Source organism: Tinamus guttatus, unplaced genomic scaffold, assembly GCF_059628265.1.
Source record: "Tinamus guttatus ecotype Peru unplaced genomic scaffold, ASM5962826v1 Tinamus_guttatus_pri_ptg000227l, whole genome shotgun sequence".
Lineage (NCBI taxonomy): Eukaryota > Metazoa > Chordata > Aves > Tinamiformes > Tinamidae > Tinamus > Tinamus guttatus.
Window position 1 is genome coordinate 3,477,551 of NW_028288761.1, and position 120,784 is coordinate 3,598,334.

A 120,784-nucleotide genomic window follows, 5' to 3' on the forward strand; every position below is an offset into this window, starting at 1 on the left:
GTGATTTGCAGGGTGCTTCAGCAGAGAGAAGATCTCCTTTTCCTAGGACCTATGCGCCCAAGTTCCCTGAGCATCTACCTGCACCACCATGAGCACAGCCACTTCTGAGAGCCACCAAGCACAGACAGCCTTTCCTCTGTCCCTTCCCTCCCAGGGACACCAGGATTTGGTTTTGCCCAAAAGAGCAAATGTAGCTAGAGGGGCAGAAGCAAGAAGAAAAAAAAAAAAAAAAAAAGAGAGAAAGAGAAATAGAAGAGGAAGGGATGGAGGGAGGGAATTTGACCTGAAGTCCCAGGTCACACTCAGCATTTCACTAACTCAGTTCAACAGAAAACAGCTCTAGAGACTTTCAGCTTCCTTTTTCTTTTCTCTGCAGGCAGCAAAAGCATCACAAGAACACAGTAACTTCCCGTTAGGGACATGAAAATGTTTCTGTCTCTTTGTCTGGACTGTTATGACTCCAAAGTGACAAAGGGCTGGGACTCACAAGGGAGCATTTCCAGCTCCTTTCCAGCAATATAAACCCAAGCTACCGCACTCAGCAAGTGAAGCCCTTTCATGCCAATACAATGCAAGGGGCAGACCCCTTTCCCATAACTGCAACAAGAACAGAATCATGACAAAGAGTTCCTCTGAACAGTTTCTTTTCTTCTTGTCCTCAGCCTCTCTTAAAGCTTCTCTCGGGCACCCCAGGCATGTAGCACTGAGAGATTAAGTTCTGGGATCTGCTGGAGAGCTGGTCCCTGCCTCACTTCCAGCAGTCCAGCACAGAGCAAGCCAGCAGTTTTCCGTACCTGTTTCAAGTTTAAGACTTCCCAATATTTTTGCTGCAAAAGGTCTCAGGGAACAACCTGGACTAGAGCTGCCATGCTGAAGAGTAGGGAGACAGAGCACAGTGCTGCTCCTCACATGTGTGTGGGGAAGAAGGAACGTGCTAGGGCCAGCTGACACAAAGCACATGGAAACAGAAGAGAGCTGTAAGCAGAGAGAGAAAAAAAAATGCAATCTAGCACACAGAAAGAACAAGTCACAGACACAGAAACGGACACAGAAACATGCTCTGTTCTGCCATGGGGTTTCAGCACGATCAGGGAAGAGGCACTTAGATTTTGGAAGAAGTATACTGGACACCGCTCCTAACTTGGCCAGTGCAAGAGCTGCTTTGCCTTCCACAACTGTTTTCAACTGCCAGTGTGGGCTATTCCCCCCAAATTGTCTGAGAAAGTCTCTGAGAAACTGTCCAGAAACAACTAGCTCACATACTGCTCGCCACTGACACACGTATTGAAAGTGCCCAGACCTCTGCCAGGGGCTTTGCAGGGGGATCCCTAGCTTGAAAATGATGGAGGGCTCCTGCTCTGGGGACTGGTTGCTGCTCTGGCCAGAGTTATTCTTGGGCTTGGAAAGGCCGGCCCCTAACGGCAGAAAAGCAGGATTTCAGCCTCTTGCAGGGAAATAATTGAGTATTTTTGGAACAGGCCGTGACAATGACTATACAGTGATCTCAGCCTGATGCCAGCTCACACGTGTGGGAAGCCTCTGAATGGCATCCGCTGAGGAGAGCCTTTTCCAGCCAGCCAGATCCCTGTAGCTGTAAGCACCGAGAACTGCAGGAGCTGAGGATCTGCGTGCTGCTGATGCCTCCTTCCTCTCTATAAACCCATGGCTGCACGGCAGCAGGACTGCAAGCCAGCTGAGACCCCTTTGCTGCGGGAGGCCCAGCCCCAAATTTCTCATCTCATGGACCCTCATGTTGGAACGTTAGGGAAGAGATCACAGGCCCCAGTGCAACCCTGGGAGTTGGAGAGCAAGGCAAGGACCCCGCCAGGGCCACCAGGCAGCCTGGCTCTTGCCCACACTGTCACCGCGCTCTCCCTTGGCTGCCACCTCTCTCCTTGGTGGAACCAGAGCTTGGAGGGGAACACGGAAATGCTGCCTGGCACACAGCGAAAGTTCGCGTTGTCCGACTCTGACTTGGTACAACTTAGTACCAGGCAGCTCACACAGAGTCCTTGGGCTTCATCCTGGCAGGGCCTGGGTGGCAAGGCAGGATCAGCAAAGTGCCCTGAGGTTCTGCCATAGCAAGAGTGGGATAAGGGAGCTGGGACGCTTATTTCTGGGGCGACAGCAAAGCACCGGGCTGCGGCGCACGTGGCAAAACACAGCAAGGACAACAACCACGTCCACGTGCGGGCACAGCATCGTGCTTCAAGCAAAGAAACGTGGCTGGTTATCACCCATTCCTGCGCCATTCCTTACTTACACAAGTGCACCTAGCAACACACTGCAAGATGGCATTGGCATTGCACAGCCAGATGCCAGAATGCTCCTCCCCAGGGAGGACCGGGCCCATTTATCCCTTGGTTCTGCTTTTACAGGTCTGTCTGAGCCACCTCTGTGCCCAATCAGCTGCAAATAATAAAAAATTAAAAAAATGTAATCACAGCCTAAGAGAGAGAGTGGATTTAAATTCTGCTTTGAAGGAAGCCAGGTGCTATTGTGAAATCTCCTGCAGGAAGTAAAAATTTCAAACAATTTAGTTTTCTGCTGAAAACATATTGATGAAATTCCTAAATTTCCAAAACTGGCTCCCAACTCTGTCAGCAGTTATCAGTACAATGTGTGACTATGTTAGCCAGAAAAATAAACACCTGTCCTTAAAGCAAAGCCCCTAGAAGGGAGAGACAGACCCTTAGAGCGCAGGAAGTGCCGCACGCCCCAGGGAGCAGCCGGGAGCTGGGCACAGCCAGCGCATTCCTGGGCATGCGCCAGGCGCTCCCAAGCGAGCGGCACTCGGGAATCTCGACTCGTGCCGAGGCAGCCGGAGCAGCAGCAGAGGCTCGTGGGGCAGGTGGCTGCCCGGGCACAGCTCGGCCTTTGTGGGCAGCACTCACAATAGCGCAGTCTCTGCGTGGCCCTCGCTTGGCAGCTGCTCCTAGAAGCTGCACTGAGCAGCCACCGTGGCCAGCCCGGCATTCCCCAGCAAGGGCAGATGTGGTTCAGATGTGGACCAAAATCCCACAGGAAAGCATTAATTTAGCCATATCCTTACCTACCTCATACTTACCTAGTCTGCCTGCTGCTCAATAGCAGCATGAAATAGCAACAAGCCTTTGGCTCCAGAGCTCTTCTTCAGGGCCCTCCTTCATTGAGGGAAGCGACTTCTAGCACAGTAGTAATTCAAATGAAACGCAGCTGAGCAAACACCCTTTGCTCAGTGATATTTACACCATCCTCCATTCACACACACAAACACAAGTGGTTTGGCAGGTCTTGGAGCCAAAGGTTTCTAAGCAAGCAGCAGAATCATCCACAGCACCAGGTCCTGGTTATTTGTGGGACTTGAGAGGGAACCACACCAGGACACGGCCAGTCCATCAAGAAGCTCATGGAGATCTAACTCTATCCAGCTGGGATGAACAGGTTTGGAATGTCAAAGAAGAAAACTCAGGTATGTGCAACATGAATTAAGAAGTGAAAATGCTTTAAAAGGAGGGAAATATAAAAGAAGTATCAAAATAACTTGAGTAATAACTTCAGAGGAGGGATTCAAGGGGACAGCGGAGCCAAGGTGAGAGCTCTGCTGTCAGAGGACCCTTCACGTATGCAGTGCACTGAAACTGGTTGTACTGGCCAAGTAGACAAAGGGTCACAATCCAAAAACCAGCCTGTCCGCACGCCCCGAGTCTGCTGTGGCTCTGCTTAGTAGCTGCCTTGGTCTATCCATCCATGCTTAAGGCCTGGAAAATACAAAGTACAAATAAACAAAAGCAAACGCTGCTTTGTATCAGAGACGAGTGACAGCTCTGCAAGCTTTAGCAGCACTATCATGACTGCCTCTGCTGGGCTAGGGGTGAACAGCACTGACCAAGTACACAAACATTTCCTCAGCATGACAACCAAGGAATAAATCGAACTTACATCTCTGAAGATTGTGCATCTCTCAAATCAGTACAGTCTTTTTAGTCAAATAGTGATGCACATGTAAAAACGTGGCATTGTGACGCTTTTGCTACTGGATCACTGTATAACAGTTCAGAGAGGCACAAGTGCATACAGAAACTCAGATATGTTTTTAGGATAAATTAGCACCAGATTCTGCCAGTCACACACGGCTAGCGCTTTAAAACACCAACAAGAAGTCACACAGAAAAACAAGTGATACTAGCTCAACGTGAAGGACATAAAAGCAGCATTTTCCTTTGCACTGACATAATCACATCATAGTTCACAGTGCTCTGCTCTGGCTTTGGCTGACAGATCACACAGGGGTTGGTTTCAGTACAGGATTTCAAAGTAGGATTGGTAGAGCGGACAGGAAAGAGAGCAATAAAGATCCTTTTACTTATTTTTCAACATATTAAAGTGTTCTGTCAAACCAACAATTTCTTTTTTTAGAAAAGACTAGCAGTGATAGTGTCTCGAATTGTAACAAATATCATTTGTTTAGATTCAACTATTTAAACATTTTAATCAGTTTTACAGGGCTTTATTTGATCTCAGCAGCTATAAAACACATCCTTTATAGAAGAAAAACCATTCTGACATGGCACCTTTATCTTCTCCCATTGAAAGGGCTTTTCAGCAATAGCCAACTGCCTGGGCTGGCTGATCTCCAGAAGACCCAAACAGCCAGGTCTCTTTTCCTCTCAAGTATGATGAGCTCCAAGTATCAGAGCGGGTTCTCATCCCCTCCCTGGGGCAGTCCACAGCACAGAGTTCAGGTGAACTAGTGATACTCTCTTCTTCCTCCTCAACTCATGCATGCCAGACAGTGCAGTCCCTGACCTGGGAAGACCAGCAAACAGGACCACAGCTAGGCCTCCAGGTGCTTAGTGATCCTGCGAACCTTCTCTTTCTTGTTCCTGTTTCCATGTTTTTTCCAGGGTTTTCCTACAACATTCCCAGCATTGGGTGCAGTCACAGACACAAGGCCACTGCCAGGCCGGTATCCCATTGTAGCCCGTACACCTTTCATCAGAGCACGAACATTCTCCTGGAAGTAGAAACAGTCATTGGCAACTAGTGAAAAGACATTTAAACATAAGGAACTAATAAAATCAGACACAGGTAAGCTCAAACCCTACAAGGTCTGTCCAGATCCCAGCTCCAGAGGTGTAGGAAAGGTCATGCTGTGCACTGAAGTCAAAGTCTCCCCAGCCCTGCCTGCAGCCATGCTCCACTGCACCACATCCTCAGTGCCCACTGCTACTGCAAGCAGACACGGAAGGTTTACAAGACACTGACTTTCTGCAGACATTAGCTACAGCTCCACAACTGAGCCTCAGAGCCTCTGCTCTGCACACCACAAATTGTCTGTCACAAATCTGGTGTCTGTGAAAACCAGGGACTAAAATAACCTGCTCAAGTCTGGAGTGTGCGAGGCACTGAGGGGGCTCACAGCCAGCCATGCTGGTGTTCTGTGCACCCAGAGGAAGTCTAGCAATCCCCAAAATTCTTTTCAGGTCATAGTTTTTGGGAACAGCCCACTGCCCGGGCTCATGGACAACGAGACCAACCATTCCTTGTTGGTTGCTGTATCACACGCCCTGCTTTGCTTTTCTCCCTTCCCAGTCATGCTTCCGTTTTGTCCAAGGTCGATGTTAGGCTCATAATGACAAACGTCACCCTGCTGACCTTCTAAGGTCAACTCTATGCACCTCCTTAGCTAGTCTGTCAGTCGCCTAGGACTCCCCCAGTGATTTAGGAGATAACAAAAAAGAACAAAAAAACAGAGCTCTTAAATACTGTGGAATCTGCACATTTTTTACCTAACATTTTTACCTCAATATAGCATCCCTTCCCCAAAATTATTTTTCCCAGTGACAAGCCCATACTGCTGTAAAACCCCAAAAGAAATTCCTCCGTAATTTACCTGATGGAAAAAAGTTTTATCCACCACATTTTCAATCTGTTTCACTTTGGTATTCTTCTCAGGCTTCATCTTTATGCTGGCCTGCACATTTATGCTCTCTGGACATCTGTGTGGACATCTTTCATACTGGTGCTGAAAATCATTTGGATCAACACCAGGAGGTGGATGGCAATATAACAGCTTCCCCTATGAAAGCAATAGGATACAGTTATCATCAACATACACACACACACACACAAAAAAAAAAGGTCAGAGAAATACCCAGAGAGGAAAGATCAATTCCAAAGCTAAAAAAGGCCCCAAAGTCCAGAGGCTCACATCAGAACAACCGTCAGCACACCTGCGTTCTGTTCCCAACCAGGTCACCACTTCTAAATTAAAGCACTATTTTGCTCAAAAGTACTGTTTTGCAACTGGATAAAGTGTAACAAGTACACTACAAAACTCTCAGGAGTGCCAGAAAATAACAGAAAGTTGCTGGAAGGTGCTGCAGAAGAATGCAGGATTACAGCACTCAGGATAGAACTGCGGTCCTCAACCAAATACTGATCCAGCTAGTAAATATGGATTAACTTTGAGACATTTGCTGCCTTTTTTAGAGATAAAATAATTTATTTAGCTGGTACTTTTAGCACAATTCACGCGTTTTTTTAATTGGCATCAGACATCCCATTTGTTGTTTTAAACTTTAAAAATATAGTATTTTCCTCCTCCATGCACCAGAAAAACCTTTAATTTACCTCCTGTCAGGGAAAGGAAACCTCAAAGTAGAAAGAACTTACACTGACATAATCTTTTAATACATATCGAGCAGATCTTGGTTGGTCTGGCTGTCCATGAGCTGTCATAAAGCCTCTCATACCTGGAAGACAAATCCAGAAGTACATTCTGTGTCAGTACAGCAAAGGAGTGAACACATACTTCCTGACTACCTAAATACAGTATACAAATACTATATACAACTTATACATTTTCTCTACCATCTCACAAAACCTCCTTCAGAAAGAGGCTTGCAGCGGGTGGAAGCATGGAAGAAAATCAAACTCTGCTAACTCTGAGCAGACTGTAGAAGCGTCTTAGCCCATCTAATATCTCCCTACTCTTCAAAACCTGTTGGCTTTTATTAATCTTAGCTTTTAAGGCCAAAGAAGATTAAATGCATTACAGAATAAAATTTCAAAGTCGAAAGGGGCATGAGACAAAGATCGTAAACCTTCCCTGCATTCTTCCAAGTCTAATTCTAGGCATGGTTAACAGGAGGTATCGAGAAGGATGCAAGTGCCACAAAACCACTGGTAGCTTCGAGAATGCATCACACTACAGGCAGGCAGGCATTTTCACTAACTTCTGATCACAATCACATCTGTCAGATGAAACCAGAAAAGCACCACTACAACACACACCACGAACTCAGCTGTTAATACCCCTCCCTCGATAACTGGCCTTTAAGTCCTAACAGGGAAGTTCAATACACGACCAACTTGAGTCAGACTTAGCATAAAGAGAGTTCTGTGCTCAGAAGCAACCCATAGGAATAGGTTTTAAAGGGGTCAGCACTCACATCCATATGCTGTTAGCAGTTCTTCAGCGGTTGGCTTTCGATCTGGATCCTCATCTTCCCTGGGTCTTATGATATTTATTCCATAGGTTGCTTCCAAAATGTTTCGTGGGATATGCTGGCAAACGTAAGCTAGTGAAGGAAGCCAACCAAGATGATTTTGTGCTACACAAGAAATCTTCCCTTAGTAACTTGAAGAACATGTGTTAAGAGTAACTTTTGATTTTTTCACCAAACAGAAAAGATGCAAATCTAGCAATGGGATAAACTCAAAAGAGGAGGTGCAAGACCAACAGAGCAGGCCTGTTTTAACCAGTGTGCATCCCCACAGCCTTCAAGACATTAGCACACATGGCTCATCAGAACTGGAACATACACCATGCTATATTCCATACCCAACACCTTCAGACACCTTTAAAAATCCCATGCAAAGGATATTAGAGAAACGGGTGGGACATGGTCCCTCATCTGGTCTATAGGCAGAATTCCAGAACAAATCATCTCTGCCTTGGTAGAGATGAAGGAGGGCATCACCAAACCAGGGCAATCACAGAGGCACAGGCCAGGCTCCACATACAGGGTCTACACAGCAATAACCATTGAGGTCACCACAGCAAGTCAGCATCCATGCAGGGAAGAGGAACAAACAAATAAAATAAAATAAATTAGATGTGCAGATGAAACATAGCTGCAGATAAGAATAAGTAGAAACTTTACCAACAGACCTTGCCCAAGACAGCGAATTAAGGAAGTTTTATGTGAAAGACAGCAGAACTTCCGAGGTTCATGAATAAAGTGTCTGATGGGGCAGCAAGAGCTTCAGCTGTTTAGCCTGAGGGGCCACTACCTATCAGAAGAATCAACACTCCAGAAATCTTTAATTGCATTTGACCTTTTCAAAAGGGTGGGAGGCTACACAAGTGAAAATGCTGCTCATAACAGCGCTGGCCTCACCACCCCAAAATTAACAGTGTGATCAGCAGGACAACAGCAGCAACAATAACCCTGAACTTGTTCAGGCCACCAACTGTGCACAAGGAGCAGGACAGCTTGAAAGTTTGACTTTCAGCTATTCAGAGGAGCAGTTTTCAGAGGTTCTCTCCTCAAGAGTGGTGTTGAAAAGGAGGCCCAAATTACTTCACTAAAAACAAGACATGGAAAATATTTGCCATTGCAAAGCACCTCTCCTGAGTCATTTTCAAACTACAGCAACAGCTTGAAAGCAAGAATTCAAGTTTCAAATGATATACACCAAGTTCCCTCCTACTACTCAGCTCTGAATGCAGAGTTCAGGTTGGCAGAGTTCTCAGCAAGTCCACATGGTAGCAACTATCTCATGACTTCTCTGAGAAACAGAGGGGAAGAAGCTGGGAAATCAACCTTCTCTGTTAGCAATACCTGGAAGTGCTTTGTACGGCCTGGCGTAGCAGACACTGACACCTTCTTATTTCCAAGGATTGTGTTGATAGTTGAACTTTTCCCAACATTTGGGTAACCCACCTATATGACAAAGTAGAACAATACCAATATTAGACAAGGTTATGCCAGAAGACCTGTAGAGCTCTGACACCCAGGTATTTTATTAAAATACTAACAATTAAGTCAAGGAGTGCTGGAACATTGAGTTCCAACAACCTGTAAAATTAATTTATGCAAAAAATCCTCAGTGATTTCTACTTGTTAGTTTTATATCCTCAAAAAAAAGAAAAAAAAGGCACTATAGGGTGAATATTTCAAATGGAAGGCAAATGGAATGAAAACTCATATAAAGCAAGTCCCATTTCAAGTACAAGCTTCAACTCACCAGCCCAACATTTACTTCCCCCGTCTTCACCCTTGGTCCATTGTGCATAGTTTTGAATATCTCCAGCAGTTCATCTCTTTGTACTAGATGACTGAAGTTCCTGATATTCCTGTTCTGTTCCTGCACTACACACTGCACTGCAGCACCAGCTGTACTGTCTTCCATAGCTTTGGGGGCAGTAGTATTTACTTTGCCCCCACCTTCATCTTCAGAACAGGTTTGCCAGGCATCCTCTTCATCATCTTCACAGTCTTCATATTCATCACTACTGTCATCATCACTGACCAGCACTCCGTTATCAGCTTGGAAAGCACCATTTGTGCATGTGCTTTCTGCACCATCTTGTCTGTCGTCATCTTCTCCACTGGAGCTTTCATCCTCAGAATCACCTGTGTCCTCTGCTACATCTTCAGGGTCTAGTTCCTGTGTGAACAGTATTTCACAGGTGAAATTTAAACACAAGACTAGCTTCAATTATTAGCATTAGCTTCATGGTGAAAGTCTCTTTCTCCAGAAGCACAACTGTGAACACAGAACAACATTATAAATGGTGACAGCAGCAGAGGCTACAAAATACTTCTTTTCCTGAAAATTAACAAGTGTGCTCAGTAATAGGAATGGAAGAAAAACTTAAAAATATATATATTTTTTGTTTCAAGTCAAAATATGTCATTAGCATTTTTTCAAGCTGTCTCATTTTTCAGACCAACCCTTCACATTTTTTTTCGCTGCAAATAGTTTACGCTTAAAAAGACCTCTTCAAGACTTTTTTTTTGACTTTTCTTTTACCCCTAAAAAACAACAAATTCACCCCTTTCGGTCTTGCTTAAAAAAAAAAAAATCAATCTGTACAAGCATTTTATGTGAGAATTGTGAGCCAGCTGTACAGACCAGGTATGTCTGGAAAGTGATATGGGATATTCCATAACCAAAATAAACCAGTAAAACCTAAAGGTGGCATTTATTATTTACATGGAACTTGAAGCAGCAATAGCACAGTTTGTTCCACTAGGCAAAGACAGAACCTAAAGTAACTATGAAAAATTCTTAAGAAACATCCCCTCCACCCCAGGGATGTTCCCTAGAGCACGCCCCTTAGAAAGGATTCCAAATCATTAAACAAGATGCAGAATTTGCCAACAGATCTGAAAGGGCTGTTTGCGCAGCTATTCAGCATTAGCCCCAAGGTCACACTCTAGTTCAATGTAATTTATCATTTACTTAGTCTTGAAAACAAAATCACGAGCACTAGGAATAGTGACTGAAGGGCATAACCCTTTGTTTACCATTTTACCCTCCTAACTTTTGCCTTTGAATCTAACACAATGCTGTTTTACAGCTGCATAGGTCCCTAGAGTAATGCTTCTCTAAGAAAAGGGCTGTGACCTTCCTAGAAATGAACTCAGTCATACCATGAGCATAACTGCAAATCAAGTTACCAGAGGCTGTCAATCCATGTTCTCTAAGGTACCTTAGCTTCTCCTGCCAGCCGGCTGCACTCTGCCAAGGCTGACCAGAACACCACCTTAACACCTTCCTTCTCAAAGAAATGTGCCCAAGCAGCCCGCTGCTCTTCGCTCAGCAAATCTGCTTTGTTTATCAGGATCATGTTCTCCTTGTCGCTACTGACCTCCTTAACATAATTTTCCTGAAGAAAAAAGAAAAAAAAAGGATTAGTTAGTACTCCGACTTGGGCTCCCCCTCATAACATGGTATTAAAGCAGCAAGGCAAGTTACCCCATCCAGCTCCACAGGAACGCAGCTAAGCTCACTGCTTGTAGGGCTGCAAGGAGCAGGTGTTCAGCAGGGAGCTGCCGGCACAGGTTGGAGCATGCAGCTACCTAATACAGGTCACGGCTGGCATGTGCACAAACACCTAGTCTGCTTCCATCGTGTCGAGGTAGTAACCAGGACCTCACAGCACAAGGACCTCAGTTTAACTATTTAAGTAAACTTATATTCAGCAATGTGGTGTTTTATAGCCTAGGTCGCCATTTCAATAGCTCTTGATGTTTCTCCTTCAGACCAGTAACTGTTATCTATTTTTATTCAATTATGTTGTTAAACAGAACAGAACTTAATGTCTCTAAGTGTGGATGCTTCAAGCAGGTAATGAGGAGCAACATAAGATGAAATAAAAGATTGGTATCTGCTATAATTAAAGTTTCCTCAGTAATAGGAAAGAAGACAAAGTCAGCTTATCTGCAAAACTGCCTCAAAAACAATATATTTTGCATCAGTTATCAAAAAGCTTTAAAGAAAAATAATTTGATGATGCTGGAACACTTGTATAAATAAGGCATCCGGTTTGGCAAAACATCAGGAGAGCTTCAAAGTATTAGGTGGCTGTGTGTTTACAAAAACAATTAGGCATGAACTACCAGAAATAAAATGAAGGCAACATTGAAGAAGGTGGTTTGCTTACCAGATCTTGGCATCTAAACAGGAGAGGGTTTCTAGCATCTACTATCTGCACTACAATATCACTGGAAAAATAAAAGAAAGCCTCGTTAAGTACCCTTTCTTACATAGTCACAAAGACTGCAAAAAGGCATTGCATATTATTTGCTTTTAGGTTTGTCATAAATTTTAATTGTTTAACTGTTTTAACAGTTAACTGACAACTGCATTACCATGCTAAGTATCTTTATTGAATTAACAAAGCCTCTCAGTGCCCCAACAGAGCCACGCTTACCCCACAAGCCTGTATATCTGTAAAATATTTCAGCTCGTCTCACTTGGCTAATTCTCCTGTAAGGCAGGGAGAAGGAAAGCAAATGCACAAGTCTCACCAGTCAACGTACCATTAGAGATATCCTGCAGGTAGCAGAACCAGAGCACTTAGTGTGAAAGCTGTAATAGTGCAATTTCATCTCAATCCCTTTGCATACCCAACTGCAACTCAGTGGTTTGGGAAAGGAAGAGGAGAGGGTTTTTCTCCAAGGCATTCAGAACACCATTCTCCCCCTCACACAGAGGCAGACATAGAAAATTATCCCCTGCAAATGACCTATAGATACTAAGCTTTTCTTGACTGGAATCTTGAAAATTTTATTTGTGCTCCTCTTGTCATTAAAAATATCAAACAGCAAAAGAATAGTCTCATACTTCAATAGATCAATTGTTTCCCCATGCAAGCAAGTCCTTGCAAGAGTGCTTTAAGGAGCCATCTTTCCAAATCCGGGCACCAGTTTTATCAGCATATATACGAGCAAGACTCATCCCCTCCACAGGCAAAATAAATGCATCAGCTTCAAGCACCAGTGGCATCCACGGAGCCCTTTTCCTTTTCAGAAAGGGAGGATTAAAAAAAAATAGCATTCTTACATTAGAACCTCTCAAAGGAGATAACATATACTGGTTGTTACAAGCTGGTCTATTTGTTTGGCAGGGATTTCTGTTGACTCAGAACAGCTTCATAACAATATGGGTGGACTGTAAGAATTTTAAGCCTCAGTAGGCAGATAGCTGCACACAAATATCTATAAATCCCTCGAGGGAATCATTTAATAGGCCACAAGGGTTCAAAGAGGTGCTAAACGGCTACAGAAATTAGAAGATCAATATGAGAGAAGACTGACACCATGGTACTGGGAGACACAGTGTTGGGAACTAGCCTAGAGCAGACACAAGGAAAAGCTGATAATTGATCAAATCTATCTAGCAAGGTAAGAGACTGAATGACTTCCCATTCTGTTCTGAGATTGCACCCTCACCTTACCACAAATAAAGAGCTGCAATACAAGTAGTAATGCATTCCTAACATGTCCCAGTCGTATGATACCCTCCATATCATGACAGACAGTAGGGGATGCTCCTTACCCAGCTGTCACCCAGCCAAAACCCCAGTGAGACCATACAAAGACACATCTGTGAAAGGATCAGCTCATCATGACCTCACTGGTGAAGTATTTTTCAATTTTAAGAATATTAGAAGAGATGATCTCAAATTTAATTATTAGTGAAATGAAATGCCTCAGTCAAATTAAAGGAGCAGATAGCACTCCTATTGTACTGGAGCTCTGTGGAGCAAACAAGGCTATTTCTGTGCTGTGACAGGCTGTTGTCTTCTGTACACTGCTGCAATCTCTTTGCATGGCAAGCAGCCAACAACCAAGAGGCTCTTTCTTTCCAAACGTTACTCAGTTCTCCCTTGTCTCCTACCCCAAGACGTCATGGTAAAGCTGTGGGGCTGAGAGAGGGACAAGTACTAATATTGGCAAACGATATTTTCGAAGGCAGCTCCCACACGGAGGTGCTGGAAGAGGCCAGAGCTGCAGCTGCAGCAGAGTCGACAGAGATTCACACACACAGTGACCTACGAGCAGAGCTGCAAGGCTGAGAGCCTGAACTGCACTGCTACTTGCTGCTCTTTCCAACAACATATTTTGACCGTTTCAGAACAGAAACGCTTCAGAGCTGATAGTGAAACATTACTACTTGTGCTATTTTATTTTTCCTGTGCTTGGATGCTTAATGCTTGATTCCAAAGCTTTGCTTCAATTCAGGAAACAAATATTAAACAATACCTTTCAAAAACAAAGTGTGATATTTATTACCTTCTTTCAATGACTCTCCAAAGTTGACGCCAAAATTCTAAGTTTCGTTCAAATGGGGTTAGAATCAAATTTTTTTCTTCCTCCAGGCTATAGAAAAAAAGAGAAAAGATACCATATTGAGGCCACATCAGCAAGTGACAGCAACACTTTCTTAGATCCAGAAGACCTTCCAAGGAAGCTGTCAAAAAAATCAGACTCTACTGTTCTATTTCTGATGGTTTTATAAACAAACCACGTGTCTACGTAAAACGGTGCCGATGCTCCTGACCATACTAGTGGAGAAGTGACAAACGATGGAAAGGGGAAAGCTCTTCAACAGACAACTTCTGGTGTTTCAGGGACATGCTAGCGACCAGATCAGAGGAGATATCCCAAAGGCCAGCAGTTATTACTCAGTCAGGACAACTCGGTAGAAACAAACCATTTGGAAAACACTACTTGAAAGAGCTCTGAAAAAAGCTCGGACCCACTGTTACCAGAGCCAGCTTGGCAGACACAGCCTTGCACTGCAGGAACATGTACACACAGCAAAACAATGTGGCTGGGATGCCCAGATGTTCAAGCGAACTACAGGGAGCAGCTGACAAAATTATCCTTACAGGCCCAGAAAGGAAAAAAACGACTGCCTGCTCCTTTCATCTCCACATCCCACTGGCTTCTTAGCACAGGAACATGCAGGATACTCACTGGGCGAGCTGTCGCCTCCATTCCAGAAAGCTCTCCCTCTCGGCTTGCTTCAGGTCCTCCGCGCTGGTTGTCCTATCCCAGTACGGCCTGTAAGGATTGTGTTTTAGGGTAAGCAGGCAGAGGCTCTAGTGCAGTGATACCAGCAGTGTTGCTGCAGCGACTCGCAGGAAGGGCACGTGCAATGCACATTTCAGCTGCACGGAGACGGCTGCAGCTACACGCGCCCATTTGCAGCAGCTCCAAGTACCTCACTCTCTCTGAACTCCGCAATCTAAAGAGATGCGACACTACTCCATACACAACAGGGCTCACAAAGCCCTTTCCCATCCGGTGTCTACAGGATGTCCAAGACAGGGAATTCACCTCTCTGCGCACCAAGCACAGAGCTGCAGAAAGACCTGCCAGAGCAGGCGAGCCGGGGACAGAGAGCACCAGGCTGCGAGCAGGAATCCTGCGCTTCCAGGGCTGGCAGCACCCGTGGCTGCAACTTACACCAGGCCCACATAAACCCTTGACAAGCCCTGTTTGGGGGAGCGAGGGCTGCGCCCTGGCTTGCAGCTGGCCAAGGGCTGGGCTCAGCAGGGCTCAGCAGCTCCCGGCCCGTGTGGGGGCACAACTTACCTGCGAGGGATGCGCAGGAACTGCCGGTTCTCCGCGTGCAGCTGCCGGACGCGTTGGGCCTCCTGCGCCGTGAGGAGGCCCGTGCGGCTCTGCGCGGAGACAATCTGGATGTTCAGCCGCTCTGCAGGAAGGGCGAGAGAGAGCACGAGCCGTCACACACGGCGCCGCTGTCCCCGACACCAACCCCCGACCCCGACAGCAGCCATTGGCACCCGCTGCCGCCGCTCACCGGCCACGAAGCGCGTCCCCGCGAGCTCGGCCGTGGCCAGGAACTCCTCGAGCGGGCTCTGCTCGGCCGCCGACCGCCGCTCCGCGCCGCGCTCGCCGCCCAGCTCGCCGACGTGCAGCTGCGGGCAAAAGACCGTGCTAGGCCCGGGCCCCGCCGCCTGCGGCCGGGACCCCTCCGGGACTCCCCCAGCCCCCGGCGCGGCCGTACCCAGGAGTCGGCGCCGCCGCGGCTGGGGCCCCGCTGCCGCAGCAGGCAGCGGCCCAGCCCCGCGCCGCGCTTCTTGCCCATGACCGGGACCGGGAGCGGGACCGGGAGCGCCGCCCGAAACAGGCCTGGGCCTTCCCACGCCGCTTCCTGCGCACGGCGGCGCACTCCGCTAAAGTCTCCGCCGCCCCGCGCGGCCCGCGGAACAAGGTTCCGGGCAGCGCCGTTCCCCCGCCGCCGCCGCGCCCGGCCCCGCCCGCCGCGGGGGGGCGCGCGGCCTCCGCCTGCCCCGCAGCGCCGGCTCCGCGTGCCCGCGTGTCCGTGTGTCCCTGTGCCCACGTGCCCGCGTGCCCGCATGCCCGCGTGTCTGTGTCTCTCCCACATGGGTTGCCCTGTGCCTGTGTGTCCATCCCACAAGGGTTCCCTCTGTCCCCAGGCCAGCTCGATCCCCACGCACCTCCTGCCCCTACCCGGGATGAGATGGGAGAGAGGGGTAAATTAATAAACAACCCGGACTGCTCTTCTAAGGCGACCTGATTTATGCACCATTTCTCCTTTATGGGTGTTGGATTAAGGCCAGACATTTCTCACTGTAACTTTCTAATGTGCATCCGTTGTAATCGCAGAGATCTAGCTGACCCTCTGAACGCACAGGCACTGCCTGCGTTTGCACTAAGGCCTTATCTAAGCTGTGGTTGCTGTTCTCCAAAACCCAGTCCCCATAGAAAATCTGGTGGGTTCTGCGAAAATAAACAATCTTTTCTCGTGCTTCACACACCCAATGCCTCCCCATGATAAATATTTGTTATAATGAGGAAGCAATTCCTTTATTCTTGATGGTGTCGGCAACTGTACAGCATAATTTTCCCAGACTGTATCTGAATCTCTGCCATGCTCCTTCCAGCTCTCCCATCATACACAACCTGTCCCATTCTCTCCTCTTCTTCCAAAAGGTAAATGAGAAAGATGAAAGAGAAACCAGTGTTTGTGTTTTCATTTATGAGGAGCTTCAATAGAAGGACGATCGGCTGCAGACAGCACACAGAGACTTAATAGATTCATTTTTAATCAAGTCATAGCTTTAATAAAGCCATTTCAGGCCTTTATACAGGCACAGAGGCAACAATATAAGTGCTCATTATTGCATTTCTTTAATAATTCAGTTAAAAATTACCTTCCTTCTACACCGCATAATCACCAACCAGCACAGCCAGACAGCCCAGCCTTTCCCCACCGCCTGGGTCTGGCAGCACTTCTAACCCGACACCCCAGGCGCGCGTGATGCCGTTCCCAGGCTGGGCAGGGACGCGGGTAACCCTTTAATCCCTTCCGCGCAGCCCTGGCGCGGCGCCCGTGATGAGCAACCAGCGCCGAGCGGCCACCGCGGGCTGCGGGGCGGCCCTGCTCCGCACGGCCGGCAACATCAGCACGTGGGGCGCCCGTCGGGCTGTCTGCGGCCTCCAAGCGCTGCCAAGGGGCTGGTCCCCATGTGCAAACGCATGGCGAGCTCCAGCTTGAGACCCGTGAGCTGCCTGCGGAAGAGACACTGAGCTGGAGCCCTGGAAAAACGGATTGGTAGAGGCGGCTGCTCAGGAGTGGCTTGCAACCCTTTGTGTGCATCCCCATAGGCAGGGCGGTTTGGTAATAACGGGAAAAGTGAAGAGCTATGAATTTTGATTGATTTTTTTTTTCCCCATGTATTGTTAATTTGTGACAATTCCTTGTTTCCAATCCTAAGTGCTCCAAAGCTGGTCACTGACGATATTATTTGCTGTCTTAGGGGGAGTTGCTGAAGAAATGCTCATATTGCCTTCATTTTTGCAACAGATAAATTTCTGGAAGCTTTGTAAACGCTAAGGCATTATTTTTGTTTGCTGATGCCAGCAGCAAACAGTGCGTCAGCAAGGATTACTTTGGGCAGAACAATGCAGAAGCAGATATAGATTAGGTGATCTGAGTGATAGAGACATCTGAGTCTCAGTTAGATTCTTAATTGCCTATTCTTAATTGCAACATTCCTCATCCCACTCTTGTTATTCTGTTGTGCCTACCTAAGCAAGAAATATTTATTTTGCTTAAACTCAAACCCGACAATCTGCTTCCCCTAGAACATATTCATGTATGGATTTATCACACAGTGTGAAAATGGCCATTGAAGAAGAGATACTGTCTCAAGAGTTGCACAGAGGTGGCCAGGTACGTGTGTGCACAGGCCAAGAGCTCAGACGGCTGACGAGAACGCGGAGGAGAGAGGTATGTGGCCGATAAGCACATGAACTTTTTGAGTTGCAGGCAGCTCCCATATGAAGCAGCAGCTACTCTGTGGTCCCAAGCAAAGGCGGGTTTCACTGTGGGACTCGTTTTTAAGGCTGAGCTCTAGGAAAGCCCTCCGCAGCCTTCAGACCTGCGCTTGGGCTGGAGAGCAGCGCTGTCCTGGGAGAAAAAGCACCACCTGTGCAGCACTAGCCCTTCTCTCAGCTCCTTTAACTTCATTAATCGAGTGCCAAGTACTGCAGCTCTTTGGAAGGGGGCCGTAGCTTGTGGAATTTTTCTTGAAAACTCCATTGTATGGATGAAGTAAAAGTCCTTCTAGTGCGGTGAAATCATCTTCTTATGTCAAAAAGACTGGCTCTCTTCCCAACTTCTTTGCCTTGGAGCAAAACCACTACTCCAGTTTTTGATGCAAATCCTGAGAATTATTTAGTAGCAGCAGCTCGTTTTCAAAAGCCAATGACACCAGCATATTTTGCCTAAAGGAAACATTGTTCTTTCTGGACAACTTTTCCCCCATTTTCCTCTAAGGCAGCTCTGGGAAAGCTCAGGACTGTGTCTCTAAAATATTCATGTGATGGCTATTCATTATTCACGTAGTTTCACAAGGCTTGATGCTGTGGTATTACCAGCCTGATCCTGATGAACAGATATATTAAGAAACGCCCTAGAAGCGCCCCTGAAAGAACCCCCAAACAATCTAGCTCTGTGCAAAATTCCTCCTGTTTGAATCCCACCCTTTTTGGCTGTGGATGGAAGGGTGTAATGAGCACAGGAAGAGATGGGCTTGAAGACAGAGCGGCTTTGGGCTTTTCTGGGCAGGGGTTGGGGTGCTGGGGATGGGGAAGTCACTCCTGGGCCTCACAGAGATCCCCCCAGCTCTTTTGGGGAAGGGCTTTTGCCTGGGAGCAACCAACACCATGAGTGAGCCCCAAAACTGGGGTGCAGGCAGGAGGCTGAGTCCTGACCCTGCTGGGCCTCCAGGTGAGTGCTTTAGATTCTGCTTTTGTACCAAGGGTATGAAGATAAAATCTCCTTCCTGCCCGGCAGGGTGGAGGGGAAGGTTCATTAGGGAAGGCTGCATGTATCTTTGAAAGCACAAAGTGAAGCACCAGGCGCGAAGCCGTCAGGGTCTTTTCCAGCTCTCGCTGTCTGGCAGCTGGCATGGACGGGCATTGCGTCGGGACGTGGGACACAGGTCGGGGTGGCCAGAGATGCCACCTTGATGCCACCCGTGCATCCCGGCTGCTGAGGCATCCTGCGTGAGCCCAAGTGCCGCCGGCACAGCGGGACGAAGGGCGCCCACCGAGGGTGCCACAAGAGGCCCCAGGCAGGAAGGCTCCACACCCCCCACCCCACAGCCCTTCTAATTAGAGCTGCGGGCGCAGGAAGCGCCGCGGCCTCTGGCGCAGGAAGCGGCTGTGCCTGCCCTCGGAGGCTGCACAACAACCGGGGCACGGAGCGAGCACGGCCACCGCCCGGCCCCGGCCCCACGGCTGCCCCCACAGCACGGCCCAGGCGCCCATGCCGTGACTGCCATGCAGCTGCCGACAGCGTCTCTGCAGGCTGTCACCTCCCGCCGTCCATCACAAGCCCGTGCCACTGGCGGCACCCCACCTGCGGCGGGCCCTGCTGCTCAGTGGTGCCGTGAATTGAGTCAGCAAGACTGCACGAGCTTCCTGAAACAGGGGCTCAAGAGGCCGCTCGAGCTGCTCCATTGCTGAGCCGCGGGGCTCCTCGTAGCCCCAGCGCTGCCCCATCCTGCTATCCCACTTTCCTCCAGCCTCTCCCTGCAGGCAGGGCTGCTGGTCCCTCCCGATGCACCAGGGCAGAGCAGCAATCAGCGCTAGGTGCGCTCGCTCCTCACACAGGCCAAGGGCATCTCTCCAGGCTGGGCTCAGAAGCCCTTCAGCAGCAGTTCCTGTGTAGGACAGAAAATCCCCTCCACTCCAAGCAGTCAGGAGGGAGGGCTGGAGGGGACGGGGCCCCAGAGCCCCCCGCAGCCCACGAGGAGGCGAGTGAGGGACAACAGCGCCAGCAGCGCTCCCTACCCCAGCACCGTGTACAGCACAGCAGGGGCTCGGAGATGCTCAGCACACTTCACACCCCACGCTGCTGCCCACAGGGCACTCGGTCCCAGCCAGACCTTCCGTACTCTAGGAAATCCTGGCATTTCAATGGTGTCTTTGTCCGACTATGGAACAGAAAGGACACTTTATCGTTTATTACAGCACAGATGTTCAAAAAAAATTTGCTTTGGAAACACAGAAATAACTGCTCGAAATGTTTCACTTCGACAGTGCCACTTCAGCTGCTGCAGAAAGATTGGATTTATTGCCATCCAAAAAAAGAAAGGCTCAATGCTTTTGTTCACTGATGAAATCCATACATTCCCATTAATTCTTATGGTATTTCCATACAAGCACTTCTCAAGAGCATGCTGCTCAGGCAGAAAAAGTGCCTTTCCCTTCTACTCATTCCCATCCACAAAGGCTGGGATCAGCTCTGTTCCCAGTGGTGGGGGACAAAAGTACATGGTGGGCTAAGCGCCTGGCCATGACAGAGATTATATTTAGGGTTAGGAGACAGAAAAAGCCACAAGCCCCAAGTAGAGCAGCACTGCAAAGGGCATGCCAAAGGAGACGTGCTGCTCCAGCAATATCCCCCCCACAACAACGTTCTCTCTCTGTCACTAGTGCTCCTGGAACCTCGCATCAGGCCTGCTCTGCCAGGGTCCCTGCAGGCCCTCGCGGGGTGCTGCCCTGTGGGATGCAGCCCTGACCTCTGACATGGGACAGGGGACCAAGGAGAAGGAAGGTGGAAGGGAGCAGGAAGGGGCAGCTGCGCCAAGGCCAGGCCCGATGCGCGTTAGGCTGGGCCATTAGGCCGAGATTATATCGGAGAGACTTTCCCACGCCTTGCGGAGCAGGGAGGCTCGTGATGTTCAGCAGCTGCCAGTGCGTTACCTGCTTTGCTGCAGGGCCAGACAGCACGTGCTCCCTCAGAGGAGGCTCCCGGCCGCCTCGCCAGCGGCATCAGAGCCCTGTGCTCACAGAGGGGCTGGGCAGCCCCTGCCTTGCTGGGTCTCAGCTTCCCTGCCAGGCAGTGCAACACAGCACCGCTCGTCACGGAAATACCCCCACGACCAGGCCTCCTGGCTGCCAAGCTTCACAAAGACTCCCAGTGACATCAACCATGGAGCTAAAAGCACTACAGCAGCAACGTAGCTCTCCAGCCCAGCTCGGCATTATCAATGTTCAGCATTTTATTTGGGACCTCATTGTTACAGGCTACTACTTTGTGAAGTGCTCTTCTCCCACAGAAATGTTAGCAATCCCGCTGTGCTCAGAAATGCTGGGCTTCTCAAAGCAGAATTCCCGGATTCCTTCCAACCAGGGTGGCATAGCCACCTGTCCGGCTCCACTCAGCTCCACTCAGCAAATAGCTCCATTCTAGTAACTACTGGTGGCACCTGTGTGACAATACCAACCTCCCGGCCTGCTGCTGGGCTTCTCAAAGCAGAGCTGCGCGGAAGCGTGGTGGGTCAGGGCCGTGCAGGAGATGCCCCTCACTCCTGCTCATTTTCACCTTTCCGAATGAAGGTGCCTGCAGAGACGCCGAGCTGCAAGACACCAACCGGGCTGCTTCACCCACAGCTGGCAGGTCTTCAGCAAGGCAGGGCCCTCTCCCACGGAGCACACCACTGCGCCCACATGTCTCAGAGAAGCTGCTGGGATCACTCTCTGGGCTTGCAGATCACAGGCTTCTTTCAGGAAAATGTAGGCAGCCGAGCGAGAGGCCACAGGTGCCATATGGGAGCTGATCAGCTTCCAGCCCGGCTCATTCAGCAAAGTACCGCTTGGGGAGAAGTCAGCTCTCTGCTGGCCAGAGTATCACACTGTCTGTGAGGATGTCACACGTCACCCTAAGCCACTCGACTTCTGTGTGTGGAACTCCAGTTTTCAGCCTGAGGGCTTTAGATTGGAAAGGAAAAGCAGTTCTGGAGACAGAGTGAATTAGCAGCACAGAGCAATCTCTTTAACTCCCCACCATGCAGCAGGATTATCCTGCAGACTCGCAGGATAATCCTCCGGTTTGTCACACCTGGGGGCTGTGGACGGCAGCTTGGCACATCCTCTCTGTTGCCCCCTGCACCGACAGATCTTGGGGGTAAGGTCTGGAAGGGGATGAGACCTCTGGTGTCGCATGGCCCCGCTCGGCCAGGCGGACACACGGAGCGGCCCGCGGGCAGCCTGCTGCTGGGCATCGTGAGCAGGGGGAAGACCCACTCCGGCCCCGTTGCAACCTCGCAACAGCACACGGCACAGTTCAGCAAGGTGCTGAGCCCTCACGTCAGCCCCAAGGAGCACCGCAGTGTGCTGGGCTTTAAGCCAATGACTTGTCCTGCCAGTTTACCCAGGTTCATGCAAGTGCTCAAGTGCTCTCCAGGCAAGGGCTCTCAAAGCTCTTGTGCTTCACTTCTCCCACCTGGGGAATGCGGGGTTAATGCACTGCTGTGCAGGGAGTGCAGCAGCCTCTCTGCTGCTCGGAAAGTGCTTTGCTAGAACCACCAAAGGCAGGAAGCGCAAGGTGTTACAGACACACCCATCATCACCACTGAAAACGATACACACTATCATGTGCGTCCCGCCTAGAGCTGCTGGGAGCCCTGGTTCAGCCTGAGGGGACCACATTTTAAAACATACCCTCCAATAAGGAGCTTCTTTTCGAAATGTAAGCAAATAGTCCAATGCCTTAAATACTGATGTTGGCCGCTGTGGTTGCCTGCAGTTCCGAAGTAATCTGCTAGATGGCATGATGCAATAATAATAATATCAAAAATAATAACAACACACGGATTAGTTTTAATTGAGCTAGACTCTATAAACGATTCGTCCAATAGTTTGCACACGCGTGTGCGTATTCCAAATATCTAAACAACGCTGCTCTTCGGTATTTCGTGCATTTAAATAACGCCGAACCGCTGCTTGCTGCAGTCCGGGGATTTCTCTTCGCCCTGCCAGAGGCTGCGGTTACTGCCGGAGCCGCCGCCGCAGCTGCTGCACGGAGGCGCCGCCCGGGCCCGACACTGCGGCCGCGCTCGAGCCGGGAGCCGCCCGGCGCGCGGGGCCCGGCGGGGCGGGCCGGGGGCGGTGGCGAGGCCGGGGCCGCCCCCGTCCCGCCCTCCGGCGCGGGGCCGGGCCGGGCCGGGCCGGGACGCCGCGGCGGGCGGCGCAGAGCGGCGGGCGGCGAGCAGCGCGGCGGCGGCGGCGGCGGCTCCGCGGGCCGCGGGCACCGGGCGGCGGCGGCCGCTCCGCCCTCGGCACGCGCGCGCGCGCGGGGCCTCCCCTCTCCGCGCCCGCGGAGGGTCGGCGCCCGCCTATATCTACGGCCGGGGCGGCCCCGCCGCCCGCAAGGATGTGAGGCGGGCGGCCGCGCAGCCGCCGCTGCCGTGGCATGAGCCCCGCGGCCCGCAGCCGAGCCCGGCCCCGCGGCGCGTAGCCGCGGCCCCGCGGGGCGATGCTGCCCTGGAAGAGGAGCAAGTTCGAGCTCATCGAAGGCGAGGAGCGGCGGCAGAGCAAGCCCAAGGGCTACGCGCTGAGCGCGCACTACTCGGCGCTCACCTCGCTCGCCCGCGCCTGCCCCGAGAGCGCCCTGCACCGCGTGGGCAGCATGTTCCGCTCCAAGAGGAGGAAATTCCGCGTGACCAGCGAGGACCCCACGTACACTGTGCTCTACCTGGGCAACGCCACCACCATCCAGTCCAAGGGAGAGGGCTGCACGGACCTGGCTGTCTGCAAGATCTGGAGCAAGAGCGAGGCGGGCCGGCAGGGCACCAAGATGAAGCTGACCATCAGCGCGCAGGGCATCCGCATGGCCCACGCCGAGGACAAGGGGCTGCGCCGGCCTGGCCACCTCTACCTGCTGCACCGGGTCACCTACTGCGTGGCTGACCCGCGCCTGCCGCGCGTCTTCGCTTGGATCTACCGCCACGAGCTGAAGCACAAGGCGGTGATGCTGCGCTGCCATGCCGTGCTCGTCTCCAAGCCCGAGAAGGCGAAGGCCATGGCCCTGCTGCTCTACCAGACCTCGGCCACGGCGCTGGCTGAGTTCCGCCGGCTGAAGAAGCGGGACGACGCGCGGCACCAGCAGCAGCAGCTGGTGGGCGAGCAGAGCATCCCGCTGGTGCCGCTGCGCAAGCTGCTCAACGGGCAGTGCTGCTACAAACCGCCAGTGGAGCGGAGCCGCAGCGCGCCCAAACTGGGCTCCATCACCGAGGACCTGCTGGGCGAGGAGCAGGAGGAGCGGGCCATGCACTGCGACTGCGAGGACATCCTGGAGGCGCTGGGCGAGCCCGAGGGCGCCGGCCGCGGGGAGGGCCCCGAGCTGGGCCAGCTCCTCCGCGACCTGGGCGAGCTCAGCCTCGGCAACGACCTGCGCTCGCTGCGCGCCGACCTCCGCGTCCGGCGGCTGCTCTCCGGCGAGAGCACGGGCAGCGAGTCCTCCCTCGAGAGCAACGGGCAGGACGGCGCCGGCCCGCCCTGCAACGGCGCCGAGCAGCCGCCCCCCGGCGACCCCGAGAGCGGCTGAGCGCACGGCCCCGCCGCGGTCCCCTTGGGCCCCGCCGGAGGCTGGGCGGCCTCGCGGGAGCACCCCGGGTCCTTCCGGTCCCGCCGAGAGCGCGCGGTCCCCCCCGGTGCCGCTGAGGGTGCTCGGCCTCGCGGGAGCGTCCCGGGTCCCTCCGGCTTCGCCGAACCTGCGCGGTCCCCCCCGTTCCCGTCGGGAGTGCGCGATGCCGCCGGGAGCGTCCCGGGTTCCCGCCGGGAGCGCACGGTCCCCCACGGTGCTGCTGGAGGTACTCGGCCCCGAGGAGCGTCCCGGGTCCCTCTGGCCTCGCCGAGGCTGCGCGGTCCCCCCCGTTCCCGGCGGGAGTGCGCGATGCCGCCGGGAGCGCCCCGGCTCCCCCGGCCCGCCGGGCCTGCACGGCCGCCCCGGTGCCCGCCGGGGCTCTCGGTCCCCGCGCCGCTGGCGGCGGTGCCGCGCCGGGAGGCGGCTGCGGGCTGTTTACCTCCGGCACAGCCCTTGAAGATCTGCCAAATTCCTGGAATAGCTTTCCCGGGGAAAGGGGGTGGGGGGGAGGTGTTGCGCCTTGTTTACAGTTAGAAATTTCACATCCGAGGGGGGGAGCCTGGCCGTTTTCTACATTAAAGTCACTCCATCGTGCTGTCGTGTCCGAGAGGTTTGCACTGTTGTGATTTTTTTATTATTATTATTTTTAATTTAGACCCTTTTTGGGGCTCCATTCCTGTTCCCCGTCTCAATGCTCTAGATCTTTTGCTGTGCAAAAGAAGACTCTACCTGTGGCTGTTCACCTGTACATAGGGAAATGTATGCAAATACATTTTGTTTTTTTAAGAACACCACCATCGCGATCTCCTCTGTTTGCACATATGTGGAAAAAAATAAAGATGACAATAATTTAAAAGAACTGGGCTCGCTGTGGCCATTTGGCCTATTTTTGTGTGTGTTGCTGTAAAGAGAAGCAGGGTGAGCGATCCTGAGGTGTGCAGTAGCTGCAGGGAGCTGCAAGGCCCATGCAGGTGCCGAACGTGACGCTTGGGCTGGCTAAAAATCGTACACTGTGGAGAAATGTACCGGGCACTTAAGGTCTCTTATAACACACAGCTACGCGGTTGCCTTTCGGCCTCCCCTAATGACAGGAACGTGCCTGACGCCTCGTGTCCGCGTCGCAGGCTGGAGAAACACTGTGACTGCGCAGCCCTGCGGCTGCTTTCGGCCTCACCTGGAGCGTCCCCTGGGGCAGCGGGGCTGGCAGCACTCGCGAGCTGCAGGGGCTGCATCAGGCTCATGGGGTTGGCACATAGGGCACCACAGCAGCTGCCCAAGCCTGGGCACTGTGAGTGCCACAGCCCCTGCTCGGTGCGCGGCCCGCGCTGCAGCGAGCGGCTGCACATGGTCCCTCGCCACCTCTCCTGCCAGCCCGAGACAATTTCATAACCTAACCCCGGGTAGGCACTGAAGTTGATTAGCCACACGACGGCAGCGTTATTTTTAGCTCTAAATCTGTTTGTTAGTGGCAGGCTCCCAGGCGGCAGAGATGTTCCGGTTTCGTTCGTCCCCCGTGTGGAGGTATCAATTAGGAGATAATTAAGCTGGCATTTCTCATGTCTGAGTGTTTTCCACTGTGTGCTGCAATCAGGTGAGTCGCAGGAATGTCAATGAATGGGTCTGGCCACTCCTGTGTCCACAGCTGCTGGGGCCAGTCCATACTCCTTGTGCAAGGAGACAGCCTCTGCAGCTGTAAATACCTCATTAAAACATATTGCAAAATCTGTCACCGCACCAGCAAGAAGCTTTTAAAACTGCCTCAGTGTGAGTCAGCCTGCAGAGCAAGGCACAGGGGGGCTCTTGGCACAGGAAGGGCACAGTGGTGAAAGGGGGGTAGACCTGTTCAGGCAGGCACCTCTTTCACCTATGTGAGATGCAGCAGGTGAGGGCGGCTGCTGCTGGATTTAAACACCATCAGGCTGCCCGTTTACACTCCCCGACATGGTCTGTCCCCAAGAGCATGGCTGCTGGCAGCCACCAACACGGGCAATAGCTCCCTTTAATGGGTGCCCTCTGAAACTGAAGTGGGGAGACTCTGCTCTGCCCCCCCGTCCAAGGCAGGGGAGAGGGAGATGAGAAGGGCAGAATGAGATCCCCGTGAAAGTCACCCTGCGTCATTTCCCTAAGCAATGCAGCTTGGGGGACTGCAGCACCCAGCTTGGATGTGCTGGGAACCGTGGAATAGCCCAAATCCACCTGCCACAGCTCATTCCCTCAGGCACAGGGAGAAGACAGCTGTGATAAGACAGCCCTGAGAGCAGGACCCACAGCTCAAAACCTGGGAATTCGCAAATTGTTTTGACCTACCACCAGCTGCTGAATGACAGAATGGTGTTTGCTTTTTACCTCTCCTCTGTGTGTGCTTAAAGGCAGTTAATAGCATTAGCTCAATCAATGCCTTCCCCCTCTCCAGAAGAGCCTTCGCACCTGCAAAAGCAAGGAAACGGTTTTATCGCATGCTGGAGTTGAAAGGAGAGCAGCAACAGTTGCAGCCAGGGTCTACAGCGTTTCCCCTTCAAGTCCTGGGCACAGCCACAGTGTCCTTGCCTTAGGAGTGAGAAGCCTGAGGTGCAGACCATTAGCTGCCCAGATAGGGCCCCAAACCATTTGCATCCATGTTATTCTAGTACTGGAACTGTCCCTTGAAACTACTTTAGAAAAACAAAATTATGGAAGCCTCCCCAGAGCAACCATGGCAGACTATCCCTGTGCGATGAACTGCATCGCACCTCCTGCAGCAGCAGCCGGCAGAGCACAGCAGCAAATTAGAGCAAGTGCCTGCGAGGGGGAGAAGGTTGCTGTGTTTTCTGCACAGCAAGTTTGCAGGAGCAACTCCAGAGTGAGGAGAGGAGAGAGAAGCTCTCTCCCTAATAGACTCAGGTAGCTGCCCGTGACTTTTCTTTCCAGCAGGGAACTTCCTTCTGAGCTCAAACACCTGCTGGTGGGGGAGCAGCCCTGGGCAGGCCGGTGCGAGGCTCTGGGAAAGCCTCCATGGGACAGGCAGCCTCTGCTGCCTGCGGAGAAACCGTTCCTGCCTCTGGCAGTGCTTAGATCAGCAGCACCCGGGCTGAGCTGTGGTCTCTGCTCAGTGCCAGGGACCACCCTGGCCTGGCCTCTATCACAGCCAGTGCTGCTCCCAGCACACGAAGTATGGGCATCCTACAAAGCGCATTAGAGTCCCCTGTGCTCCCAGGAGGCAGGTTTCCCTGCCAATGAGGCTCCATGCATCGGTGCCGGCTCAGCATTGCCCTTGGAGTGGGGGTGAGTCAGCCCCTAATGCAGCTGAAGTGCTTGGGCTGTCAAAAAAAGCAAAGCAGCCTCTGCAAACTCACTCCCAAGCAGCCAGAAACCCCATCCCCAGCACTGGTTTCCCAGGACCTGGCCTGCAAAGGGAGAGCAAGGGCTAATTGTTCTGCTGGTATGTCTGGACTGTGTGCAGTGAAGGCAAAAGTGAGAACAGATGTTTGCAGAATTACAGGTCAATCAGTGCTATCTACCACTGACATAAATCACTGCCTGGTCCCCGAGGCAGCAGCCACAGGCTTGGCAAGCTCTGCTTTCTACCCTCCCTTCAGGCAGCTCTCAGGGGCTTCCAGCGCAGCAAAAAGTGCTGAGCTCACGCGAACTCCACACAGCTTCGACCTAGCACACAGCATGCAGTGAACTGGCCCCCAAATCACTGCTATCAAATGTTGCAGTACCAGCAAAGACAATGATCCTGCTGATGTTATGCTGCAGAAGTGGATGGTGCAGAGCCTCAGAATAGGGCACTAGGGGCTGGTACTTTGGCAAGTCAGCCTAGGAAGCACAGCAGATGCCCAACCAGAATGTATGCTGGTTATTCAGGGTGTGATATTATTCCATGCAAACCCAACAATTCCCAGAATGCAAAGAGATTAGGCAAAAAGAGTGCTCATCACTAGTGCTATTGGATGACTTTGTGTAGTTGCTGGTGAACTGCAGACTCGCTGCTTCCCCTCTGGACTTGCTTCTGCTTATCGCTAGTGAAGCTGGGGGAAGCCACTCAAAGGTGGAAGGTTTGCAGAACCTTACACGCAGCTTCTTGCTTCTCTCTGCCCTTGGCATGCCCCTCCCCTGTCCTTAGATCTTCCTCATCTACAACAGGAAAAGATGCCATTTACAACCAGAAAAAAATAGCCAGTGGTCAAATGGTGTGAGTTAGGTCTTGAAACAGCTTATAGCACTGACTGAGGCATGATTTAGGTTCAGAATTTCTTGCATTTCATTTTGGGCAGATCCTGCACAGAGCAGATGCCCCTTTGCTGCGCTAGAAGAGATGCTGCAAGAGCTGCTCACCGAGGGGTCCTTTCCAGCTGCCTGGTTCAAGGCCTGGTTGAACAGGACCGTATCGCATCACCAGGCCAAGGGCAAACAAACTAAACTACAACATGCATGCAGCACCACTCCAGCCCCTGGACCAGCTACAAGACACCTTGAACATGTACACACGCTACGACTCCCACCGTGGAGGTGGTGGGAGCCAGGGGTTCCTGCAGGGAGGAGTGCTGAGGCTCAGCCTGGAGCCTGTCCAAATGGCTGCTCCTCATCTCTCCCCTTGCCTTCCCATCTGGAGGCTTTGGGGCTGCAGGTGCCCTCAGCCTTGGCCCCACAGGCAAGACACAGTTTGGGAACAGGACCCTACTCAAGAGGGAGCAGGGTTTATCAAAACAGAGGTTGTCCCTTTACCTGCCTCTTCCTAATGAGGAGGCACAGCCAGAAACATGCAGAGAGAGAGGGAAGGAGCAAAGCTGGGGATGCATCCCAGGGGCTCCAATCCCTGCAGGAGCAGCTCCAATTTTCCCAGAGCTCAGCAGATCCTAGAGTCAGCCAAGCTGCTGGCTTTTAGAAATGTTTGTGTGCAAATCAGAGCAAAGCAACCCAAGACTTCTCTCTCCATACAGGCGCACCTCCATCGCTGTGGCAGTTCCTGCTGCAGCCAGGAGAGCAGAGAGGCTTTGGCCAGGAGCAGCCCAGCCTCCTTCCTCCCCAGGAGGCTGTTGTCGGAGTGTTTCCCCCTCCTGACCCTGGTGCCCTGCGGCGAGGGGATAGTGGCTCTGCTCGCGGCAGGTCGGGTGTTTTGCTGGCAGCAGGGCGGATGATGTGCGGGGATAGGAATGCGAGGAGGCCAGCAGGGACATGGAGCAGGCAGCCAGGGGCCCGGGCAAGGTCAGTTCATCGGCAGGACTGCACGACACTGCCCGGCCCTGCAAGGTGACACCTGGCCTGACACGGGCTGGCTCCCTGGGGGCATCGGGGGCTGCGAGGGGAGGATGGGAGCGCAGCGCCCTGTGTGGTGCTCAAGCTGCAAGGGCTGGACATCGCTGTGAGCCAGTATGAAATCAAAGCTCTTCACTCCAAAAACATGCCATTCCCCTTCGCCGGGGAGCTCTGCCCGGCAGGCAGGCTGAACGCTACAAAAACACTGGGAGTAACAGTTATATAATGAAGGACACAGGCCCCCTCCTGCCCGGCTCAGCGCCGCAGGCTGGAGCTGCCCAACACCCTCCAGGATCTGGCCTCAGCCACACACTGGACCTCTATGCTCTGTGCCAGCGAGGGCTGGAGGCAGGGAAAACGCGGCAAAACACTCTGGTCTGACCTGAAGGATGCTCCAAGAGGCAGCTCCTGCTTCTGACACTCAGTGTGCTGAAGTGCAGTGCCCAAATCCCATGCACCCCTTGTCCCACACTCATGGCACTGCTCCAGGGGCAGTTCCTTCAGGGTAAGCACCAGGTGCCTGCAGAGCCTCTTCACAGGAAGCAGGATCAGGCCATCAGGCTCCCAGCACAGCCTCCTCCTTTGGGGTATACTCCCACCAAGCTGTACAAGAAATAGGGGGGAGGGCCTACTAATTAAGCAGCTCATTCCCACCTCCACCCCCTCATTACTGCCTTGCAGGTTGCTGCAGGCTGGACAAGGCCCAGCTTGGGGGCAGAGCTGGGCAGGCCCTGGGCCAGGCACAGAGCTGAAAGTTGGAGAGCAAGATCAGCCCTCGCTGTAGACACGGAGCGTTCATGCTGCTGTGCTCCAGCTGCAGCCTGGGGCCAGTGGCAGCCCGCCACGCTGCACCCCTCTGTCCTCCCCATGCCTCTGTCACCTCTGCACAAGCGCCCTAGGAACAGGGGCAGCAGGGGCAGGGCCAGGGCGCTGCGGCTGAGCCGGCCCTGCCTCAGGGCTGGCCGTGCTGCCGGGCTGCAGCGCGTTGCAGACGGGGAGAGCAGAGCAGGTGCTGGGGAAGGGGAGCCACGTGCTCCCTGTGGCCACGTGGGCCCAGGCAGTGGCGTGATGCTGCACTCCGCGACGGCACTGCCTCCACAGCCCTGGGCCTCCGGAGCAAAGCTCCGCGCACCTGCCTGGTTTCCCTGGCCACGGTAACAGCTCATCCTCCAACCCTGGGACAACTTGGCTCCGAATCAGTCCCTTTCAGGCTCAGGCTGCAGGGGAGGGAGGCATCAGTGACCCAGGGGAGACCTGAGGCTCCTGTCCCCCTGGAGCAGCCCTCGGGATCAGTGTCCACATTGTTCCCACACAGCTCCTTTCCCATCCCATTTTCATGCCAAGTTAGTTCATGCCATCAAGCACCCGTGAGAGTTGCCAGCTCTGGCACAGGGTGCTGGGCAGCCCACAGCTGTGAGGGCTCCTGCTGCTGCAGGCAGGGAACAGTTAAGGGAATTAGGATGAAAAGTTGTTATAAATAATTTGGTCGCTCCTGCAGGAAGATTGTGATTTAGCTTAATTATCATAATTACATTTTCAATCTCTCTGCTAATAATTACAAAACAATAGAGCAGAATGTTAATGCTGCTGCCCGCTTTCACTACCAGCTCCTTCTCAATCTCCTGCTTGTGGGGATGGCAGGGCAGCCTGCAAGGATGCAGGATTGCTAGGGCAGGTAAAGATGTATTATTTCCCCAGTGCCTCATTCCAGGAGTTGAAAGGTCTCATTCTCTTCTGCCTGGTACAGTGATTTACAATGGAGCTCCAGGATCATTAGGGGATCCTCTGCAGACAGCCTGCTTATGTGCAAACACATCTTCCCTTCTCTTCTCTTGAAAGTAGAGAAAAATAGTTTGGAAACATTTGTTTCTGAGGGGCAGGTGTGCACTTGCTTTGGCTGCACGTATTCTGTTCCTTGCTTCCTCCTCTCCAGGTGACTGGAACTCTCCAGGTGAACTGGGAACAACTATGTGCATGGACGGGTGCAAGAGATCAGACTCCAGGCATTACTGGATAGAGATGCCACAGAACAGAAATGCTAAATTAAAGCTGAGCATTAGAGGTGATGAGTTTTGAATATGGACAGGAGCAGCTCAGGATCTGCTATGGAGAAAGCTCCAAGGGAAGCAACCAGCCCTAAGAAGAGGCAGTGGGAAGGCCCACGCTGAGGTGTGGGGGGGACACGTGTGTGCATGCCCCATGTCACTCCCGCATGCCGAGCACCTGCACACATCCATCCGAGACCTGCACACATCCAGCCCTGTCCCGCCTGGGGCTGGGACAGCTCCATGGGCTCAGGCTCCCCCAGGGCACTCTGCCATCTGCCACTGTCCCTGCACGTGACGCCATGTCCTGCCTTGCCTCCCGCTGTACACCTGCCCCTGCAATGTGTGGGATGGGAACTGAGCCACTTATCCTGAGTGATGGATGCTCCCATCTAATTTTATTTTCTTAAGCAATGGCCAGGCTTCACAGAGCATCTCTTCACATACAGCTTTGCGTAGCAAGGCAAAGTCCTAGCACCAAAACTATCCCACAAGTATGACTTTGCTGCAAAGGTCTCTGCTGCCGGGGCTCGGGACGTTACCTGTTCTCCATCACGCTGCAAGGCCATGCAGCAGCCACGGCCCATGTGCTGTGCCTGTGAGAGCAGCTCCGCGCACACTTACACCTACTGCTCCTTGGGGCACCTTTGCAAGTAATGCCACACGCAAAGCTATTTCAGGAGCCAGCATGACACTCTCTGATGTCAGGTCTAATTAGTTATATCCCCTAAGGCAAAAAAAAAAAAGTCCCCTAAAGCCAGCTCTGGTGGAACAATGACATTAAGACATCCCAGGTGCTCATGTGGGTTCCCTGAGCAAGCCCGCAGCTAAATATAGCCCTGGGAAACCATCAGGAGATGGTGGCTGCCATCCTCTGCAACCACCGGCTCCACCGCCGTCTGTCCCTGTGTGAGGGTTGCTTCTCCTTTGCAGCCTGCTCTTCCTTTGAACTGCCTCTAAGCATGCAACAGGCCACACTCCTCCACTGCAGCAGGGCTCGGTCTGGGTGCCGGGTTGTGCTGTTTCACACAGCAGCCCCACAGATCAGCACCATTATGGGCCGGGGGCCGAGAGCTGCCAGGCAGGCAGCTCTGGCACTGAGCTGTGCCGTGGGGTTACCCTTGCCAGGATCGCCATGATCTGGCAATGCGGATCCCTGGTACATCGAATTTCTGTACCACTGTGGTCTTCCAAGGAAATACCTGTATAAAAAAAAAAAAAAAAAAAAAAAAAAGAAAAGGAATGTTAGTCAAAATATTGAGACAGAGAATTCCAGATATTTCATATTTTTATTTTTATCCCCCGCAATGACATTATCATTCTTGAAATAGCCACAGAGCTGAAGCCATAACAACCCGTTGCTTCCCCCAAATAACTGAAGTGAAACAAACGGAGGAAGTTCAGAGGGGTCGGAGCAGAGCCCGCTGCTGGCAGGGGCCGCGGCAGGGCCCTCGGCAGCCCTGGAGCCTGGGGGCTGCGCGGGGGCTGCTCGTGCTTCCTCTGCGCCTGCAAGGTTTCAAGGAGCTGTAAGCGGAGCTGGGATTAACCGGGAGCCAGCACTCCTGATACTCCCAGAGCTTCTGCAAAAAGAATCAAAGACCCCTGGAAAGAGAAATGTACAGAACTGTTGCAGCATTCAGGAGCTGAATGCAGGATCTGCTCTGCGGAAGCCTTGACCCCGCAGCCCCGTCACTAGCTGGGGCTGCGGGGCTGTTGGCTGGGTAAAAGCAGATGGCCGTGGGTGGCCGAGAGCTGGAGCGCAGCCGGGCGGACGCTCCCCTCGCTCCGCACGCTCCGGCTGCCCGCGGCTGCTCGCCAGGCCGCCCCCAGCTGCATCTGCAGAGCTGCTCACTGCCGGGGCCACGAGGCACCAACCGGCCCCAAGCGCCGCTTCGTCTGCAGCAAAGGCTGGAGTCCCCAGGGCGCTGCGGGCACCAACCCCAGCAGGAGCCCTGTGGAAAGCAAGGACAGGGTTTGCGCCGCAGGGATGGAGTCCAGCGCCCCAGATCAGGCCCAGCCGGAAACCTGGAGACCTGGCTCCAGAGGCAAGGCCACGAGTGTCGTGCTGGCAACCTCCTGCCTCTAATTCCTGCAAGCCTCATCCGAGTTCAGCTCTAATGCAAGTCACAGGAAGCTCTTTCCAGCAGTCAGGCACTTAAGCAAGTTTTTACAATTGTCTGTAATACCACAAACAGCAGTAAGTCATTCGGAGGTGTAGTTATACTTTCCCTCACCAAGGAATGCTCTTAACTGAAACAAAGCAAAATGGCAGTGAAATTGCTTGCTGAAGAGGTTTGGTAATTGTTAAAAAGAAGAACTTGTTTTATTTGTCTTGCAACAGAAAATTGCATAACGTAACTTGCAGTCTCTTCTGTTCCGCATGTTTCCAAGTGAAGGCTTCGGAGCAATTTAAAATTCAGACTGAAATAAGAGGAGTAATTCTGCAGTTATAGGCCATATGCTGTCCATAAGAAACGCAAGCACGGGACGCTGAGATAGCTGTAATTGCCCTGGCTCTGCTATTACTACTTGGGCAGTTATTCTCAGTGCAGCAAAGACATAAAACAAGGAAGCTAAAGGATGGGGCCATGACAGAAAAGAGCAAAAAGCAGCTGGCATGTTGGTGCTCTACGTCGAGGCTTTCAAGATGCCTGGCTCCAGTGCGGCCTCGCAGCACTGCAGACATGCTCTGCTCCCAGGTGCGGACCAGGGGACCAGAAATCCACACTGGTGCCAGCTCCGATCCGTTCCTCACCAGGAGGGTCCCTGGGCAGTGCATCCCGCGCCCCTCACTTGTGGGGCTCCTGCAGTCCCTGCTCCTGCAAACGCTACTGGCAGTGCCTGTTCAAAGCAACACGAGGACAGGCGACCTTGTGAGAGAGGCTGGCAGGCCCTGCCTCGCAGCTATTGCTGAGCATCATAAAAGTGTTTTTCCAGGTGGATATTTCGAGGCTGTCACTGGTTCTCAGCCTGGAAGCACGACAGACTAATGCACAAAGCTGCGGCGCTGCCTGGAGCTCAAGCCCACAGAGCTGCACTGCTAAAAGCAGTTCACAAACTGCCCGTGAGGAATCAGACCCCACGGCACTGTCTGTGTTTAAAAATCATGGAGCTCAGGCCCTGCTTCCCCCATCTGTAGCGACAGCCAGCTAGGAAGGGTGTCTGTGAAAGCCTGCAGGATCTGAGCCCTTGATCTGATGCCACGATTCACTTGGTATGACCGAGGAGGTTGCTGATGATTTTCCAGGACCACATTTTTTCATCTGCATCAGTCAATGCAGAACGCACATGGATAACAGTGGTGCAGGGTCCTCACTCCCACTTTGGCATCTGTGTTGAACCATCTGTCTCCGAGCAGCATCTTGGCGTGTGAGAGCAGCAATGTGGCTAGGGCAGAGGGGCTGGCTCAGGCTGACAGGACGCAGGATGAGGCTGCCCAAGATGCAGCTCCAATGCATACACAGCCTCTGGTCAGATGATTTTGGGCATGGGACCCACCAGCTCTTCCCAGAGCATATCCAAGCAGCAGGCTGACCCATGCCCGGGCAGCTGGCCCTGCCTGTGCTCATGGTCTTGCTGGTGAATGCTCCCCTGCAAAACAGGACTCGCTCCAGCGTTGCCAGGAGCCTGGCAGCACGGGCACATGTGTGTGCCCTGCTCAGCATGGAGCACGAGCCTGTGCTGCCTTTGCTGCCCAACAGCACCGTGGGGACACTGGCTGTCGGTGATTTGCTCCTCTCGCTACGTAGCTCAGAGAAACTCAGGGACAGCTTGGAAAGCTGGGGCACAGAGCCAGCACCCTGTCCCAGGGCCTCTTTCCCCTGTGCCATGGCCACTATGGCTCCAGCACCGCCGGGGACACGCTGGAGGCTTCCCAGTGGGCACTGGAGGCTGCTGTCCCTCTCCTGGCTATCTCAGTTGGACACAAGTAGGCTTGAGGCAGCCATGAACACACTTTATACCTAATTCAGCTCAAGAAAGCTACTGGGTCATTGAAAAGAATAAAAGAAACACAAAAACCTCCCAGCCCTGTTTTGTCCCAGTTTTAAATGGTAAAATCCGTACTTTGTTCTCAGCCATTGTTGCAAAATTGAACCACTTTCAACCTCTTACCTTACTTAACCGCAGGCTACCTTCATGCAGAGCTGCTGAGTGCAGCGCCGAATCAAAGCTTTCGCTTGGCCTAGAAACCTGAGGTATGTGAGCACTGCTAAAACGCGCATAAGGAGACCTGTCTTTGAAGTGAAGTGAAATCGAAAACCAACAGGCCCCCAAAGAATTGCCGGGGTGCACTGCTCCCAAAGCCGAGAGGGTCGGTGCAGCCGAGGACGCGGTGCCCTTGCATCCACACAATGCTTCCCCGCAGCTGGAGAGCTGGAGCTGCACGAAGTTCTCAGCAGGCTCACGGCTCGTTTTGGCTCTCCACAGAGGCTGCCTCCGGGCACGTCGCCCCAGCGCTCCCGGCACCGGCTGCTTTTCCCAAACTCAGCCTCTGCCCCGCTGCTGCTGGGCTGGAGGAGCGAGCAGCGTGCCTGGGGATGGCGAGGAAACAGCCCTGATCCTGCAAACGCCCAGGGCGCGTTGGCCTCGCTCGGGGCTCGATCCCTGCTGATGGGCAGGAAGGGCTGGTGCCACGTCCAAGCCGCTGCCAGGGTCCCCAGCATGCAGAGGCCAGGCGGCTGCTGCAGAAGCCCTCACCCCCGTAAGGCACACGGTGCTGGCTCGGTCCTTGGACGGATGACAACTAGGCTAATTGCAGCCTGCCAACTGCGTCTCTCCTGCCCTTTCCACCAGATTCACACTCTCAGCTGCTGGGCAGCGTTGCTGTGCAAAGCTGAACAGCTGCTGTGGTTCATTTCCCAAGTGGCCACTATTTTTCAATGAACGGAGCGAGTCCTGGCCCGGGTGAGCACCATTCATAAGCTTTTTGGGGTGGAGCAAATTATCAAGCAAGCAAAGATGTTTGGACTCAAGAAAGCCACGCTCACCGCCGCCGTGTCTCCATGCAGAGAAGGTAGGCATGCTTCTGCTGTCAGCAGATAGTGCAAGGAGGATAATTCACTTATTGAGTCATTTAATGCAATTCTTAGTTATTAATATGTGTTTTCTATTTCTTTTACATCCTAAGTCATATACTCCCTGGCTCTGACTCATGCTGCCCCAGAGAATCAGGCTTGTGCATTATGCTACTGCTGCCTGGGACCTGTGAGCATCTCAGCTTCCAAACATTTGGAAGCCTCTCTCCTTGCTCCTTTGCCTGAACATATCAGCCCCCCAAACTGACAGCCCTGCCGCAGCAAGCAGGCAGCCCCAGGCTCAGTCAGGAACACCAATTTCTGTATAGCCCTGCTTTAGTGGAAGCAAAAAGCTCCCCAGCGTCAGTTTTATCCGAGTCTGTCTTATAACACTGGAGAAGCTTAAAATGGAAGTGTTATTTTAGGTCAGCAGAAGGTTATTTTTTTCCCCGATATTGGAAAAACAGTTATATTCACAAAGTTATAAACTGCTTCTGACATCTGTCTGGGCTTGTTGGTCCAAAGCATCCTTCAAGGACAGGGTCACCCAGGCCCCTTGCAAGGCGTTGCTTTGGATCAGTTCCAAGCCCCTTGTCCCACCTGCAAATCCCCAGAGGCCCCAGAACAGGTCTGCATCCAGAGCTGTCTCCTGCTCCCTGCTTCTCTGGCCTACCGTGTCCATCCAGGAGGTCTGGAAGAGCATGAGAGATGCTACGTTTCAGCACTCTATTCTTTGAGATAGGCTCCAGCCCCGCAGCGTGGCTCTGTAGCCTCTGCCTCTTGTTTGGAGAGTTAATTGAGTTGCCATTTATCTGATTTCTCTCTTCCCAGACAACATGTCTTGCTCGCTTACAGTTTTCATGGCTTCATTGCAAATGACGTATTGCATATCACGGGGGACATTATTTGCACAACAGTTCTGATAATCTGACATTTGCAGTTAGATTACAGCATTTCCGTGGAGACAGGCATAGTGTGGTTGGCTCACTGTTGGTGGTGCCTCAGTTTCCCTTCTGCTCCAAGTTTCAAGGGTCTGAGTGAGACACCTGCAGTCCTCAGTGCAGCCTCCCCAGCCTAGCAAAGCCCCTGCTACTCATGCTCTTGGGCCCTCCCAGTCCTCTCATCTGGCTCATTATCCCAACACCCTCATTCACAGCCAGATAGTTGCCACCTGCACCAGCTGCTCCCCTAGGAGCCAGCAAGACCTGCAAGGATTTGCTCCGAGGTGTCCCACAGCCAATGCCACTGTGTATTGCTGCCTTCTGCCCCCTGTCCCTGAGCAGGCGTCTGGAGGCAGAAGGGGCTTTCTGTGTGGACCTGGGCTCAGGACTATGTCTGGACCCAGTGTACACGGGCAGAGCGAGAGCTGCATTAGGTGGCCGGCCACGGTCTGCGCTGAGCAGCCGGGTTTCATGAGTTATTTATAAGCTATGGGAGGGAAATGGCAATAAATAATACATTGGCATTCTCACATTCTGTGTGTGTATGTCTATAGATAAATATTTCATGCTCCAGGAATATGCATAGATGCTTGTTGATAAATAAAAATTGGAAAATGTTCTATTGGCTGATTTTAGATGTGATTCTTAGCTTGCATCCCAAGAACAGCGTGTTCCCTGTGTACAGCACAAAGACACTAATTTCCCCCAGCAGAGGCTGTCTGAAATGTCTCATTGCAGTGTCCTGGGCACCATGCCGAGTGTAGCATGCACACCCCAGAAATGTACGGCCCCAGCTTTTCATTCTGCACCATTATTTTAACATCAATTTTGTAAAAGCCATATTCAGGCAGCTTCTCTAATTATACCTTGTACCTAGTGGGTTTGGGCACAGCTGTTAGATTTCCAAATATTAGCAGAGAGACCCAAAAAAGAGCACATTTCCTCTCTTAAGTGTCGTTGAGGCTTACAGTGTGCTCAGGCGTGCCTGGCAATTGAAAGCTGATTACTGCTTTAATAAACGGCTTTTTACTGTTTAATTAGGCAGGTGTTTTCTCCTGGTGGAAGAGCTCGAGGTACTGAGATGAACAGGGGCAGTGCCAGGGGCGCCCGGCGTGAAGGAGGAGCAGGGTCAGAGGTGGACGCGTCCTCTCCGTGCGCTGACCACCGAAGGACAACGGAGCTGCTGCCAGCGCTGAGCCAGGTCCTCCCTGTAGCCTCTGGGGGCTACCCGCAGGGCAGCAGGAGAAATCCCACAGTATTTTAGGGAGAAAAACAGTGCAAAGCCCCATCAGGGAGCAGTTGACATGGCAACACTGTGTTTGTGCCTCAGCTCCCAAGTGCACACCTAGTGATACGAGCAGCCTTGTACCAGGCCCAGCCCCTGTCGTGTCTTCAGCATCTGTTGGCCAAGCTTGTCCGAAGCCTTTCCTGTTGGGAAAGGGTCCGGCACAGGCAGCGAGGGCCAGCGCAGGAGCCCCCACAGGGGAAGCACTGGGTTTCTGGAGCGGGTTGCTCCATGCTGGCTCCATTCACAGTGCTGGAAGGGGATGGGGTAGTGGAGCCGTTACGTAGCTATCTCTCCATAAAGAAGGCTGTGAGCCACGTGCTGCGGATGCTGCTGCACTGCTTTCCTGGTAAACACCAACATAGCAGATTGACATATTTGGACCTTTTCCAATTGCTGGACTTCAGCTGCACTGGCTTGAGATTTTTATGAGTAACCCTTCTGATGTGCTGTGCCTGGTGCTCAGCACGGTGCTGCACCGGCCGTGGTGCCTGCAGTACACAGGGAGCTGCCCGCGGCCGCTCACCTCCCCAGCAGGGACCAGGGCTCTCACCGGCAGTCTCGAGGCATGCGTGGGGCTGGCAAGATGGTTCCCAGCACTGGCCCTGCCTTCAGAGGGGCCAGACTGCGGCAGTGATCGGCGGCAGACTTTGATGGCGAGCCAGGGATCATCTCCAGCAGCGATCCTGGGCTGGGAAGCTCTGCACATCAAAGGGCACCATGAAGCACTTTTGCTGAGCACAGCAAGCGAGAGGCCTCCGGGCAGGGCAAGGCGCAGGAGAGCTGTGCGCCCCGGGCATGGGAGGCTCTGAGCATCCCAGGGAGCTGCGGGTAGAGCCTGGCTTGAGGAGGGAGAGCAGGGAATGGGTTCAATGGGTCCAGGCCGCAGCAACAAGCCTTGCTGAAAGGTTGGAGCCATCGGTGTGACAAGGTGTGATGGGATCCCGCCCATAGCCCCATGCTGCTTCATGCTGGCGAAGAGCTACTCTAAGAGAGCTCATCCAACTGCAGAGCGCACCGTCCCCGAGCCTCTCAGCGTGCCTTGGAGAGCACCTCTTGTGCCCTGGAGCCGTGAGAGGCCAGAACAGGGTTCGGTTTTAGCAGACCTCTTCCTTCGAGGTGGCCACGGGGGCTCCGAGTGCTGGCGCTCTGCTCAGCAAAGGGTGTCCCCAGGGACGGTCTCTCCTGTCCCCTCCTCTGTGTGCAGCTCCGCACGGCTGCAGGGACCCTGCGCCTCGTCCCATTTGGGTACAGCGGCCAGAGATCATGCTATGCAAAACATGACTTAGCAGGCAGTACCAGCAATGAGAAACGCTTTGATGTCGTGTCAGCCAACTGGAATTTCAGCCTCTTCAGCTCTTCCTCGTGGGGAGATTGGCACAGCTTGGCGACGCTTCATAGCTTGCACGAGGGAGCAGGGGCTGTGCCAAAGGCGCCACGCCGGTGCCACTGGGCAGCCACGCTCTGCTCCGCTGCTCCGCTCCCTGTGGACTCGCTCCTCTGTCTCTGCTCTTCTTCCTGCACCATGGAGCCGGGATGACTCAGGAGCCCGTCCTCCTTGGCAAGCAGAGTTGCGCCCCAGCACCTTCTGCTTTTGCAAACCCACCTTGGTACCTGTATGGTCCACACAAAGACAGACAACTTCATTAAAACCGAGAAGTCTAAAACCATAGTGCATCTATCTTTAAAACAGCAAATACAATGATTTTATTCTAGTCCCACATAGTCTCCATAGTCCCCCTTCCTACAGCCCCAGTAAGAAATGCCCAGGCCATGCTATATGTCAGGAAATGGGCTGGGAAGGAAGATACAAAGCTGCCATGCTCCATCTCCCCATTCTTCAGCACGAGTTTATCACCCTGAATAAACTGGAGTAATCGTGCAGAAAATTGCTTGATCCACCACACGCCCATGAGGAATTTCTGCTCTGAGTAACTGGTTGTCACCAGTGTCCAGTCCCACAGCGAGAGCAGCATCCCGGGAATGCTGCGCACACCGGCAGCTCCTGGGGACCAAGGAGCCGGGAGCAGCCCCAGCCCTGGGAGCGGGGCCGGCACCACCGTGGATACGCGAGCAGGCGCCCGTCCTCCTCCAGGCTGGCTCCCTGTGGAGCTCCGTGGCGGCCACGGGGCTTCCTTGGCGTGCAGGTGCCCTAGGCACAGTGTCCCCTTGGCAGCGCCGCCTCAGAGGGCACACATCCCGGTCTCGGAGGCTCCCTGATGCTGCACAAGCAGTTATGGGCTCCTCACTGCCATGAGGACCACAGAGCTGGGTTAGTCTTGTGGCTCCCTGCCCACTGCCGGGATGCTTGGGAGGGCCAGTTTGGGACTCTTGGTGGAGGAGCTGATGGGAGTGAGGACTCCCTGGGGGATGTCCTGCTGCACGGCTGATCGCTGCACCCTGCTCTGCACGAGGGCTGCTCCCCTACTGAGAGATCGAAGAGAGAAGAGGTCACAAACTGCTCTCCAGCAACCAGGTAGGGAAAAGGAATTACACCCCAGGAGAGCAGGGTATGACTGCATCATCTCCCTTTTCTGTGGAAAACAAACCGCCCCCAGACCGGGGTGAAAGGAGAGCAAGTGGGGGCCTCAAATGAAGGCAGCACGTGTCAGCTCCCAAACAGACTGGAAGACGTGGTTCTCCACGTGTAACTAGGCGGTAAAACTTCTTGCTGCAGGTGCCAAAGTGTTCTGAGGGCGGCAGTTTCGCAAAAGATAAATCCTTTTCCATGTATTAAAAAACACATAAAGACTTTCATGAGTTCAGAAAGCCCCATGACACAAGCGGCTGAAGGCTGCGAGTGTGTCTGCTTGAAGTGTCTTATGTGCTTTCCCTGTCCTTGTACTCTTTGATGATCATCTGCTTTTGGCCGCCACTGGTGACAGGACACGGGGCTACATGGCCCCGTGGTTGGCCCAGGGCAGCTGTGCTTACACCCTGGGGGCACCAGGTGCTGACACGTCTGTTTTGGCAGCTGGTGTCCTACCACGCTCTTGCTGCCAAGCTTGCACATTGCTTTCCAGCACTGCGTCTCGAGTGTTTTAGCAAAAGGTGGATGCCGTTTTTCAGAAGACTAAGCTGAGGTCCCTCAGCAACAGCAAGAGATGGTCTCTCTGGCGAGACGCGTGGCTGCAGAGTAAATGGGTCAGTGAAGCAGTATTTGCAGACAACAGCCACCTCTCCAGAGGCGTGTGCCAAGAGGTAGCTCCCAGCACTTTTTTCTTCTGTGGAGAGAGACATGAAAACCATTTGCAGATGTGACTCAGCACAAGCAAGTGCCAGCCACTCAGGCACTGAGGTGTTTGGATGTAATACTCTGTCTCAGCCTGACCCAGCACCCTTCGGTGTCAGTGGGATTCAGGCCTGAAAAGGGTGGCTGAGGGAGGCTGAAGAGCTCAAAGCCACTTTGTATGCTGGTCATGTTTGGTGGGCACAGGAGCTGGCCTAGCCAGGGCAGTGCACGTGTAGGATGAGGCCAGCCCTAAACAAGACAACTCAGGTTTGTGCCTGGGGTAAACAGGAGCACCTCATCTCGCTGCCTCCTGGCAGCCCTGGACACAGCAACATCCCTTATGAAAAGCCCAGAGAGCCTCCTCACCTTCCTCATCAGTGCCTGGAGTTTGTCTCTCCTCAGTCTCTGTGCAGCTCCCTTAGGGAGGGAGGTTATGCAAATACCTTTGGCATTGCTGAGTCCTTTATATGTCAACTTTTGCGTTTATTTATACAGCAAAATATCACTTCATTACGATGCAAATGGCGGAATCCCTGGGAAGCAATCAAAGCAAGCGGGGAGGTTTGTTCGCAGCGTCCGTCCGAGCCGCTTCGCGTCAGGCGAGCGGAGATGAAAGGCCAGGCTGGCAGCAACCCCGGCTACAGATGTCACTGCAGTTTTGCTGTTCCCGCGCTGATGGTGCTCAGAAGGGCGCAGCGCCGCAGCAAGCCGGGGCTGTTTGCTCTCATGTCCCTGGCAGACAACCTGCCCTGCCTTCAGCACGGCTCCCGGCAGCACCAGCAGCTCAAATCCCCGCTAATTGCAGCTTTTTGCCAGCAGGTGCCACACAGGGCTCCGCAGGTGCCCTGGCCAGTGCAGCCTCTTGCCCAGCAGCCGCCCGGGTCTGGGTACTGCCCCACAAGCTGCCCCCCAGCCCTATCCCCTCACTGCCCACGTTGCCCCGGCCACCTCCAGCCCCTTGTCCCCGCTCCTCTGCCTGGGGCACCTTCAGTGCCGTCCCCAGCAGAAGTTCTCCTTCCACGTCTCTGCTTTCAGCCCTGTGCAATACAAGAGCAAAGCTACCAGTGGCCTTTAACGGCTCCTTGTACTTCTGCCAGACAAGCGAGACACACGACAAAAGCCAAGGCGCGTTTTTCTTAGAAACACCTAAGAAAGGAGCTTGCATCTGTGCATGTGTGATGGGGGAGTGCAGCTGAAATGCTCTGTGGGAAGCAAGCTGTGCCCAGAGCCAGGCAGTCTGCTCAGATCCTAGTGTCCAAATTGCTCCTGGCCGAGCAAAGCCCAGAAAAGCCAAAGCCAAAGCACAGAGAGGGGCTGGATATTTGCGGTCTAAGAGGTAAGTCTGTAACATGGCTTAATCCAGCTGAAACAACTGCACGCAGATAAAGCCACTAGGTATAAATGGCTCATAATGAGGAAGTTTAGCTGGATGCACATTTCTGGAGCAATTGCAGCTTTGCCTGATAACATAAGTGGCAAAAATGGGTCTGTTGCCATCCTATTAGAAGGAAAACTCAGAAAACTCAGCGACTGAGCACTGATACACATGCATGAGAGTGCTCGGCACAGAGACATGCACGGTTCTGCCTCTTGGATTTCCGCTGATTTCCCAGCTTCGCTGCGCCGCAGCACAGAGTGTCCCTGCCAGGACGTCCCTCTGCGGGAAGGCAGGCGGCCTGGCCAGGCTCCCTCCCAGGGCGCTCTGAATATTGAGCTCGAAAGGCCCGGAGACCCTGCGCTCTGCATCCTCCGGCTGCGCGGCAGGCCGGAGGGACGACGCTGAAGTTGGGCTCGCAGGGAGTTGCCAAAAGCCTCGGTGCTGCTCTGAGCCCGCATGGGCTCTGCCTGGAGCCGACAGGAGACAGAGCTGGCGGCTGCCTTTGAACTCGGCCCCACAGCGACTACAAAGAGAGACGAGTTGCAGCATGACAAGGTCTCCGTGCCCTGCTCCTGAGCATCTGGCTCCTGCGCCACGGGCACACAGCGCCGCAGGCCACTTGCCTCCTGCATCTCGGAACCTCTGCCGCGCTCGCTGCCAGCCCCGTCCAAGCTGGCAGCGCTGGGACAGCGCGAGCCTGCCGCCTTCACAGCCAGGGGAATCAAGAGCCCCTTTGTAAAGGAAAGCTCCTGACAAGATCTCCCCTGGATTCCCTTCCTCCTAACTTTTTCTCACCTTCTTCACCAAGATTGGGTTTAATTAGTGTTTGTGACTTCCAACACAACGATGCGGTTCCTCCTCTGTGCTTGCCAGAAGGCCTCCTCGCCTGCCAAGCAGTGAGGTAACCTGGGCAGGCAGGACTGGCTCCTGACCTGCAGCTAGTGACAAGGCAAAGAGCTGTGTCCCCAGGGCCCGCGAAGATGCTGGCACCTGCCTCGCTCATGCTGTGATGGGCCAGGCCTCATGTTATCACCAGGAGGGGCAGAGTGGCCACCCAGCGCCCGACTGTGCCTGTCCCACAAGCCCAGGGCCCACAGGTAGCATCTCTGACCTCCCTCACGCCCACTGCACCATCCCAGCCTGTCAGGGCCAAAAAAAGGGGTATCATGGGCAGCCTTCAGGTGAGGCAGCTCTTCCCCATCTCCCCCAGGGTCCCATGGCAGGTCAGAAGAGGAGTGTCAGCCCCGCAAGAGCCTGGTGGGCTCTGAAATGCTCTGCTCGCACCTGGGGCCTGGAACATCACTCTGGTTTCAGCTCCACCACTCCTGGTGGACAGACACAACACACAAGCTCCTCACCTTTGCTTGTCCTAGTCCCGGCTCTTGCATGCTGTCCTCAGGGACCCGGTCACTGCAAGCACGTGCGCTTGCACATGAGAGCAGGAAAGATGCCTTAGGAAGGCATCGCTGTGGCTGGGAGGTGTCCTTGGAGAGGCTCTTGGCTCTCCTTTATGCCACTCCTTTCATTGCCATGAGCTGCCCTTCAGCTCAGCTCTGTCAGGCTGGGATCCCCATCCGAAAGCCCTGGGCCAGGCTCCTCTGCAGCTGCCTGGTGCCACAGTCCTGGGCTGTGCAGGGGCTGCCGGCCCCGCACAGGGGAGTCCAGACAATACCCAGCAATTTGCTGTCATCCAAAGCAACTGTCTTGTGCCTCCCTAGTGCCATCCAAGATACTTGGATCCTATAAAATCAGCTTTCCTTTAAAATGCAGAGTTACCGTTAAAAAGAAATGCTAGTAACACATAGCTTGAGGGCTAAAGACGGAGCCAAGTCTATTAATACACTGGCATCTTCATCCTCCAAAGTGGGATTTAAAATTCAGCTTGATCCAGCCCCGCCAAGGACTCACTGCTGCTCCAGAGCTGACTTTAGCCATGACTCCCTTTTAGGCAGGGAGGGAGAGCACCCAGTGCAGGTGGCTGGCTCTGATTACAGGGCAGGCTTCTTCCCAGGATGCCTAACAAGCACTGAGCAGCAGAGATTTGACTCTGGAGCCAAGAGAATCTCTGTGTGTCAGCGTGGTTAGACACACCACCCACAACCCTGGTAGCCAGGCAGTGGGGGAAGCAAATCAGTCCCCAAAGGGAGATTTGATGGCACCCTAAGACCAAGACTTGCTAGAGGTTATAGGGACTCAAGGTTCCCTGGGGGCATCACAGGGAGGACAAGCTGCACCAGACAGAGCAGGGGCACAGGAACAAGGTCAGAATAATCCCCTTCCCTCCCTCCTGTGAAAAACAGGAGCAAGAGAGGCATGTTTATCTTATTAAACAGTTATTAAACTACATTTGGGGGTTAAAAGCTCCTCAGAACAGTGCTGATTCCATCAAAAGCAGGAACTGTTCACCTCATGTGCAGCCAAGGCTGTGGGACTACCTGTGAGCAAAACATAACCCCCTTGCAGCAGTGCAGAAAGACACCAGCAAATAACGTATTCTGGGGATGGAGTTTTTCCTTTCTCCAGCCATAAATCGTCCACGAGCAGAGTGCTGGCTCTCGACTGTGCTTGTTGCCCTGGATGATTTGTGAAGTCCTCCAGCACTCAGCTCTGTGGGCAGTGTGAGCAACGGTGTGAGATGAGAAGCGAATTCAGGGAGAGGAACAACACTCATTCCGTACTTTTCCTTACGTATCTCCTACTGGCCGCATGGGCGGTGGTCTTGGGCACAGCACTCCCTGTCCCAGCTGGTCTGGTTACTCACAGCATCTCTTCTACTTCCTGACTCCAAACTCTGCGCGAGTTTTCACCAGGCAGCCCCAGTCCCCAGGAACGGAGCCGAGGGAGAGGAGTGCTCTGCCCTGAAGCAGCCCAAGCAGTCGATGCCAAGCTCTGCTCTCCCAAGGGCACTGCTGGCAGCAGCTGGCAACTAAAAGTGCTAAAAGCAGTACGTGCCTCCTGACCGTGTGAGCAGCTCAAGCCACGAGCGGTCTATGCAGGCTTTGGAGGGTTGCAGGAAGGCAGAGTTTTGCAAAGAGACAAGGATGTCCCTGTCTGCAGCCATGGAGCAGACTGAGGTTGTCCACTTGGGACCTCCATGCACATGGGTCTCCAGGAGCCCCTCCATTTAGTCCCCCCAAAGGCCTTTCCTCCACCTCTTGCATGTTCCTGCTTCATCTGCTGTTGGTTTCCAGCACCCTTTGGGTACCACAGTGAGGGCTAGGGCCAGCAGGAGCTGCTGCCTGTGGAGCCACCTGATGCTACCATGTCCCAAAAGCAGTGCACAGGGTCATCATGGTCTCAGCTATCCCAGCCAGAGCACAGGACAGGCCAAGGCGGTGGGAACCGTTCCCCTGCTCAAGGATGGGGAAAGCCGGTGAGACCGGCAGAGCCCCCCGGAGCGTAAATCCTGTTAAACACTCAGGTCGCTATGAGCTCTGAGCCGCCCTGTGGGGCGAGAGGCTACTTAAGACACTGTAAGCCCTTAATGCAGATGATTACTTGAGGCCATCAAAGAGATCTTAAAAGCTTAAGGGAGGTAAATGTTCAAGCCGCTCTAAGGCTTTGCAGCAGGGAGACGGGGCTGGAGGGAAGCCCCAGGGCCCCTGCAGAGGAGCGTCGGGATCGCGCACCGGCTCCACAGCCCCTTCCCATCTGATTTCCAACAGCAGGGGCTGGTGCTGCGCAGACAGAAGACACATGTCCCTCCTATATCACCTTCAGGACCCTGCAAGCCCTAGGCCGCTGCCGGGGCTGCATTTCTCCTCCGCACCTCCCCCCATCCTCAATGCCTCCCCAGGCAGCATCCGCACAGCAAAGGGACAGCCACGTCGCTCCCACTCCCGTATTTATTTTCTGTCTAGACGTTGATGGGTTTGATATGTAGCCTTCCAAACCCCAGCCGCAGCTTCTGCGCCATTTCATCAGGAAAGCAATAAACCTAATGGGTTTCTGTGGGCAGTTGCATGCTTAATTCAAGTTCTACCCACAGAAAAGCTTGAATGAAATTACACTGAGCACAGTTGGAGCCCCAGGAGTGCTCTCCTAAATAAATCTGGAGGTTTCAGCAGCATCTTTAATACACACTAAATGGGAAATTGTCACCAACAGTGTCCTCTTGCTAAGAGACAGCAGAAAATATCTCATTCACAAGAGAAGATTAATCCACATTAATTTTCCTCAAGTGGTTTCTCAGTGTCATTAATTACTTGTCGCTCCTGGTTGCAGAGAACTGTATTTGCAGTAACTGGATACCACAAATTACTTCACTTACTTTCAAGGCACTGAAGCTGCCCTGAAGCTTAATACTGCAAGTTGCTGCGGGTATCTGGTCGTCCTTTCTCAGAGCTGCCATGAGAAAAGCCTTGCTGCCTGCCTCCCTCCCAGTCTCCGTGCTCCTGCATGTTTATTTTCTGTGTGGGAACAAACCCAGCTCTGCAGTTCGTGCCACGGATCCTCAGCAGCCCCTGAGGACCCTCTATGCTGGCTCCTCACCAGACTCCTGGGCTCCAGCCCCACTTCTGCGGCCGCGGCCTTCCCCAGCGCAGGGAACTTGAGCCCGTGCTGCTGGTTTGCTGCTTCCAAACACATCCCCACGGGGCAGCAACAGCGCCCTTTCTCAGACCCAGCTGTCTGCCTGGTTGCAGGGCTTGCTCTCAGGCTCCTTGTTTGTCTCTTTTAGCATATTTATTCCTGTCGCATTAGCAAATGCAAGTGCCTGCAAGGTTAGTTACTTTGTGGGGATATGCACCACCTGAAGCACACAGAAAAGGCAGCAAATTATTGTTTTGCTTTAGCACAAGAAACATCACATCCAGCCAACTGATTAAACACCTGCACATGCTCCTTTTTTATCATCTTTCCCAGGCTGAGCACTGGATGAGGTTGTCATTTTCTAGGGTTCCTGCAAGCAGCACCCTGTCCAGAGCAGGCATTGCCACCACTCCTGCCACCACTCTGCTTCCAGGCTCCCTTTCCTCTCTGCAGTGGTCACAGAAAGACCTTCCGCAAACCTCACACCTTTAGGGAGGATGGGATTTCTCCACTGCCCCTTGTGATCAGTGTTCACCCATAGGATATTGCTCCTGCTCAAACTCACATTTGAAAAGAGGGAGCTGGTAGCCACTTGTCAGCCCAGGCTGCTCCACGCAAGGAGATAACCACTAAAATATAACAGATATATAGCCCTGCACCAGCTGTAAGAATCTAATGTTGTGTGTTCTGCAGATTTTTAGCTCAATGTGGAAATAATAATATTAAAAAAAAAAACACCACACACACACACACAAAAAAAAAACCCAAGTACTTTGAAGTACATCAGAGTTCCCAGCATTCAAGGAGCCACCTTCAACTCCCCAGATATGGTCCCTCCCAGCCAGAGGTATTTGCTTCCTCTGGTTAAGGGCCCAGACCTCAGAAACTATTCTAGACCCAGGAATCTGAAGATGGGTTTGAACAGATGAGAGGATTTCCATATGAAAGGAGGACTCTCCTTGGGAAGAAATATGGAGACTGCAGCATGATGTTAAGATGAAAAGCAAACTCATGAATACAGGCTTTGCATAAGGGCCTGTAAACACATATCCCCACACTTTGAAAACGCACATTTCCCTTGCCTGCTGCAGGCTGGACACTTGCAGGTCCCAGTTTCACAGCAGCTGCTGGAGGCTCCCAGGCTGCCCTCGCACAGGCCTGCAGCAGTGGCACGTTCAGAAGTGCCTGTGCGCGGTCGGCATGAGCCCTGGACCCTACGGACAGGAACGCACCTGCAAGCTTGACCTTGAAAAGTGCTGCTCCCCAAGCAGCTCTTGAAATGAGAACTAAAGGGCTGCAGCTTTTGGGTGCTCCACAAAGCACCTTATTCCCCCGTCTTCCCTTTGACACAATCCCGCTCCTCTAACTCGCCGTCACAGCAGCAATCCCAGGGAGACGCTGAGCCCCGTGCAGCAAAATCTGGGTGCTACAGTTCCCTGAGGCCGATGCACCCTACGTGTTAAAGGATTCCAGCTTGTGTGCCACAGCTTCTTTAAACAGAATTCATTTTCAGGCCAGTAAATTTAATCCTTTACTGATGCTAAATTTCATGCAGATTTCTAAGTCAGGAGAAAAAAAAAAAGAAAAAAAAGAAAAAAAAAAAAAACAGATGATCACAGAGCTATTTAAATAATAACCAAGCAGTTACATATCATGAGAGACAAGAAAACAGCAAGAGGATTAGAAGAAGGAAAAAAAAAAAAAAAGCCAAGCTTACTCAGCTTTTAAGGCAATGCGAGTGTTCACTCAGGCATTCCTGGAATGAGAATTTTAAATTAAGGTTGATGATAGCCTGAAATAATAAACTCCATACTGTCTACAAGGTCTTTGTTCTATTAACTCCTGCATCTCTAACAGGATGATAAATTCACTCAGTATTGGTCAATTATCACCTTTTCTGGCAGCTTGTGTATTCCCCAGACAGAGCCTTTGCAATCTCAGCTGTGCTGCTCTGAGAGCACCTGCAGAAAGCCTTTCTGTTCAACTGACTTTTAATGACTTAAAAGCTTTGCTTTTGGGTAAGTTTTGGTACCTGAAATGGAAAAAAAAAAATGGGAGGAAAAAAAGGGGAGTTGTCTTTGTATTTGTCAAATCTGTGTTGTGCAAGTTCTTTTTTGTCTAGAAATATCCCAGGTCACTAGGACACAGACCGTCATGTTCATAACTACAGGCCACTGGGGTCTACGACCTGTTTCTGTTTCATTTCTCTAGCTTCTCCCTTCGAGTATCTTGACCACTTTGATGGTCATTTACCCCACACCCCGGCTGCCATCAGGTTTGTGCCAGGGTCCCTGCTTGCACTACACTAGCAAAGGCAACAAAGCTGCTCAGGATGAATGAGGCTCCACGAGGGGACCACGAGTCTCTGCCGCCTTGCCCAGCAACCCTGAGGACTCTCGTGCATTCGAGACCCTTGGCAGCAGTTGCAAGGAGAACAGAATGACTCACTGCTGCCAAGTACAATGAAATAAAAAATACTTAACATAGGAGCAACTGCCCTGGAGCACAGCAGAGTCATCTTGCCCAGTACCCCCTTCAAGTCCACTCTGCCATCTGCTGCAGCCGCACACAGCAGACTCCCAAGGCAAGGTACAAGAACACAGCAAGTTCAATGGCATTTTGCAAGACGTGCCGTCAGCCATCAACAATATTTGGCTCTGGGACTTTCTGAGCCAGAGGCATTATCTTATATTTAATAGATTTCAATAGAAAAGTCTCTGGAAAGAGTGATCTGGGTTGATTGCACCCTTAATAAAAGCAGCATATCCGAAAAAAAGGCCTGGCTCCTGGGGACAGCATCTCATCTACTCAGCTCATGAATGCAAAGCCCTGGGCTCTCTGCAAGTGCCTGCCTGTGCAGGAGGGCAGCGCTCGTGTTCCTCTGGGTTGGTTGGCGTATGTAAAAATCTCAGACTATGAAAAGCCACGACCAGTTCCTCTCATCCACCTACAGGAACCTGCCGTGCTGGGGTCTCTGTTCCACAGGGCTTTTGCTGTCAGTTCAAGCCAGGGCTCTGCCTTGTAAGGATGTGTGTGTTCTGTTTTGCTTAATGAGCTGACCGTGCATTTCTGGGCAGCTAGAGCAGAGCAGAGCCCAGCTGGGAAGCTGGGACATATTGGGTTTGATGTAACCTTGCTGAGAGGACCAGCTCCTTCATCCGCTCCAGCACATGCACAAATGCGGGTTCCGCTGCCTGCCGCTGGCATTCAGCCACACTAGGGGACACAAGACAAGGCCCTTTCTCCAGCAAAGCATCTGTCATTCCAGTTCTAAGAGCAACGACCCCCCCGGAATCCAATCCCACATTAGCAGGGGACACAGCAGCAAGGCACTACAGACCAGGGCAGGAAGCTGTGCTTTCAGCTGAGCTCTGGGCAGAAACCAGAGCAGAGCCCAGAACCCAGAGGTCCTTTTGCTCCTGTGTCCACTGGAGGAACTGGCAAGTTCAGTGCAGAGAACGGATCTTGGAAACTATGTCTGGAAAGACTAGGCCAGGTTTCCTGCCGTGGAGATAATAGAGGAGGACGAAAAGAGCCATTTTCCTGCATATCTGTGGCAGAGGTGCCAATAGTTTGCTTGCCATGGAGAAGATGAAGAGGGTAGACTAGTCCCTGGTGTTGCTGGGGGAACTTAAACACAGGCTCTTGTCTAAGGAGAAGAAAGGCATTAACGAAGTGCTTACCTGATTTATATTCATGATTTAGCTACAAGAAATCAGCAAATGAAATGAAATGCTGTCTGGGAAGGGCTCAGGCTCTCAGGAAATTTCCCCACAAGAAGAGCCGATTCTACAACAATCTGACAATTACAGTGTCCTAAATCCCTTCAACTGGGCACACAACTGGAAAACACAAAAGTGGCTACCACCTTGGTAATGGCAAGGGGAAGATTCAAGTCATTATACTCCCAGCCCCTTCCCCTGCCTGGTATTTTTCCATGGCCTGGTTGCCCTTTGGACACATCCCAAGTTCCTTCCTGTGGTGGTCTCTGAAATTCATTTAAATCAGGAAATTACCCTGCCTGTTTTTCTCCATAGGCTACATGTGTCCAGGCTGACAAATTGCAGCACAACTGGATGGCAACTGTGATTTAACCCTTTGCTTTCAGGGTGAGACCCTTTAGAAGGGCTTCCGGCTCCTCATCTCCATGGTGCAAAATAAGTTAAGCCAGGCAGCCTCAGAGCAAATGTGCCAGAGGTCCCTATGACCAGAGGGACACTGTTAAACCAAGCAAGGCCATGTGCTTTGGCATACAGCTGATAAAACCCTCCAGAGACACTAGGAGGGCCATCAGTGCCAGGCGATTGCCGCATTTCTAGTCAACCAGACCCACCACACACAAAGCACCAGCCTAGCCCAGAGGAGGAGGAGAGTAAAAAACAAACCACCATAAACACTCACAGAGCACTCAAAGAGCATCACACCTGACCTGAGGTGCCAGGGCACCAGTGGTATTTGCAGACACATACTGCACGGTGGCAGGCAATGGAGCATCATGCCAGAGCATGAGATGGGTGTAGGAAATGGGGTGGCTTCATCCTGCAGCAGACAAGGCCACAATCCCTACGCAAGCTCATCTCTCCAGAAGACAACTGAGTTGCAAGGTACTCGAGTACCTCCAGTAATTAATATCATTTTCTTACAGATAGATTTGCTTTCCTCTTGCACTAACTCCTGCAGAACAGCAGATGGGAAGGAGGCTGCAGACTTTTCTAGGCCAGGGATGCTCCTGGCCCCAAGCCACAGCTGTAGTTTTGACCCAGGCAAATGAACATTGGTGCCAGCTGAGCTCTCACTGCAAGGACTGGCAGCTGCTACTGCAGCAGCTGCATCATGAGCAAATGATAGTCATTTGTGTCCATTAATGTATTGCTTCCAAAAATCCTGATTCATATGGGAGGGGATCACAAACTACATGTGGAGGCTCATGGCACGGCAGCCCTGATACAGAGCCAGGTAAGGTTTGGGGGTGCTGACAGTGGGAGCAGTTTGGAGTGAGTCTGGGCCTGCTGTGCTTGGCAGGCTCACAAACATGAGGAACCCTCTGAGCTCGAAGCACACGTCAAGCAGGCAGATGTCCAGTGCCCATGCCTGCCTTGGCAAACGGCAGAGGCTGGTGCCACCCATCCAGCCCGGCAGGATTTTCTGCAAACAGAGGATCAGATTCCAAGACAGGGAGTTTAAAAGACTCCCAGGTTACACCAGGGCTAACCCAGGTCAAAGCCCCTGTACCCTCCAGCTCAAAGGAAAGAAAGGTTGAAAAAGATGATTAATAGAGGTTTAGAAACAAAGCTGGCTTGATTTCTCTTGAAACAGAGAGCAACCTCTCAGACAGCAGCAGGCATGAGCCTGCACAGCTTTCAATGGGGAGGGAGATAAGAATTTTTGTCTGGACCTGGTCCAAGTCAGCACGAAGGGAGAAGCAGTAAGGAAATGAGCAGTTCAAAAACAATCCCGTGACTCTCATTCCTAAGGCACCGAGATGGACTCTGGGGACCATAACTCTGCCAAAAGCTGCACGTGGAGCCCACGGGCTGCCTCCAGGCACACTGGACCCTGCTGTTAGCCCTGTAGCCAGCGCCAGGCCAGGCAGCACGAGCACGTCTGCCTGCGGGCTCCAGCATCCTCACCCTGCACAAGGCAGGGCAAAGGCCAGCCCAGAGACCAACACTTCCAACAAACTCAGGGCTGCATCAGGAGATTCATGGAAGTGATTTACAGCCTCTGGCTGAAGCTCCAGGTGTTGTGAATAGGTGACAATCAGGGGAAAAAGAAGAGATGTTGGTTATTTCAAAGTCTACGTCGCACTAGCCTTATAAACCAAAACAAGAGGTACAGTAAACAATCACTGCAGAGTTAACTGGATTTTCTTACCGGTGTAATGCAATGCCGTCGAGCCTTGCTTCATCTCACTTTCATTCCTAGGGGCTTTAAAAATAATAAAAGAAACAGCATAGTTTGTGATGTGGTTAAACAAAACACTAACTCTGGCCAGAGGGACCGGGAAGGCTGCGCTGGCATCCTGCATTGCACAACACCTTTTCAGAAAGGAGGATAGATAGGGGCGAGCTACTCCACGGAGACACGGGGCAGTACAGGAGCAAGCTCTGATCCCCTCTCTCAGCAGGACTGCAAGAGCCCCAGTGGTCCTCCCAGACTACTTCAGTATGCAGCTGTGGCAGGTATTCCAGACACAAGCTATACAAGCTAAGAGGATTATTATTTAATTAGAAACAAGCTTCATCTATTAAAAAGCCTGTAACACTTGAAGTGTTGTTTATAAGGAAAATGCTTTATTTCCAGGAAGATGGCTCACTTGTGACAGCTGTAAAACCCCATTAATGAGAGGATAAGAACCCTGTAACTGTTAAGAAATCCACAGTCTTATTTCTTGCTTTTAGCATTGCTTACAACTCAATTTAGGTTTGAGATTGCTTATTTAGCAGATACTGGTGTAACAAAGCTGAGTTATCAGCTCCTAAGCCAGTTTGCAATGCGATCCCACTGCCAAGACAGTCCTCTCTTTGCAGCTGCTCTTGCATATGGCAACAGCCTGGACTACGGGGATGACAACAGTAGGGTGGGAAGAGTGGGACAGTCCCCCACCCCAGAGCCAGGCTCTCTGCCACAGCAAGAGTTAAAAAGACAGAAATAAAATAGGAGAAGAACTCGACACAAATTTACAAATTGAATCAGGAGTTAATTCAACCAGACAATCCCTCCTGGAGTTTATTCTATATAGTATAATTAAATACTACTGACAGCTTCACTCACCCATCTTTAAGAAGGGGGCACGAAAACCCTGCTGTAAGAACTAGAGCACAAAGTCTCACCAAATACTAGGCAGAAACCCTGACCCCAACGGGGAGGAGACACTGTGGGGAAGAAGGGCTGCTGACGATGCCAGTCCCAGGCATGTCCTGCCAGCGACGTGCTCGCGATGCTGAGGTACGAGAGGTGTTTTTCACTGTTGACTGTGGTACAGAATTGCAGTGTTGGTGTCTCCATTTATTTGATTTGTATTGCCTGAAGGAAAATGCTTTTGCTGTCTTCATGCACTCTAAGCATTTGGCTTCAAAATAAAAGCTCTAGGGACTTGTCATCACATGCTTTCCTTCCCATAAAGAAAGGGCAAAATCCAGTCTTTTCAAGCCGAATTGCAGAAAAGTGCCCTCCGCTGCTGCTTCATGTTGCTCAGGAATGACCTTGCAAAGGTTGTTTTCCAAGGCAGCTGTCTCCTACTGCTGCAGTTTCACATTCAAGCTGTCATGTCCTGATTTCTCTACTTCACTGGGAGGACTTTGGTAGTCTTTGGAGGAGCCAGAAAAGCAGCAGCATGAGCCAGCTCTCCCATCCTGAACAAATTCTCTCCAGAGTCAGTCCTGCATAGCTACCTACACGGGTAGCTGCATCTTCCACCAGCATTACACGAGTGCTCCCACGGGCAACATAGCCCACATGCCCCTGCTGGATCACAAACCAGCCGTGCCACCCTCCCAGCCTGCCCAGCTGCTCTGATCTGCTGCAGAGTTCATCCCTTGCTCCTCATACAAATAAAGTTTGTGATTTTTTTACTTTGCAGCTGATTCCACTCATCCAAAGAAGGAATCAACACAGCAATCCCAAGGACTTCCCTTTAGCTCTGCATTATCTCCAAAGCACTGTTTTGCTCTCCAACATGAGGTTTACCCCAAGAGTGCTGTGTTATGCTTGGTTTCTCTTGTTTTCTCCTTCCATCTCACTGTCTCTGTGCCTCTCCTCCCCCATCCTGTTTCCCATTTTTGTTTGGATAAGAAAAAGCAGAGATTAAATAAGCTTCTCTGCATCTCGCTGCAGGCTCTGAATCGCCCAAACCAGTCGATTCAGTTCATCCTCCGTGTTTCTTTTGCCCACTGCTGACAATCTCAAAGATCATGCTGTATTTACTCTTCCCCCGGCACTTTGAGAAAGATGAAACATGAACGTTTAAGGCATTGTTAAAGAAATTGCAGGCAGGCAAATAAAACTTCATGGTCAGAGGATCTAAACAGACTCCAATTTCACCCAGCACAGGGCCCGCTTCAAATGCTTTGCCCAAGGCCTGCCAAGGAGATGCGTGAGCAAGGGCGAGAGGCAACCTGGGGCAGTGGAGAAGGCGAGCAGGGCTCTGGGGCTCTCCCCACGGCTCGTGTCCCGGTGGGTGCCTGCGGGCCCCAGTTGAGCCCATGTGCTCACCCCGTTGACGTGCCAGCAGGGCCTGGGGCTGGTCCTCGGCAGCGGGGCAGGAGCAGCGTGTTCCTGGAGAGCTCCTGGCGAGCTCCGAGCACGCTCTGGCGAAGCTGTGAAATGAACACCCCACCAGCCACGCTATTACAGAGGACAGCGCGTACTTCCGTAACTCAGGAAGCACCTCTCTTCCAAGGCTCTCCTCGGAGAACTTCAAGGCAGCACGGTGCCAATTTTCATATTTGTTTCCCTAAAGCTAGCCTTACGGCCTCTCGCAAAACACGCTGCTTGAGCTGACACGGTGCAGCTCTCTGCCTGAATCCAAGCACAGCCCTCGTCCATGCTGTGCAAATGCAGGCAGCACTGCTTGGCTGTGGATTAATATTTATCTTCCTTGACCTAATGTTCCCAACTAGCAGTCTGATGCTGGACACTGAAATTACCTGCTCATTCCCTTTTTTTTCCCCCTGCTGTCTCTGAAGGAAAATCTGAGTCTTAAAAGCTCCTACAAATTCTGCAGGGAGCTCTGCCATTAAGGATGCAAACAGAGATGACCTGGAGAGATTATGGTTCATTCAGCAGCAGGCCTGTGGGTGTTGCTCATCAGGAGAACAGGAGACTTCTCTGGCAGCTCACTGCCCTACTTTTATTTCATAAATGTATAATTGTGACATCGCGTTACATAATTTAGTGTGTTACATCAAGATTGGGGCCATCCTTGTGTAGCTTATTCCACTGAGTGTTGAAGCTCCCAGGGAAGATACAAACTATGCTGCAGAAATGCTGTGAAAAGCTCATTATTTTCAAGAAGACCCCATGCTGCATGGGCTGTGACCCCAAAACACAGCTGTTCTCTTTTACGCTTTAAAGGATTTTTGGGATGAAGTGCTTGAGAGGCAAAGTCCTACAGCACGTGAGCCAGATATGTTGCACAGAGACCAAGGCCTAAGTTCAAGGAGAGCTTGGGCCTGCCAGACGTGTCATGGGCACATGTGGAGGATGGCATCCCATCCCCACCCAGGCACCTCTGCTCAGCTGAGGACACCGCTCTGGTGAGGACAGCCTGCCAGGTTGTCGGTGGTGTCTGTAGCATGGAGGACAGCAGTGTCCCAGGAGTATGGTCTGGATGGACAGGAGTTCACCCCAGCATCATTTCTCATTGCCAACCAAGACTTGATCACCCTGAGTAACTTGTTCCTGTGCCAGACACAGCCCGAGTCAAGCCAAGCACAACCAAGCCTTCCCTTTGCCTTGGGTGGGTTTGGCTCTCCCCATTAACCAGCTCTCAGCCACCAGGGCTGCTGCCGGGACCAGCTCCCTGTCCTAAGACACTACTTGGCAGCATTGCTGGGTTTCCTGCTCAGCCTTGTTTGTTATTCCAGGAGGAGAGCCCGGCCAGGCAGCTGATTAGTGCCAGTCCCTGGGGTGCACCGGCCGGGTGGAGCAGCTCGGCAGCCTCCCCCGGGCACCCACACAGGTGCTCCCGCACCCTTGGGCTCTGCTCTTCCTGCTCCTCCCCAGGAAAGGCCTGGGCTATATCAGTCAATATAGCACCAAACTTCCCCAAACATCTCATTATTTTTTCCAGCACCTCATAGGCACTGATGGAGAAAAGTGCAGCTAAAAATGGGCACAACCTCCCCTGCTCCCACCTGCCCCCGTTGCAGCCTCAGCACCCATGGAAAGGGCAGCGGAGAGCAGAGCCAGCCACAGGTCCGCTGGAAAAGCCTCTTTGCAGGGGAAGCTTGTTTGAAGCACGAACTCGCAGCCACCATCACACTAAACCAGCCAGAAAACAGCTGTGTGAGACAGCGGCAGTTACGGTGTGAGGACGCACTTCCCAGAAGGTGCTAACACAAGGCGGGCGCGGGCTGCAGCTCGCGGATGGGTCACAAGAAGCCATGTGTGTGCGGTGCTCCCGCTGCCGTCCCCGGCGCAGGAAGGAGGTGCAGCCTGTCCCTGGCACGTGGCCCCGCCGCCTGCTCCCGCTCAGCCCCGGCCCACAGCCCCTCAGCCCTCTCAGAGCGGTCTGAGCCACGAGGCAGCCCGGGGGACACGAGTTCCCTGCAAGTTCCCTGCTCCAATAGCTCCATCCTATCCCAGGAGCTGCCGCGCTGACCCCCAAGGCAGCCGGACCCCAGCCCATGTTCCCCTCCGCGCTGACCCAGCGCCAAGGCCTCCCACGCGCCTCCCCCAGTGCGCCCAGCTGGGGCGGCCGCGCTGTTGATGAGCTTTCCAGCCCCAGCAGGACTTCCTGCAACAACACGCTCAGCTGCTTAATGAATATGCCTGCAAACACGTCCATGAGCCCAGGGAACGACCATGCGGCCCCAGCCGTGGCGCCTCCGTTCTCCACCCAAGCAAAGCATATCCATCTGTGGGACCTACCCCTACGGGGAGGAGACCAGGCCGTCTTTGGGAGGACATGGACACCGCACTGCCTGCAGTCACCAAGTGCAAGGCCCATGCACAAGGACTTTTCTCCCAAGACCAGAGCTGGGCAGTGGTCTTGTGCATACATACCCTCAGCAAACCTCTGCACAGCTTCAGAAGGGATGCCTGCTGCCAGACCTTCGCACGGGACACAGACCCTCAGCAAGACACAGCCAGCAACTCGGGGAGACACGGAACAGCATTTGCCTCAAAAGACAACCAGCTTCCACAAGGTGCATCTTTACCTTTTTAGATCAATTGTCTCTGGTTTTTTGCTCTACAGAAGCCAGTGCAATGGAGGAACTGACACAGTATGGTATGTACGATTGCAAGCTCGTCACCGGACTGAGCCTAGGCCTCTATGCTAAGTCTTGAGCGAGGTAAATCACAGAGGATCAGAATGAAGAATGAGCAGATACCACCAGTTTCCCCATGTACTCAAACTTCTAAGCCCCCAAGATATGATTGTCTTCAAATGCAGTTAAAAACCTAATGCTCTCTGCCAGCCACTGTGCTTCTTGAGAGAGATTTCCAGAACAGAGCTGTGGCCTCTATTTTTTGGAGAAGGCTAGAGTCCTGCCTGTCAAGCTGGATCGATAACCGTGTAATCCAGTTTCTTCAAGTCTTTCAATACCACCTGGCATTCTATGCAGATAAATAAATAAAGGCATGAAAGCAGGTGGTCTGACCACATGTGGCAAGTGAGAGAGAACACGAGATACCATATGGCTGTTACTAGCAGGTCCTAGGGATCAGTTCATAGTGTTGCATAATTTAATATTTTAACCAATTAATTGACTAGAAAAACCTTTCTGGTAAGACAGGCAGATGACAAAGACTGATGTTGCAACAAGCAGCAAGAAGTAGATGCTACTTAATACCAATGATATTAATCACCCAGGGAATGGCCACCATCCCTAATACGCCTGAGAAGAGTGAACAGAGGATTCAGCCTGGGTCCCGAGAGCAGAGGGGGTGAGACGGATGGGAGACTCACTTCAGGTAAGCAATGACTGAGGAGAGGACCTCGGAGGAAAAATGGGAAATTTAGAAGGAAAGCTGCCTCACTAGAGAAGCGAACCTTCAATGTGAATGGAATCAAGAGCAACAGGGCCAGAGGGAAGGGATATGAGTCCTGTATTGCTATAAGGAGAGGCCAAACAAGATCTCAGGACTAAAATCCAAAATTCAGCAAAAGTCACCTTAAAAGCAGTTATAGTTTTTCCTACTGAGATGGACCAAACACTGGAATGGCTTACCAGGAGCAGGAGGGCTGACTGCAGCTTCCATCTTGCATGCTTCCTCTGGAAAGGGAGAAGGGATTGCTGTGTTATGCACACATGAGAACTGGGATGATCCAGCCTTGGGCCCTGCATGGCTAAATCCCAGACCTCTCCCTCTGGGAGAAGAACCACGAGCTGTCACCCTACCAACACTGCTACCCCACTGCCAGGATGGGCACAGCTGTGAAAACAGCCCTTCTGCCCACTGCATTGGCCTGCTGCCAGGCCCACACTAGCCTGTTTTGCATGGATCATGGGCATTTGTCATCCCAACTGCCCAGGGTGCGGGAGGAAGTAGCTGGGGAAAATCACCTGGTGCTCCCCTGTTTCCTTCCCCTTCTACCTAGGGCAAGTCCTGCCCTAGGTGTCACCTCCAGCCCCAGCCCGGAGGTGACACACCAGGCGCCTGCGTTCCTGCACGGCACTGCAGCCCTGCGGGTGCCGGGAAGCAGCCTGGAAGCAAGTGATGCACAGCACGGGATGCCACGGCGGGATGTGGGTCGTGCGCTGCCGAGAGGCTGCCCGCACGCCGCTGCGGCCCAGCCCCAGGCTCCGATGCACCTGAGCCACGCTGCCACCTTCCTCCAGGAATGGGCAATTCCCAAGCTGCTTGCAAGGAGATAATTAATGAGCAGAGGAGGGATTAATTGTTACATGCTTCTTGCCTGGGTCTGCCCGCTCTGATGACTAAAGAGGTGCCCATGCGGGCGTTCCCATGGGAGGACGCGGCTCAGGAGCGTGGAGGGGTGCGCGCAGAGCGGCCCTTGCTGGGCTGTTTGTACACAACCTCCACACATTAGTGATGTGCTGAGCACAGCAGCCGGCCCCACAGCACGGGGATGTGCCCTCCTGGGCTGCTCCCAGCATCGGCTAACACGCCGTTCCCCTGGTGCTGCTAGCACGTGGCAGCCTGCTTCCTCCCGGGTGCAGGAAGGAGCAGGACAGAGAGCTGGAGCAGCTTAGCTGGGAACTCTGCAGGATGTCCCAGGACATTCCCGGAAGTAGTTTTCTAATTGCTACTGGAATAAAAACATGTTTCCTACACAAAGTCCTAGCAACCCAGCAGAGGCTTCCCAAGGAGCAATGAGCACAGGGACCTCATACCAGTGTCCTGCAGCGTCCTCTAGTACACGAGTTCCTGGCCACAGCTCCAGCCGCGCAGGGAGAGGAAAGAAGGACATCGTGTTTGTTTTTGTACCAGGAGAAAGTCACGCTGATGATGCAAGTTGGGTACCTTTTGGGCTGCAAGTCCATAATTTCCAAGAACTGCAGGAGCAGCCCTGCTTCCTGAAGCACACGGTGAGCCAGGGGCCGGAAGGCGTGTTCCTCGCTCCGCAGCCAAAGCGTCTCCCCTCCTAAGGCGCAGCGGGGTTCCCGCTCCGTGCCGAGCTTATCGGCAGGGTGAAAAGCTGCCATCAGCAGCAGAGACTGGCTGAAGCTCCACCAGGCCCTGTGTCTCCTGCCGGGGGTGAGATCTGCCCCAGGACCTCCCCTGGCTCCCCAGAGGCATCAGCACCACGAGGGACAACGGGAAGGCTGCAAGATGGGAGAAGTGGAGGCAGCTGTGAGAATAAGGAACAGAATAGAGACTGTACATTTAGAACAAAATATGGGTACATCAGGAACCCACAAGACTGATGAAAAATGCAATAACAGCAGGGAGAACCCCCTGCCCAGCCAAGAGGGTGGCCCAGACCTGTCCTGCTCTCACAAGTACCAAGCAGCAAAACCAGGCAGCAACCCCAAAGGGAAGCACGTGATAAATACTTCTGTTCAGCACCCATCAGACAGCACTTCATGTTATAAAATATAACAGCTACAAAAAGCTCTGCACCCAATGTGTGCTCCAGGAAGAGAGCCACGGAGGTCAGATCTTGCAAGTGGCAGGTCTGACACGCTGGTGACCTTAGAGGAGCCGGGTAGGAGCTGCCTGGTTAGTGACTGCAGGTCCCTGGGACTTGCCTGGTCTGCACTAATGATCTGCCATTAGTTAATGGGGTAAACAGGATGTCCCGGGTCTTTCCGTCTCGTCAGGCTGACATCAACCCAGCGCTGAGGAACACGGCGGCAGCCACAGGGTTTGACTGATGAAGATTTGAAGCGGAAAATGTAATTAGTGCCAATTAGCACAGTTTTATGGAAAAGAGATTCTGACATGCATGTTATAAAGACTCACTGTTTCAATGAAGCTTGTGATCATGCTGATGTAATCAGCTTATGTAAGGCACTGGGGTATTTTACTAGCCTGGAAAGAGAGTGCCAAGGCAATGCACTGGAAATGCAGACACCCCGGAGGTCGCAAAACAGTGCTGCAAACACAGTATCTACCTCGGCAGCCTACCCTGAGAAGCAGATACTTTGGTGTCACTCTCCAGTGGCTTGATGGATCCTGAGGGCCTCTGGCAGGGATTAATTTTTGACTCTCCAATATCTAACAATTTTTCAGCAAACACGCAAGAGAACCAGGCCCCGGTGAAGCAGTCCTGCTTGTTGGGGAGGAAACTCAGTAAACTCTCCCAAGCCCAGCGTGCCTGAGCAGCCCAGTTTGCCGGGTGCAGACCTCACACCCTGCAGCTGAGGGATTTTCCCACAAGCCCCAGCTCAGACATGGCAGCTCCATAGGAAACTCTGCCCTATCATTTTCCCGTGAAGGACATGGCTGTTTCCTCAAGGATGGGGCTGCACAACCTCAGTGCGTCCCGCGTCCTCGGTTTCCTAAGAGGAGCAGCCGGAGAGCAGGATTGCCGCATAACCGGATTCAGCGCTTGTTCTCTGCGGAGGTCATGGGGCCCGAGTTCATTAAGTTCATTAAACACCAGGACATGCAGGAACCAATTCCAGGGGCTTCTCGGTGGGATGACCTGGCTGTGATGAAAGCTGTGGGTACAAGGTGATGCTATGTTTTGAGCTCCTAGTATGAAAAATCATGTGAGCAGATTGAACAGGAGGAGAAGCACAAGGTCATGGCAGCTGCAGCAGACCCTGAAGGAGGGGTTTGCATGTCTGTGCTCTGCCGGGTCATCTCCTCGCTCTTGGAGGGGCCTTGCTGCAAAGTGCTGCTCTCCGAGCAGAGCGGAGTGTGCCAGGCGCTGCCTGCTGCCTCCTCCATGCCCGGCCAGCAATCCTGCCTTTCCTCTCCTCCCAAAGCGCGTGCAGGGAACGGATGCAGTGTAGGGAAAGGCACTAATTAACCAGCTTTCAGCAACTGCTATGGATGTGGGAAGAGGAGTTGGATTTTGATATCATTTCCATGCCAACTCCTTTTGGCTGGATGCACCTGCATTGTCTCGCCCGCACTGCCGGGGCTGCGGGTAGCTTCGGCCGGGGTGTGTGGAGGCTTTCATTTCCGCTCCTGCAAAGCCATGGAGCTTGTTCCAAGCATGTTTTTTTCTCCTGGAGCCTCAGGGCCATCTGGAATCCCACTCTGGAACACTCAAAAAGTTAATGAATGCAAAGAAAATGCACAACAAAAATATCTCCCTGTTCCTGTTGCATGCTTCCTCCTGATGGAGAAGCTATTGATGGTCTTTCATAAATATTGGCATAAAAACAGCCTCAGGGAGGGCTCTGTATTTACAACTGGTCTCTCTCTACCTAGTTGAGCCCTGTCCTTCATCATTCGCCTTGAGTAACAAATCACGTTCCCAACGGGTCTGTCGTTCACACGGTTTTGATGGATGCCTCTCCTACGCAAAGCAAGGGTAAGACACCTGGTTGCTCTTTTTTAGAAGACAGTTTGCTGCTGACAAGCAGCAATAAAGAATACTTGGCTGATTAAAACACTGTCTTCTTTGACGTGCGTGCTAGAAATAGAAGAGTGGATAAAAAGGTGAAGATTAGGAGCATGATTAAAGACCCACGAAGGGCAATGAACACGTACTTCAGCCTGGAAGCACAGCACAGAGCACAACACCTGAGCCAGTGATTACAGATGAAGCCTGAAGCCTGCTCTTGTGCAGAGGCCGCTGGCTGTGCTGCAGTTCTGCTTGTAATGAGAGCAATTATGCAGAGCTCAGCCAAAGAGCTTCAGGAGCACCGGGTCGGGTTGCTTCCCTCTCCAGTTGTGCAGCAGCTTCCTGGAAGCCACCCCAGTGGCACGGGGGGGTGGTAGCCAACAGAGCAGGGATTTGCCCGTGACTCCCAGGCCAGCTTGCAAGAGCAGGGTGCGAGTGGTGCAGGCTGGCATGCTGGGCAGCAGAGGTGCACAGCAACGAAGGAGCAGCCAGCGCTTGATGCACGTTCTTCCTCTCTGCCCACCACATTGCTAGGGCCCGTCTCAAGGGCAGGGATCGCAAACGTCAACTTGGCGAGCGCCGGCGGTGCTTCCCAGCACCGGCTCAGGCGCCGGGCCCGCGTGCCCGGCTGTGCGGAGCTGGCCTGGGAGGTGTTGATTAGCTTGGCTGCTCGCTAATTGCCAGGAAACGTCCCTGGTCAAGGTCAGGGCCAGCATTTTCGGCCAAAAACAGGAGGTCGGGCAGCCGCGGGCCGGGCCCAGTTGATGGAAGCGGGAGGCCGGCCCAGTCCATGTGGAGGACAACACGACAATGGCAGGGCCACCTCCGTGGGGCCGCAGGACCAGCATGGACGGAGGGGCAGGCGCTGCATGTGCAGACATCCCCCCCTGTGCGGTAACACGGCCGCACACGCACCCGTGCTGGGAACATTCCCGCCCTCCGGCCGGCTCCCAGCAGCAGAGCAGGGACACAAGGAGCCGTGCACAGGGAAGAGCGTGCGCACGGGCGCGCTGCCTCCTCTGCTTGCTCCCCTTCGGTCAGACGGTCTAGAGCGGGGAGAAAGGAAAACCCTACGTTTCGGGCCGCGTAGGGAATGAAGCCAGTCGGTGAGGAGCAGTGAGACTGTTTAAAGGCTTTTGTTTATGATGTCTAATAACTGTAAGCCTCTTAAAAAGATGAAAGATGCCCCTTGGTGCACTTAGGAAGCCAGAACAAGGCAGGAACAAATGCCAGCCTTAAATTGCTGTGAAAGCTGACACTACCTTTTAAGATTTAATGTGCGAAAAGCCCCATGTCCTACCACCTCTTGAAAGAGGCTGCCGCATCATAAACATAACCAGTAACTACAGCAGATAATTCATGCCTCCTTCTGGCTGGTGCAAAAGCTGCCAGCAGGTATTATCTTTCACACTATTATTTTTTCCCCTCTGGAGTCACAGGTTTGCAAGGTGCGAACATGGAGCTGTGCAGAAAGCACAATTTATGTTCTCCCAGCAGAAAATCCATTGCAGAGCACAGGACCCCTGGCTATAGCGTGACCTGGAAAGAGGGAACAGCCGATGTTTGTGCCTTCCACCTGAATAAGTAGGATAAAACAAGAAATCTGCCCTCATCTGCCACCCTGCAGGGCCCCCCGCTCCCAACGCGCCGGAGAGGCGCTTGGTGAGAGCATCGCACCCTCACTACAGCCCCCGAAATGACGCGGGAGTGGGGGGCCGTGCCCAGGGCCAAGGCTTGCCCTGCAGGGATGCTCAGGGTGGGCCGTGACCCCGGGATCCGTGGGGGATTTCAGGATCACGCAGCCGTGCCACAGTCGGACAGCGCTGCTGCCTATGGCCCCAGTGGGGGAAATCACGGGCAGAGCCAGCGCTGAGGAAAACAGGCCGCTGCGTCCCGGCCACCCCGGCTGCAGCTCTGCGAGACCAACCAAAGACGCCCTTTCGGGACAGCGTCTGCAGCGCGCCCAGCCCCTTATCTGCAGGCGGGATAACCGCCGGGCTCTCCCGCCCGCACCGGGGCTGCTCCCGCGCCCTGCCGTCCCCGCGGTCCCGCCGGGATGCCGCTCCGCTCCAGCATCTCTCTGGCACTGCCCCGGCCTGCACGTGGCCTCCCTGCGTGGGCTGCCCTGCTCTGGGTTATCTCGCTCGCCGATTTATATCCAAAACCCTTGATGCAAAGCACGTGCTCAGGGGGAACATTTCTGTGGGGCTTGAACTGTCCAGTGGAATTACTGTGAGCAGAACCAGGCTTTTCGCTTGCGCTGGAGCTCTGCGGGTTTGAAGCTGAACCTGTTGGCAGGTATTTTCCCCTCGTGTTGTTCTGAAAGAAGAAAAACGTCTGAGGCCCCTGGGATTAACTGCCCTTTCTGAGCGGAACATTTATCATTGCTCACGCAGCTCTCTGCGCTCCCCGTTTCCATCTCGCACGTGTGAACCGGGACCTGTGGCCCATCGGAGAGCATTTCTTCCCTGGCGCACACAGGCCACGCAACGTTCCCCCGCACGCAGATTTCTTGCTGCTGCGAAAGGACCATTTCCAGCTCTATCATCTAGGGGAGCTTGGCTGATTTAACACCCTTCCTGGGGCAGGACACAGGGGCAGGGGCGCGCGCACTGCGCTATGCAGCCCCGGCGCCCTCGCCGCTGCCGCACGCAAGGGGCCTCCGTGCTGGCGAGGCAACAGCAACACGTGCGGATTGCTGATGACATTTGAAAGAACGTCACAGCGATCCGAAAAGCCATTTTGCAAAGCTTTGGAGTCAGGCACATTGCAGGTTCCCTCTGCCGTAGTGCCAGCTCCCCTTCTTTTAATTAAGTCTTTTCTAAAGAAGACAAAAGGAGTTGGAGGAAGCTGGTATCCATTACCAGAGCTCCCTACCCTGGCAGGAGGAGCCCCATTCCCTTCCCATAGCAGCACACGGAGCAGCCCTTGCAGCCACGCACATGCACCAAAAAGCCATTTTCTCACATGACAGCAAAATAAGTGCTGTAAATTCTCAATCTCATGTAGAAAGAGGCAAGTGCCTGTTCTCAGAGCAGGCAGGGTCTCTCCAGCGCACATCTCTGCCTCCAGGGAAAGATGGAAGGATCCCAAGGGACTGCCCGGGGTGCCAGAGCCGTCGCCTTGGGGAGAGCAGGACTGGTCACCACAACAGGCTGTAGAGATGGGGGGCAACTTGCCAAAACTGCACCCTGCCTTAACTTACCTTGCTGGAGGAGGAGGAAGCTGAAGAGTTCTGCCAAGCCACAGGAGAGCAGCACCAAAGCACCTTCTTCTCAGAGGAGGCTGAAGAAATGAAGCCTTTTCTCAACAGCAAGTCACAAGGTGTCACAGGTGTTTTCTGTTTGTGCTGCCCTGACCCTGCACCCAGCTGCGCTCTCCTGGAGACATGGGAGCTGCAGCACCGTGATCAGGGTTCTGCTTTTAACGAGGGAGATTGCCCTGGGGTCCCGTCCTCACGCTTGCAGGCTGGGTGAGGAAATTGCACATCCAAAGAAGTTAATATTCAATAACAGCTATGGGAAGAGCAAAACAACCTTTCATTACATGGGTTTATCGAAGGGCTGAGGCAAAGCCAGGCTGGTTTTGCTGCAGGGAAGACCCTCAGGAGAGGGACACTGCAGCCGGGCCAGCAACGGGCAGCGGAAGGTCCTGCAGGGCTGCACTGACCTGCCACGAGGCATTTGAGATAAGCAGGGGACAAAACCCTCGTGTGCTGGACACACTAGCTCATCTCTCAGTGGAAAAAAAGTAAAGATTTGCAGAGAAGGGGACTTTCCTCACCGGTTGCAGCTGGTGCTTCAAGCCATAGGAATATCGGATCATGTCCAATGGTTGCTCATTTCGGCAGGTTGGAAGGAGGATAAACCATCGTCTAATTCTTCCCAAGGCAGCAATGAAACTAAATTAGGAATACCTGAAAACAGAGGGAGTCTACAGCAAGCAAACGGCTTGAACCTCGACCGCGCTCGCAGCTGATAATGATAACATTGAATGTGAGACGCTGCTCCAGCTGCACGCTCACGGAGAATGAAAAGGAATATTTGCTTCCAGCTAATTGCTGAGCCCGTGTGCTGCATAATGCAACAAAGCGCCTGCTAAATAAGTTATCACCTGATCCCGAGGGCTGTGCAACAAAACTTTTCAATTGCCTTTCCTCCTCATCAAAAGGATTTCAGAATTGCAGAGATCTCATTTTTTCAGCTTTGACTGCCCTGCCAGTTATCTTCACGCTTTGCCGTCTGCAGCCACCGTTAGATGTTCCCTGGCTCTGAGAGGCCCCTGTGCGCCGGGCAGGGGCAGCCGGGCCGTGCGCTGCTCGCGTGTCCCGGCGCCGCGGTGTGCGCGGGGTGTCGCGTCTGGTGACACTCGCCAAGCAGCCCCACGCACCGTGGACGGGGTGGTTGGGGGACATTGTGGGAGACAAAGTCAGCAAAACGTACTGCTCTGCACTTCTGTTTGCGGAGGCTCCTGCGGGAGGGTGTCACCCTCTCCAGGTGACATTACTGACTGCCAATATCAGCTGGTCGTACTCCTGTCTAAGCATTACTTGAGCTACCTTGGTCATTAATCACTCCTGCACTACCCACACCAAAACTCCCTAAGTCATCATTTTCTGCCTAATTTATCCTTTCAGTATAACTGCTATCTTGTGCGCTGTTGCTGCTCTATCCATAGTGACATCCCACACTGGGCACTGCTCCTCACTAAGAGCGATCTGCAGCAGGGAGAGCCCTCTGGATTGGGATCTCTTTTAATAAATACTGAGCTCCCGATGCCTGGCTTCAGCAGGGGCCCGGGAGCAGCATCACAGCCGAGTGTTGCACCGCTGCTCCCCATCACCGCGGCCCTGCTGTGGTTGGCAGCTGCAGAGCGTGTTGGCAACGTGGGCACCACTCAGCAGATCCTTCCCCAGAGGGGGCTGCCAAAAATGCCTCGTTCATCCTGCTGCCCGTTCAAGCACAGATTTACCTTTGCTTCGTCTCGTGCATGCACTTGCATCACCAGGTCGCATTTCACTAGCAGCTATACAGGGCTCAGAGAGCAGCAATTATGGTTTTCAAGCAGCTGATCCACAAAGAGCAAAGTTATTTTGAGAAGGATAAATGTAGCTGAGACCATTATACATAATTCCTGTCCACCCACAACATTCCTGCTCTGCTGACTCGGGAGCCCGGCGGCAGTTCAAACCCCCACGTGCTTCACCCTGTCCTGACGCGACTCTGGGGCCAGGGGCACCCCGCGACGGGCACCAGAGCACGGGAGAGGGGCCAGACCGGCTACCAGCCGCGGGAGCAGCTGGCAGTTACTCCTGCCCTAGGGAGGAAGGGATTCCCGGGGCTGGCGTGGGGCGGGAGCAGGCGCTGCGGGCACCGCTCGCCGCGCGTCCCGTCCGAGCGCAGCCGGCACGTGCGCTCCTCAGCAAGCCCGCCGCGGTTTCATGACAAGTGCACGACTGCCCTGGCCCTCCCTGCTCCACCCAGCATTTCTGAGATGCTTCCCTTGTTATTTGATATGCAGCCTCTTCCATCGAGCTCTTGAGGGAAGAAGATTAGACGCCGTGCGTTTTAAGCTATTCTTGTTCCTTGTGGAAAGATTTCACTGGAGCAATGACTGGCCAAAGAAATTCTGCTGGAAGATTTTTGAGGTTTAGAAGTAAGTGACTCACGAGGGTGTATTTCATGATGCTTGGTGTTATAGTGCTGACTTCTTTTCTATTTCTGCTAAGTCTGCTGCTTTGAAAATGTGAAATGCTTCTGTGTCAGCAGTGCTGGCCTTGGGTTTATGTTCCACCTTGTGGCATTTTCTTCTAGACAAAGTTACACCTTTGACACAGAATTTAATCCATGGCCTGCAGCTCTGGTTTTCAGTGAAGGAGCTGCAAAGCTCAGGCCATCACCTCGCTCCGCTTTCCACCTGCCTCAAAATGCCACCCAAGCATCAACCCCGGTCTCCTCCCTTCCTCTTCGGGTGCTTGTTTTGGGGCCGGCCTCCCCAGCGGCAGCTGCTGCACAAACCCGCTTGCTCCACGGCTGGACCCGCACAGCGCGGAGGGACGGAGCTGGGGCTCTCTGCGCGTCCCGTTCCCGTAAGCGCCGGCCCAGCCGCATCCTCGCTGACCAGGAATGCATCCCCGTCCTGCCTCTCTGCTAACTGCTCCTTTCCCACCCGCTGCTGAGGTTTTACCTGCTCTGGGGCTGATGCATGCCGAGCACACTGCAGCGACGACGCTCCTGGTGCCACAGGGAAGCTCCTGGTGCCGCAGGGAAGCTCCTGGTGCCACAGGGAAGCTCCTGGTGCCGCAGGGATGCTCTGGCACTGCAGCCTCACTGCACCTGCAGGGCACCTGCTGCCCCCTTGGCCATCTTGCTGCATCTACCGGGATGAGATTTGCTCCCGTTTCACCAGCAAACTGCTCTGTACTGTCAACATCTCCTGCATTTCCTTACATTTGCTTCCGATCTCATTCTTCTAAATAAAAAGCTTAGTATCAGTGGCAAGTTCTGCCAGATCCCCTTTGTCCCCCAGTTTCCAGACGACGATTTGTGATGGGTTTTGCCACAGGATCGTAGGGTAGTTGGGTTTCTTTTGCCGCTGTAGCCACTTGGTGCTCACCAGCACCATCCTGGCAAACCAGGACCACCGAACCCGCCTCTGAGCACGCTGCCTGACACTCGAGAGGGAATCCGAGATGTGGCTCCAACGGGGAGCATCTCGGACACAGGCGCCTCAGGACAGGGCCTCAAATCCGTGAGGACGTTGGCAGAATTCCTGTCCATGGCACCTTCATCGCTGCAGACCGGAGCGATGGCACAAGATGAGCGGCACTTCCAGCTTCCTGCCTCCCGCTCGGCTGCCATCGCCTGCACGGCAGCGAGGCCAGCGCTCGGTTCCCCGGCAGCAGTGCCTTCCTGACGCCTTTGGAGGGTCATCGGTGGTGAGGAGACTGCCCGAGCCCCAGCACGAGGCAGGGAAGGAAGAGCAGCCTCCGTGCTGGGAGCGGGCGGCCGGCCCTGCCAATCTGCTGTGGCAGCCCGAGAGCCCCACGCGGGCGCCGTTCCTCCACCAGACTGCGCTGGGCAATGCCCTCTAATTCCCATGAAAGGGAGGGTAGTTGGATTTTATGAGCTACTCAGCTCTGGTTCAGAGCACATCTGATACCGGCCGGGGGCCCGGTGCCCCGGGAGCTGCCACCTGACATGACCCAGGGCCTGGCGCTCCGGCCACGCGCGTCGGGCTCTGGCTCAAAGCGCGCGGGCGTTTGCGGCGCCCGGCTCGGCCCCGTGCCCAGGGTGCCGACGGGAGGCAGCCGCAGGGCACGGGCCGTGCTGTGCGCGCTCGTGTGGGGCTCCAAAACCTGCACCCCCTTCTTGTCCTGGTGTCGGAGGCCGGGCAGGCTCATCGCACCCGTGTGCTCTGCGGCGGTGCCTGGCCGAGGCTCCTGGACAGGCTCCCGCTGCCCCTGGCTCTGCAGGCAGCAGCTTCCCGGGGCCCTGGCACTGCTGGGGATGCGCAGTCACCTCTTTCTGCTGTTAAACTGTTGGCTTTACAAAGCCGGTCACTGCTGCTTTCACTTGTCCTTAATCACTTCTTAGCAGTTCCTTCCCTGGGGACATTAAGGAATTGGAAGATGAGCCGGTGCGCCAATCGGAAATGGATCAATTCAGCAAATCAAATAAATTCAGCAAAACCAGGCGGCTGTGGCCTGCAGCTCAGAGCCCTGTGGTCTTGCCGGATCATTCTGAGAGCCCCCTCTCCCCACCACACACAGACACTTGTTAAAAATAACAATTTCTTCCTTCATGGAAACCTGTGAAGGGGCCCAGGAAACCTCTGCCACACACGGGCATGCCCTCATTAGGTTAAGCCATAATTAAATCCTTCTCTTTCCCTTGCACGTGCACTCCAAGACGATGCACACACACACACAGCGCCCTGAATTAAACAGAGCTGCTCAGATGGTGGGTTAATGCACTTGTGCCATCCCCTCTTACACAAATGCATGCAACAGACTGCAACCTCCTACAGAGACATCACAGGCAGGGTATTTTTAAGGAGCAGAGATGTAGGCGAGGCCTGCAGCCTGGTCATTCACGGTACACACAGCTCTAAACAATCAATTATCAGCTGTGTGGAGGTGTAAGAGGCACAGTAAGATTGCACACACATACACATGTCTGTACTGACTTGAATGGACCTACCAAGAAACCCCAAACCTACCAGAACCTTCTCAACAGAAGCAGGAGGGGAGGGGGATTTTTCTGCTCCTCCTTACAGGACACCAAGCCCACGAGAAGGGATCTGTTTTGCCTGGGCTGGTCCTGCCGGGGCCATCCAGCACCACCCAAGCAAGAGAAGTCATGTCCAGGGCAGCGAGATCCCTCCAAAACACAGGCCAGAGGATGGACACGTTTCCACCCAGCAGGGCTTGGACACACACACACGTCCCCGTGTGCGACGGCACCGCACAGGCACCGCCACCGCTGCCAGCAACCATCCTCTCACATGCACACACATTAACCGAGGGATTTTATTGCGTCCCCCACTCGGGACAGACGTGATTAATCACAGTGGTAAACTACACAGGGCACCATTTTCATCTGCCCAACAGATGTGTATTTACTACTTTTTAATCACGATTAAAGGAACACAAAAACTCCTATGACACATGACTTCAGTTGTGCTGTAGAAAAACAGCAAAGTGTGTTTTACATCTGCAGCTTTATTATAGTACAAAAGGTTAAAGGCAAAGCTATAAAATGAACCTATTTGTACATGCTCACTGAATGCTTTTAAGACAAGATACGGCAGAAAAGCTTTTACTGCTAAGAAGAACCAATGGAAGGCTTTAAGGTTCATCTAGCATTCAATTTTTGTTTGTAGGTAACCCAATTTAAAGCAGCTTTGTCAGTCTTTAAAACCCTTTTGCCTATCTGGAATGCTTCAAAAGGAGGATGACCTGAGGACAATGTCTGCTCTGGAGACAGCCCAGACGGATGCTCTGCATGAGGTACAGAAATAGGCCACCAAGGAATGCTAAAAGGGAACCCCAGGCGCCTCCCCGTGACCTCCTGCAGGCCGTTGGGTAACGGAGCGTTGCGCGGCGCCCCAGCACCCTCGGCAAAGCAGCGCCCTCCCGAAAGCCCCCAGCTCCCCCAGCGCTCTGCGTGCAGCCCCCCGGCCTGGGGGGACACTCGATGCTGGCAAGAGGCTGTCACGGAGATGGGCACCAAGGACTTGCCCAAAGTCACTGGGTGAGGCAGTGACAGTTAGGGATGGAGCTCAGGCAGGTCGAACGCACACAGCTCTAGCCACTGAACTGCACTTACTTCTGGAGCGATGAGGCTACAGGTAGGGGGATAGTGAACACTCCTAGGGGCTTGAGGGATCAGGAATCCCTTTGGGATGCAGATCCCCAGGGATGCAATGGATCAGCACGGCCACCCTTCCGGAAGGTCTCTGCTGCAGGCACTGTGGTTCTGCCCGGCTCTTGCACGGCTCTGCAGGACCCACGGCAGCCCCCGGCACAGGCAGGTCTGCTGCGAGGGCAGGCAGGTGCCCTAGTCATCAGGGATTGGAGTGTTGCAGTTCCCGTGGTAAATCTTGACCTCACCCTCACACTGGAAATACTGGTCAAACACATCGCTGTAGCCATGGTCCTTCCACCACGTGCAAAGCTGCCGGTTCCACGTGCAGTCAAGCACGTGGAAGAGTTCTGGGTGCTCCATCCCAATCATGGTGAAGAAATCCTGGTCCCCAAGGTGGCCCTTGAAGTGGTACTTCTCTGTGAGCTTCTGCACCGCGGCGGGCTCCAGGAGCTGGTTGTAGAGCTTGGACTGCCGCATGGCTTCCAAGTTGAGGAGCAGGACGCCGCTGTTGAAGCCAGGCAGCCCGTCCGGAGGCGGCTCCCCCACCTTGGTGTGGGGGTTCTCGCGGCGGTACTGCCAGAACGTGTGCCTGCAGGAGGAAACACAGCAACACCGGCATCAGCCACCGCAGCCGCGCTCTGAGCAGAGCTGGAAACTACTGCCTGATGCACTCTGTGCACATCCGATAACCCCCAGAAACCAGAACCTCACGCTGGGACTCGTGCGTTTGGCACGAGCAGGAAGACAAGGCAGGTACAAAACCGATGTACGGGAGCTGCTTTGACAGCGGGGATTGCCCCTCGGCCAGGGCTGTCTGCGTCGCGTGGGAAGGAGGTGTCTTCCCTGCTCTGAAACCCGCAGCTGACAGGAGGCTTTTCATCCCCCCGCCATTACTCCATAGCCAGGTACCTTGCCTGCTAGAGGTGTATCATCTCCTGCTGTGGCCTGGTGCTCCACAGGCTGCTCTTTCTCTGTCTCCTTGCACAGGATATCGTCCAGACCTCAAACCATCCTCTCTGCCCTCTTCTAAAGCCTGTTTTGTTTCTGCCAACATCGTTCTGACGAGTAAACGGTGCGCAGGACCCTGTGACTGCTCACATGCCTGTGCAGAGGGATGAAACCACATCCCTTGCTCCTAGCTCCAGTGAGGAGAGGTGCTCCTCAGCCAACAGGGAACGGGTCCCCACGGCCCTTTGCAGAGCCGCTGCCCTGCAGGACACGCGCTCAGAGGCAGGGCAGGGACGAGCTCGCTGCGGCTGCCAGGAAGAGCTTTCTGTTGGGCTGAAGTTTGCACTGTTTCAGTGAGCCTTACAAAGTAGGTCAGGTCTGTCCACGGGACAGACCCATCCCTCTGTGTGCAGCCTGCAAATGCTATTGGCATTTTGTGTTTCTCCCCACATTACTGGTAAAAATATTGAGCAACAGTGGGCTGAACAGAATAAGGAAAAAAAAAAAAGTCTATTGCATCAAGAAGGCTGTTTTTAACCATTAAATCTGTGATCTGGTTAGAGTCCTTATGACGAGGCCTGCTCTCCTTGGAGCGCTTGCTGACTCACACTGTCCCTGCAGCCCCAGGGCAGCCGCATCGGGCCCTGTGACATTCCTGGTCAGTTAATGGCCATGGCTCCACGCACCCACCCAAGGATTTCCAAGTGCTTCCCAGATGTCAAAGCAGACCTGGATCCTCAGCATTATCTCTGCACTGAAACCAACAGATGGAAAATGTCAGGGACAGAGTTAAGTTGCTCTTAGAAGCAAATGCGAAGCCAAGGGTTTTCGGTGCCCATTAGATACGGACACAATATGCATCTTCCAAATTCTCTGGCCTAAATCCTAAAGATTAATTTTCCAACAACAGTCTTCCTTATCTTTGTTGACCACCTCGGACCCTTGGAGGGAGCCCATAAACAGGCTGAAAGCCTGTAGGACAAGCTAACAGAAAGGAAAACAGTATAGAGCCACGTTTTGCTCGCAGTGCCTGCTGCCTCCATGCGGCCTCAGGCAAGGACGCTGCCCCAGGGGAGACCCATGCTAAGGTCCTGGAATCTCTCCTGTGGATTTAAGATGACAAGAAGTCATTAAAAGGGACTCTCCATCTCCAACAGGAACTGGAGCTACAGGAGCGCCCTCCGGAACAAGCTAAATCCCCTCCTGTGCCTGCAGGACTGCAGGTGTCCCCAGCTCCGGGCGCTGGATGTCCGGGGACACCGCGCGGCCCTTCAGTGTGGGGCACCGTAGCTGCGGGGCTGCTCTCGGGAGCCTCGCGCTGACCGGCCCTGCTGCTCCGCGCCGTTATCAACCTTGTGCAGCAGCTCCAGGGCACAGCAGCCAGGAAAACGCGCTTGGAAAATCGCTCGTGGCGAAGGGGATCTCTGCAGCAGAGCGTGCGGCGTCACTGTTGCTATTCCATTGCAGGGGAGCTCCAGCTCAGACATGGGCCCCTGTTCAAGGCTGTGCAAAAAAGAAGCCTTGAAATAAATCCCTAAGATCAGCTGAAATATTTCTGAAAAATAGTCAAAAAAAAAAGGAATCCAATGGCAACATTTCATGAGCTAAATAAGCACTGACTTCAGCATTTGCAGCCCTAGGAAAGCTTAGACGCAGCAGCTCTGGCAGGCGCGATCCTGACTAGCCAACTTCCATCTGCCAAACAGAACAAAATGGTGCAAGTCCAGGAATACAAAAAAGCCTTAAGGTGGTTCCAATGGGAGAGATTTATGCTACCTAAGTAAGCAGCACAGCAAGGTCTTTGGTTCCATACCTTACCCAGCGGCAGCGAGCAGAGCACACCACACCATACCCACACCAGCTGCTCCCACTTGCAAAATTCCCCCCATGCTCTTAACCAGGAGCTCCAGCTGGGTTGAATCCACCTCCAGACATCCCTTCCATTCGACAAAGAGCCTTCTGCCCCCCAGCAGCACGCTCTGCAGCAGGGCAGGCAGCCGAGAGCGCGCAGAGCCTGCAGCGCAGACCCCAGCCGCTGCCCCGACCTCGCTGGGGCTCTGGGCTGCCCGTCCTGCTCTCCCATGCCAGCCTGAACACTCGCTCCAGGCAAAGCTCTGCCCTTCCTTTGCGCCTCGCTGGGAAGGAGTCGGGGGAGAAAATGCCCTGGTTGAAAAGAATAAGCCAGGCACGTCCCTGGTTCCTGTCTGAGCTCATCAGACACTGATCAAAGTCTCTATACGTTTACGCAGGAAACAGGTTTGTTGGTGGATGTCTCGGCTTTAACATACCAAGTTTGAATATGGTCCGATATTTGGATGGTGAAGTTGGAGGATTTGGACATAAAAGATGTAAAATGAGCCACTGGAACAATCTAGAGTCATGGTGGATACCGCCCCGCTGGAAACGTTTACATTAAAACTTTTCTTCTAAAAAGCTGTGTTCAATTCTGCCAGGCACTAGCTCAGGGGACCCTACGGCTTGCGCAGAGATGAGGCAATTAAATCCAACCCTTTGGTCTTTCCTCTGAATCCCCTGGGCCCTGAGCCCTGCACAGGCGAGTCCCAAGAGGGCTGCAGGACTGCGTGCAAGAGCAGGGCTGAGGATCCGTCACCAGGAGAATTTCCCCAGCAGAAAACGGGGATCTATCAGAAGTGTCAGCTGGGAATACGCTTCTTATTTCCTGATGAGGAGAGGCAGAACCATAGCCTAGTTTCAATTCCCTATCATTTTCCATTTAGATTGTTTGCATTTAAAACCCTGAAATTTCTCATTTCATTATGGGATTTTTTACTTTTCCCTTTTGTGTCTTTCAGGATGCAAAGGGATTTTGATGAGTCAATTTCCGCTGGAAGTAAGGCCCAACTTGCACAGCTGTCTCCAGGCCTCCCGGAGAAAGAAGGAGGGGGTCCCTGTCACGGGCTCCCCACCACCCAGAGCCCGAGGGCAGCAGCGGCCACTTGACCCAATGCGGGGAAGCGAGACACGGGCTCCGTCAGCACCAGGAGCACCCGTGTCTCCGGGATAGGCACCGCGGACGGTTGCGGTGCCCGCAGGAAGCAGGTGCCCATGCACAGGGGCTGCATCCAGGAGCCGGTGCAGAGCAGGGACCAGCTCCAGCCCATCCCACTCCCCATCCCTCCCTGCTCCCTCCCTGTATTTCTAGCAGTGCTGGAAAGCAGCCCTCATGCTCCAAAAATGACGATGAGTCTGGCAGACGGGTGACGGTAGGAGCAGAGGGAGGTGGCTGCTCCAGAGCCGTGAAACTGATTGTTTGCTTCACATTCCCATTCCCCAAAACACAGGCTGCCCAAGCTGCTGCCAGGGACTGAATTACAGCCCCTGCTATCGCAGGAGAAACGACACCGCCCCAGCCCTCGGCCAGCGCTAAAGCAGGTCCGTATGGAAGGAGTCGATGGGCTTTGGAGGAACCCGGGGAGAGCAGAGCTGGGCCAAAGGCTCCCCGTGCGGAAGCAGCAGTGCAAGAGTTTCCTCTAGGAGACAAGGCCCAGGGAAAGCATCAAGCAGACAGAAGGGAATCCCAATCTGCACCTCCCCTCTGCTCCATTCCTTCTGAAATCTCCCCTTTGCTCCTGATTCAAGTTTTGGCAAAAAGTGGTAGTAAACTCCCTGGGGGTTGGTGAGGCTCCACACAAGCCACCAGGATGTAAGGAAGCAGCTGCCAGGAGCAATAGGGACACAAAGTGCATGAGAGGCAACAGCTTTCCAGAAAGGAACCAAACCCCTGATTTGACCCCATGGAAACATCTCCCAGACCCAAGAAGGTCCTGCAAGGACACCTGAGAGCAGCTCTGCTGCAGACTGGTCCCAGGTCAAGACAGTCCCTCACAGGACATGGTCAAGGCAGCGCCTGTGCTGCTGGCAAACACCTCTGGGTGGCAAAAGCAGTTACCTTCTACTGTCCCCAGCGATGTCACTGACATCTATGATCAACCCACTGACTGTTGTGGGGACAACCTGCTATTTTTCTTCTGTAACCAAACTGCCAAGTGCACAATTTTAGACTGTGCTCTCTATAATGTTCTCTGTGGGGAATGAAGTTGCAGGTGCTTTTCAATGGGGAAAACAGACATGGAAACATCGGGCAGTTCTGGAAAATCTGCAGCCAGCAGGTGCTCCACAACAATGGGACAAGCTGTGCAAAACACATGGTCCTCCCAAACCTCAGGCAAAGCAGAAATCAGTGAATCACAGACTCCACATGATTTGGTGAAGCACGGCCCGGGTTTGCCGGCCCAGCACCGAGCTCGAAGGGCCGCTCCGAAGCTCCCGGGCTCGTGCGGAGCGGGGCCGCAGCGGTCACTGCTTCCTGCAGCGGCGCATCCCGAGCCGCAGGGATGGGAGCGGGAAGAGCCGCCCCTGCTCACCCGGCAGTGAAAGGCCTCCAGCAAAGGCAGGAAGGCGGCCTGGAGATCCCTGCTATCGCAAGGATGAAAAGCTGCTGGAAAGGAAACTGCTGCCTGGGAGGAGGGCAGGAGAAAGGAAGGGAAGACACGTTGGACCTGCGCTAAGCAGCAGGCTGACCACAGGCCCCCTTTAAAGAAGGGGAAAAACCGTCCCCAAACGCAACCCAGGCCCACAGGCTGTAACAAAGCCCCGGGGACAGCAGGGCGTACGGGCGAGCACCTGCCAGCAGCCCCGGCGCCCCGCGGCGCAGGGCTCCCCGCGCCCAGGGGCTTTGCTTTGAGGAGCTGTTTATAAACAGCCTGCGTGTGCTAGGAAACATCTGGCGAGCAGCACTTCCAAGCATTCAAATGCAGCCCAGATTAAAAAAAAAAAAAACTCCACAAGGACTTCCCTTGCTGGCTGAGCACGCAGCCCTCCAGCCCGGCTTCCTCCCGCACAGCCGGCGCCTGCCAAGCCTCATCCCGCAGCCACGAGGCCGGATCGCGCTGCCTTCAAAGCCAGGCTTCAAGGCAGGGCGCTAAGAGCAGGTTTTAAAGCACCTGGAAGAGCCGCTGCGGGGAGGAGAAGCTGTTCCCTGCGTGGTCGGTGCCCGGCTGTTCTCGGTGCTGCTCTCACACAGCGAGGTGCGAGCGCCCGCGCTGCTGCGGGACAAGCGCGAGCGGCTCCCTGGGGCACCGAGGGCTGCCCGGAGCTCCGCGGGGTTGAACACTGCCCCGCGCACCTGCGGCCAACGGGAGGTTTGTCATTAGCTGCAAATGGAGAAGCACCAGAGTGGAAGACAAACCTGGTGGTTGAAGGACAAGCAAGAGGGTGTCCAGGGCTCTGACAGGCTGGAGCATCTGTGAGCCCTGAAACATGTTGGGCTTCAATCCCAGCAGAGTTAGTGACCACGAGGGCCAGCTGCCTGGGAACACCAGCTGCTGCAGGATGTCCTGGCTCTGTCCCACCAGCCTGTGGACTTGGCTTGCACTATTTGCACCCATCAGAGGTGCTCAAGGGATGAAACGCTGCCATACTGGCTACACGGTCGCTGCCAGGCTCGCCGACAAGGGTGCAGGCTCTCCCTGTGCAGTGTCACCTCCAGAAACGGCACAACATGCTGCTCCATGTAGGATGCTCCGGGAAGGGCTGCAGGATTTTCCTTCGGGCAGAGCTAATGCAATCGTGCATCATACATGCACACTGCACACACCTGACTGCTGCAAACATCTGATGCAATTCCTGTCCCCTCCAAAAGGAGGGAAAAGAGGCCAGGAGCCGTGCAACAAAATAATGAAAATTACAGGGCCTGAGCAGAGCATAATAAGCATTCACGGGCTACCAAACTTGCTGTACTTCACTGGTTTGACTCCAGATCTTACCAGCCCGGACAGAGCTTGGTCCATCTGCTGACTGCCTGGTCGGGCAGGGGACACGGCACCCCAGCCCAGCGCCTCGAGGACACGCGTGTCCTGCGGCTCTCCCGCTGGGAGCAGCGCTGCAGGGCTGCTGCACACCCAGCCCCGGCACGCGCCAGCCAAGCACGCTGCTCCCCTCGCACACGGGGAGCTCGGGCGGCCTTCGCTTTCTGTGCCCAGGACAACAGCAGCCTTGCCAGCCCAAACACACGCTAAAATAACAAGTGCACACTCTGGTCAGCTCCAAATATGTTTTTAGATTACTGAGCCAAAAAATAAATTGATGGAGGCATTATACCAACCTGTAGGTGCTGGCAAAGGCAGTCATTCCCATACATGGCACAACAAAATACAAGCACATCCCACTCCTCTGCTCTCTGCTACCACCAAAGCACCTCCAAAACTGGCAAGAGACTCCCCCCCAAGGCTGGGCTCACTCCACACCTTGAGTTTTTCCCAAGCAAAGCGCCAACAGCTGAGCTGAGCCTGCTCCTTGCTCCAGCCGCCTGCAGCCCCCGGAGCCCTGAGCCCTAGGCAGGCTCTGGAGCACATTCCTCTAGTCCCTTCCCGACGCAGCTTCCCCACGGATGCGGCAGCCCGCAGAGGCTCGGGGCCAGGCGGCAGGTCTGACGTGGGAGCGCTCATGCCCTAGTGAGGAAAGCACAGCCCACGCCAGTGCGACACAGCACCACGTCCACAGAGAGGGCGAAACTGCACCGAGGCACAGAAAATTAAAGCCCAAATGCTTCTGAGCTTAAGTGCTTAGTGGGGGCCCGTAAGCCACTTCGGGAGGATTAAATGGGTGGTGGGCAGCTCCAACCGGTCTACACCACTTCTCTGATGATATCGGAGAGTTTTCGGAAAAGCTCTATAAAAACACTCTTCTTTTCCCTGCTGTTAATGAAGGGTTGGAATTAGGCAGAGTGCACGTGGAAGGCTGCCCGCAGCACTCCGGGCAGGCTCGCGTGGGCGCTGGGAGCGCGCACGGAGCAGGGAAGGGACGAGGACCCAGCTGCCCTGTGCAGCCCGGTGATTGGGGCCGAGCCAAACTCGTTCCTCTCCCCATCTGGGATGGCAGGTCAGTATCATCCCTGCAATTTTTACTCCTTCCTACGTGGTCAGTGATGCTCTGGCAAGCCTCCTGCCTTACACTGCTTTGATTCCTGACTCCGGGCTCCAAGGGCATCTTGTGGCATCAGGATCTGCAGGCTCACAAGGCAGCGTGACAAAATGGTTAATTTTTTAAAGTCTTTGAACATGCTGCCTTTTGCATTTACTGGTCTCTTGTTAGCAGCAGACATACCACTGCCTCAAGTGCCATGAGGAATGGCAGCGCTATGAGCCGGGCTGTTTTCCCTGCTCCATCCCAGCTCGTACGCCGCGTTCCGGGGAGCAGGGAGCCGGGCCGTGCCGCGAGCCCCGCGCCGGGGCTGCAGGCTGCCTGGGGAGCCACGCGCTAATCCAGCAGCGCGGCTGCATGGTGCAAGTCATCCCCGTCACCAGGCACCGCTCTGCAGGCGCCTGCTTGTCCCTCAGCTTCAGATCTCCTTCCCCGGTCTCCTCTGATGAACGAGAATGCCACTGGTGTCACTGCAGCCCTCGTGCGATGCGGCAGCCTGTACGGCCCGTGGTGGCTTTCACTCCAATGAGAAGCACAGCCTCAAGCGGGTGCTGCCCTTGGGTGGACAGAAAAAAGTATATTAAATATAGAGAGACCTGAGTTACTAGAAACAGAGCCGAGGGGCACCCAGGAAGGTTGCCGTGCTCAGCGCTGGTTCTCATTTGCAAGACACCAGTTCAGCAGTGAGCACAAACACCGTGCGGCCCTGCCAAGTGCTCTCCTTTCCACGGGGAGCAGCCCACCCGTCCAAGAACACGACAAGAGCCTGAGGCAATGCAGAAGGCCCTGCCTGGAATCAAACACAAAGTGCTTCAAAGCAGGATGGCCACACATACCAAACATCCATCTTCTAAAATGCAGCCCAACACAGAGGTATTACTTTTGATTCACCTGCAAACTGTGCAACACCACGTGCAAGCATTCAAGTGTAGCCAGCCCTTTAAGCCTGTTTGCATCCGAGCACAAAGATGCACGTTTAACTCATCACTGCTTTCTGCAAAGAAGTTCTCCCTTTGGGCTAGACAGACATGTAGGAGCTGTGGCTGCTCCTTATCTCCAATCTGAGGGCGGCTCTCCCTCCTTATCCTTCGTGAGACCTAAGAGTGCGGTCAAGTAACCTTCCTGGGGTCTTCTCTCCGCTGATAAACGCAGCTGGCAGCTCCTGCGCCCTTACCAGCACTTAGCTTCACTCACCTTATCTCCTGGAAAACGGCCATTTCCCCTTCCTCCACCTCCCCACCACAGAAAAAAAAACGCTGCGGCCATCGGAGCTGCACGGAGGGAGGAAGCAGAGCACGGAGGAGCTGCCCAAGGGCGCAGGACTGGCGCAGCAGCAGAGATCCCTCGGGTAGCGAAAACAACACCCGGCCAAGGGGAAAGGCCTGGAATGGCTGTCTATCCGGGCTAAGGAAGGAATCAAATGCAACTTTAAACACATGCCCGTGTAACTGTGGCGTGAGCTCCTGCTGCAGCAGAGGTTCGGCTCTTGCGGGTTGGCTCCAAACATCCTTGTGAACCACAGATGTTCCCAGCTTCACCAGGGTCTCCTGCAGCCTAGTGCCCACGGCAGGAAGAGCCGGCAGCAGGCGGGTATTTTAACTACAAGCAGGAGCCCTCAGAGGCTCTGCACAGAGCAGTTGCTGCAGACCTGGGCCAGGCAAGGGCAGTTCTCCTGCAGAAGGAGCTTTTGTAACAAAGCGGCCCTTGTGGCCAGCTGCTTATTCCCCATGTGCAAACGTTAAACCCTTTAAGGAGCTGAGGAGTTAGGTTCAGTACCAGCCGGGCCCAGAGCGTCTTAGCCACAGCTGAGCAGCTTGTGTAACCCAGGAAATCCTGGCTTCACTTTTCCAGGGAACGAGATTCACCCAGAGATGTGCAGCAGCCTCATCAGCACAGTGGTACTCAGCAGCCCCTGTCCAAAAAGAAAAACATCATCAAGGGGCAAAGCAACCCCTAATCCCAGGGACCAGCAAGAGGTAGAAGAAACAGTGTGCGCTGTTATTGCCCTAACGCCTCTCTGATTCTTCCTCCTCACAGAAGACAAGGTTTAGGATTCAGGGGTCAATCTGGGCAAGAAGGGTCCTAGCCACCAACACCTTGCTCTCAACTGGGAACAGCTAAGAGAAGGGCCTGCTGGGGCTGAGACAACACAGATCCTGGCTTAGGGACACCAACCTCTCTTGTTCGGGTCAAGGCACGTGAGCCTTGCCAGCGCAGAAGGCCACAGCTCTGCACCAACACACTTGGCACTACCCTGGTTCCAGCGGGGAATGAATACGGCATTTTGGGAAGCAAAAGGGCTCTCCAGCATGGTAGCCAGTGTGAGAAGGGCAGCAGGGGCCATGAGGACTGTCCCAGCTTGGGCTTCCTACTGGGAGGGAGCTTCCCAGGAGCTCCCGCCGCAGAGCAGTCCGTACGGCACGGATGTCACCGGCCTAAGGGGCTGCAAGGCTCAACCGCTGCCCTGCTGGTCCAAACGGCTTCTTCCAGGCCACACAAGCTCTCCCACCTCCAATCTGCTCCCGTGGAAACACTGAAGAGTTTAAGCGTTAAGACATTCAATGAGACATCAATAACTCCTTGACAAACACCTCAGGTGATGCATAAGCTACGTACAGTGACGGTCTCTACCCCAACACAGCCAACACACCAAACCTCTCAAAGCCCTGTACTCGGGGCTCCTGGCGATTACGTTTCTGCATGGACTCAACAAGGCCAAGACACACGGTGTCCGCACCGGCGGTGCTCACAGGGGGAACAAGTCAGCGCTGGCTTTTGCAGCTGCAGTGCGTCAAAGTGCGGAAACCTTTCCAACGTGGATTTCAAGGCCAGTGACCCTTATCATCTTCAGCTTTTGCATCCCACTCCTGTGCTAAAATCACCCTCCTAATAGGCCTGGGACTATAAATCACACTGACTGGGTTAAATTGGTTTCCTTCCCTTTTTAGATCAAACGCCGTTGGAACAAACGGCAGCACAGCGAGCTCGGCCGCTCGTCTGGCACCGCGGAAGGATGAAGTGCAGCTCATTCACTGGGGCACTCTAAAATACTGCAGGCCTAATTATTGCCAAAATGACAGATTTGTGTAACATCAGGAAGGACACAGCTCCGGGAGCGCTCTCCTGCCTGCCGAACGACTTGGGAGCGTTGGCAGAGGGCTCTCCTGGGTCACCCTCCGCTGCAAGCAGCACCCAGGGGAACAGGGGAGAGATTTGCACCGAGAGGCGCCTGGTGGTTGCTGCAGGCAAGGCCTCCACCCCTGCAGGAGCTCCTTACTGCAGAGCACGGCCGTCTGCTCGCACGGCATGGCCTGAAGCCTGAAGCGAGGACACGCTGCGGAGCCGGTCCCGCACCTCGCCGACAGCCTCAGCCCAGCACGGCCCTGCTGCAGACCTTGTGCACTGCCCCGCGGGCCAGCCTGGTTCGTCCTGCGCCCCAAGGCCGGCTCCCTCGGGACCTGCCGTGGTGGAGGAGCCAGCAGAGGGGCGGCCGTGGAGCTGCTGGGCGCAGGCGCACGCTCGGGGCATCGCTGCGACCGGCAGGACTGGCCGAGCTCCCCCTGTAAGAGCCCGCCCCGCCAGCGCCCCGCTTCCGAAAACATCCCAGCTACGCGGCAGCTTCCTGCTGTTTGTTTGTTTGTTCCTCCATCAAAGGGTTTCAGCTCTTGGAAATTCCTTCTCCACCAACTGCTGGTGAGGAAGCCTTTGGTGCGAGCAGCAGTCGGCTGCCCTTTGGCACCGCATCCTGGCAGCCAGAGCATCCCCATCTGCTCCAGGAGCCTGGGCTGCTCTTGTGTCGGCTCTGGATGCTCAGCCCCAGCAGCCACTTTCCAAAGTGGATTCAGAAGCCAAGCTTGGATGGTTGGAGACCTCTGGTAGCATCTGTGGGCCAGACTCTGCTCCCTGAAACAGTGCAAAACCTCCCCTGGGGTTCAAGGAGTCGCAAGCACCCACATCATCAAGCCCGCTCTCGTCCTTCTCCATCAGGGAAGGTAACGAGAAACCCATCTGCTCCCAGCACACATTAAAGAAGCTCAACTCTCCAAGTCACCTTGGAAGCACTGACACCACCATGCTCCTTGCAAGGGCCATAGCCCAAGATTTAGCTGGTCTGTGCAAGAGCTCAAGTCTCGAGCCTTGCCACAGCTCACGAACAACTAGCACCTTCTTAGCAGGCTCCATGTTGGCCCAGTAACTGTGTTGTGACCTCCCAGCAAGCACAAGCGCCCAGCGCTGACTCCATACACTCTCACACCAAAAAGCAACCACCGAAACAGCAGCGGGCACCAGAACCCAGGGCTGGCAGCAGTTGAGCAAATGTCCAGCTGGATCTAACTGCTCCCAAAGGACATGCTGAGTGTGCAGGAGCTGATGACCCAGCAGTGCAGACAGATCCTCAAGGAACCCGCGCAGCACAAGCAGGGGCTGATGCAACACATGTCCCAGAAGGACAAGGACAAGGGCCACGCTCCTACGTGGCTCTGCCTACCTGCCTCCCGAGCCCCCCTCTCCGCAGGGTCCCTAGTTTGCTGCTATTCGGCTCTTTCCTCCAGCGAAGCAAAGGCAGCCCCAGCAGGCAGCCCAGCGGGGCTCAGCCTTGCCGAGGCGCTCGCTGCTCCCGCGCGGGAGGACACGGCCCTGCCCCGGGGAAGGCCCCGGGCTCTGCAGCCCGCAGGCAGCGCCAGCGGCAGCTCGCGCTCCAGAACAGGCCAGGAGGGCACAGGGGAATGAAGCAGCCATCAAAACAAGCATCAAATCAGGAAGCAGACCAGAAACTGCTCGAATCAGCTAAGCTAAAGGGCTTTGCACAGCGTGGAGGAAGTGACCTGCCCGGCGGGACCAGCCCGCACATCCAGCGGGCTCCCTGCCAGGCAGGAGGCCACCTTCCTGCTCCAACTGCTGGAGAGGACAGCTGGGACTGCAGGGTCCCCCAAGGGTGACCTGCACTGGTTTTGACAAGTGCCAACTTGAAGCATCAGGGGGGAAAAGGCCAAAGACACTTCCAGTGCAAACCGTGCCCAAAGCTGATGCTCCTTCAGGGCTGGGAAACTGTGTGTGGAAAACGGGAATATGGGAAAAACCCATGTAAATCCACCAAAGCCAAATGGGATGCAATTCTCCAAACGGCCAAAAAAAAAAAACAGTACTTTTTTGGCCAGACAGGTGCTCACCTGACACACACGGGACTTGTGTGCTATGACCAACAGTAAAAACCCACAGCAAAACCTTGCAGGACTTGAAGGAGGACCTCCATCCCACGAAGGCTCTCTGCAGGACAGCACCTGAGCCCCTCGATGCAAAGCTTGAACCCCGTCTTGGAGAATCCTGATTACCTTATGCAAGCACACGCAGGTACCTTGGTTGTGGAAAAAAACGTGTTTGTAATGCCCAAAATCCAGAAGGCACTGTAATAGTACTACTATCACTACCAATATTAGCGCTAATCAGCACGCATTTGTGGGTCTGGTCAAACTTACTCATTGCTTTTAAAATATATACCAAGTTTGGCTGACAATGGGAATCTAAGTGCAACAGGTCCTCTATATTAGCATACGTGGAAGTAGGCAATGAAACAGTTTGACCTCCCGGGATAATATTTTCCTTTTTGTCAGAAAGCAAAGCTAACAGTGGAATTGATTCTGCTGCCAGTTCCTAAAGGTTCAGCTCGTTCTGTAATTTTGCCTTTTTCTCAGTAGCAATTGCCAAAGATTCCTTAGACTCATCTTCCCCCTCACACGCGGCAGGAGCCCTCACTGCAGATCAGTTCGGAGGCTCCAGAGGAGCTACACGCCGAGCACCCAGGGCGCCAGCCGCATGCCCACGCCAGGGCTCCCAGCGCAGCGAGGCTCGAGCAGGAGGGAGCCTGTCGTGACAGGCGGCTTCCTGCTCTTCAGGGTAACAGCACCTGCAAGCAACAAAGCTGTCAGATCAGGGCAACCTGCCTGAGCGAGGACTCCGTAAGAACGGGGCGTACGGGGTACGACAGGTCCTCTGGGGGTGGCCATCTCTACCTTTGGAGCCCGATCCCAGCCACCCAACGCACCTGCGCTCTGCTAACACAGCACTTCTCTCAGTTTTACTCGGTGACTGCTTTCATACAACTGCTGCAAAATGTACAAATCTAAAAAACACCACCACTCTCTTAACTGAGACTCAGGGAATTCAGCAGCTCCACCTCGCTGGCAGCTCCCTGGATTTTATTTTTTCATCTGGAAGGAAGGTACAGGACGTACCGCGTTGGCGCAGACATGCTAACAGGCCAGTCTGGCTGCGGATTCAGCAATAGTCTGCTTCGTGCCCAAACTAATTCTTTTTCCCCTTTAAATGTCTGACAAACTGTCTTAATACAATTGCCACTGAGCTTCCCGTAAGCATTAAACACTCCAAGTGACAGGTCTCAAGGTAAGGAGGTTGTACAAACTTGCTTGCATTCATTAATACACTGCTGAGAGGTATTTTGCCAGCTCCCACGGCTTTTGCGTGAGTCCTGGTCAGGTCTCTGGCTTAGCGCAGGGGCCCCAAATCCAGATCTTCCTCCTCAACTGTGTGTCTAAAGTTTCAGCAGGTCAACAAAGACTTGATGGGCTCCAAACAAAAAGCAGAGAATTCGCACACTGCTCCGCAGAGCTGCAGTGCTGGAGGCAGCGAGATCGGCCTCGTGCTGGGGCTGGGGGCTGCAGCCCCCGGGACAGGCGAGCACAAACCAACCCGTGTCGCTCGGGACACAATGCACCCACTGCCTCTCCTAGGCGGTCACTGTCTAAAATCCAGCTTTAACTCCATACCCTTTCCATGAGAAAATGTCCTGTTCAGGCTCTTCCTAGATTTCATTTCAGGCAGAAGCAAAGACCAACGGCCTTGCAGCCATAAAAGGATCCAAGCGCCGGTGCTTTGTAGTCTGTAGCTGTCCCTTTGACGTAGCTATTCCTTCCTGCAAGACAAACTTTTATAATTTCCAGCACTGTGGATTTCCAAGATGCCTGAGGCTTTAATTAGTTTCTGCTCATCAGCTACAGCAGTAACGATCTCACCTGACAGCAGGAACGAAGACAGCAGCCACCTGGTAGTGCCAGGAGGAGGACTGAGACCACCGGAGCGCTCCAGCAGCGCGGGCAGCCTGCAGGGAGCAGCCGGGCAGCTCTCCTGGGCCCCGGGCACGACAGCTCCAGTGCGGGAGCGAAGGCACCTCCGCACAGCCCTGCAGGTTTGGGAAGAGCATTGAGCTCCCACAGCGGAGCAGCCCCGGGATGTCCTCCAGGCGAGGCAGACGGCCCCGCTGAGGGAGATCTCTGCTCCTCCCTGCGGGCACCTCTCTGCTCGTGGAGCGAGGGGGCTGCGACAGCCCGGCGGGGAGCGCAGCAAGTGCCTCTGATGTCAGCGTGTGGCTGCTGAGAGCAGCTATGTAACCAACTCCACCGCCCTGCCCAGCCCCACACGCTGCCAGCGGGAGCACAGGGATCTCCTACCAAGAAAGCCTTCACGGTTAAGCTCTGCGTAAAGTTTGCTCTGTAATCAGAGAGTTCTCGGAACATGTTGGGGAGTGCTGTCTCTCAGCTTCATCCATCTGCGGCTCTCAGCTATGGAGCTGCTTTGAATCTGCAGCTACATTTGCCTGCATGTTTCTTAGCTGGGTTGCTGACTGACTGTAGAACACAGGAGGATCTTGATTTCTGAATTTGTTCACAACCTGGCACTGAATCCCTGCTGCAACATAAATATTTATTAAGAGCATCATCACCAGCCCTTTGTAGCCTGTAGTCAGGACATTTGCAGCACTTTTGACTAGCTGAAAGGCTACAGGAAAGTCACTGAAGGGGACAAAGCTTTTTAATTAAGATTATGACTTTGCGGAAGCACTTCCTTGCATGGAAAGCTTTTTGGATCTGACAGACTTCAGAGGCAGATTTGAATCGTTCCCCCAGAACTGCTCCCATTGAAGCACGAGCACCCGGCCTTGGCCTCGGTCCCAGGCGGGCAGCCGCACGAGCAGACACTCGTCCGCGCTGTGAAGAAGCCCTGTCCACAGGCCCGGGCACTGCATCCTGGCAAGACGCCCTCTGCAAAGCAGCAAAGGCTGCAACATGAGGTGGCAGTACTGCCACACAGAGCCCACCAGCAAGGGACAGCCTAGGGCACAGCCCTGGATGCCCTCAGCTCCCTTGGGGGCACAGGACAACAGAGGGTGCTCAGCCCCTTGCAGGACGAAGCTCTTGTTTCACCAAGATGCTGACAGTCCCACATAACATTTGTCACCATAACACGTATCACTGTAACATACGTGACCCAAGGACCGAAAAACAGTGTGGCTGCTGCAGCTGGAAGGAAAACAAACACGACACAAGCAGCTCTGGATCTCAGAGCAATGTCCACGCAAGATGTGCGCTCCCGCACCTCTCCCTCAGCACCGGATCCCTGCAGCTTGGCCTCTGCCAGCTGGGCCACAGCCAAACGCTGCCTGTGAGGACAGGGCTGAGGGATCATCGACGTGCAGCTTCAGGGCATGGCCAGCCGTGGGCTTTAGCCCGGCTGTGGGAGCTACCACTATGCACAGGCCCCTCAAACGGATCCTGGGAGACCTCAAGAAATGGGCCAGCCCCAGACTGGGCAACAATTAAACCCCAGCAGTTGTGTGGCGAGAAGGTCAGGAGACCTTTTTACTCGCAGAAATACATTTGTCCAAGACAAACAGCACCCGGGCATTGTTTCAGCATGAGTCAATGAATGGAAACACTCCAGTGCCATCCTGTTTTGCTGTCTGGAGGTTTCCCCCTACCTTCAGGATGTGCAAGCAGGCTCTGGGACATTTCCTATTTGCTGTTCTTTGACTATTTCATTTCCCGAAAGCATTCGTATCCAGTGCTGTTCAGCACACCAGCCCAGAACCCAGCAGTATCCAGGCCCAGGATAGGAGTCAGTATCCAGCCTATGCCAGGAAAGGAGAGCCTGGGAGGAGAGCTGCCTCCCAGACAAGGATTTTACAAAATATGCCTGTGTGCACATGCGCTGCCTCTGACCGGCCATGCAGGAAACGAGACTGAGCATCCAGCACAGGGAACTATGTTGATCCAGATCCATCATCCCCATTGCTGTGGAGACAAGGTAAAAGACACACAGACCTTTCAGAGATAGTGATCAGCCTGTCCCGGCCACTGAGGATGCCAGTCCAGAGCCCTGCAAGCCACCAGGCCCAGGAGAGCTCTGAGACCCCTCCCTCCTTGCTCTGTGTTGAGTGTGCTCCAGTACAGCCTGGGTTCATGGCCACAGGACTGCAAGCAAGAGCACAGCTCGCCTTCTGCACAGTGAAAGCATGGGGCCACAACCCTGGGCACAATTCAGTGCTTGGAAAACATCCCCTGGTTTGTGTTAGGGAGCAGATTCCAGGACACTGGCATCTCTTAAAACTGCAAATCTGACCACATCACTCTGCTGCTCCTGCAGGAAACTTTTTCAACCCAGTGAAGATGCAAACATTGGGGTAAAATTCCACCGGGCAGAGCTGGTATCGGAAGGAATTACGCAAAGTAGGAAGGAAAGCAGAGGTGGCAATCGAGAGACCCCCACGCCAGCCGCAGCCCAGTGGCACCGCTCGCCTCCAACGCTCCCACACTGCCCCCGTCACTTCTTCCTGTGGAGGCTACAAACCCGTGTCTGTGCTGAAACACATGGCTGGAGCTGGCACCTCTACTTCACACGTAAAACTCATATTAATGTTGCTTAGGGTATAAAAATAGCAAAGGTTTTTATAAAGACACTCACACTTTGCCAGCTTGTGTTTTTGTCTTGAAGCCCTTTTAAAAAAGAGATGCAAGTCTAACAACATGGACATTGAGCAGGAGGGAGACGCTATGCTCACACAAGGCTCCTTCCATGCCGAGTGACTTGATGACAAGAAACACTAGGCATGTGCTTTCAAATGAAGACAAAAGCAGCACACCAAAAAAACATAACACAGCCCATACTGACACAGAAGGTCAAAATTTCAACAACAAAAAGTTCAACCAAGGAACGCCGCATGTAGAGACTGTTTTTACTAGGCTTGTTTGTACCCACCACCTGCAGCAGGAGGTCGGGGAGAAGGAGCTCAGTTCAGGCCACAGATACTCACTGGACAACAGAGTTCAGCCTTGTCCTCTGGACAAGGAGGCTGGCAATCCCCTGCTGCAGCTGAGCACCCCAAGGCTCACTGCGGTCACCTCCAGGCATGCCCTGTCCCACAAACCACAGCCAGAGAGTTGGCAACCGCCTCCACTCTCTAGCTCTGTGCCAAAGCAATGCAAAGCAGATCCCTTCGGGGACAGGAATACAGAGTCAGCCCTCCTTGGACTAATTCAGGCAACCAAACGTATAATCTATCCCGCTCACTTAACTCTGCTGACTGCACTGCTAAAAAAGGGATCTGCCTCGCTGGACAACACCAATTTAGCCTCAACAGTCGGGCCAGCCATGCCACTGTGCTTAGCAGTAGCTATTCCCTGTAGTTTACTTTAAGCTCTAACAATTGGACGTGATTAAGTGGGGCTGGATTTACCATTCTGGGCGCTGAAATCCTGCCAGGACACCCAAAGCGGATACAGCAGCACTTCATGCTCCGAGCGCAGCATCATCCTACAGAGAAGAGAGTCAGCATCTGGGCTCAGTCGAGCCCAGCTCGCCCTGCCAGCCCACAAACCAGAGCAGAGAATGACACCGTCACCACAGCCACGGAGATGTCTCTTTCCAGCCCAGGAACAGCGGTGATTTCTGCTGCATGCACAGCCAGAAATGCTCTCGTGAGCGTGTTCACATTTGGCTCAGGATTCTAGGAAATGATCAGTGGTGATTAATGACAGTGCGGGAGGGACTCGGCAGCTGAGCTGAGCTCTCCGACTAGAGACGTTAGGACGAGACTCATATTCTAAAAACGGTGCTATATGATTTGCTCTAAAGTCACAACTCTGAGAGGAGAGATGCCTTGAAGCTTGAGCTCCATTTATAAATTACATATAAAACAAAGTCATATTTGTGAGCAAACCTGCTATCACTGACATGTCACTGAAACAGATGGAGGATGAAGAAAAATGCACGCTCTGGCAAGCTCTGTCCTTCTGCATTGACGATTTGTGTTTTTGTACACGTAACTATGAAGGAAAGCGGAAATTCCAAAATCCTTTTCTCTGGGAAGTGTGATTCATTATCCCTAGCCCTGCCTGGGCGTGACCCTGCGGGAGGTCACCTGAATGTCACTGCTGCGGCTGGCCGGGCTGCCTTCCTTCCCGGGACGGCAGCGCCCACCGCAAACACGGGTCGCTCGGTCTCGGCTCGGGACCTGCTCTCCCAGGGCTTCCAGGGTCTGTATAATCAATACCACACCGATACAGGGAGGACACACAGCAAGATGCATACCTGCTCAAACCTCAAGAAAAACATGTTGTCTAGAATCTAGAAACTCATCCTGGCAATCTACGTGGGTTATTTCTGGCCTGTACCTAGGCACCAGGAACAAACATCCACAGGAGACAGGCAGAGAAGACCTCACAGATGACGGGACAAGTGTCCAGAGCAGCACCACTCTCCCAGCACGGGGAGCAGGGGGCACCTTGCCCACCTCCATGCTTGCACGGAGGGCACTGCCAACTCTGCCCCAAGCTCGCTCTCCTGGCTGACAGCAGCTGCAACCAGCCAGGGTCCCTCTCCCTGTGTGTTCGGGGTCCCTGCACACACTCATGACCACAGTTGCTGCCTTCTGTGGGTAGCACAGAACCACGTCCCCTGTGTGCCCAGCCCTGCTCCCCAGGGACATCCCCTTCCCTCCAAGGACCTCTAGGAATGGCTGCATGGGGCCCGATCCCCACAGGGTCAGCAGGACCACCCTCCCTGCTCTCCAGCTTCTCATCCCAGGCAGCTCTGCTGGTTGCAGACAACCCTTTGGAGAGCGCCCGCGCCGCTGCTTTCCTGTGGCTGCTCTGCTGGAGCAGGGCCCTCTTGGTGCCCACCCTGACTCCCTTGGGTGCTCTCTGCGGGCAGGCTGCCCCATGCTGCACTCGCCGCGCTCCAGCAGAGCCCGGGGCCAACGCAGTCTCTGCCTGGGGAGCCAGGAGATGCAGGTATCGATCCCGCTGCTAGAGCCGCCCAGGAGGAAAAGACAAGACACGTAGAGTTATTAAGCTTTTTTAATCTTTCCCCGAGAACATTTCCGCTAGGATTAGCGAATGCAGTCAAGCTATTTCAGACGCTCAGCTCAGCTGAGAACTCCTTAAGGCATCCTGAGCTGGTGATCTGACTCACCAATAATTAAAATGAAAATTAAGGTTCATCCTTTAAACAAGACAGGATAAGTTAAATCAATTTCTGTAAGTACTGATCTGGAAATATCTGATCCCACTTAACACAGCACCTGCCAAATATGAGCCTATTTCCAGCCCCACTGGCCAAGGGATCACAACCTCCTGTGATGTCTGAACTCTGCGTTCACCCTCTCCCCTAATTTAGCCCAACTGTGTTGCCCATAGGCAAGTGGCACATGGGGAACAGAACAGGAGACAGGGACGCCCTTTCCTGGCCAGTCTGGTGTGGCTCGAGGATGCTGAGCCTGCACGGCTGTCGGGAACCGACACAGTTCACATCTGGACCAAAGGAGATGCTGGATTTTCCTAAATGGCACCACCAGCTTGGCATGAAACAAACCCTGTTTTCATCACCAAAGAGTGCACTAAGACAAGGCTTGGGAGCGAGGCTGTTTGGCCGTCGCAGCTAGAGGCCGAGTGGTGCCCCACCTCTGGAGAAGCACTAGGAAACAACTTCTTTGCACTGCCACGTGTGTTTCTTCCTTTCGGCATGAGAGCTCCGGACGCAGCTCAGCCTCGTGACTGCACTTGGGCTGAAGTCACTGCTAGCCCCAGCAGTGACCGGGCTGCCAAGCACTCACCCAGTGCCGGGTGCCCCTGCTGCTAAGCAGGGATCCAGCTCCTTTTCATCTGGTCCCTGACCCAGTGCCCACCAGACCTTTCTCAGGACTATCCCTCCTGTGTGCGAGGCTCTGGCTGGCAGCCTGTGTCCCACGGCGGCGCACACCGTGCAGAGACTGGTGCAGCAACCACACAGTGACATCCCCAGGCTGCCTCCTTTGGACGCAGCTCAGCCCGAGGAACCTGGAGCTGCTCTGCTCTGGAGCCCTGTGAGTGGGAAGAGCCTGGCAAGCTCTCACCATGCCGCCCGCTACCACCACAGTCACTGCTGGCCGATGCATCAAGTGTGCAAAGAACAAGCTACAGTGGAGATATCTCATCTCATCTGCTGTCTGAAAAATCAGAGCTGGAGCCCACTTCCACTGAGACCAGCCGCGTGGCAGAAAGCTGTATGAGAAATGAGGAAGCACATGGGGCCATGCAGGATATCAGCAGTACCAGACACCTTAAGAGAGTCCCTTCACCTCTCGCTGACTCCACCAAATATCTTTGTCCAGTTTCCCTCCAGACTGCCCAGCTGGCATTTTCTCTAGTGCACGTTTCACACCAGCACAAAAAGCACTAACTGAACCCTTAAGCACAGCTGGAACAAATCCACGGCGAGCACGTTCAAAAATGTCAGTCAGCCCTGTTTCTGCCAGATAGTTACAGCACTGCTCACGAATGACAGAGCAGCACTTTGCAGCTTCAGAGCACTAGGAACTCGGGAAATGACTTTGCCACATTTGGCTGCTGCTTCTGAGAGGCTGAGGCTCTTCTCTGTGAGTGATGAAGTCTCAAAGTCACCACCAGCTTCGGGAGAGACCAGAACATCTGCACAGCAGACCATGAGACTATCTGCATGCTTGCAAGCCCAGGTCATCAAGAGTTTTACCCAAGTAGACTTCTCTGTATGAATACCTCCTCAGCAAAGGGTCCACTGCAGCTAAGAACAGGACCCCAACACCACTGCTGACACAAGCAGCTGAAGGACAGGAGCAGCATCACCCTGTGTGTGAGGAGACACCCCAGGTGCACACTCCATGCCTCTGTGCTGTGCCTCATTATCAAACTCAAATGTATTCTCTGCCTAATAGAAATGGAGAAACCACCAAATGCCACCAACAAAAGAGCCTCTCTCTTGCAGTCATGGCATTCCCCAGAAGATCTTGCATTTGCACAGGATGTGGTTCAGATTCCCTGCAGTAAAGCTCATGGCTGGAGAAGGCAGACTGTGATCTGCGTAAATCTCCTGACAGTGTGATTCCCCAGTTTGTTCTGGGGGGAACGCTGGAGGAAAGCAAAACAAAGAGAAAAGCTAAATAGCAGGATGTAAAGCAACTAACAACACTGCTCAGAGCTAGTCCTCAGGCTGTGACTGCCGCCTGTCTGCACTCTGATCTCTGCCAGCATCACAGAATGCACAAGCACATCTGAAACGCACTGGTCCCACGTCCACCTGGAAAAGGAAATACTGCTACTCGTTGGACAGACCAGCAGTATTCAGGGCCCAAAACTCTGGACCTTGATGTACAAAGTAAAACTCCAAAATTCACTTACAGCATCTAAACAGAAATGGTTAGGGAAAACCTCCTCTAACAGGTATTCTGTGAGCCTAGGCAGGAATTTGGGCACTGATTATCAGAAACTCAATTCTGAAAGCCTTGACAGGATGTGAGAAATCAGGGAAATGATGGTGACAGTGTACGGTTAGTTCATATCTGCCTAGGAGACTCTGATTAAATCTTTTGCTGGGATTGATAGATTCTTTCTCTGCAGATTTTGTTCCAAAGGCTGAATGAGTTGAACAGAAAATATAAAAGCCAACGGCTGCCCATTCCCTTTACCCCGTGCTCCTGCCCTGGGCAGGCTGCTGTACCTGTACACCGGTTGCATTTCCCTGGCAATCCCAATCACAGCTCCTTCCTTGAAGTTGTCAAACTCCTCAAACAGGTCTCGGATGTTGGCTTTGTATTTCAGGTCCAAGTCTACCTGGATGATTCGTGTTATTTCTGAAATGACAAAAAAAGAAACAAAGCTTTACTCAGTAAATACCAACAGGGATGCGATGACTTACACCCAGTGAGGCTTGGGCCCAACCAAACCATGGGCAAGATTCTGAGCCCATCCAGGGCCGAACCATTCCTGTGGCAAGCCCTGTATAAAGCTACCAACCTTCAACCATCATGACAGCACTTACCACACTACATTTTAGGCATGATTTACATCAGAAACTAATCTGGTAACCTTTTGTTCCTATCAAACCCCTCCACCGGTCAGAAGACTGGCTTTCTATACCAGCCAGAAAAGCAATAAATAGCACCAGCTCAGCTCCACAACAGGACTTTTTCCCTATTCTGCAGAAAGAGCCACACAAATCCCACATTCAGCTGCTGCTCTGCACTTCTTGGAAAAGCTACTTGTTCAACAAGGGCTTCCCAGCTCCAACTTGTGCTACCGTCCCTAGCTCTAAGCATCAAATAGAGTAATGCCCACTGTGGACAACAGCAGCAATTCAGTAACCACCTTACACCCTCAATAACACCTTCACAAGCTCATTAGTTTCCAGTGGCCTGACACAGGCTTCCCCAAGGGCAGAATTACAACACTGTGCATGCACAAAACTGCTGACAGCCTGAAAACTTTATTATTCCTGACAATATTCTGCTGGAGACGAGCAGGGTCTGCAGACACTGGAACATCTTCTGCTTGCAGTGAGAAAACCAGAGCGTGAGGAGGCTGCACGGTGTCATTTCTGAGGGCAGTCCTGTGCCCACGAGGGTCTTGGGACCATTGCACAGAGTGCCCCTCTGCTCAGCTACAAAATGACCCAAGACATGGGAAGTCAGGAAGGAATTCAGGGCTTTTCTGGCCCTTGCTCCCTTTGCCGGTGTTGCCGCTCAAAGTCCCGTGGAGCTGGTTCCAGTGTGGCCAGTTCCTTGCCCTTCCTCACTGCTGTCACGGTCCCCCGGGCAGACGGGCGGTGACAGTGAAGGGCCCTCTAACCCGTTTGCCATTGCGAGACAGCCGGCTCCTTCCCCCAGCAGGGAGAAAAAGAGCCGGGCAGCTCACTAGAGCAGCAGGAGGCAGAGCAAGGACTGGCCACGTCCACCCGGCCATGGCCACCCAGCTCCTGCCAGCTTTCCGCAGCCTCCTCTGCAGCACGAGACCATTTGGGAGAGCCTGGGAGAGACGGGGCTCTCTGGAGCGCCGGGGTGGCTTCGGGAGCGCGCTGCGGACGGCGGCACCACAGCCCTGCTCAGCAGCCTCGAGCAGGTCGTTCACAGATCGGCAGCTAAGCCAGGCAGCCTGCAGCGGCCACGGTCTTATGTAATGCCACAGCTATTTATGTGCGTTACAAAAGCCAGGAGCAAATTGGCTGGGATGCTTAGCACTCGGCACTAATTGGATTAAGACGACTGTCAACCTGCTTCAGTCCCACTTGCTGCGGACAGGGGCTGCTGCAGCTTACTGCAGGCTGCACGGGCATTTCAGCTTCCCTCTAACACTGTTTTCATAGCAATTAGCAAACAAGGCCTCATCCTTCCCACTTCCAGGCATTTCCGGATGGAAGGATGAATGCACCCTCCTGAGGGTATTGCTCTGGGCATCGCTCCTGGCCGGAGCGTGGGGCGTCCAGAAAGGGCCTGGCCGGCCCCACGGGGGTGCCCGGCTGCTCTGCCCTGTCTCGATGCCGGCCCCGCGGACACCCGCGTGCCCAGCCCGGGCCGGCGGCGCCCCGGGAGAGCCCGGCAGCTCTCGGCTCCGCTCCCGGCTCTCCCCGCTGCCCCGGCGTCGCCCTCGCTGCAGTCCCCAGCTCGCATCCCCACGCTCTCCTCTCCGCGCCTCGTGGTGTTTGGCGCTTGCTGTCACCATTATGCTGCAAACAGGAAGAAGCCTTTTCTTTTTTTCTTTCCAAACTCAAAAGCAACTGTCAGGACTGGAGATCCGGAGATGATGAGAGCAACCAGGCACACAGAGCTATCTTTCAGTGCAGGAATGTAACTTTTCCATTTCAAACGCATTTATCACTTCACATTTGTGTTTCAGCCAAACACAAGGCTGCACAGCAGCTCCAAATTTTTTGAAAATCCTGCACTAATCCAGGGCTCTCAGCAAATGGTCATATCTAATGTACTGCCCTCATTTAAAAGGGAAAAAAGCTCTATGAGGTTCAACTAGAAATACACTGCTTAGCCTGTGAAGTTTTTAAGCTGAAATACAAATCAAGAATAAATATTATCTGAGCTATAACCAAAGCTATATCTCAATTTATTTTTTTGGCCTCTATCATTCTGTATCTCCTGAAGGGAAACCTGCATTCAGTCCATCCTGCAGCAGGGCAGTTCCCAGGCCTACCCTAGTATTTACCACCACCATAATCCTCTGTTTGCAAAGATTTAAAACTCAGGCGTAGTAATTCACTACAGGCTAAAGCAGGTCTTGACCTGAAAGCAATTTCCCTCAGCCCTCCTAACTGCCTCAGAAATTGCTAGCACCGTTCAAGCAGACGAATGGGCAGAACAAAGGATTTCTGAAGGGGGAACGAGACCGGCATCCCAAGTGCCCCACGTCCAACTCCCCCTCAGCTAAGCCCAGGCTTCCCGCGTGCTCCATACTCAGCCGCTGAAATCCCGCATCCTGCCCTGCCTGGGGACAACTCGGACCCGGGCACCAAACCCGGGATCCTGCACAACCTCAGCCCGCAGGGAGCAGGGAGAGGGGCCGGCAGTGCCCAGGGACAGCTCCGGGAAGCCACCCCGGCCCTGGCAGCGGCAGGGAGCGGGGACAGCTCCAGCACAGCCTTCCCCAGCGCAAAGCGGGCTCGAGATGGCTCATCAGGTTTCAATTAAGTCTACCACAAGGCACGTCATCTGATTGTTCTCCAAAATTACAGATGAGCACTCGCTGCAATTAATCACAACGCAGAATGAAGGCTAAGCTTGGGGGGGAAGCTAATTCCCTGTCTCCTCCATTTTTCCTATCCCTGCCTGATCTGGCACCATCACCCTGTGCTGGTCTCTGTGCTGTGCTGGCAGAAAAGACCCCAGAAAATGCAGCCAACAAATTAGACAAGAAAAAAGTTATTTTTTTTCATTTTCTTCTTGTCTTTTAAGCAAGCATTAACTGTGACACAGGGACAAAAACGAGTGTGGGTGACACTAAAAGCTGTTTTGCCAGATGTTCCTTGCACGAATAGATTAATGGCTAAGATGGTTTCTCTGTGATTGCTGCCTGTGACTGGCGAGGAGTCAGGCACTAATATTTATGATTTATCACGGTATTTTGTCCTTTTACCACGCACTTTGCCCTGACTACTATGTGGGGGCGGAGGAATCACATGATCTCCTCTTAGGCACAAACTGCTTGGAGGGGTCCAGCTGGAAATGTGGGAAAACACACAGTGCTCTGCTCGGAAAGTGAGTTTTCTGACTTTGCCATAATATATTTTATGCTCCTCTGCATTCAGCTCTGGCTCTTCCAGCCATTGTGCATAGAGGGGAGCTAAGCCACTCTAACCGGAGATCTCCATTAGCAGTGACAGTTTTATGACACGGGCTGGCCCCACTTAAGGCTCATAATTTTTTACTGCAGCCTCCTACCAGCAGCCCCGGGGGGGAGCTGCCCCGGCTTGGCTCTGCTGAAGAATCAGCCTCGGACGCGGAGCCGGCACCTGGAGCCCGGCTCCCCACGCTGAGCGCGGCGATCCCGCGGGAAGGACGGGCCGCGTGGGCCAGGCGAGCCCGAGCAGGACGCGCCGTGCCCAGGGAGCGGGGCCCCGCTCTGCCCTCGCAGCGCGCGCGGCCCCCGCGTGCGCCACTCGCCCCATGCCAGCACCCAGAGCCTGCGGACGGGCAACGCGCCCTTCCGAGCAAAGTACTCTCCTCGAGACAGCGCGATCTACCCGGCATCACTGAGAGAACAGGACTTGCAGAGGAGGAACACGCTGCTTTTGCCAAGCCTACCCGAGCACGAAGGACGCCCAGCAGCTTTTACTAAGTCCCTCCTGAGAGCAGCCCTGGGCTCCACAGCTCTGTGTTTGCCCTTAGGACGGCCTAGCAAGAGACAGCCAGCAGTGGATTTAATAGGAAAAAAAGAGGTATGGAAGATGCAATGCAATGGTAAGCACCTTCAACATGCAATTTGAGAGCTTCCTGTCCAAACTAGGAGCCTCCTGGATACCCGGCACCTCTGGATGTAGGTGTGGGGAGCCCAAGGAGTTGCATCAATGGTGCATTTGGCTCTAATATTTAGACAAGAACAAGCAAGAACATGCTAGTGCTGAGGAGCACTATACCCGTCACGCATTCTGGCCTTTCAAGGTAGCAGAGACGTATTTCTATTACGTAGGCAAATTCTTTCAAGTCAGTCCTGATAACCTGTGTGAGAGCTGTACCCAAGCCTTGGCAAAGCAAAGGCAAAGCCAACCTCTACTCCAAACCCCCTTCTTCCATACAGAACAAGCTGAATCTGGGTCAAAACCGTATCACCACCTGCAGTCATGCTAACCACGTCAATCCGCAAAGACGGGAAATGAGTAAAAATAACAACTTGTGTCAAACAACAAATAATGAAATGGAGAGTTGCATCAACAATGCAAAGCCCAAAAGACATCCATAGAATGGCATGGCATTAACTACTGTTAATTTAGTAGTGGTTTAAACAGCTTAAGACTGGAAGAAACCAGAAGCACTGCAGCATCTCTGAGCTGGTGTAGGTCCCCTGCTGATCGCTGGGCTCTTGTTTGCACAAGCTCTGCTCCGTGGCCAGAGGAAATCCTGCCTGCAGCAGGCCTGGCAGCGGGGCCGTGGCTCCCGCCGCTGCCCCGAGCGAGCCAGGGCAGTTTGCAGAGCACAGCCACCGCGACACAAGCCCCGCATGCGAGGGCCACTCTTCCACCAGCGCCCGTCCCCTCACCCCCTGCCCCATGGCTTCTCCTGTGGCCAGTGGGGCAGTACTGGGGAACATGGGGAGAGGGGCACAGCCCGCTGCCCTGCAGCGCCCCAGTCTCGCACGCGCTCGCCGGCTGCATCTGCCACTGCATCTGCCACTGCAGCTGCCCGTCGCATGGCCCTGCTCCCACCGCCCCGCGCTGCAGGGTCTCCTCCTCCCTCAGCAAGCTGCTTCTTAGGACACTGGACCTAACTGCTCCAGTCCACCATGACAACAGGAGACATTCCTGGATCTGAGGGGGTCTCGCTGCTCCTGGGGGCAAACACTCCCCGCAGCCAAGTGCCTGAGCAGGACCTGATCTCCGAAGAGCCTGTTTTCCCTGAAAAATGGGTTGGGTTGACCTGGATGCTATTATTCCTGATCCCATCTGCTCCCAGACAGACTGCAGGTGGTGATTTTCAGTGGTTCCGGCTCACGGCGGGCACCCTCACCTCGTTTCCATGCAGTCCAGGTGAGATGCCTCACGGTGATGTAGCGGGTACAGGGCCCACCGTGCGAGGAGAGGGCACTCCCAGAGCACCCCGCTCACCACAGTTGGAGCTGGGGGCTTCCCAAGGAGCCTGCACCACAGCCTGGTGCTTGATAAACCTGACCAGAGCGCTCCCTAAGGTTGCCCAAGCCTCCACACGCAGGGAGCCGGCCAATGTCTTGCAGCCTCCCTTTTGACACCTGCAGCACCACCGATCGCGCACGGCACCGTCTGGCAGTCCCAGCTCTCTTAGCCAAAGCCTTGCCAGGTCGCACTGCTCCCTGCCTACACATATCGGCTGCTCCCATGAAGATGTCACAGGACCTAACGCTTCCTAACCACAGACACACAACTTGGGGGTAAGCGGGCAGCGGGGGACATGCAGCCAGACAGCTCTCCAGAGCACCCCAGCCTCTCCACGGCTCTTTTTGCAACATACAGGGCCAGTGGCTGGTGCCCTTGGCTCACTGCCAGGCCTGATCTTTGAGGCAGAACAGAAGAGATGAGATCAAGGGGAACACCACCGGCATTCCTGTTGGTGCCTCGCTGATAAGCCTTTCCATGCAGAGCCAGCAGGAGCCATTCCTGCAATACAAGATTCAGGAGCTCCCTCTCTCCTATCAGGCCCTGCACCTTTCCGGAGCCTACGCAGTGGGGAAATGGATACGGGCACGGTGATGGTCACAGACATACACTGCTGGATTCAAAGCGGCTCAGACCCTTCTGTGGGGAGCGCAGGCAGCTGCAGCCAGCAGGAGCGACACCGCACAGAAGGGACAGGAGTGTCCCCTGCTGGCTGCACAGGCTCTGCGGGGAGCACCCGCAGAGCTGCCTTCAGGGGTCTTGGGAAACCGCATGGAACAAATGTGGGTTTTGTCATTTAACTTGAACTATCGAAAGGAGTAAGTCCAAGCCAAGCCAGGCTCGTGGGCTGGGGGTCAGTGAGGCTGGAGGGTCCAGATTTGCTTTTCTGCAAATGCTGGGCACATCTGGACAGCTGCCCCCTCACCACTGCTGCGAGTTTGGCTCTGTGCATTGCTGGGAGTTTGGCTCTGACTCCTGTGCTGATTTCTGCCACCCAGAAGTCACTCTCCCAACAGCTGAGAGCTCCCTGCCTCTGTGCTGCTGCCCCAGGGCCCCTCACCATGCCCTTACCCCTTCCCCACTGCGCACGTCAGTGTGCTCGATCCAGGCCCCACAGCCCCAGACATGAGAGGTGAAGGCTGGCTCGGCGTGGGGCAGGTGGCCCTGTCACCCAAGGAAGGCCCAACGCAAGCACCACCAGGCACAAAGACCATCCCAGTGCTGCCCTGGGCTGCTGCCTTCAGCTGCCACCTGTACCTTGGGGCAGAAAGGCTCTTTCTGTGGTTTTGGGAGCCACCACTCCCCGCACACCTAGGAGACCCGACCAGCACACTCTGGCCTGTACATCTGCAGTCTCCTCCCTGTAGCTGCCAACAGCGTTCACACAATTAGGACTCTCACATTTTCTGGAAATCAGGAGTGGTGGAAGATCAGCAGCAACTTTCAGATTGCTGCCTGAGGCCATCGACGCCCCGGGCCAGCTCTGAAGAGCCTCTGCTCCAGCGGGCAGCGTGCGGACAACAGACACATGGGGCCACGGCCTCGCGCGCGCAGAGCCTGCAAAGCTGCTCACGCTGGCTGTGAAACTGCCCTTGGTGCTCAGAGAGACACGTGGCCAAGAACTACATCACGGCAGTGAGCAGTGCCAAGGCCGGGCTCAGGCACGGTGTAGCTGGCACCCTCGGCAGGGGAATGTGCAACGTGGAAGGTGCTACCTGCTGCACTGCCATTCCTTGAAGCCTCCTGTGATGGCTGCAGCAGGGAGCCAAGCACGAGCTGCGGCAGTGCCAGGCAGAGATGCCAGAGGCATGATAAGCCAAGCATGGATACGCACAGTTTATTTATACAAACATACTCTGCTCTTTTGTCTGTCCTTTGTTAGAGGCTTCCTTTGTTTTGCTAACTCCAATGTTCCTGGCTGCTCCCCGGCAGTTTTCCCTTCTGCTGTCATGAGAGTTGCGAGCAGCTTCCTGTTTTGTTGTGTGCTCCCCTTTTCAGGTCTTATCTTCTCGACAGACAGAGTCTCCTCTCTGCCTCCACGATGAACGGCTCCTGCCCGCGCGCCCACCACGGGGCTGACCCTGCCGCAGCCCCGAGGCTCACGCGGGGGAAGGCGGCGGGAGCGCGCGGGCAGACGTGAGGCGCTGCGCACAGGCCGCCGCCGGCCAGCGCGCGGGCAGACGTGAGGCGCTGCGCACAGGCCGCCGCCGACCAGCGCGCGGGTAGACGTGAGGCGCTGCGCACAGGCCGCCGCCGACCAGCGCGCGGGTCCCGCGGGAGGCCCCGCGGCCCGGGAGGCAGCGACGCCGGCGCCTCCCTTCCGCCGCGGGGCCTCTGCGCCGGGAAAGCGGCTCCTCTCACGGGGAAGCAGCTCGGGAATGTTTGTATCCCCCCTCCCCTCGGACAGCAGCGGTGCCAATGCTGGATGGCTTCTGGCAGAGCAGCTTGGTGTAAGGAGGGAGCGCTCCCCCCTGGAGCTCGTCTTCCCTGCAGGATAAAAGATCCTCTAAAATGCTACCTCAGAGGGGCTTATCATGGTGCTGGTAACTTAACCCCCACGTTTGCAGCTAAATGCAGCTTCTCCAACCCTGCCTAGTCAATAGGGTGTCAAAGATGACAAGGACATATCCAAGAAACCAGAGCTGCCCCGGCTGACTAGTAACGTCATTAAACAGATTTCTACAGCTCCATGCACCCAACAGAGAAGACGAGTAGATTCTTCACAGCAATTCCAGCCTACTAACTAATTAAAAAAACAAGCTGTCTGCCAGGTGCAGATCACAAATCATTGCTACAACCCATGCACGGCAGCTCCTGCACGCTGCCATCACCCACCAGCTTCACAGTGTGGCTCTGGCACCTTCTGCTCCAGGTGCCCTGGGGCAGACCCAGAGCCAGACCAAGACAGACACCCAGAGCACTCCCTGGATGCCACATGGCACCAGGGGTGCAGCCACACTGCTTGGCAGGCCGCTCTTTCTGCAGAGCCCCTGTATTCACTCAGTTGCCTTCAAGCCTTGGAGAATTAGACCTTGGTCAACACACTGTCACCTCTGAGCATGTTGACATAGGCGAAGGAAAGTTTTCAACACCAGCTCGGCAGCCTGAGTAGTTTGGCTCCGAGAGGCTTTCAGTACGTTTGTAAAAGCCCTGGAGCAACTATCTACACAGGCTAAAGGATTTGGTACAGCTTTGGGGACTGCTGTAGCAGGCTGACTGTTCTTGCCTGGCCCAGATAAATGTCTGTGTCCCCACTGCTATTTCCATGCCCTGCTCCTAATTTGAGAGAGACCCTAAGCACAAGAGGAAAGGTCTGTTTCACCCCAACTCCTGTTTCCTCTGCACTGGCCTGGCCACAAGCCAGGGGGGTATCTGTGTCTCACAGTGGGGTTGCAGCATGCATGGTCACTATGAGAGAGGGAAGGGGAAAATTTAGGAAAAGGATACGCTTTGTTTCAGAAAATTATTTTTTCCGGTACATCTGACTGTCTCCTCATAACCCACTGAGGTGTAAGACACCAGTATTTAATGGTGCTCAGTCCCGTGGACCTTGCCTGGGCTCCATACCTTGGACAGTGCTGAACACTCAACGGGTTCAGCATGGAGCTGTACGTGCTGCTTGCTCCCCATTTCATATGCAGTGTCACCGGGGGAGGAGGAGTGTGAAGACACATTTGTAGTTGCAGTTAGAGCAGCAGGAGACCTTGTCATCAGACAAAATATGGCTTAATTCCAGGCTGTCATGAATTACAAAACAGCAAGGAGAGAAAACGGTAAAGCAATGAACAGGTGAGATGGGAAGAGAAACTAAAAAGACATCCAGGAAAATAAATGCATTAAGTTAAATGATCTAATGTCTCAGTTAACTACAAACTGTGCAGGGGAAGGGGCAGCAGAGCTGCAGGCAGATGTTGTCCCTATTGCGTCTTGTTAACCTCTAAAAAGCTAAGGCAGAGCTGCCAGCCAGACCTTGGGGGACAGCAGTCCCCACAAACCCAGCTGGGCCAGGCTTTGAGCAGGCCGAGGAGTTTAATGCAGGATGACTTCAAGTAGCTTGCATGCTGTTAACCTTTACATAAAGGGAGAGAGAGGCTAGCTACAAAAGGAAAAGTGTATGCCCTCCCTTAAAAATAACAAGTGGTGCTAGGAGGGCTAGGCGAAAGCTTCCTCTGCCCAGTACCACCAGGGTGTTCATCTAAACAACTGCCCCGGCAGGGCAAATGCCAAGACCCTGTCACTCTGCAGGAGGTGAAATAACAGCACACGCCTGCCTCGCTCTGACAGATCTAGGACATCCAAAATAATCAATGGCGGCACCACGGCGAGGGAGCAGCCAACGGAAATAATGAGAAGTGACACCACCCCAAGGGGCTGCGGGTCACGTTGGAGCAAGACGGCGATCGTGCTGTGGGAAACAGGCCTCCTCGGCGCCGCAGCATCCAGGGGACTGGCCTGAACCCGCCTCCCTTGTTAAACAGCAACTGCGTCGGTGGCACCAGAGCAGCCTGCGCACACGCACAGCGGGGCCGCTTGCGGCGGGCACGGACGGGAACACGGCACATGTGGGTACCCAGCACGCTCGGGAAAGCAGCCAGCCCTGCCGGGTGACATCTGGGCTCACCCCAAACAGCTGGGGCAGCTCAAGCAGGGAAGAACGCCCAAGCACCTCGGGGCAGACAGGCTCCCCCTGCCAGCAGACGCATGGTTTGCAAGTGCGCAGACCGGGCTGGCACTTGACGTCTGCAGGTAAAAGCCTCCTGCAGAGCCAGGGGCTCCCGCGTCTATCCGGGAGGGGCTTCCTGTTGCCTGCCTGCAAAGCCAGCACGGAGAGCTCCAAGGCACAACCGGCTCTCACCCGGTTCCTCCTCACATGGAGGAACAATGTCTGGCACCGCTGCCCGCGCTGGCAAAGCCGCTGTGTCAGCCTGCCCTCTGTTCTCCTTGCTAGCTTTAACACATAAGCTCAGCCCAGAAGGCTGGGGAAGGAATCTGGCTCTTTTTCACATGGACAGGACATGAAGAAGAGTGAGGGGTTAGGAGAGCCCATCAGGAACTATCGAGGCTCCCTCCATCCCTGTAAAAATGGGAATGCTCTGCCAGAAAAGAAACCCTTCTGCTTTTGCAACATCTCAAGGCAATTGCATTTCAGGAGCACGTGGCTCTTGGGGGAAGCTGCCATGACCACACTACTGACCCAGACTGCCTGGCCCTTCCCCAGCATTCCTGCCTCGAGGAAGCAGGGCCAGGCCTGGAACATCTGGGGTAGAGGCGCTCTCTTCCCAGCCCTCTGCAAACTGGTGCATCTCTGCTACCCCAACACGCTGTAGCTCAGTGAAAGTGGCAGTGCTCAGCCAGCAAGAAAGGGTCAGGACAGCACAGTTTGAAAATGCTCACTTATTAAAATTCACTATTTGCCAAATTATACGGGTAACTTCCCTGTGTACAAGGAATTACCCAGCAGCTGAAAGGCAGGAAGAAAAGGAAGCTGTGTTTGCTCATGTCACTCTGCAGGGCGCCACGGAGCAAAGCTCTGATGCACGTTCCTGTGTTCAGCACGTGCCATGGGATCAGCACGCTGCAAGAGCAACGCACCGCTGCAAACGTTGCCACAGAGAGGAAACAGCACGGGGTGTTTCCTCTGAGGAAGGCCAGAGAGGAGCCGGGGCCCACCTGCAAAGGCGCCTGCCCAGCAGCCCCCGGCTCCCCCGCGAGCGGCGGCGCGCAGCACATCCAGCGCGCAGCCCGGCTGCAGGCTCTCGGAGCAGAAAGCCCTGGCCTGTGTTTCCACATGATGAAACCACATAACACACAGCCAGTAGCAGTGCAGGTACCTGGAAAGGCAGAGATTTCTGGAATGACTTGGGCAATCTTGCATGAAGAATTCAAATGTTCCAGCTGCGAACTCTCACACACCAACATATGTAAACTCACGGTTTTTAACGGCGATCTATAATGTTTTCAAAATATTGCATGCCTGCTTTTGCAGAAGCGAGTATTTACATCTGCTTTACAAGCAGATTTACAGTGTGCCTGTAAAGATGTTCTAGCTGACAGACAGCTTTCCTGATACCTCTGCTTAAAACATTCCCCCTGGCTCCCACATTTCTGCCATCACAGGTAAATACAAGGCTTGCTCGAAGCGCACACCGCAGTTTGGTGCAAACCGCAGGGAGTTCTCTCAGTTCCAGGCTGGGCTTGCACGTCACCTCTGGGAACTGAAACACAACCCAAGGGACCCCCAAGCATGGAAATCTCCACACTGGCCCATGCTTTGCTCCAGGAGCCGGCAGGTCGGCAGGGGAGATGCTGTGGGAAGACACGGGGCAGCTCGGAGCTCTCTGCAGCAGTTGTCCAGCCCGGCCTTCACCCCCACTGTGGCCAAGCTTTGTGGGAAGAGCACAAGCCATCACTCACAAAGGCCGTCTGCTGTGTCCAGGCAGAGACTCCCAGAGCACTAGCACGGCAGATACCAATTTCATGAGAGATCATCTCCTAAATCAAGTTGCAGCCAGCAGCTGGGGCCAATTTCAAGTAGCATTAACTCCCCCGCAGCCTGTGGCTTTGTGATCAACAGGCAGCTCAGACCCACAGCCTTACACACCGGTCAACACGTAGCAACCAGCGCACTCACAGATAACAGGACAGAGAAATCCCTGAGGCTGAGGCTGGGGAGCCTCTTGGATTATCCCAGTTTGACCCCAGCGTGTCCCAGGCCACTCTCCTGGACATGTGCTATGAAGCTCTCTGCTGCATTGTCTGTTCTGCTGCAACAGCCTTTGCTTCCCCACGGAATTAGCAGGCACAGGGCCCTGCATGACGCTCCTGCACAGCCTGCACCCCGGGCACCCTCTCTCACTGCAGAGGCATCTATTACACTACAGCTTTCAATAACATTCTCTTTTGTGAGCTAATCTAGCATCTCCTTGGGCCTGGGTAAATTTTAGCACCTACAAAATCCTGTGGAGAGGAGTTCCATGGATCAATTACATACCTATACAATAACACCTCATTTTGTCTGTTCTCAGTCTGCCTCTAGCTACATTTATTTGACACCCCCTAGTTCTTGTACAAGCAGAGGTGCTGAATTAATGCCTGCCTCATAAACTGTGGCTTTCCAGAGTCAGTTGTAACGCCCCCACCCAGCTCTTTTCCAGACAAACAGGTTCTTCTTGTATGGAAGGCACCACTCTACTCCGAATTTGCCGGGTTTCTTCCTAACACACGTTGATATACTATAAATTGAGCCAGGGTATAATGCACTGCATTCTCCTTCCCTAGTGTTTCCTAATGTTTTTCTAGCTATATCCACTTATGCTACTACTGTTTAGTCCCCTTGCAAAACTTTGATTAACCACCTTGTCAAATGCATATGGAAATCAAACTTCCCAGTTATCAGTCAACAAGTCTCTATATGTGTCTTTACTGCAGAGTACTACCCAGCTTCTCCCTCTCTTATTCACCACGCTCCTTAAGCACTGCAGCCAGCGACTTTAATAAGTTATTACATATACTATCCCATCAATTTCAGTAGTGATAATTAAAATTATAATAATAATTATATTATATATTTATAATTATAATTAGGTCAGGTATTTTCCCCCCATTTCAGCTTCCCAATCCATCCAGTTTCTTTCCCAGATTCCTTGCACTGAAACAGTCGAGTTGAGGAATTTGCTCTCTTCCTATTTTTGGTCCCCTGCTTTCGAAGTATTTAAGACAGACTTGACACAAGAGTTCAGCTGCATGTGCCTCTCTCCCATGCCGTTTCCCTCGCCCGGGCTCCCCGGGATGAGGTCGGGATCAGTCAGTGCTTCAGCAGTGCCTGCAAGGTGCAGCGCTCCACGCGAGAGCTGCCGCTCGCCCCGTGGCCTTCGGCAGGGCTGCGCAGCGGGAGGGAGCCCCGTGCGCTTCCCCACGCACCGCCGGAGCGCGGAGCAGGGGACGTGCACGCCGGGATGATGGGAAGCCCCTCCGGAAGGCTGCCAGCTGCAGCAAGGAACCCTGCTGTCTGCAACTTGTCAAACGCCATCTTCAATCAAGCCCTCCTCGTACCTGAGCTCCACGCACCGCACACTTCGCCTGAGCAGGGTCAGAGCTTCCCTCGCAGCTCGTGGGCTCCTCTCCCCCGGCTCAGTCAGCAGAGATAAACCATGAAGCAGTTCCATTGAGAATGTCTGTGGCAGACAGCTACAGGACCTTCAGACAAGAGCCACCCAAATCTGGGGATTCTGCCGCGTTCCTCACGGTCCTCCTTTCCGTCCCACACCCTCCTGCCCGCTGCAGCATACAGTCAGCATCACAAACACAAACATCAGCTCTGCCCCAGCTCCTGCATGATGATGATGAGGATGATGTTTTCCCTTGAGCTACCCAGCAGCTGCTCTTGACACCTAGTTGAGCCTTTCTGGCTCTGGCCAAGCTGGAGATATCCATAAGGCCTTATCTTTGATTTAGCTCCGTCTGGTGCACATGTGCCACAAAACTAGTACCCATGGACACCACAACGATGTTAAAGAATGAACAGGACTGGGCTGGGAGATGACGGGGCTGTCAAAGGAAGATGTGGGCTGCTAAAATAACTCTCCTTGATGACTTCCTTAGCCAGGCCAAGCCCTAGCATTAGGGTTAAGACATGAAGCCTAGAGCTTCAGCTTGGCTGGGGCTGCCAGCAAAGTTGTGAGTTGCCATAATAATTCTTCACTGTAAAATTAGATCAGGACCCCAGGAGAAGTAAATTCTCATGGGAAAAAAAAAGAAAAAAAAAAAAAGAAAGACTATATATATAAACACACACACACCTTTTGACAACCATGACTCTTGTTTGGCAGCTCCTTCTCGGCCCTGGCCCAGCTGAAGCTACAGGCCCTCTCACTGCTCACCCTGCATGTGGCTACCTGAACCCTACCCCAGGGCTGCCAGTGTGGGAGCCTTGGCCCAGAAACCCCAGGCTTGGGCCAGGAGGGCAAGTCCTCAGAGGAGGCTCTCTCGGCCGCCCACAGCCTCCCTTAGCTGCCCCTCTGCCACCCCATCTTGAAGGGAGCACCAGCCTCCTCCTCCTCTTCTAACACTAACCTCAGACATCAGGACTCTGTCTTGTGTGCTTGGAGGCGACCATGTTATTTCTACCATCTGCTCAACGTGGTCTTGCCTTCCAGATAGACTATCCAAGACATTTGCGTGTCCATGAGAAAGGTTATAAAAAGTTTGCCAGCTCCTTTAGTTTATGATACTAAAATGACAAGAGAATAGTGGAATTAAAGTCCTTAGCAAGTGAGAACCACCTCTGAATCTAGATATTGAAAAGGAAAATAGGAAGTTCTGAGTCTCTGACCTCCTGCTTCCTTATCTCTGCAGATGCCCAGATCATTTCATGCTGGCATCATCCGCATTCTGGCAGCTCCTTCCAAGTCTGAGCTCTGCTTGTCTGCTCTCTGTGTAACTTTCCCATCATTTCTCCCTTGCAAAATCATTGAAATGCATCAGCTCCTCCTCTAGCTCGTCAGGCCTGGCCATACCACATTAAAATAGGATTTATAGGTTGCAAGCCCAGACAACGGCTATGTTGTCTCCAGTTCTTCACACTGCATACCAACTCCCCAGCTGGTTTAAATCAGATTAACTCCACTGATGTAAGGCATTTAAGACAAGAGAGCTTCATGATTTACACCAGCTGAGGAGATGTTATTTTATAGTTTGGCAGCTGCAGGTTTTGGCTTCAAAGTTTTTTGGACAATGATTCGAAGCAGCAGTGAAAATCAGAACAACTGAGTGGCAAAAACTGTATATTCTCAGTGCAATAGGCACACAGCCATCCACATTCCACAAAAATCTTATTTTGAAACAGTGCAGTACAGTATGGAGTGCCACCAGTCTGCAAAGTCAGTGCACCATCACAACCCCAAAATTATTCTTCAAAGAAATCATTAAGTCACAATACTATATGTCATATGAATATTTTCATATGATAGAAAGGGAAAATGAAAGCAACCTTAATGCAAAGGCACAGTCCGCAAAAGGACAGACTGATACACATGCACACAAATACATATGACAGAACTTAATATTCAAATCATGACCTTCATTTCTGCTGGAGCATTTTTAAAGCTGCAATTAAATCCAGCTGCCACAAAAAAAAAAAAAAAAAGAAAAAAAAACACTAACCAAAACAAAGACAGGTGCTAAAACTGTGGAGCCAGGCAGGACTACCGAGATGCACAACCACAGAGTTCAGGGCAGGTGAACTGGCACAGAAGAATGCTGGTGCTCTGGGAAAATCGAGCTTTAAGGCTTTCTCCTCCATCCTAGTAAAGAGGCTTTTTCAAGCCAACAGAGATTGGGTTCTCAGAAAAACAGAGGCACAGCCAAGAAAGAACAGGAGCATGGTGTGATGCCTCCACTATCCATGGATTTGCAGAAGGACAGAGAAGAACAGTTCACAGCACTCTGTTTCCCTAAGGAGAAAGATCTTTCATTTGCACTTAAAAACTAGGTGAGAAAAACCACAGATCACAGAGAGAACAGCAGCCTTCACACAGTCCATAGCCAAGGCAGTTGAGCCAAGATGCAGTGTGTTGGAGATGGCCACTGCCATGGCCCCACTGCAGGAGCGACTCTCCTTGCTGATGCTCCAGCCTGCGTCAGCGCTGGCTACGCAGCGGGAAGGGAGCCGACAGGCTGGAAGCCTTGCCAGGCCCATAAATCACCACGGACACTGCAGGCACCCGGAGCAGTAAATCTGACCTCACTTCCAAAGGAAACACAAAATTTGCTTTACTAGCAGCTTCTGAAACAAACACTACACTTGCAAAACTGTAAAATGACTCTTAAATATCCTGTGCAGCCAACAGGCCATTGCAAGCCCCTGTTAGGCTGACAACAAGCAAGCTTTTCAAGAGGCAAGACTACCCCAGCTCGTCAAAAGAAGGCATTTCAGACTGAACACCTTGCTGACTGACATACAATACGGTATCTTCTGCACACAGCAAAGACACAGTAGAGAACTCTGGTCAAGTGTCAAACAGCACTAATCCTGCCGTTTCACAGAATCACAGAATTATTATGGTTGGAAAAGACCTTCCAGATCAACGAGTCCAACCGTAAACCCTTCAACACCATACCTGCTAAACCATGTCCCTAAGTGCCTCATTACACATTTCCTCAACACTACTCAACATACCGCACGACAGCTCCTAGCCGGCTCATAACCTGTCTCAGACACAGCTCCATGCCTTCCCACAGCTCTCCTACAAAAAGGGCAACTCCCCCTCCCCGCTGCCCAGCCTGTCCTTCCTAAAGGACCTGCATCAGTCATGGAAGGTTCCCCACCACCTCTCCATGATCCCAATGAGACCACAGCTCTGCAACAGCATTTCAATCCCTCCTGCTCACTCCTCACGCTGTGTGCCTTAGTGTGCAAGCACCTCAGAGAAGCACCCAGTCACGCTGATTTCCCAGGAAAGGTATGAGAGCTTTCCCTATAACGCAAGCACTTCCTTCCTTTGTGTGCACATGCCTGGAGCAGGGCCAATTCCCTGCCTGCTCCTCACAGACAACTCAGCCATCCCGATCACTCACCAACGTAAGCTGAAGGATCCTCCTGCAGCGCTGCTTTACAAACACACGCACAGCACCGTCACAGCAACGATGCACAAACACCATCTGCCTTGGCAAGAGCTGTGCCAGGACAGGACCATGCCCCAGAGGAAGCCTCGTGAACCACTATCTTGAACTAACTGTTGATGCAAACTTGAGGAGGCCTGAAATGCTGGGCAGAGCAGGGAACGTCAAACTCTGCGACTGGGGCTTAGCAGGAACACAAGGGAGAGGGATTCCCTGCTTACAGAGACCCACTCTTACACACTCCCCAGTGCTCTGCTTTCAGGCCTATTACTTATTTCAGTCCTTTTCCCCTTCACCTTTGACAACAGAAGATTAAATCTGGCCTTGAGCCCACAAGCTCCTCATGTCCCTCTGCCATTCCTGTTCCTGCCCCTTTGCACACCCACCCTTGCACAGTCCCCCTCAGCTCCTCGGGGTCTCTCGCAGGCTGCGACCCTGACAGTTCAGTTTCCTGTAGGGGACACGTTATGCTGCGTTCCTGTTCCTGCCTTGTTGTCCATCTGACAAACATGTGCTACTGAGATAAACAGCTGTGTTCTTCGGTTGTACAGCACCCTTCCAGGGAAAAGAGGTATCCTCTACGCACCCTGCTTCTTGCAGAGCGCAACACATAAGGTACATCCCCTGCTTACAGACCCCTGCCTTTCTCTAACACTGCTCTTTGCTCTCATTCTTGCTGGGCAACAACCTTGCAGTTTACATCTGAAAGCCAAGAGCCACTCTGAGTCAATGTCTTCAGACGCAGCTCCCAAGACCACATCCTTCCACCAGGATGGACTTCCCTTGCATTTTCATCCAGAGAGTGTGACAAGTCCAGTGCTGGTTGCACCGAAGTCACGAGAAGAAGGTTCACGCTCCAGGAATGTGATGACTGAGTGACACGTGCCCGCAAAGCCAGTGTCCTCCATGTTTAGCTCACATCCCAACAGCACAAGACTGCCCCTAACTAACTAACCTACCTAACCTACCCCTAACTAACTAACTTCTGAATTCAGCAGCTATCTCATTTCCAAATGGTGCCACTGCAGTGTTTTTATCCAAGTAGTGAACAGGCCAGTGCAGTTCTTTGAACAGCTGTGGGTCCTAGACAGGGTTTAGACAACAAAAAAAAAATCTACCTGCAAATACACTTCCCCTGCTGATCTAGCCCCACACACCAGAAACATCTACAAGCTGTGCATGCCACAGCAGGAACAACACAGCCCTGTGCCAGCACGTCAGGTCCGTGTGTGCAGCACCGTGACCTCCCCACGAGGATGGCCAGGGAACACAGGAAGGAAAGAGCGTCTGCTCCACTTCCCCCTTGTCTGGCAGACAAGCACCGAGAAACCACTGCGGCACAGGACATGCCAGGCCCCAAAGAGGCCCTGTGTTTTAACTGTTTTTGAAGGGCTTCACAGATCTCCCATGTCAGACCAGATCCTGCCCAGAGGCCTCTTGGAGCATCCGCTGAGCGTGCAAGTGAGCTGTGCAGCAGGGCACGAGGCTGCCAGGGCCTTGCAGGTCATCACTGCCTGCTCCTCCACACGAGACACAGCCAATTTACGAGTGCGTTGGTGCCATCATCACCTCCCAGGGAAGCTGTGTGGCCAAGCGGTCTGATTCCAACCCTGACAATCAGGACACTGGAGCCCACTGCCACCTGCCAGCACCGCCTGGCAAAGCAGCAATGAGAGGGCCACGTGGCTGCGCAGATGAGAGGAGAGCCGAGCTCTGCCCAAGCACAGCCCTGCCGCTGCCCCTGCTCCACAGCACTGCAGCACTGGCGGCTGTGACGAGCCAGCGACGGGAATGCGCTACTGTGCATCCTGCCAGGGGGAGGGAGGGACAACGCTGCAGTCAGAGTGCAACAGATGACACCCCACTGAGATGCAACCACTTGGTCATGTTAAAGAGTCCCCTGCTTCAATCGCGGTAACTTTGTTACCTTTCTTTGCGTTTCTGATAGCACTGGATGATATCTCCCTGCCCGGGAAGAGGAACGCCGTGGTGTCCCCGGGACAGCTGCTGGCACGGCCAGCGCAGTGCTTACCTTTGGGCATGATGCGGTGCATCGCCACCGACAAGAAGAAGATGGAATCGCTGTAGTAGGTCCCCGAGCCAGCGCTGAAGTGTCTCTGCATGGCTTCAACCACTGGGAACAGCTGCTCGGTCAATGCATCCACATCGTGGAATATCACCTAGGAGAGGCACCAGAAACAAGCACTGAGCCACCACATGCAACATCTGACTTTAACAGACGTTTCTCAGCCTGTACCAACAGACGGGCATGAGGTTATTGAACTGCAGATACTGCCTGCTGCCATTCCCTGGAAGAGCCCTGCCCGCCCGTCGCTTCCAGGGGAGCGGGAGCCCCCGGAGCGGCAGCCAGGCTGAAGCCTCCTCGTGATCCAGGGGATGGCGACCAGCACAGCAGGGAAAGCGATCAGGAAAATGCTCAGTTCCAGCCACCTCTGAAAGGAACGGAATAGCACAGTGTTTGCTAAGCACCATGGTCAAAAATGATGTGAAAAATACTCCTGAAACTCCAGTCCCAGTAGCATCTCTCTTCCCTCCCCTTCCAAAAAGAACCCAGAAAAAAATGTGCATTTTTGCCCACCCTTTGGCCAACCACGTCCCCAAAGGCAACTCTTGACAAGGGGAATCCTTCCTCTGGGGCCCCAGGACAGGTATCCCCTCCACTGCTACAGGAGCTTTCCTTCTCCCTGCAGCAGAGCATGTTCATCTGCTGCTAATTTTGTACTTCATTAGTTATTTGTGTAGCAGCTTTCAGTAAATCCCCAGAGCTAAATCTGACCACGTTCACTGAGGACTCAAGAAAAGTAAATCCTACAGGTTTCCTGTGCAATTACATTTTATAAACACACATCGCACGCTGAGAAAAGTCTCTTTCAATGGATTCACTAAAAATAACAAACAAAACACAACACAACCCCCACTGTTTCTCCTTCCCCTTCCCTCCCTCTCCTGCCAGGCAGTTTTGGGGCGATCCTGTGCGCGCAGGGTGACTGAGGCCCCGTCACACTCGCCCCAGCCGCTCTCCGCTGCCCGGTGGGCTCTTGCTCCAGGAGCTCCTCGCACCGAGGCGCCCTGGGGCACTTTGTGCAGGGGGGCAGCCAAGGCTGCAAGCAGCTGAGCTGCCCAGGGCAGGGGCACCGATTTCTAGGGACCCAGCGCGGGTTTCCGAGGGCCCTTCCCACCGCCCTGCTCAGCCCCGCGGGCAGCGGGCCGCGGCTGCGGAGACGGGAGGAGGAGGAGGCCCAGGCAGCACCAGGAGGGTTTTAGAGCCCCCGCTCGGCCGATCAGCCGAGGCCGGCGCGGGCGCTGCGGTGCGGCAGCTCCATCTGCCGCTCGCCGGCCGCGCGGCACCTGCCGCCCGGGCCCTGCGCGAGGCCTGCACAAGATTCCGGTTTGCAGCGGTGCTCGGGGGGGCACCCGAGCTGCCCCCGTCCTGCCGCCGGGGCAGGAGGCAGACCCGGCCGCGCACTGTGTGCGCCAGGGCGGGAGCAGCGCTCCGGACACAGAGCCTCGGCCACGGCCTCCCCAGGCACGAGCGAGGTGCGGGGGCAGCACCCGCTGCCGGGGCCATCGGCCAGGCCTGCGCCCGCCCCGGCGGCACGAGGACCAGCACGGGGACGAGTTACCGCACAGACACCTGGCACGGGCTCCAGGCTCCTCACAGCCGGAGCAGCACAAACCCTCCCGCTGCTGACAACACTTCCTGCTGCTAAAGAGGAACAGGCTGCAGCAAAAAGGAGGGCTCGCTCTCTCCTGCTGGCACACAAGAAACTGCACTGTCCCATCACAGCCCAGGCTACACGAAAGCCTCTCCTCTGTCCTAGGTGTCTACCCAAAACCAGGGCACGCAGCAAAGTCTGACGCACGGTGCCAAGGACAGGCCAGCAAAACCAGCCACCAGGATGGCCCAGGCTCTGCCAGGAGAGAGCAGCCTCCCCACCGGGCCCCCCTCGGCCCCGCGCCGTGCCGCTGGCTCGCCCGCACGGAGCAGCAGAGCGGCTCTTGGCTGGGCAGGCCGCACGGGCCGGGCCCTCCGGGGCAGCCGCGTCGCCAGGGCCGCTCGTGAGGGCCTTGGTTCGTGAGAAGAGCCCGGACCCGGGCGCCGCCGACCCGCGCGGCAGCCGCGAGCCGGGCCCGGCCCGCCCCGCGCGCTCGCACCTCGTGGCGGACGGCGGCGCCGCGCAGCGCGTCGCGCAGCAGCCCCTCGGCGACGTCCCTGGCGGCGGCCTCGGTGACGAGGTGCAGGCGCAGCGCGTCGCCGCGCTCGAAGCGGCCGTGGCGCAGCAGCGAGCGCAGCGCGGCCTGGCCCTTGGCGCGCAGCGCCGCGTTGCGCTCCGCCTTGGTGAACATGAGCAGCAGGTGCAGGGCGCGCTCCGCGGGCGGCGTGGCGGGCGGCGCGGCGGCGCGCGTGGCGCGCAGGCGGCGCGTGGCGCTCGAGAAGGTCTCGCGCCCGGCGCCCAGGTAGTAGAAGGCGCTCACGGCCAGCGCGGCCGCCAGCGCCAGCGCGCAGGGCTGCGAGCGCAGCCAGCCCGGCCGCGCCATGCGCCGCTACCGCCGCCGCGCGCGCGCCGCCGCTGCCGCCATGCTGCGCGCCGCCATGCTGCGCGCCGCCGCGGCACGAGGCCCCGCCCCCTCCCGCACGGACCGCCCCTTCGTGGCACGAGGCCCCGCCCTTCCCGCACGGACCGCCCCTTCGCTGCACGAGGCCCCGCCCCCTCCTGCCCAGACCACCCTTTCGAGTCACGAGGCCCCGCCCCTCCTGCACGGACCACCCTTTCGGAGCACGAGGCCCCGCCCTCTCCCGAAGCACGGCGCCTTCGCCACACGAGGCCACGCCTCCTTCCGCAGGCTCCGCCCATTCGTGCCTCCAAGTCCCGCCCCCCAGGAACCGCCCCCCCGCCATACAAAGCTACGCCCCATGCAGCTGCAGCCCGCCCCGAGGCTTGCCTAGGCCCCGCCCCTTACCTTAAGGACCCCCCCCTGACCCTGGCCCCGCCCCCCGGCGAGAGAGGCGCGGCGGGAGCGCAGGAAAGGTACCAAGGTTTAATGGAGTCCGGTATTTACAGTCCTTACACACTGTACAGGCGCGCGGCTACACGCGGTGCAGAGAGGTTCCTCCCTCCTCCACCGGGACAGGCTGCATCCAAGGCCGAGGGGCAGGAGCTCCAGCTTCCTTCTGCACACGGGCGCTCCGGGATTGAGGCTGTACAGGGAGACGGCTAAGGCGGAGGCAGGAAGGTGGAGAAAAGAGCATGTGTTCCAAAGAGACGGACAGGGCAGCATGAGGAAACAAAGATGTCCCAGCAGTTTCCATCAAAACATGGGAAATCTTGGATGAAAATACAAAAGAGGGCAGGCGCTTTGCTCCTCTGTCCTGGGAAGCGAGGCAGGAGAAAGAGATAGATCCAAGGGGGAGCAGCAGGCTCTGCCCAGCAGGGCCCTGCGCGGGTGCTGCCTCGTGGGCAGAGCACAGGGACACGAGGGGGCAGTCCGGGTGTGCGAAGGGACAGCGCGGAGTTTTCAAAACTGACTTCCCAAATACTCAGTACATCAACAATTAGCTTAATCGGTTTAACAGCATAAAAAAGTGCTCCCCGCATATCAGGTGTTCATGAGTTATTTTGAATTCCATCAAATGATCCTTTCCTAGTCACTGTGCCAGTTAGATATTCTGCATTATTAAAATGCAAAGTTAATGGGCACACTTTAAAGCAGGAGTGTGGTACTTTTCTGCAGCCATGGGGAATAGGCAGTCTTTTACCTACCCAAGTTTCTCACCTTTTTAGTACTGCAAAGTTTTTGCTCATTCAAAGAACCCTGATAACATGCTGTGCACTGACATCCTAATGCAAAACAGCAGAAACTTCCTGTTGTACTGGAGGATGTGCAGGCAGCAGGTGGAAGGCTGGTTCCCTTTTCTAAAGCTATTTCAGCTCTGCACATAAACAGGTTAAATAGAGACCTCTAGGGAGTAGAAAATACAATATTAATGACAGGATCCTTTAACACACTAAGGTTATAAGGTACAATGCAAAGCCTCCGAAAACAGTGGAAGAACTGCCGCTGATTTTGGTGACTTGCTGGATTTTATCCTGATCGGTAGAGGGAGGAAAGGAAGCCAAGATCTACAATGTATTAATGAACAGGAATGTATGTGCAAACTACAATATGTGCAGCTTGTGAAAGCAAAGACTTCTATAGACAACCATGTCACTCAAACATGAAATGGGAACCAATTTCCATGTCAAACATAATTCAGTGGCATTGTTCAGTACGGTAATTCAGAAATATCTATGTTTATATGCACAGTACCGATAGAAAATAGGGTATCATTCCATAAAATAGAAAACCTAATCAAACGATCAAAACAGTATAGACCACTAATGAGACAACACAGATGTCAAAACTTAACATGCAACATAAGCAAATTAAACCTCTGAAATCAAGAGGTCAGGGAGTATGTTGAGCTCTTACACATTTGTCTTTCCAGGAGACTTCAGGAACACTTGATCTAGGCCTGACTAGGAGGAACATAATAAAAGCCATTTGTGACTCATATGGTAAAGTTATTGAAAATCCCTATGAATGCTCATTATTTTAAGTTACATTAAGAATATGGTGTTTTGCATCCCACTGATTGTGAGCTATTATATTTCATGCCTACAGAGAAACCTGAACTGGAATTGAAGTTTCCCATGAGCCAGTACATGGTACAAGATGAGGTTAACACAGAGCAGAGCTTTTCTACCTAGAATTCAAGTTATATTCAGATTCATACTGTAATAAAAACAGAGGTTTCCTAGTACTACTCAGCAGAACACTAGATCTTGATCTAGAACTTGACAGGCAACTCCCACCCTTCGGCACAGACTCGGACATGTGCTCTATGCCCAAGGGCTGCATCCTGCAGAGTACAGGGGCCCTGGAGCCCTGAGCCTGCCGCTGGCCGACAGAAACAAACCCTCAATGCATTTCACAGCTTAATGGCATATTCACTTTTGCTGACAAGGAACATCCTAACGCGTGTGTCGCGCCTGGTCTGAGAAATGCTTCAAGCGGGTGCATTTCACACCAGGTATCCCAGCGTACCTAAAGGGGCAGGGAAGGAGCCTGCAGGCTCAAGGGCGTCACATCCACCCCGAATCACTGCAGCTCCAGAGCTCCTGGAAAGAGGAGCAAACCTGCAGATCAAGCACAGGCCACTGAACATGAACAGGTCGATCACCCCAAGGTCAAAGGCACCTCTGAGATGGTTTCCCAGTCAGAGACTGATTATGCCATTAAGCTTTACAGTACAGCCGATCACCATGTATGTTGCCTGTCACATAGGCTACAGGAGACATGAATCTTTAGAAAACACTATATATTTAAAGTCTATGCTATACATAGCTGTATCTTACATTGTCCCATCTGTACACTGGGAATTTTGTTTCCTAAGATCTAGTAACTAAAGATCTACTGTTCTTAAGTATTACACATGAGGACTCACAAATCAGATACATTTCATACACAGGTATTTAAAAACAGCTTATTAGAAGTTACCGCTTGCAGATGAGATTAAGTTTCTTAATACTCAAAGTAAATGCACTTTTTAAATGGGCAGAAACAGCTTTTCACAGCATAATTATACCATATACAAAGCAAGAGCTGTTTTGTAAGATGCTTCTACTTGGAAGAAGTATTTATCAAAATACTTCTAAAA

At 53.7% G+C, this 120,784-nt stretch overlaps 3 protein-coding genes across 3 annotated transcripts; 1 reads left to right on the plus strand and 2 right to left on the minus strand.

Moving 5' to 3' along the window:
* Positions 1-4,320: 4,320 nt before the first annotated feature.
* Positions 4,321-15,621, minus strand: LSG1 (large 60S subunit nuclear export GTPase 1). The gene is made up of 14 exons (XM_088525589.1): positions 15,541-15,621; positions 15,334-15,490; positions 15,105-15,225; positions 14,484-14,570; positions 13,797-13,883; positions 11,663-11,723; positions 10,709-10,885; positions 9,238-9,660; positions 8,832-8,933; positions 7,872-8,015; positions 7,437-7,560; positions 6,658-6,737; positions 5,876-6,061; positions 4,321-4,996 (listed from the first exon to the last, which is right to left on the minus strand). Exons 1-14 carry the CDS (start codon positions 15,619-15,621, stop codon positions 4,817-4,819), a joined length of 2,010 nt encoding a protein of 669 aa, XP_088381715.1. The 3' UTR covers positions 4,321-4,816.
* A 7,605-nt stretch (positions 15,622-23,226) lies between these two features.
* On the plus strand, positions 23,227-24,409 carry FAM43A (family with sequence similarity 43 member A). Its single transcript, XM_010226743.2, has one exon. The coding sequence runs from the start codon at positions 23,329-23,331 to the stop codon at positions 24,397-24,399; it is 1,071 nt and encodes a 356-aa protein (XP_010225045.2). The 5' UTR covers positions 23,227-23,328; the 3' UTR covers positions 24,400-24,409.
* A 48,885-nt stretch (positions 24,410-73,294) lies between these two features.
* XXYLT1 (xyloside xylosyltransferase 1) lies at positions 73,295-117,624 on the minus strand. The gene is made up of 4 exons (XM_088525551.1): positions 117,241-117,624; positions 115,097-115,244; positions 95,818-95,950; positions 73,295-73,714 (listed from the first exon to the last, which is right to left on the minus strand). Exons 1-4 carry the CDS (start codon positions 117,622-117,624, stop codon positions 73,318-73,320), a joined length of 1,062 nt encoding a protein of 353 aa, XP_088381677.1. The 3' UTR covers positions 73,295-73,317.
* Positions 117,625-120,784: the final 3,160 nt, after the last annotated feature.

Excerpts from the sequence above, each read along its gene's own strand:
- XXYLT1 (XM_088525551.1), bottom strand. The coding sequence starts at position 117,624 with ATGGCGCGGCCGGGCTGGCTGCGCTCGCAGCCCTGCGCGCTGGCGCTG. Across the intron at positions 115,245-117,240 it reads GCGCCGCCGTCCGCCACGAG|GTGATATTCCACGATGTGGA; the intron begins GTGCGAGCGCGC and ends TGCCTCTCCTAG. Across the intron at positions 73,715-95,817 it reads GAAATGCAACCGGTGTACAG|GCACACGTTCTGGCAGTACC; the intron begins GTACAGCAGCCT and ends TTCCTCCTGCAG.
- FAM43A (XM_010226743.2), top strand. The coding sequence starts at position 23,329 with ATGCTGCCCTGGAAGAGGAGCAAGTTCGAGCTCATCGAAGGCGAGGAG.
- LSG1 (XM_088525589.1), bottom strand. The coding sequence starts at position 15,621 with ATGGGCAAGAAGCGCGGCGCGGGGCTGGGCCGCTGCCTGCTGCGGCAG. Across the intron at positions 15,226-15,333 it reads GGGGACGCGCTTCGTGGCCG|AGCGGCTGAACATCCAGATT; the intron begins GTGAGCGGCGGC and ends CCCTTCCTGCAG. Across the intron at positions 9,661-10,708 it reads GGCTGGCAGGAGAAGCTAAG|GAACTAGACCCTGAAGATGT; the intron begins GTACCTTAGAGA and ends CTGTTCACACAG.